At 42.0% G+C, this 144179-nt stretch overlaps 3 protein-coding genes across 4 annotated transcripts in view; all 3 read right to left on the bottom strand.

Annotated features, from left to right (window-relative positions):
* Positions 1 to 817: 817 nt before the first annotated feature.
* Positions 818 to 24108, bottom strand: chrnb1l (cholinergic receptor, nicotinic, beta 1 (muscle) like). The gene is made up of 11 exons (XM_039821414.1): positions 23679 to 24108; positions 19977 to 20110; positions 19467 to 19511; positions 18966 to 19075; positions 18264 to 18372; positions 16607 to 16754; positions 15829 to 16014; positions 14622 to 14845; positions 13803 to 13981; positions 3799 to 3937; positions 818 to 2743 (listed from the first exon to the last, which is right to left on the bottom strand). The coding sequence occupies exons 1-11, from the start codon at positions 23776 to 23778 to the stop codon at positions 2603 to 2605; spliced, it is 1515 nt and encodes a 504-aa protein (XP_039677348.1). The 5' UTR covers positions 23779 to 24108; the 3' UTR covers positions 818 to 2602.
* A 6468-nt stretch (positions 24109 to 30576) lies between these two features.
* Positions 30577 to 63511, bottom strand: chrnb1 (cholinergic receptor, nicotinic, beta 1 (muscle)). Its single transcript, XM_039823570.1, has 11 exons — positions 63192 to 63511; positions 59475 to 59608; positions 55709 to 55753; positions 54899 to 55008; positions 51874 to 51982; positions 51635 to 51779; positions 48854 to 49039; positions 44622 to 44845; positions 41066 to 41241; positions 32159 to 32306; positions 30577 to 31117 (listed from the first exon to the last, which is right to left on the bottom strand). Exons 1-11 carry the CDS (start codon positions 63250 to 63252, stop codon positions 30971 to 30973), a joined length of 1485 nt encoding a protein of 494 aa, XP_039679504.1. The 5' UTR covers positions 63253 to 63511; the 3' UTR covers positions 30577 to 30970.
* An 11887-nt stretch (positions 63512 to 75398) lies between these two features.
* fgf11a (fibroblast growth factor 11a) overlaps positions 75399 to 144179 on the bottom strand; it is a 148545-nt gene continuing 79764 nt past the window's right edge. For both annotated transcript variants that reach the window (XM_039822932.1, XM_039822930.1), the window contains 4 exons: positions 133656 to 133766; positions 114842 to 114945; positions 78946 to 79144; positions 75399 to 77707 (listed from right to left, as the gene is read on the bottom strand). In XM_039822932.1, coding sequence (XP_039678866.1) covers positions 77568 to 77707; positions 78946 to 79144; positions 114842 to 114945; positions 133656 to 133707 — 495 coding nt within the window. In that variant the 5' untranslated portion in view covers positions 133708 to 133766 and the 3' untranslated portion in view covers positions 75399 to 77567. The remainder of the gene's footprint in view (positions 77708 to 78945; positions 79145 to 114841; positions 114946 to 133655; positions 133767 to 144179) is intronic.

The raw sequence follows: 144179 nt of genomic DNA on the forward strand, positions 1-144179 counted from the left end.
GACATGTAAGTTTAAGAAGAGCTAAAGTAGATTAAAACAGTTGACAACCATACCATGTTTTAGTCTGGGTAAATAACACCACCGCTGGCTCAAAATAGTGATTTGATTGGTGACTCTGCCTTTAAACACTGGGTAAAGTTAAGCCATTATTATGTCAGTGCTGTATTGACCCAAAGTAGGTCAATGCTGTACAAGAACATTGTTGACTTCCTAAAGCCACAGAATACTTCAAGGCGTCTACAAACATCCGACTAAATTCTGGTCTCTGTAAACAGTGTTTTATAGTACTTCTATTTTTTTAATGATATCATATGTTCCAACAGGCAACGGAGTTATTTTTGTCATAAACAAATTATGACGAAACAAATGAAAACATAAAACTGTCCGCCTCAAATGTATTTACAGATAAAGAATAGTTGGCTATGTTATTTACCTAATGATGTGACTTATATTTGAGAAAAGTCTCCAGGACCCCAAAACACAAGTTTTCCACCTTCTTGTGTTCATTTGTGATAGGAGACTGACAAAAAAAAACCATTTCTCCTTACAAAAACTATAGAAATACAGTACCAATCAAACATTTGGACACACTTTCTCATTCAAGTGAATGGGAAAGTGTGTCCAAATCTTTAGTGGTACTGCATTTCTATATGTGTGTGTATGTACCTTTTGCAGCCCTTTCAACAGCAGTGGTCTCAGCTTTTGAATTAACATTATGTTACTGCCCTCTACTGACGTCAGGCCAACATAACAATCACTAAGTGTAATCACTGTTTCCTGCATGTTCCACAAAGTACAGAGGCACAAACAAGTCTCGTCGCGTTAGAGAAAAATGTATTTCAAGCTTTTAGACTCAAATAATGGATATCACAATGTGTTAAATACATGATTTAGACAAAAAAGAATGCAAAACCAGTGAGTGTTCCCACATATGTACCTTCTAAAAAAATCTATACATGGATTCTTTTATCATGTAGGTTGTGTGTACATCAGTGCCTGAAATGGGCCAGTACTCCCCAGCACGGAGTACCGGCAACGGATTTTTGTCCACATAAGTACCCTTATTTCTATTTGATATCAACAGTATTATTGATAGGCTTATCTCATAGGCTGTATGGCTATACACACACATATATATATATATATTCCAAAAATATCGGCCACAGAGATTCTGTTTGCTTCTGACAGCGTTTAAGGCCACCGTAGAAAGAAAAAAAATGTTACTGAACGTAGAGGGGTAATATTCCGAGAGAAGAACTCCGAATTTCTGAGATTAAAGTCGTACATTTACAGAAAAAGAACCTGGATATTTTCTGAGATGAAAGGAAAATTGGAATGAATTACTTCTTTTCAATTATCACACTTTGCAAAGTCATCCAGTGGGCCTGATTGGATCCTTTAGCGGGCCCGTTCTGGCCCACGGGCTGTATGTTTGACGCCCCTGGTCTATGGCTTATATTTACACAAACACATCATGATTTATTGGAAGAAACCAAGCAGTTCTATGTAAAATCAAACATCCAGCACCCCCATATAGCCTGAATGGAATGATGCTTTGTTTCATAACCCCATTTATTTATTTTTTTACACACTGCGACGATTCGACTGAGAGATTGGCAGTCAAATCAGGCTCCTTAGATAAAATAGACTATTCTGGGGTCACCCCTACAAGATATACGTATGAATATAAATATATCCAAGACACATGGTTATGTCAAGCAACTGCTGAATTATACTGGCACTTTTTTTTTGGTCCAATTCAGGCACTGTACGTGTACATGGTTCTACTTTATGCAAATATGACGTGTTTTCTTCTGCTACCTAGTCTGGATCGACGACTGGATATCATTTACTGGATAATCTCCGTAACATCCAGCAGGTCAAAACTCAACAAACTTCGAGCTAGCAAACTACACGCTAAAAATGGCAAGTTTTGAAGAAAAATTGGATCGTGCAACAAGACAGGCCTGCTTGGTTCTTTCAGGGAATGATTGTAAAGATTTAAAAAGAATATGACTACGCCATTTCCTCTCTAAATGGGACGTTTAGGGACCGATTGGTGGGATTTGCTATGGACAAAATACCCACTGCGATACATTGGTAAGAGCTGATGAGGTTTAACCATGTATCCGGCTAATTTAAATAGCTCACGTTACTCTGTTGTGTCAACAGTTAACTTCATTTGATATTAGCGTGTGGCGTTTTCTTTTGCAGGGTGCTAATGTTCCACCTAAACAAGTTCCTTCCTGAGACCATTTTGCAGAGCCACAGTCTCTTCGACCAATGCTTAGCAACGCCCAAGACGATTGTGATTGGTTTATTGAAATGCAAACAACCCAGAGCGTTTTTTTATTTTTTTCCTATCCCAGAATGCATCTGTGGTGTAGCCACACCTTACTCCACAGCGCTGTGGGGATAGGTCTGGCGATGCGAGACTATCGGCTACCTAACCTTAAATAAAACATTTCAGAGAACAGATATATATGGAATAGGTAATAAGGTATTTATGGAAAGTCAGATCCGGTGATCTCCGAAATCACCAATAACAAGAATTAACGACCAAGCAATTCTTCAAACTCCGAGTGTGTGTGTGTTCGGTCTGCTATGGGAAAGGGTTCTCGGGCGTATAGTTGAAACTGGCGTCCAAGAACATGGCCAGGGTGCCCAGGGTGGTGATGATGACAAACAACCAGAGGAAGAGGCGGTCCACCACGAGGGCGATGAACTGCCAGTCTCCTGTCATCTAGAGGGAACACACACACACACACACACACACACACACACACACACACACACAAGCAACTACTGTAAGCACTAGCACTGCACGACATTAGGAAAATATGAGATAACATGGTTGAATATTACGATAATTGCTTGCAATAAATAAACAGATATTAAAGTGTACTCAGTTTCACATTTCTACTGCTTTTTCAATTGATTTTTTTCTTCATTTTTGCTCTTTCATTTGTTTTAAATTCGACAAATTGCTTGTTCAATTTAAAACAAATGAAAGGAAATCGTTTCCAACCTTCTTTTATTGAGCAAATTGAATTTGAATAGAACATAAAAGGCACCACTTAAAAAAAAGCAATGACGGTTACATTTTAAAGTGCAGTTTTCTACTGATATTTTTCTTTTAACTAACAAAAAAAAAAAAAATCTCCGGGTGTCTTTCGCGATACGTCGCAGTATTTTGCGATGCGTTTATTGCGCCACTTGATCATCACGATAGTCTATAATCGACGACGTTTCATTTTCGGGATTGTTCAGGTGCCGCCTGAAATTTCGCCGGATGTCCCCTAATTTTCGGCCGGATGTCCTTCACCTTCCTCTTTCTTTGTGTTGGCATTCTAACCTCCGGTGGATTTGTGAGGACTCTGGTTAACTGCTCCTCAGATCTCTGCAGGGTAAATCCAGACAGCTAGCTAGACTATCTGTCCAATCGGAGTTTTCTGTCGCCTCACTAAAACAACTTGTGAACGTAAGGTACGTTCGGTTAACCCTAACCGCCTGAGACGATTGTGATTGGTTTAAAGACATGCTAATAAACCAGAGCTCTCTCTCTCCTCTGTAGCGCTGTGGAGGAAGGTCTGGCAAAGCGAGACTATGATGACGATTAAAAACAAGAGACATTGTGCAGGCCGTGGGGAGCACTGAGTCAGCGAGGTACTGTATGTATGCAATGACACATGGACATCGTTGGGGCATGTTTGGAACACCCCGAGCTCAGGAGCGGCAGGCCGCAGACTGAATAACAAGCTGCCTGACAGCGTGTGGCGTGGCGTGTCCATTTCTCACCGTGTCGTCTGTGTCCTGCTTCTTCAGCTGCTCGGCCATGTATGTCACTGCAGAGATGGCTGACTTCAGGTTGGGAGGGAGGACCAGACAGTAGCTGTCAGTGTTTGGGAGCCGCTGGAGCTGCACTGTGCTCTCACACCTTAACAAAGAAGTGGGAAAGTAGTGGGGGGGGGGATGGGCATTTTAAACATTGGCATTGGCTGCAACAAGGAATTTTGTCTTTTTAATTTCTGTCCAAGTTTCCAAGATAGTTTACACAACTGTGCTATTTGCTGGCGCCTTTACGTGCACTGTAAGAAATGTAGGTCTTTACAACACTTTGTAGTCTAATAGTCATATGCTGCTACCGGTTTCCAAAAAAATCTAATTATGCCTAAAAAAAAATATAAGAAAAATACCTGCAACAAAAGTTTAGTTTCTCTCTTTGGCAAAGGACTGACCACTTTCTCTTTTAAACTTCATACTTCATATTTCTATGCTTTTAATTTGTAATTAGTTACTGCCAACTTATGATTCATGTCTTGCACCAAGTCTCCTTTTATTGCCCCTCCATTTGTTTATTCCTTATTCTATCCCATTATCTGTGTTCATGTATGTTTATATACAGTATATTTACTACTTTACCATTTTAGCACACATTCATAGCATCTTGTGCATAAGAAAGTCCCTTCAGGATAAATTCAACTATATCTTATCTAATTATTTCTAGTAAGTTCATTACTTTACAGTTACATTCCACATGTGCATCCCTGATGTTAAAATCTCACAAAACTCTAAAAACCTATTGCACTCCACTGTATACTGTATGTATACCATTCTTAAATGTTTTGTATTGTTTTATTTATATATATATATATATATATATATATATATATATATAAATATATATATATATATATATATAAATTATAAATGATGGTGCACGGTACCAGCTGATGTATCTTATAAATGATCGGAAATTAAAAGAAAACTTTATAGAGATGTATGTTACAACATTAAAAAAAGCACTATGCTCAATTACAATATGTTGTAAATATTACAAATGGAAAGAAATGTACTAACTGCAATTATCTTTACTATTCATTCGTTGATTTAACATTTTATTCTTAAGTCTTATTTTTTTTTTTAATACCAGTGAACAAATGGACAAAGTAAGACGCTGTTCCCTAAAGAAACCCATTCTTATTTGAGGAGGTCATGCAAATACGTGGACGCATGTCCTCTAGGAGAAGTTAAAAAATGCAGCAACAGCCTTTACATTACACACGATTTATGCTGCGACGCTCATGAGTCACTTGCACAGCATTGTTCACCTCTGCAGAACCAAACCAGCGCTGACATTGGCTGTCCAGTGTAGGAGACACACACACACACACACACACACACACACACACACACACACACACACACACACACACACAGTGGTGGAATGTAACTAAGTATATTTACTCAAGTACTGTCTGGGGCCCTGTAGAAAGGCATTCTGTATGGGCCCCACCCAGTATCCACAGCTATTCATTCTAGCATTTTTTTTGGGCCCTCATGGGTACTCAGTCCCATTTCCACCCCCAGTCCGACGCCCCTGAGTACTGTACTTAAGTACAAATGTTGAGGTACATGTACTTTACTTGAGGCTCTTCTTTTCACGCCACTTTCTACTTCTACTCCGCTACATTTCAGAGAGAAATACATCTGACAGCTTTACGTTACTAGTTACTTAACAAAACAAAAATGACAACATTACACATTACGGCACAAATCTTTTCATTCGTTTTTCAGCTCCTACGACGTGAGCCCCGGCTCTGTGTGTAACGTAGACTTTTTCCTGCGTGCCTCTACGAGGTGTAACGTTAAGACAGCCAATCCCAAACTTTTTTTTATTAGATCTCGGGAGAGGCATATGCTGCATGCTGCATGCATATTGGCTTATTGTTTATTAAAAGGATCCCTATTAGCTGATGCCGTAGCAGTCAGCTACTCTTCCTGGGGTCCACACTAGACACACAATACATACCTAGAGCTGTAACAATTCCAAATGTTACTGTACAATTAATTGTCTCAGAAATAATTGCGATTAACAACATAACTGTCTCTTTCTGACAAATGTTTTTTTTTTTAAACAAATTAAAGTTTTGAATGAATTCCATGATCCATCTTTTGGATATATATATATATATATATATTTATCACTGTTATGTGTCCCAGATAATGTACTAGTAACACAGGTACACAGCCTAGTAAGTAAACCACGCCTCTAAAACATTTTTTCTAACTGTATGCCCCCCCCCTTGTCATTTTTATTGTTATGAACGTGTGTAGGGTCAAGTGCCAACAACTAGCATAGCTTTAGCTCAACAGTCCACTAACCAATAATTACAATTTGGCACATCTAAACAAAATCCAGAATTGCCATCAACAACCAACATACCCCTTAAGACCTTCGCTAATGTCAGCAATTAATTGCGGTTAACCAAAGACACCGCGATTACGTAAAAAAGTTGACAATTAGACAATTATGTAATAATTGTTACAGGCCCATACATACTCATTACATTGCAGACATTCCATTATAAGAATATATGCAACATCACCTCAATATGCAATAAACTTAACGCCCACATACATAAACATTCATGTGTACACACACACACACACACACACACACACACACACACACACACACACACACACACACACACACACACACACACACACACACACACACACACACACACACACACACACACACACACACACACACACACACACACACACACTCTCTTCCCGTAACCAAGAGACCAAACTAACAGTCACACTCAATAACTATCACATTATAAATAACCCACAATCCAAAACCTGTTCGCACACAGAACAAACATTGTTTTATTCAAGACTACTCCAGGTACTTTCCAGTATTCAAGCTTTCATCTGCATGCCAGATAGATGCCTCTGCACAAGGGCTTAGGTTTAGTTTCAACCTTGGGGGGTGGGGAGGGACGACAACGACGACACATTATAACTGGGGAGTCTGAGGGTCCTCCCCCAAAACCTTTTGAACGTCAAACACTTAATTTCCTGAAATCGGTAGAAAACATATTTTTTGGTAAGAAGTAGGGCTGGATCTGAATATCCGACTATACTATACTATACCGATATTCATTTGTTGGTTAGGTGTTCAGTTTTCAATTTTGGGGATTAAATATAAACTTTTTCTTCGGTTTTTCCTTCAATACTGTAATAAAGTTGACACACATTCAACTTATGGAGAAACACAACCCTAAGAAGCAGCCCAAGTAAGAAGGCTCTAAACATGTTCTGAGCCCCCTGAACATTTTTTTTCTTTTACCTCTTTTTGGGGAGTGGACTGTCTTTGATATTTTTTTGAGGAGGACAAATGTACGCCTTCTAAATATCGGGTGAGGACACATCCCCTGCCTCCCCCCCCCCGAAATCTATGCCTGTGCCTCTGCATATACTTTTTGAAAGATGATTTATCTTTAAATCAACCGGATTTTCAGGGATAACTTATTCCAGTTTGTTATTGCTCGATAAATAACAGTTTTCACTGACTCTGAGGAGTAAACTCCTTAGGTATTGAAATTGGGTATTGGATGACATGGCATTCGACACTCGTATCGAAAAATGCCACGTCATTTAAAAGCAATTCGGTCGGTGCCTAAAAAAGTACTGAATTGGGTACCCAGCCCCTAACAGAACTGCTGCAGGCCCCTTCCTGTCGCTCTATTGGACACTGAGTGACAGCAGCAGCACGCTGACACAACACTGGGTCAACATTCATGTGATGCCATGACCTTTGACCCCTTCATTCTTCCCTTCACACAGCTGTTCCATAAACCAAAACACACGAGCAGAGAGAGAGAGCCTTATTGACAGCGTTCTTGTAGTGCAGAGATCTTCAACAGGGGGTCCTCAGAGTAACCGAAGGGGGGTCGAAATGTCAACATGAATCCAACATATTATTAGCAAATATAAATCGGCCTATTTGTAAGGAAAAAACCATTGATGATAGGCTTACTGGCCTATAGGTAAAGTAGTCTCTAAGGTAGCCATCCACAGATAGTTCATCCTAAAAGGATCCACTTTGTCACATGTATGCTTCACATTAAAACATGATTTATGCCAACAATTAATATTTTATAAGCTTAGTATTCTATGTACTAAAAAGGTATATAAGAAGGCTTTAGGCCACCCACACGTTATTGTAGGTCCAGTTTAATATGCAACTTCATTTTATACAATATCTGTAGTAGGGGGCCCATGATCCGTCTCTCTCAGTGAAGGGGTCCTTGGCTTAAAAAAATTATGAAGACCCGTGTTGTGGTGCCTTCATGCTTTTCTGCGTTAACTGCTCAACCACAATATTTTTTTAAAAGGATATTTGGGGCTTTTAAACAATCTCTAGGCTTTTGTAACCTTGCAATCATAGGAACACATATTGGGGCAAGCTATAATGTCAGAACTACAATAATTATATTTTTACAATAATACTAACGCGAGATACATTTCTTATGCTATGCCAGTCTTTGTTAACCGGGGAAAAAAAAACTTCCTGCACACACTTACACTTTTTTTTATGCAGAGGCACCGTTGCTCCGTGCGGTGAGGACATTCAATTGAAGTTGCATTAAATGAGGTTGTTTTAACCAAGATTATGCTGCAAGATGTGTTTTTTTTTTTCAACTACATTTAAGTTCCCTGTTATAGACTAACCATATTATAACAAGCAATATTAAAAATAGCCAGTTTATTCCCATTAATTCCCATTTATTCCCGTTAATTCCCATGGAAAGTTTCCAACTTTGAAAATTTTCGGAATTTTGCAACCCTACGCCCAAGACAATTGAGATTGGTTTAAAGAAATGCCAACAAACCCGAACACGTTTTTTTTCTCCCATTCCGGAATGCTGCGTGGACTGGCCAGACCCTCCTCCGCAGCTCTTCGAAAGAAGGTCCGGCAATGCGAGACTAACTGTAGCTGATACACGGACTATGGATAAGTACCTCATGCAACCCAGCCTTTAAAATATCTGAACTTTCCCTTTAACTTATTTATGCTTACTTGACCCTACAACATATACTGTTCTTGTGTAACAGCTCAGGTGTCTGACCACAGTTCCACAGGTTGAAGCAAACACTTAAATAGGGTGTTAACTATTTGCTCCTGCTGCCCTGCCCTTCCCATCGCCCCATTCACCATTCACCTCTTGTAAAAACTTGGGATATATTTTTTGCATCACCTCAGTGTCAGCACTTTACATCTTTTATCTTTTGGTGTTTGTGTATTTAAAAGTCTGATTCATAAGTTCATGGAACAGTGTTTTTTTTTTTCTTCAACTGCACTGATCACAATGAAACTCTGATATTCTCATCAGAGCAAAATTATGTAACACAATATGTAATGCTGAGCATATTTAATCAGAATTTTCCATTCCAGCAGCAGTCAGACTCTTTAATACAACATCATGATTTAGCACTGCTAGCTGATTCCGCCACATGAGCCATCACTTGACAATATTCTGCACTATGCATATTTATTCATTTAGTACTCTGTGTATACTGTGCAATATGTCATTTCTATTCATACGCACCTTACTCAGCTGTATATCTGTGTATATATTTTGTTTACCTGTCTGTTTATAATAAGTGTGTTCATAGTGTACATATTACTATTATTATTCTAACTCTTATTCTATTTTTTCTATTTCTCATAATACTTTTTGTATATTTTTCCTATGTCTATTTAATGTGTATTTGTGTTATATATTTAACCACTCCAAAAAAATATCAAAAACTATCTGCCACAGAGTCTCTGTTTGCTTCTGCTACGACAGCGTTCTAAGGCCATGTTTGAATTTTGATTTTGAGCTGCTGTTACAAGGGAATTTCCCCAGTGTGTGATAATAAAGACTATATTATCGTATCTTCCTAATACAGAAACTTCATTTCAAAATGACAGAATCACGGCAGGATCAGTAAGTGTAGACTCATCGATAACTCCGTCAGTTGCTATGGTTTCTGCTGTCTCGTGATCTGTGGCAGCTCTTGAATAATATAGCCCCCAGACGTCTGTGATTTGTACGGCTTTCGTTTCTCGTTATTTACTGACACAATGCCACGGGTATGATGTCAAGGCTCTGTCAAAACTTTCATTTATAATTGGCAACGCAGACAATACAACCCCGAATCACAGAGATGCCGATTCGGTTTGGACCAATATTATAACACAACGTCTGTGTTTGGCTAAATATAGTAGGTCATTTGCAGTGGAACCTTTACTTGACAAAGTACAGACATGGCAGATTTGCACGGGATTAAGATCACAAACAACCTCGGTAATTATTACGCATTACTAGAGATCCCCAGGTAATACTAGTCTCATGCGAATAGGGCTTAAGACATTTACATTACAACCTGATTAATCCATCAACATTGCACATGCAGCACACATGAGAATCTGTAACATACAGTAAACAAAGAAGATAAGATAACATGCAGCACAAGCAATAGAATAATCTTGTATGTATATATATATATATATATATATATTATACTAAACTACTGTATACGGTGTAATGATTTTTTATGTTTATGGTCTTCAATTTTAACATAAATTTCGGTAAAAGCAGACATTACAACATATTGCCCTCTTCTAAGTCATAGTCAATTACTTTTTATAATTCAGTATCATGTGTTAAAATACACAGGACGCTATTAGGAACACAAAACAGTAAAACATAAGAGAGAGGGAGCTCTATGTGAAGGAGTCTGGCTCGATACCACAGTGCACCTGTCAAATGGGCACTTCAGTACATGTATACAGTCCATGCATGTAGTTTAGTATATACAGGGTGTGCATGATGTGAATACTGTCCAGAACTTCTGGCACCAGAGAGGGGAAGGAGCAGGACAAGTTATCACAGGCACGGGGAGACAGCGTGACAACAGATGGACTGCAGGACAATAAAAATGAGCGGCCGAGAGCTCCTGCAGGAATGGTGTGTGTGTGTGTGTGTGTGTGTGTGTGTGTGTGTGTGTGTGTGTGCGTGTATGTGCGCGTGCGGTGCGTGCGTATCCACAGCTCAGGGCTGAGCTATGCGGTGCTCTGCATGCCATACACATTCCACGGCTTGTATTCATTACTGCAGATACATGGAGCCTCTCTCACCATGACACTTACCCCACTTACCCCCCCTGCATGCAGGCACGCACGCACGCACGCACACACACACACACACACACACACACACACACACACACACACACACACACACACACACACACACACACACACACACACACACACAGTGATACCAACTTAATACACTCAAATGGAGATCCACAAGCAAGCTACATCTAACATGCAGATGACTCTCATAAGTGTGCAGAGGTAGAAAGAGTACAAACACATTCTACTTCAGTAAAAGTACTACTACTTGGATGAACTTTTACTCGAGCACGAGTAAAATTAGCGGTATAAAAATCTACCGAAGTTAAAAGTAATTACAGTGACGCGAGTTATTGTAATTCGTTATACTTTCCACCAATGTAAATGTGTTGTAAAGGACAGCACCTGGCTTTCTATCTAGCCCTCTGACAGACTAACAAGATAAAGAGAGGTGAATGAAGGAAAAGACTACAGTGCATGACACAGACTGGCTGATGGTGCCCGGCCCTCCCTCTCCTCCACATTAAAAAACAAAGACAAAATCCTCTGCCCCGATCACTCATCGCCGGTCTTCCCTTCCACTCATCTACCCGTATCTATTCTTCCCCGTCGCTCCACCTCCTTTCTGTGGGATTACCCCCTAATGTCCAACCTAAACAGAGGCTTAGTGGCTGGCGACTGTGGCCGTGGGCGTGGGGCTTAGCTGGGGCTGAATATGATGCCTTTGGAACGGGATGAGAGATGCCCAGCAAAGGGCCTGGTTCACAGGACGGTGGGGCTGCTTGTGATGCCAGGGCTGGGTGGCAAGGCCCAAGCCTACTGGCAGATTAGCCAGACTGAAGCCAGCATGGTTGGAGGGACAGTACAGTTTAAAGCAGCATATTAGATAACAGATTGATATGTCACGGTCCTGCTTTATGGCCAGTGGCCTTTGGACTTTTAGTTTTATATTACTTCAGACCGTGTGATAGTTTTTTGCGTTTCTGTGCTTGTGTGTCCATCATGTGTCTCTGTAGTCCTGCCCTGCATGTCTTTCCTCGTCAGCCTGTCTTTGTGTAATTAGTCCTCGTTTTCTTGTCACCCCTGTCATGTAAGTATGAATCTCATTTTGTAGTCTCTCTGGCTGCATCTCACAGCCCTTATTTGAAAGCTCCTTGACTCCTTGGTCGAACCAAAATTTGTTCTGTCCCTCCTCGGTGAAGGCCGTCTCAAATCTCTTATTTCTGCCCCGAGGACCGAGAAGCGAGCACCGAGGGAGCATCTCTGAGGAGCTTAGGCGAGGATACATGAGTGCATGTCATTAATCTTTTTTTTTATCCGTCAGAGTACCTTTTCATGTGACTGTATTAAATATGGTATTAAATATGTGAGGCACAAGGAAGTGCACACACTGTTACTGCCTTTACAGATTCTCTGCGCTGCTGTGGTGACGGCTGTAATTCTGCCAAGTCTATAGCACACTGTGTACTCTACTATAATAGCTAGGCTGGCATCGGATCCAACATTCAAACTTTGGCCCACTCTAAAAAGAAGATTCATGCCTGTGCTGGATTTTATTAACATTAATAGAAATGGCTTTCTGCTAGGGTAATGTCCAGATCAGCACATTGTAGCCGAGAAAGAGGCTGAATCTGGATGAATGACTCTGATGGGTATTACTTTGGGTGTATGGAGTCTAACAGTCTTGACAGGTGTGAAGAATATAGACAATATAACCTTTTTGGCAGTCTCGCTCAATAACTCAACCCAAGAGCTCTTTTGCCGACATTACATTTCAGTATTTTGTGGTTTATTAAACTGATTTTTTTTTTCTCTACACACAAAAAATGATAAAAATGTGACGAATATATGACTTTTATGGCTTTTAAGAAGGCTGAACAAAATGCATTTTTATTACATTTCTGTCTCCGTATCATCCTTGGTGTCAGAAGTCTCATTTAGTCAGATTGCTGTTATTCCTTTTACGGAAAAGTCACTTGGGCCCTTCAAATATGCTAATCTGTTACTCTTGAAAGAACAAAAAGTCAGCTGTATGTATTTCATAGCACTCAGTATACAGTAGAGACCCACATACTCTTTAAATATAGAGGTATCTTTAAGAGATCTGTGTCAGATTGTGGCTCAGTAGGTCATACTGTACCCTACAATATAAGAATACATACCTATTAGTTAAAAAAAATACCTAGAGTATTAATTCTTATTAACTTTACATCTTATTCCCGAAGCGTTACTGTAATGGGTTATGTTTGATAAATACAACACTTATTTTTGAGTGTCTCCAGCAAGTTCTGGAATACTCTCATAAACCGAAATCGGTAAAAAACAACTAAAGTGCCTTTTTGGACATCCCATGCTTTCTTTTCTGTACATTCCAGGGTTTCCCCCAGTGTATTGCAAGCCAGGTGGCCCACTGGGGGGATGGGTTGTATATGTTTAGCAGTCAAGATCAAATATCAAAAATATTTGCGCAGCATTGCTTACTGCACCTTGAATGTAGGGTCCCATTGAATCTGTCTTACAGCTCTCTCAAATTCTCAATTTCACAATTCCTTCCATGATTCTGTTATCACAGAAACTGTTGGGACTCTACATTAATGATGCCATCAGTCTGTGACGGGCCCCAGCCGGGCCCTCGTCGAAAAAAAAAGACACTTGCCACCGGGCCTAACAACCTTTCTGGGGGAAACCAAGACATTCTTTTAATAATAACTTTTTTTGCAGTTAGTTATAGGAAAACACCTTACCGAGAGAGACAGCATCAAGCCGATTGAGTCATGCGTCACTGAGTCAGATTCCTTGTCAGTAAATGTGTCCTTACCTGCCTCTCCAAGGTAAGACGAGATCAGGGTTGATCTTTCGAATGAAGTACTCTCCTCCAGGCTGCCTGCCGTTGAAGCTTTGGATGGGCAAGTCCTCACTAGACTCCTCCTTCACCAGAGGTTCCTCTGGGTTTGGCCTTGTCATGCCGATGTACTTGGGCAGGAAGTGAATGAATACCTGTAAATTTGAGGTAAAAACAAAATCAGTGAAATCGAGGTTCTCAACAGTATTTGATATAGCCTACATGGGTGTTCATCAGTGTTGTAGTACTTGAGATCTGTCTTGGTCTTAAGACAGGTCTCAGGACCACTTTTTGAAGGTCTCTGTCTCGGAATCGACCACATTTTTACTCGGTCTGGTCTCGTTCTCAGATAAAGAGGACTCAGGATTTTATTTTAAGACCCGTCAAGACCACAACTGGAGGGATATCGCTAAACTGTCTGTGCATTGTCTGATGTATGTGTTAACATCATTGCTGTGATTGGATGTAAAACGTCCTGCTTCAAATGCAACCAATAACATGACTAATTTCTAATTTAAAATGGGTTACTGTTAACCCCCTCTCCCTGCCCCCTTAACACGCACTCCCAACAAAGTGAATCTCGGAGACAGAAGAAGTTCTGGCTTTCTGGCACTGGTCTGGTCATGGTCTTGACTCGGTCTGGCCCTGCCTTGGTCTTGACTTGGTCTTAAACCCTCAAAGTCTTGGTCTTGTCTCGGTCTCGAAACATTCTGGTTTTGGTGATGACTTGGTCTCGGTTTAGGTGGTCTCGACTACAACACTGGTGTTCACTGAATTTGTTAAACCTAACCTCACCTTTCGAACCCAGTTGGGCATGATGTGTGTGCTGGGCGTTCGGTGGTGCAGATTAAGGACGACTACGCTTAGGATGACCGAGAACGTGACCAGGATCATGGTGAACAAGACGTAGTTGACAATAATTGGAATGCCGAGGGAGGTCTCGGGGACCTTGTCAGCCAGCAGAAGCATGAAGACAGTCAGAGCGATGAGGACGGAAATGGAGAGAGTCATCTTCTCTCCTGCAGACAACAGGGAGAATGAATTAGAACAGCGCAGCAACGCATATTACTCTGCTGGCGTCTGTTTTATGTTGAAAAGGGCAAACTCCATATCTACGTGTCCACTGTGGCGTTTTTTGAAGGCAGGGATCGCCTCGCTTCCCAGCATTGCACGCTAGTGGGTTTTGCCACTAGCAGTGATCAGTTTCTCTTCACTGAACACTGACGGCAAAGAAAACCGGCTATAACCGCGATGGCTGCACCTGATTGGACGAACGCTTGATGCGAGGCTGTCTTCGCCCCGATTTCAAAACAGACCAACATGGCGGCTCGAAAACTCTCATATTTTGCAAAAAATAGTTCACTGAAATGTGTTTCTGGAAACATTTTATGCGAGAAATAGGCTATGCAGTTGCTGAATCTGTCTAATCTGTTTAATTTAATAGATTGTTTAGTTGATGTTTTCAAAAGTTTATGAGAGGCGGCGAGTCGAGCTGCCTGCTCCTCATTTGCATAAAGTAGCCTGGATTCAACGCTATGCAAATAAGAAGAGGACATCTTGACGCCCCACCACACGAACGTTGCCGCGAAGCTACCAGAATTGCATTGCACAGCACTGCGCTGCTGCTTAAACAGAATGGGAATCGGAAGCGTGGAAATGGCGCTTGCCAGTGGAAACGGACCTAAGACATGATAACAAGACCTTTTGCTGTGAAAAAAATGCAATTGATGAAATGGCTTAATCTTTAAAAATGTTGGACAAAGGCGTGTTTGCAAGTGTATGCTGGTCCGTTGTTGGTAAAGAAGACAGATGTCTGATTTAAACTTATAGTTCATAGTTTCTGTCTCCCCCATGAGGAATTCTAAGTAATGACAATAAAACTGTCGGCGCGTCCACATGATACAAGCCTTCCGTGATCGTGCACAATGGCCGCCCTGCCTCATGAAGGAGTCTGTATCAGACACATGATCAGTCAGTGTCAAAGCATGTCTGATGTGCTGACCTGCTCCAGGAGGCAGGTAGAAGACAAATATAGCCAACACGCTGGTGAGGATGCAGGGCACGATGATGTTGATGATGTAGAAGAGAGGCTTCCTCTCTATGATGAGGTAGAAGGTGATGTCCTCGTAAAGGTCCTCCTTGACGTTCTTTCTGGAGGGTTTGTGACAGATGGCCCATTCTCCGTTTTCTGTGGAGAAAGAGACATATGCTCACTATTACTCTAATCTTTGGGACATGCAGTAAAATGGTAGAAAAGCATAGGCGTAGATTTCGGGGGCGTGGGATGCAGGGGATATGTCCCTCCCAATATTTAGAAGAGGTAGATTTGTGGGGGAGGACAACAGGATGGTGAAAACTAAAGATGTGATTTCTTGTGATTTTAAATGTCTTTTATGTAGATTTAAACTTTAGAGCTCATGGCTTTTAACAAGGTCTCATTCTCTAATGGATATGTTATTGACTGTCGAGATGTATGGCACATGATTCCTTATAAACAACGTGGGATGTTTTAAATATGCAGAAAGTTTAGAACAATACAGCAGAATAATAATTTCCTTTACATAAATAAAGACACTTGCATTATAAATTGTTGCATACAAATTCACCAGAATGCAGGAAATTAAGTGTTTGACGCTCAAAATTCTCCCCCAGACCTCCCGGTTATTTGTGCTTCCCCCCCAAAAAAACAGTGTGGTAAAAATAATTAAAAACACAGCAGGGCTAAGGTATATACAGATAATATCATAAGGTGCTCAAAAAAGGTCATTGTAGGCACCAACCGGTGAAAGCGTTCTCATCTATAACAATCTCCTGGATCTCGTTGCCCACTTCATCCAGAAAGTACTGCAGTTCCACCTCAGAGGCGTCATAGGTGTACGAGCGGAAAACCATGCTGCAGTTCTGCCAGTCAAATGGGAAGTACGACACCTGCGGGGGGTGGACATTACAAAAACGGCTGCATCATTCTCCAAAGGGAAGTTTGACATATATGGGATTCTGGATAAAAGGTCCAGGAAAGTCAGCGGTGGAAGAAGAACTCAGATCATTTACGTCAGTAAAATTAATACCACACAGTAAAAAATATTCTGTTACAAGAAAAAAGTCCTTCATTGTAAATATTACTCAAGTAAAAGTATGTATCATCAGAAAAATGTACTTAAAGTATTAAAAGTAAAAGTACTCAATGCAGATAGATCCGCACATTTTAGAAACTGGAAACGATCCAAACTGTTCTGTCAATCAGCTAAGTGTTTAATGGTATAATCATTTCAGCTGGACTTGTAGGCTTGTAGGACTTGTAGTGTTGGGTAGTTGAATTTCAAATAAAATATATTTTATAACTACACGTGTTTTGTGTGCAAAAATCTTAATTAATAAAGTAACTAGTAACTAAAGCTGTCAGATGAATGTAGTGGAGTAAAAAGTACAATATTTCTCTCTGAAATGTAGCGGAGTAGAAGTAGAACGTGGTGTAAAAAGAAGAGTCTCAAGTAAAGTACAGGTACTTTAAATTTGTACTTAAAGATGCAGTAGGTAAGTCTTATAAAACTAACTTTCTGTCACATTTGCTGAAACTGACCCTATGTTCCAGTAGAACTACATGAATTATGTATTATTAAAAAAATCCAGCTCCTCTGGCACCACCTACAGCCTGTACTGCAATTGGCAAAATTCCACCGCTCCCGGTTGATTTTCTCCAATCAGGGCCACGGGGGGGGGGGGGTCTATCTGCCTGTCAATCACTGCTCAGGCACACACATATATAGCGTTCTCCCCTCCCCTTTCCCCGTGCACGAGCTGCAGAAAGGTTTCCCAAAACTCTGAATATTGGAGCGGCTTTTCAGAGGTGGCGTGAGCTCCGGGATTTTAAAGATCTGAAGAACGATGCAGATGTAGCCACATTTCTTCTCGACAGGTAACATAATTACCATGAATGATTTATCTTTCACTTGGTTATTAGTAGTCAAAAGTCCACAAAGCTACGTTGGTGAGGATAATAGTAACGTTAGCACAGTGGTCGGTCAGATATGATGCTGAAATGGCTAACGCTAGCCTGCTAATTAGCATCGTTTTACTGTTGGTGAGTAAAGTTAACATTGTGTTGGTGTTTAGTTATTGAAAATGTTGTCTGTCTGACATGCCGGCAGTTCTGTCAAACTCCCTTGTGTGGGAGGGGCTTAGGAGACGGTTTGGGCTGCAGCAGAAAGGGGGGAGGGACTGAGAAGTTGTCGATGTTCAAATTTGTTAGCAAAGTGCTGGCTCTTCACAATCTGACCTACAGCAGCTTTAAGTGAGTAAATGTAATTTAGTTAGATTCCACAACCGATGAAAGTGTGAGATAAAGTAAAACCTAGGGTATGGCACGTATTTAAAATGAGTACAATCAAGCCATAAACTGTCCCTGTTCCTGGCTTGCCATACAGCTAGAGACGGTACCTCTATAGAGCAGGAGCTGCGGTAGATGGCTGGGGGAAGCCAGTTGACTGTCCCATCACTGTAAACCAAGACGTTGACGTACAGAGCCACGTCGAACTGACCGTCATTACTGTAGGAAGGAAATAGACAAATGTCATTTTTTTTTATTTCAACATGGGGTCAACGGTCAAATGAAATGTATTTGGCAGTAGAACGGGCCAGCTCAGCAACAAAAAAACAAAAGTCGCCATAATGAGAGCACTAGTCATAAAAGATAAAATACAATAAAGTGACAATAATAGGTCAAAATGACAAAATTTGATCTTTTGCAGGTATATTTCTTACCATGTTTAGCATCAATCATTTAGCTTTTTAGCATGCTAACATTTGCTAATTAGCACTCAAGTAGAACTAAGGCTGATGTGAATGTCATTCGTTGAATTTATGTGACTCATTTCATGGCAGTCAGCAAATAGCTAATGACACATATTTCATCTCAAAACCACAGATGTCATGGTCATGGCGGCAGTAGAAGTCAGTAGGCTTTATCCTGTGGGGGCTGTAAAGTGTCCGTACAAAATGTCATGGTAATCCATCCAATAGTCGTTTAGATATCTCAGTCTTGGCCATGGACGGACCGTGGGCAAATCCTCTGTTGGTTACTGTATGATTGATGATGGATGATATGGATGACTGTGTGACTGCAGATGGGACGACACTCACTTGTTTATGAGGTAGATGTCTGGACGCCACACCTTGTTGGGAGGAATCCTCAAAACTTCAATGTCGTCATATTCTTCCGGATTCCACGCCAGCCTGTAGTCTATCCACGCCTGGGAAGGAAGGCAGCAAGGAAGGGAGGAGAGAGCAAGGAGGAAGAAGGTGAATTAACAGCCATAGTGGAGGAGACGAGAAGAGATGTCTCTGTCATCCACGCGGTAGTTTCTCCTGTCTTTGTCATTTAAATCCCACCGATTTAGACGCACGCTCAACGCACACTGTCACAAACACTCAGGCCGTCCTGAATTCTAATTAGCGAGGGCGAGGGACAGAAACGAAAGAGCGAGTCAGAGAACAAAGCAAGACATAATTTGTGGTTATAAAAAGTGACAAGTGCATTTGAGGGCAGAGCGACAGAGCAGCGGAGGGAGAGAGAAAGAGAGAGAGAGAGGAGTCGGAGCAGCGGAGCGGGGCTCAGTGATGAAGATGAATTCATACTCATACCAGATTCATGAACACGTTGGTTGTCATTTCTTCGTTCTTCTCGTTCTGTAGCAGGATAAAGAGACACAGAAAGGGAGGAGGAGAGACGAAGAGTAAGCGGAGCCACCGTCTCTTGTTGTGTGTGACAGGGCTGTTACTTTCAATGGTGCTCTATGGGAACTAATTGAGTATGCACCCAGCAGTGATCTGGCCAATGTGTGTGTGTGTGTGTGGGATTGGACTGCTGGAGGATAGCACTGCATTGTCACAGGATAACTTTAGAAAAAATCATGGGGAATTATGTGTACATATAATGACAACAACACAGTGCATCCACATGATACAAGCCTTCCGTGATCACGTTCAAAAACGAGAACAAAATAATCTGGACGGATGAATCAAAACCATCAAACAGTCCAAAAACAAGAAATCACTGGTCCATTCAATATTTTTGTTTCAACCTGATATATAAAAGAGTAATTCATAAGGATGTATTTGCATGTATGAGAGTGTGTAATGTCACATATTTACCAAGCTGACAAGCTGAGAGAGGGTCATCCCCACTCGAACCATCACCTTCTCCTCCCAGTAACGAGCCGGTCGGACTTTCATGTTGTAGTTCTTAAACAGCTTCTGATGGAGCCTCCGCTCGGTTTCCGAGGCTCCTGGATGAAAGGATGGATGCAAAGAGACAGAAAATGATGGGGGGGCGGAGTGATACCCAATGAACCAAGAGCCACCACCACCTGACAAAATGGTGATTGAAAAGTAAAGAGCGATAAAGAAAGAATTCCCATCTTTTTGGTCTGCCGCACATCTAGGCGGGCCAAAATTTATTGTGAACCTAGACTGATATGCAGGCCCGGTCAAAATTTGCGAGGGGCCGGATTTGGCCCGCGGGCCTTGAGTTTAACACGTGTGCCCTACACCCATTTGCACTGGTTGCATGTCACTTTCCATATTGACTTTAACTGGTTTCAAGGATTCTTTGTCGATATATGAAATGACCTATGTAAGGATAGATGATTTTAGCCATATTGCCCAGCCATACTTCAAACATTTTAAGGCTATGGTTTTATTTCATAATTCTATTTTTTTTTTAATTGTTTTTTTTATTTTTCTTTATTGTATGGATCTGTTGTCATTTGTAATTATTCACCTTGTGCAAGAGAAGAGTCCCATATATTTGTTTTACTGTATCTCCTTGAATTTTCTTATTATTGCAGTGCAAATAAAGTTTGACCGATTGATGAAGAATGCCTCACACAAAAAGTTAGAGAATGAAAGCATTAAAAAAGGAGGTAAATCAACAGTTTAGTGAAAAAAAAAAAAAAGACCAAAGTGAAATAAAATGATATAAAGTACAAAATAACCACAGCACGTGACACATTCCACTGACACGCGGACCACAGCATGTTTGCTCTCTGTGGATCAGTGAGCCAAGCCTACAGCGGTTAGGGGTTCAATTCCCACTGGGATGACTCATACTAAAAATATACTGTGTATGCTCATGTACAGTATACCTAGTATGGGTGGACTCGGATTCAGATTCTAATAGCGTCAAGTAGCACATATATTATTACTCTCTGATCTGGAAATAAATAGTGGAGATATGTGGAAGAGAGAATCCATTGGGATTGTTCAGTAGGATTTTCTTCACCTTGCAGAGGAACATGGTTGGGCATCGTTTTGATTTTAACAATTCTTATTCCAATTCCGATTCTTCTTTTTGATTACGGTTGTCATAGATTCTCGATCCCTATTCTTTGAGGGGTGGAGTTGGAACAATGAAAAAATTATTTTTGATTCAATGGTGATTTAAAGTTTTACCGGCCTTTTTTCAACGTAAAATGAAGCCACACTAGAGCGCCGCTTAAGCCACCTACACATAAGCGATTTGCTCTCTGCGCTCCGCTAGGCAGGGCGAAGAGCAAAGCGCAGCGCAGGTATTCATCATCAAGGGTGGCAAGGAAGCTATTTCCTGTTGCTAGGTAACGACAGCCGTTATCTCATTGGTTGCGCTTTCGAAAGGTCAGCGGCGCGCCACGCCTAGCTGGGCGGCACCGCTCTCCCCATAAGGAAATCAATAAAAAAAAGGCCCGTGGAAAGCGGTTTTGCCACCTATCATGCGTAGGCGGTTTTACTGGGCTCCATGGCTGCAACACAACAAGCGCCTTGAAGTACGGTGGCCGCTACGGAAACCAAAGCTAGCGTGCGCTAAATTTGGAACCGATTGGATTCCAAACAATTCCAATAAAGAAACGCTTCCATTAGAATCGTAATTTCTGAAACGATTCCAAGTTGGAACCCGGTTCTCCGTGCCCCCCAAATCCTACAGAGGAACCTCAGCAACAGAAATTGGGTTTTTATAAATGACCTGTCATGCACTCCAAGGAAAGGTGCGACATTAAATGTGAAGTATTTAACACGGCAAAAAAAAAAATGTGTTGCACTACCTGCTGATGATGGGCTGACAGACATTCCAAATGTGTGACCAAACAACATGTGGAAAAGACAGAGAAGGACAGACAGGACATGCAAAGGAGGCAGCCAGCAGGCGGGCAGGTGCTGGACGCTGGGTAGCAAAGGTGACTGAGCTAATGTAATTGATATGCAGCAGGGGGACGGGATCAAAGGGATGTCTCGGATACCAGCTCCATCAGGGACAAAAATAAACTCTGATTAACTAACAATGATGTGTTAATATGATTCATTAGATATTCCAGAACAGAGCAGAACAGTCTTTGGGTGTTTTTTGCTTTTCAGGTGGAACAAGATAAACCGATTGATTATCTTTGACAGGAAATACAGTAGACTAAGGTGTTCTTTCCATTTGGGATTTCCCCCTCTGTGTCCATCTTGTCTAGCTGTTCTCTTCGGGGCAATACAGTTATAAAATCACCCTTGCTGTAGGACCCACACAGGGCCAGGAACAACAACCCCTGTGGAGGGCACAAACCAGCGCAGGGCAGCTTTTTTTCTTTCCACTCGCATTGAGGGGGTCAGAAGATCCAAGTCAAAGCCCTTCAGCTGAGCTAAGAACTAGTTTTTTATTGATTATAATTGATTTATTAATGTATGCACATGTAGGTATATATGTGTGTTTTATTCCTCTATTTTGTGATTTATTTTCTCAGATTTTCATTATTATAATTTTTGGTCCCTCTTGATTTTTGCACCTTAAAAAAAAAAAAAGGGGGAAAAAATGGTTATTTGCATCGCACTGATCTGTAATATGTATGTGTTCCAAAACCAATTAAGAAAGTATTCAAAAAAAATGCAGAAATATCCTCACATTTTAGAAACAGTTCTGTCAATCAGCTAAGCGTTTAATGGTCGAATCAGTTCAGCTGGACTTGCCGGCATGTATATTGTTGGGTTAATTAATAATAAAACATTGTATTTTATAATACTACATGTGTTTTGTGTGCAAAAATCTTAATTTGTAAAGTAACTAAAGCTGTCAGATGAATTGGAGTGGAGTAAAAAAAAAGTCAAATATTTCTCTCTGAAATGTAGCGGAGTAGAAGTAGAACGTGGCGTGAAAAGAAAAGAGTCAACTAAAGTGCACATACCTCAAATTGTACTGAAGCACAGTACTTGAGTAAATGTACTTAAGTTACATTCCACCACTGGAACTAGTCTTCGCAGATCCATTCCAACTATGATTTTATATTGAAGATAATCTTGAGAATAACTGATTTGACAGAGGGCAGTGGGATGTGAGATGCTTGTTTATCATCTGGTTTGATTTACAATCCTGAATGCAAAATAAAAAAAAGGCTTCCATTTTTAAGTTTATGCATGCAAATGGATGTGCAAAGGTTTTATCTTCTGGGTAGCCCAACAGGTAATAAGTAGTAGTGTTAGGACAGACAGAGGAATGGGTCTGCACTACAGGTCGCCAACAAGCACAAGGCATTAGTTGTTTATAATATAGGGTCAACGTCAAAGGCAATCTGACATTTTTCTTTTCCCCATCTCCTATTTTCTCTCCATTTCTTCCTGTCACTTTACAATTCAGCATATACGTCTTAATTCATAAGGTTCGTTTAGAGTTAAAAAGTATTTGAGTTGATATTAGTGCCAACAAATGCTACATGTCTTAGATACACATTTAGATCAAGGAAAATACATTTGGTTTGATCTTATTTATCTTGGGAACTTTAGGATATCTGAAACTGAGAACATTGGCAGCACAAATGCAACACGCATTCCATAAAATGACCTTACCAGTAGAAGTGAGACAAAGGCAGCTGCATACGATGATTAATGCGCTCATCCTCGCATGAATGATCATCCTCATCTTCATTTGTCCAATCATGACAGTCATGACATTGTACACTTTTAAGTGCAATCAAAAGGCCCCACTTTCCTTTAGGCACTTTGACGCCTTCACCTGGAATCTAGATGGAGCGTCCCGAAAAAGACACCCCTTTCTAGCCCTTTGCTACAGGTACACCTTCAGTTGGATTGCAGCTGGTTGGCACCTTTAGCAGCACACACTGTTCAGCTCTCTCTCCTGTCCCTTTGGTGTCTGTGTGGCCGTGGCTCCGTGGGTGAATCCACGGCCTGATTGGGTGCGCATGCTGGGAGTGACGAGAGGGCGGAATGTGTTTGTACTGGGAAGCCTGTGGGGCAGGCACCTGTTGGTGTTCGCCACTGTTTGGATGGTGGGTGGGAGGAAGAGGAAGTGGAGGGGGTTGGGGGGGGGTTGGCATGGGGTTATGACAATGGAGATATTTTTTTTGGGGGGGGAGAACAAGTGGGCGGGGTGGAGCGTAGAGTTGATTGGCAGTGGTGGTTTGGAGCTGAAGTGGTTAAAAGGTGGCTCATTTCCCTTTCAATGCCTCCTTCATCCTGTAATTCCCCTCTCTTATTCTTCTTTCCTGTTAAATCAAATCTCCTCCGCCTCTTTCATCCCTTCACACATTCGTTTCCAGTCTCCCTCCTTTGGTGCAGCATTCCCATTGTGCTGCACAGTGTCTGGTAACAATGGTGGAATTCAAGCTGTGCATCATATCTCAGGGCAGAATTGGTTGTCACACCTTCAATTGTTTTTCATTAAAAGTAATCACAGAATTTATCTAATTCAACAGAATTGACCCTTGAAAAGGGCAGTGTGGAGGATTTAGGGGGAACTATTGGCAGAAACTGAATATTAATAATTATGTTTTCATTAGTGTATAATCACAAATGAATTGTCCTGAAACTAAGAATGTCTGTGTTTTTGTTATTTTCGAATGAGCCCTTCATATATCTACACAAGGAGCGGGTCTTCTTTCACGGAGCCCGCCATGTTGCACCACTATGATGTTTCTACAGTAGCCCAGAGCGGACAAACCAAACATTAGGCACGAGAGATGGCCTTTTTCGCGTTTTTACGTAACTTGAAGGGAACCGGTAGGTTCTACTACACGCTTGGAAAAGGAGAGGTGAGCGAAAGGGTATTCAGTTGGTTGCAACATACAACCTCACTGATCATTTCATTCATCATCATCATCATCATCAGGGTTGTGGGAGTTATTGTTTCATTAGTTCATGGGAAGAACTTGTGTTATAATGTAATATAAGTAATTTGCAGATGCAAGAACAGTTATCCAGGGAAAATACACAATGAATGAAAGCCACCATTTATCGAGATTCCAAACTTCCCAATTGGTGCCTTCCAGTGGTACAAACAAAAACGAAACTGTGGCAGACAGCAATATACATGCATAGAGAGGGGGTGGGATGGGGTAAAGGATAAGCAATGATTGGATCTGGCCTGGGACATTGAGATTAATGGTCTGAAATCAGCAGATGGCTTAAAGTAACAAGGATTTCAGAACAAACTGATTACCAGGATTGAAATGGAACCTGTAATAACCTTTATATAGTGCAACAGGGAAATGAGTCATTCTTAAAATTACAAGAAATTGTAGGAACAGGGATCAGATCCACAGCCCTGACATTATTCTAGTGATACCAGAATCTTCGTGACAAGCAAAATAAAGACAGAGATAAATAATTTGCAGGTAGTAGAGCAGAAAAGACATCATTCAGCAGAGGGAAGCTGACACGGTGTGACTTAATATGTCTCTAAGCCATTAAAGCGAATATATGTTTGGGAATTAAAATGAGAGATGCTGAAAGACCGGGCACGGCAGTTGCTGTGGAGCGAAAACCAACAACGGATGAAGTTGCGGAAGCAAAGTCAAGAATTAGCCAACTTCTTGGCAGGAGCAGTGTGGTGTTGTCAGAAGTGATGGAGAGGACTTATAGGAAGCAGGAGTTTGAGCAGAGAAAGAGCACCTCGGTCTTGCTGATATTGAGCTTGAGGGTAGCTTGAGGCAAAAAAGATAAGCATGTCGAATAAGACATAAAAATAGAGATGGATGTTGTTGCCGCATAAATGGTGAGGAAAGTTCTGAGACGTGAGGACTACAAGTGTTATGATGGATGAGGTGAAGGCCTGGGAATGAACTTCTTGGATCCTTCATGTTGCTTTTTTATAAAAGGCAATGTCTTCATTTCAAGAGTCGTAAAGTTATTCGTCTGTTACACAAGATAAGAAAACCTACTTTCCATCACCTACTCTCTGTCTCTACTTTCGACTTTCTATTACCTCCTTTCTCTTGCATCGAAGGTCATACTATTCTCTATCCTGAATGCTGGTCAGTGTTTCCAGTGCAAAAACACAAACAGGCCATAAATCAGACACAGGTTGAGAATAGGTCTCCGACTTGCCCTCCTGCATACCGCCACTCTCAGTATACTGTAAATACATCAATCAGCGCCAACAAGGCCTCCAACTCATAGGACCATATTGGTCGTTTATCCCCCCCGGGGTCATCCCTATGTTCCCAGTGTCCTATGTTTTTGATATAAACTAAACTTGTAAGAGATTGGTAAATTCAAATTGCAAAAGAACAAAGGGACACGGACAGTAAAAATCCGTTCAGCCACTGTGGAGATACCAATGTCGAAAGTCGAGTCGCAAATTTGAAGGTAGTAGTATCAGTAGGCTTTGAGCTGTAGGTGGGTGATTTTAACATAATGACCCAGGAAAACATACGCTAAACACGGGAGAAAAAGCATTGCTGAGAACATAAAAACCTTTAAACGGTCTCCTTAATGTGTCATTTTAAAGGACAATTCCGACGCAAAATGAACCTAGGGGTTAATAACATATGTGTACCTAGTCTACTGTTCTCTGGGACAACCAGTAACCAGTAACATAGCTCATACACAGCGTTCGTGATTCGACTGCTCATGACCGTTTTCAAGATGGCGCCCGCTTGTAAACGTGAACAAAACTGTCTTTATAATCTATCTTTTTAATAAACTGTCTGTACGCTTACAAAGTTCTCAATGCTTGGGTTTACATGTAGGGACCCTCATTATGCTACCGTTGAAGTGTGGTGCTATTTTGAGCCTTGTTAGTGATTTACCCTCTGCCCCCGAAAGGTAGCGTTAGCAGCTAACCACCGGTTTGCCGATAGCTTGTCTCAAGCTAGAGACGCATTCGATTAGCATGAAAACATGTCCCAGAGAACGGTAGAATAGGTACACACGTTATTAACCCCTAGGTTCGTTTTGCACCAGAATGGTCCTTTAAGAGGATATTAACCTGGGGAACATAAGACCATGTATGGAGTATAGAACCCCAGGAAGAAAGATACACTCGTACACCTCGTTTGTTCCTGTTTCTAAAAAAGCCTGTCTGATCCATCAGGTCGGGGATTATGTCTTCCAATCATTAAAAAAAAAAAAAAAAGCTAATATTGATGCATATAATCTGTAATTCATGTTTAGAACAGATATGGGTCCATAACTACATTCTGTTTTATCTTTGCCCATTTTTATGCATTACTGAAATGGCAGCCAGGACAACAGAGTCTCCCCAGCCCCATGACATACAGTTAAAACATTCCTTGAGTACAGTTATTAATATCTCTCTAAAGGTCTTATACCATTCCGATGGATAGCCATCGGCTCCTGGAATTTTATTCGTTTTCAATCTCGACATAGACTTGTTAATTTCTTCTTCGGCTCTATCCCTACAGACGGTAAATCTAAAGATGTTAAAAAGTTTGATATAAACTGCTGGCTCACTCTCGTTTGGTCCTACCCTCTAATACGACCTACAGGAGGATTTCCAAAATTAGCACCCGCACCGGTGGCAGCAGATCAACCCATCCTCAGACCTAAACGTACAATAAGGGGTCGCAGTTTGGGAAGGTTTAGGCAACAAAACTACTCTGTTAGGTTCAGGAATAAAATTGTGGTTTGGGTTAAAATAAGTACGTTTGTTACGTAACTTCACTTAGGTACGCAATTGCGAGACGTAGTTAAACATATGACGCAGTTATGTACGTGACGTAGAACGTGACGTAACTACGTTTACGTATGCAACCTTACTTACGCAAGACTTACGCTTGACTTTTAGTTTCGTGCGGGTCACGAACAGCCGCCTCTTAAGTCCTGTGTTTGTTTGACCCACCCACCACCTCGACATCCTCCCTACACAGACTTTGTCGTTCTTTATACTATGTCACCTGACTTCCTCCTTTGCTCTCGTCATATTCACTAGGGCCGTAACTATGGGTCATAATAAGCTGCTTTTTACAAACGACCTAACGTGTTTTTGCGTATCGGTTAAACAGCCCGTCTTCTTGATGCTACAGTTTCATGCAAGGTCAAAGCGTTAGATAATAAGCTGAGGATCGCAATGAGTGTGATTCAAAACACGTGTGCCGATAATGCTGGCAGGTCTTTAATGCCAAAGCTCTATCAGCACTGTCACCACAATGAGCTGTCGAAACGTCTCTGCAGATTTTCACCCTTTGAATGCTACAGCCCTCACTGCGTATATGCATAAGTGCATTTACACACACATAAAAATATCAGGGAAGCCCATGCAGGGGTGTCTGGTAACCAATGCCAGTGTGTGTGTGTGTTTGTGTGTTAGTGTGTGTGTAGGATTATTAATAGCAAGGCGAGCAAGGTTGCAACTCTCAGGGCAGCATTCTGACAACAGATGGAGCCTTTGAAATCTTCCCTTCAGATCTTTATTTTAAAAAACAAACAAAATGAAACAGAAGAATAAAAGGGCAGGTGTGCGTTTATGTCACGTGAGAGAAAAAAGAACGTGTGGCGCGTGTGTGTATGTCCAACACATTCTCACTCCCGGCGCGGCAAAAAGCGACGCTTGTTCAGGGGCCTTTGGCGTCATATTTAGATGCGCTTGGTCGGTGCTCTTGGCGTCACTTTTTGACGATCTGGCTCGGGACGTATGTTCAACTGACATGCGGCACGAGAACGGGACAGTTAGGTTTAAGAAAAGATCGTGGGCGGGATTACATGTGTACGTTTCAGTGACACTCGGGACAAGAACGGGACATGAACAGCGGACTGCTGGGTGAAAGTCCTGTGTTGTTTGACCCATCCACCACCGCAACCTGCCGCTTTAAACCGATTTTCGGTCTTTCGTACTAGTCGCTACCGTTGTCGCTCTTAATACTACGTCATCTAACAGCGCCGTGGTCGAGCTGTTGCTATGCCCGGTGCGTTCCATACAGACACTAAAGGGGTGATTGTTGCGTCGCTATCTTACGCTGAGAGCCACTGACCAAGCGTCAGTATTTGACGAGTTGGGAGCGAGAACGGATTGGTATGTCAGCGAGAGGCACAGGTCTCCTCTATCATGGGAATTCCACAGGCTGTTGGTGCAGCTGGTGAATTGAGTTGGCGTACTCCACTCCACACTCCGACATAAGAATAGCCTCTCGATGCAAACGCGCAAATACACCGGTGCTGAAAATACAAAGGGGATTACTATGGTTTCAGAAATATCCACAAAGCATGTGCCACACTCCAGCACATTCTGACAGGGAAATGAAAGTCATACAGCGTGCTCATTATAGCATCTGCTTTGTCTTGGTGTTTATGTGTGAACACCCCATATGAATAGCAAACTCTGGATCCACACTCAGACCCAGATTCCTCCTGTAGCTAATACACTAAAAAACACAAGAGTAGCTTAGATTTATGTATTTTCCATGTCAGGTACGCCAACATTGGATTGGTTGGTATATTCCATGCAATGATTAATGCCCCTGCACACATATACAATCAATAATCCAGTTTTTGGCTAGTTTAATGAATGAACTATGTCAAGAGATATGTGCAAATACTTCTTGGCAGCGGAGCATGTCTTTGTGAAGAAACCTCAAGATGTTCAATCATTTGCATTTGCTTGCAAATTGAGGTCGAATGCAAACAAAAGGAATTCTTGACAGCATACAATCTGACAAACCTCAGCTGGGCAAACAACATGCCATCCTCTAAGGGTAGTTAGAATAAAGATACAAGCCCTTCTGCTCATGCTTTTTAATTGACCTGGTTTGGCATTTTGTCAACTTTGGTTTTGAAGAAGTGCAGCTAACGGTTTCACAGGACTTTGATTTACAGGGTAAACAGGTAAATTAAACTTATGACAAGATAATCTTTAGGGATGCACCGATGCAACTTTTTCAGTCCCGATACCGATGCCTGGGCTTTGTGTATCTGTCGATACCCGATACCGATCCGATACTGTTGATGAATTAATAATAAACTGTATACCTTCCACCTCATACCTTCCTTCCACCATGTGGAAGAGACTAAAGGCACCAGACTTTCCTAACTAAACATTACTTTCCTAACTAAGACAAAATAACGTACATGTAATGTATTGAATTCTTATTTATTTGTACACTCAACTCTTCCAGCATGCGACTCACGTGCGACAGAGGGAGAAAAAAACTAACAAAACTGGATCCAGCTATTTTGTCAATATCGGGACTGATATCCGATCTTAATATTGGATCGGTGCACCCCTAATAATCTGTGAAACAGATGGGAAAAACGTTATGCCAGGTGAGAGAGAAATAGTTGTGCCAGGATAATTTTTCTAATTTGCTTTTTAAGTTTTTATTTCATCTGTGCAATTTATTTTTGGCAGGTTGAAACCAGAAAACTGGGATAATGTATTTTTTCATCTGGCAAAACTTTTTTTTCCCCACCTGTTTCCCAAACTTAGAAAGATTATTATTTTTCCACTTTAAGTCGTAAACAGGAGAAAACTATTTAGATTAGACTTAGGAAATGAATCACCAGAATTATTTTTATTCCGGGCTTCCGTAAAAATGGCAATGTTGTAATACAAATAATAGTTTATCGTCATATGGAATATTGTGAAGATGTATTTTAACATTTGATTCTGTCTCCACTAAAGGCAAATTACCATCTTGAAGTCATGTGAAATTAAAGTAAATTGGCAGTGCTTGATGACAGATGACTGTGGAAAACATGTGAGGTACTGTACGTTGGACAAGTGTCTTGCCTGGAGTACCTGTAAGAGTTCCTAAATGATTGGCTGATGGTGAACTACACCCAGAGAATCATTTTGGCAGTTCAGTACAGTAATTTATTTTGTCCCTATTTGTTGTGGTGGTAAATCAGGATGGGTACAGCTCAAGAAGACCAAACGTCCCGCTCCTTCAGGGAGCTTTGAAGGGGTCGGTAGGGGTGTGGTTGAAGCTGGCATCAGCGAAGATGGCCAAGGTGCCCACAGTGGTGAAGACGACGAAAAGCCAGAGGAACATGCGGTCCACCACCATGGCCACATACTGCCAGTCCTCCTTCAGCTGGACCAGGATGGATGAAAGGGAGGACGTGAAAAACAGAATGGAAGGAAGAAAGAAGAAGATAGGAAGTGAATGAGTGGATACAAGGAAGTAGCGTTGGGAGGGCGGGACTAGGACTGGGTATCGTTAAAAAAAAAAGTATATATATATATATGAAAGAAAAAGAAATTAGAACATTACGGCAACATTTTCAGTTCCTACTACGTGAGCCCATCCCCGTGCGCAATGTAGAGTTTCTCCCGAGTGTCTCTACGACGTGTAACGTTAGACAGCCAATCACAAACATTATTTGATCTTGGTTAGTCTCGCATTGAAAGGCCTTCCTCCACAGCGCTGCGAAGGAGGGTCTGGCGAGTCCGCACAGCATTCCGGGATGGGAGAAAAAACATGCTTTAGATTATTGGCATTTCTTTAAACCAATAACAATCTTGGGCGGAGCTTAGCCCCGGACGGAGCAACGGTGCCTCTGTAAAATAGCCTCGGGAAGGAACTTGTTTTGGTGGAACATGTGTATGTTCAAAAGTTGTTTTAGAAGTGCAACAGAAAACTCAGATTGGACAGATAGTCTAGCTAGCTGTCTGGATTTACCCTGCAGAGATCTGAGGAGCAGTTAACCATAGTCCTCAGAAATCCACCGGAGTTTAGAACGCCAACACAAAGGAAGCGAGAGGTAACGGACAGCCGGCGGCACCGGAGCAATCGCGGAAATGAAACGACATCGGCATAGACTAGAACTTGGTATAAGCATGCTGCACCCTTATTGGATCACTGACGCTGATTTACTCCTTAGGTATTCAAATTTGGTATCGAATGATAGTACTCGATACTAAGGAGGCAATTCGGTCGCTGCCTAAAAAGGGTTGAATTCGGTACCCAGCCCTATGCAGGACAGACAGCAGAGTAAAAAGAAAACGGAGTTCAGAAACCAAATGATGGCTCTTATAAAAACCCAAGGAACAAAATGGTCTTTGGAAAAGGAATACATGAGTGAGGAAGAAAAAGACGCAAGAGCATTGCAGCTAACTCGGATAGGCAACTTACAGCTTCGTAGTCCTTCTCAGCCTGAAGAGCCTCGGCGATATATATGATGGCCACTATGGCCGACTTGAGCTCGTCGGGTAGTGTCAAGTAGCTACTGGGACCGTCGATGAACTTTCTCAGATCTGTACACATGCCCTCGGGATGAAACCTAAACGAAAAGACACAAACATTAAAGGTGCAGTAGGTAAGCCTTAAAAAACAAACTTTCTGTCATATTTGCTGAAATTGACTATGTTCCAGTAGAACTACACCACCTACAGCCTGTAGTGCGATTTGCAAAAATCCACTGCTCCCTGTTCAGATGCACCAATCAGGGCCAATAACTGCTCATGCACACGCATTAATTCTCCCTTGTGGGGGGAGGGGCTTAGGAGACGGTTTGGGCTTTAGCAGAAAGGGTGGGGGGGACTGAGAAGTCCTGGATCTTTACAATCCTACCTACATCACCTTTAATGTCACAGAAATAAATATAAGGGCTGTCAACCGATTAAAACATTTACTTGTGATTAATTGCATAAATTCGCGATAAGTAATGAAAAGATATTAATCGCACATTTTTTATCTGTTCTAAATGTAATTCAAAAGGGATATTTTTCAAGTTTGTATTGCTCTTATAAACATGGGAGCTTTATGCAAATATTATAAGTAATTAATATAGTAATTATATGTAATTATTGCAACAATAGCAAAAGAATGAAAAACACTTTCTAGAATATATTCTCCAGAATAAAAGACAAAAAAGGCATCTCTGTTGCAAACTACCCAGCATAGCCTGCCTTTGGTGAGGGGGAGGCATACTCCAGTGGTAAGTCACTTCACATTGACAGTACATGCAAATAACTTTAGTCTTATTGAGAGAACCATCTGGAAGGGCTTTGGAACTCAACATGCCATTCAAAAGTCTCTTTTCCTTATCTATTTCTTGGCCTGTAGCAATTTTTCTTTACAAAATCGCCAATCTTTTGTTTAACCGCAATTAATTGCTAAAATTAACTAAGGTCCTAAGGGGTACGACTGTTGATGGTAATTATCAGTTTAATGTTCATTTAAGAAAAAAAAATGTGAATGTTGGATGACAATAAAGAGGCGTGGTTTACTTTATAGGCTGTTAACCTCTGGGTCATATAACAGTGATATTACCAAAAGATGTATTCTGGGATTGATTCAAAACTTTAGTTTGTTTGCAAAAGTAATGAATGAATACTTTTTTTTTTTTTTGACCGAAAGACAATTATATTGTTAATCGCAATTACTTCTGAGACAATTTATTGCACAGCTATATTTGGAATAGTAACAGCTCTATCCATTTCTAGATCCATTGAGGGTTTTTAATAGACCGAAATTGATTTCGTCCTGCAGCTCAGGCTGGAAACCTGTAAGTTTTTCTATCCCGCTTCCATTACAAATTTGCGGGAACCAATCACAAACTGGCTTATCCACCTGGCGCGCTATTGGTGGGTTTAACACAATGACAATAGAGAAGCGACCAAGCAGCTTCTTGTTTACATTCAACATAGCCACCGAAGCAGTCACCCGGATCGTTGGTCTGATTGGTTGAAGGACTATCCAATTGCGTACATTGTGGTTGCGTACATACAATTGAGTCATTTGAACTATGCCCGTTGATCACGCCTCTTGTGCAGTAGAACATACAGAGCAGACTCCCCCAGACTAATGTTCAATCTTAAAAGATTGAGCTTGGTCTGGTGATAGCCAGACTAGCTTTTTTCTGCAAGCCTCCTACAACGTTAATGCTGCATCGGTTCCCGATTTCCCAAACTACAGAGCGGCCCGAGGCTTAATTGCACGTCGAACAAAATTAGCGGACTTATTATCATGTTCATTTTGACAGCTCTAGAAAAATATCCATAATGCAAAATATTTGATATCATAATCTTATCAAAATACATCCCAGGATTGATCGAGAAGAATTGGAGTGAGTAGCACATAAAGTTTCGACATCCAAACTAAACAAACGCCCAGAGGGTTGCAGAATGTAGCGACTCGCGAGCCGGCCCAGCAGACTAATTAAACACTGTAAAATAGTAAAGCATTTGTTTATGAGGCAGGCAGGCAGGCTGCACGTCTCCTTTGCACTCTTCTGTCATTCAGGGAGAAAAGGTCAGCGGCGCTTCCTGGGTGTGGGAGTCACCGCTCTGCATCTGCTGACTGGGCTGCTCCGTGTGCGAGCGCGTGTTCAGTACTGCATGTGCATGTTTCTGTGTTTACTTGTTGCCCTTGGTCACAGCTGCGATGGTGTGCCAGCGGTTGCTGCGAGTGTCTTAGTAACTCTCCTCCCAACAGTGGCTCAAAGTTCATTTCTTTCTTGATTAAAATCATAACAAAGAACATCAGCGATGTAAGGCCGTAGCCACAAAAAAAACCCTGAGTGTATTGAACTGAGGAAAGGAACATTTGATTGCTTATGAATTCAACTTTTCATTTGTAAGAGGACGGTTCTCTACGTATACCCACAGCTATATGAAGAAACTCAAAGCATTACTCATTCATCTTTTGTGCTCTGATTTTCCCTGCTGAATTTCTACGCATAATCGTACGGAGTGTCATTGAGCAATGACACATGGATTTTTCATTGGCTGCCTCCAGTGGAGCGTCAGACACAGAGATCTACTCCTATACCTTTAAGCAGTGATACAGCACGGCTCTCTCTGCAGGATGTCACAGGTAAAAGGATGAAATGAAATGAAATGAAAGGATCATTCTGGCTTATTACGTATATTTGGAGTTTTGGACATCGTCTTCTAACCTCTCTCTCTCCCCATGTTTCTTGTCTCTTTCTCTACTGTGAAATCTTATACAAAAATGTTCAATGGGGCATGGCTTCATTTAGAGGTTAAACCATAGACGTGGACGTAGCCTCCAGGCATAAAAAATGAAGCCAATGCCGAAGTGCCTAAAACCTGCATTTGTTCTAATGGCCAGAAGGGGGCGACTCCACTGGTTGCAAAAAGAAGTCCGATTGTAATATAATATAATAATAATATAATAATATAAAGAAGTCTATGAGAAATGATCCTACTTGTCACTTGATTTATTACCTCAGTAGACATTTTCAACGTCATCATACAAGATTATGGTATCAATGGCTACTTTCAAGTCTTCTTCAATACAGCATGGTGATCCTTTTGTAAATGAAGGTCCCAGTTAGAGTTAAATATATAATAAAGCAGGGGATGCTTTGGGGACTGGCTACCTTGTGACTGGCTGGTCGCTACCACGGAGACCTGCCAATCCCGATACAGGCTTAGCAACCATATCACTGTGTCCATTCAAATAGCCGTTTTTGAGTGTTGTCCGTGTTTTCGTATCAGAACTTTGACCCTTTCACTGTGTGTTTTCAGTTCTGGAAAGTGAACTGTAACATTGTCGTTTCCTAAAAAATGTTTTGTTAAGCGTTCGGTTGTATTAAAATAATCTAAGAAGACGGCTGTTAATTGTTTCCGTTAAGTAGAGTCCGTCTTACGCAAGCCAAAATTAGCATCCCAATTAAAATCACAGTTAATGTGAATCATGGATGCACCTTGCTAACCAAGCTAGTCGTTTAATAGTAGCTCCACCTCCATCCTCTTGTCCACATATGGTCACTTCTGGCTCCAAAAAAACAAAAACAAGATGGTGACGGCCAAAATGCCAACCTCGAGGCTTCAAAACGGTAGTCCACAAACCAACGGGTGACGTCACGGTGGCTGCGTCGACTTCTTTTATACAGTCTGTTGGTAAAACCTTGTGTGTGTTGAACCGAAATGTCCGTAGTAATACCTCAGTGTACACACAACGGCATGTGCAGTAGGTCAAAGTGGGGGAAAGTGAAAGAGCAGCGCTTGTCCTTCCCTCATTACCAGCAGTGAGGTGCCCTTGAGCAAGGCCCTTAACCCAAAACCGCTCCAGTGGAGCTGCTCAGTGGCCAGCAGATCAGACTGTGGTTGTACCGGGCAGCTTCCAGGTATGAATGTGGAACTGTGTGAATGTGACAGGTCGTCGTTGCAAATTAGAATTTGTTCTCAATCGAGCTGGATAAATAAAGGTTAAAAAGAAAAGAAAAAGTGTGTTGAAAATCAGACCTATTTTCCGAATGTTATTTTTACACATAGGATTGAGGGTAACGAATATTAAATAAATGTAACGAAATTTCTGGGGGTATTAAATTCAAAAGAAGTAGAAAATAAGTTAACACGTGCACAAAGAACACTCATTCAGCTATGGGGCATTGCTTCCCAAGTGTGTACCTGCGTATACGGTTTATAAAAGCCGTATATTAAACGCGATATTTATTTTGAGCAGTATTTCCCTTTAACAAAGTCACTTAAGAAACTTTTCACAAACTCATCTACCCTTGGTCCTTGCCACAACCACGTCCAAACACACAACACCCTGACAAATTAACACTTTTCACCTTGCAGAACAGCTGCCTTTTTCAAACATCTGTTCTTATGAAACACCTCAAATATTAAACACCTTGCTGTTTTTTTTTTTTATTAAGATCCTATAAAAAAAAAATATTACCAGATCAAATTAGCTTCAGCCAGGCTAGGCAGCTGACCACCAGAGGGCAGTGTGGCACTGTGTCTTTAACTGGCAAACGTTTAAAAAAGGAGTGTAAAGTGACAGCCGGGGCAGAGTATAGAGCTGCTTGGTATTCAGTGCAGCCGTTTGGGGGGTTTACAATGCAGCGCTTGCAGAGTGTGGCAGGTGAAGAGGCTGTGACCTAAGAGAGGTGGAGCCTCATCAGATCGAGAGAGAGAGAGAGAAAGACTCCTCCACTGTGAAAAATTGTCTTTACTAAGCGATTTACACTTTGGAAAATTATCCCCCAAAAAAACAGCAAACTTCCCAATGTAAACACCAGAAAAGAAGCTGGAAGTTCTCCTAGGAGAAGGGTCAGCAGCTCCGCTGGAAGCTAAATATGTAGCTGCCTGCCACAGCCTGAGGGACTATAGGATCCCTACATGACAGATTGGTTTAGTATTGTACAGTAACGATATGATATTGTACAAAACTGTAACGTATTCTATTGTGTAATGTAGGGCTGGGCAATATATCAAAACACAACAATATCGTGATATGAGAATAGATGCTGTCTTAAATTGTGGTTATTGTAATATCGTAATATGACAAAAGTGTTGTCTTTTCCTGGTTTTAAAGGCTGCATTACAGTAAAGTGATGTCATTTTCTGAACTCTCCAGACTGTTCTGGCAGTTCTATTATTTGCCTTTAACCACTTAGTCATTATATGATTATTATTTATCACAAATCTCATTGTGTAGATATTTTGTGAAAGCACCCACTGCACAACCAAAGTCAAAAATAGAGGTATTTGGTCAAAAATATCGTGATATTTGATTCTGATCGCCCAGCCCTAGTGCAATGAAATTGTTTTGTAAGGTTGTGTGTACAGCGATCAGTACAGTATAGAATTTATGTGACACCTACTGTATGTATTTAATATGTGATATGTACTATACATGAATTTGCTGTGAACTGCTTTGGCTACATGTTTTTTCTTCGTTCATGCCAATAAAGCGAATTGAAAGACAGATAAGAGAGGGAGGTAGAGAGAGAGGAGGGGGAGTGGGGGGCGACACAATTTGGCCTTTCGGCCCCTTCCCCCTCCTGCATGGCTCAGAGCAGCACTTCATCAGCGAGAAGTAAATGACTATTCAGGAGACTAATTCAACTAAAACTGGCTGTGTGGTGCCAAGACATGCACTAAACCCAATTAAGAAGGTCGGTGTGAATGTGTGTGTACCATTGGTTCAAGAAAAGATACTGCTGTCTCATCAAATTGCTCTAATAGAGGCCCCCCCCCTTCTTTTTCTGTCACCCGTTAGTTCGCCTAGACACGCAGCGTCCCGCTCTAATGTGTCGCAGTCGATTTGTGTGGGTCATTATTATTTCAGCGATGATTCTGTGCCGCCTTCAGTCTTTCCCTCAAGACACATTCCATTTCTCACAGGAGGTGAAGGATAGAGAGGGAGCGGCAGCTACAGACTGTGAGGAAGACCTTTGGTTATTAATAGAGCAGGGAGGCTGAATAGTTAAGGATGGCACATAGTAGCTGATTCGCAGGACCTGCAGTTGTTCGTTTTACCAAACTCACCTGAGCAAGGTCACCCATTACCTGTGGACAAGGTATGGAGACCAGGGTTAGGCTGACAGAAGTGGTGTGTCGCTTATTTGTGTGCCAACATTGGCCCGATTCAGCTCCTAGCTCAACAGCATCAGGGGAAGCACTCACCAGTCTGGGTTTAACTGGAGGTTAGAGCTATATGCGATAATATCCACATATTTTTGACCAAATACATCGATTTCAGTATTTAGGGACAATGCACAGCTCCTTAGCAGTACAAGAGTTAGCTATAAGCTCATTTTCATCTGTAGTCCCTGGGCAGGAAACAGAGAAGAACATCTCTGTCAGAAGGCAAACCTGGAGTAAACACTGGAGTATGAAAACGCTAACAGCAGCAGCACAGGACAACAATCCCATTTCACAGTATTATAAATCTCGCCCACTACAACAACAAGAAGAAACCACAATGTAAAAACACCACTTTGACAACAGAAACCACAACATGAAGAAAACACTACAACATCAATTCAATTTCACAGCATTAACACAGTACAGCAATAGTCCCAACTATAAAATCACAACATTAAGACACCACTACAGCAGGACTTGACAACATTAAGATTAGCTGTTTGCCTGTGATATTGTAGGGTTGGCTATTGGTGCTTTCACAAAACATTCACACAATGAGATTTTTGATAGTTACTCATCAGTAATGTGGATGTCATGACTAAGTAGGTACTGTAATGCAGCCATTAAAGCAAGGAAAAGAAAACATGTCATATTACGATATCCAAAATGTAAGACGATATCTAGCCTCATATATCGATGTCGATATAATAGCCATATATTGCCCTGGCCTACTATAGGTGTTTGGATTCTAACGTCGAAATGAATGAACGGGATTGCTCCGGTGCCACCGGAAATTCCGCATGATGTCCCTCTTTACGGCCGGATGTACGTTACCTTCCGCTTTCTTTGTGTTGACATTTTAAACTCGGGTCGATTTATGAGGACTATAGTTAACTGATCCTCCAGAAATCCAGACAGCTAGCGAGACTATCTGTCCAATTTGACTTTTCTGTTGCATGACTAGAACAACTTTTGAACATACACCAAAACAAGTTCCCTACCGAGGCTATTTCGCAGAGGCACCAATGGCTCTGTCCGGCGCATAGCACCTCCCAAACCATTGTGATTGGTTTAAAGAAATGCCAATAAACCAGAGCACGTTTTCCTCCCATCCCGGAATGCTGTGTGGACTAGCCAGACCTTCCTCACCAGCGCTGTGGTGGAGGAAGGTCTGGCTAAGCGAGACTATATAAAGAGCAACAAAGTCCCCGTAGAGAGGAGGTCGTGCTGGATGGATGGGTCAAACAAAAGCAGGACTTTTACCCAGGAGACCGCTGGTCGTGTCCTGGGGAAACCAAAAGTCACCGTTGACTTATTTTAACTTTCAGACGTGAAGTTACCTTGTAAGTTGAGTTACATTACGTACATCACATACTTACACATACACACACACTGAATCTCGTACAAGCACAATGACGATAAAGGTATTCATATTCGTATTACGCATGTAACTGAAGTTCTGCAACAAAGACTTATTTTAGCCAAAACATGATCTTTTCCCAAACCTAATCAAGTATTTGTGATGCCTAAATCTAACCAAACTGTGAAATTAACCACGGGTTTCAAACTGCGAGAGTTGAGATTACGTTTAGGAACTATTGATCTCATGCCACCAGACCCTACCCAATTCAAAAAAAGCTCCCGTGGGTCATATAAGAGTGTAGGAGCCAACAACCTATGTGGTCGTATGGGTTGGAGGACTTGTTGTCTATATCCCTTTTTAAAGGCTGCTCCTTTGTTCTTTTCTAGCATAATACCACACAATTTGAATCTAAATGCACCACTGTCCTGATGCAAACACCTCCCACAGTCCACACCAAAGGTCAGAAAGCGATGAGCTAACTTTGACTTCTTAAACTATTTGTTCCCTGATCAGTTCTCCAAAAATGAGAATAACTTTATATGGCAGCCTAAAGCCTAAAACGCCTCAGTGTCATCTCGATTTCTTAATCTAGACAACTGGTAGGAAGAAAAAAATGTGTATAACTGTGCATCCTGTCTCTCCATATTTTTAGGTAACTGCTAAGCCTGGTGATGTTTATTAACGTAGCAAGCTGCTGGAAAACAGAAAAGACTGGCCAGCTGACTTGAAAGGTACCCTCCTACACAGACTTTAACCTGAAACTCCATGAACACTACACACAGAGGAGGAGATATTACTATTGAATTTCATTTCATAGTGCAATCTAACCAATTTTTGGCAGTTTACTTTCAAGTACTTTCGAATCACTTCTACTGCACGTTAAAGAGAGTCAGATATGGATTGGATGTATTACCGGTGGATATGTGTAGTGTTTTGCATATGCTGAGGTCACAAAGTGAGTCTGAAAGTCCACTTTCACAAAGAGAGAAAGCTTTGTGTAAAGCTTGTGTAAATCTGCCATGTATGCAGACCAAAAGTCATAAACATACATTAGTGATGGTCAAATGAAGCTTCGTGAACCACCGTCTTTATTTTCTGAGCTCACTAGAAAGCGCTCTCTGTTCAAAGAAAAAGGTTAAAAGGAATTCAGTGTGTTTTCAACCCTTTGTTGAAGAGAGAGCCCCATCTAGTGGGCTCAGAAAAAAAGAGAAAATGGTTCACAAAGCTTCATTTGGCCATCACTACCATACATTAGGGATAAAAACAAAATCCCTACCATGCATACACTCATGTGTCCCTGGACCCCAGAGCAGGTGCTGGTCTCACCTGTTGGGCTTGGGGAACAGGATGGAGGAGTCGGGCTTGCGGATGAAGTATTCATCAGCCACCTTGCTGATGGTGACTATCTTTTTCTCTCGGCGGGGAATGGTCTCCAGGGAGAGGGGCGTCTCTACTTTTGGCCGCATCATGCCCAGGTAAGGAGGCAGCATGTGGATGAAGATCTAGGGGGAAAGGAAAGATGAAAAGCAGGAGAGTTACAACTTCCAGTACAATCAATTTCTTAGCGCTTTCACTTCCACTGATGCGGTGTGAGTTTAAAACTGGAACTCCCAAATGGAAAAATACTCTTTCATGCATATTTCTTTGACTCAAAACCACAATGGGAACCAGTTATTCAACTGAACTTTCCACTTTCAGTCACTAGAGCTTGTTGGCTCGCCCAGTTCTCAATAAAAAAATCCATTTGTTTGGATTCCTGCTCCGTGATTAATGGGACAGCTGAAATGTACTTGCCCTGTATTTGCCTATTAAGGCTGAGAAATGAGTCAAAATGTTGAATTTAGCAGTGAGATAACCTTTGAGAACAGTTGAAGCTGAATGATGCGGGTAGGGAAACCAAATGTGTAATGGTTTCCAATTCCTCAATGTCTACCACCAAGGTGTCCTTAAGCAAAGAACATAAATTCTGGATACTCCAGTGGAGCTCTTAAGGAAAGACCGGTAGTTGTAGTGGGCAGCTCCCAGATGAGTGTAATTAAACTAGAGATACATGTCTGTTAAACTCCTTGACACTCCTTGGCTGTCAGACCTGGAGCTCTCCTTTAAAGTAATAGCAGAGGAATTTGACTTGATATAACAGCAAAACTTGGGCCAAATGTTAGTCCTGATCAATATCATAAGTGCTGTTTGCCTCTGTTAATGGCTCTTTTATTTGCACCTCAAGTGCTTGGGTACCCTTCTTTTGAAGTAACTCTTGGCTTGCCTGTATTGACAGATGGGTGTCAATACTCGGCCCCTGGCAGGGACCATACTGTACTGTAGCTACAATGGAGAATGTAGAATGAGCCGAAGCAGCTTGACTTATTGAATCGTATGTTATTGTAGTTTCAAAGACAAAAGGGTGACTTAGCCTTCATTCATCACATATGTCCATGTTCTTATGTGAGCTTTCTATCCTCCTATTTCCCAGCATACTGCAACACCTGTTATATTTATATTTGGTTGTGTGTGTGTGTGTGTGTGTGTGTGTGTGTGTGTGTGTGTGTGTGTGTGTGTGTGTTGGACAACACTAGCATGGCTACACTCTGATACTTGTGGCAGTTTTCAGAATGTTTGACACTCTAAAACTTAAACTACTGCTGGTAGTCTGGAATGACGACTGTACATTTCCAAACACAGTGACATTTCAAGATGGAAATATAGACTGGAAAAGATATTTAAACGTGCTCTGCCCTTCCGTCCATAACACTGACTCAGTGCGGAGTTGCCAGTTTGGGCGGTCTTTCCAGCTCTTAACGCCGAATGTGCTCTTGGATGGTTATATACATGATGAGCTAATGTAGAAAGAAATTGCTTATACTGTATGTTTAGGTATGACAGATTGATAAGCACACATGCTATTTATGACTGGATGTAACTTTTGATACTCTGCAGTGAAAGTGGCTCACTTATTGACTTTGTCCTATCAGTGTGGCTCTCGTGAAAAAAATAGTGAACACCACTGTCCTAAGGGGTATGGCTGTTGGTGGTAATTGCTGATTTTGTTTGGATGTGCCAAATTGTAATTACGTATGTGATTATTGGTGGGACTGATGGGCTAAAGCTATGCTTTTTGTTAGTTGTTGGCACTCACACATTTATAGCAACAATGACAAGGGGGGGATAGATAGAAAAAAACATAAGTAGGCTACAGAAACAGTGATAACTATTTTGTCACATACAGTGTTTCCCACACATAGACTATTGTGTGGCGGTGCGCCTCACTATCAACACCGGCCGCCGCACATTGCGTTTTGTTATGAATTTTTTTAGTTTTTTTAAACGCTATTTAAAAACACATTCTGCATTTCCTTTCCCTGCTCTTCTCCGTCTCTCTGTCACTTGTGTCTTGCTCTCACAGACACACACACACACACAGCTCCTCCCACTGTGCGATGTTTGGTGTTTTTAAGCCCCCAACGTCGCCTTTCAGGCAGCGCGGCAAGGTTATGTTTAAGGTTACGGTGAGGGTTAGCTGCCTGTAAGGCGACGTTGGAGGCTTAAAACACCATCGAGCCCACCGTGCACACAGCGTCTGTCTCCATCAAGAAGAGAAGACGGCTGGCGAAATTCACAAGTTCACGAAAGGTTGGTATCTATCTCGTGAACACCTTTACACAATCGCACATTCACAATCACCGATACGACTCTTAGCAAACAAGCGATGGCGCCCGCTTTAGAAAGTTAACTAGTCGCAAGTTTGCGGTAAAATGCAGTTGGGTTGTCGAGGTCAAAACACTATATAGCAGCTGTGAATCAAATAAATGTATTATAAATAATGTTATGTCCAGATGAGTATTGAAAAGTATTTTCCGCGACTAAAAAAGGCAATTTATTTAGGATGAGGACCAGCCTGAACCGGAGGTATCAGTCTGAAACAGAGCTGAACAGACCAAACTGTAATTAGTTGTTATTAATTTGTTTACAATATTTTAAGGCTTCAACCAGTGAAAGACAGTGTCAGGGAGAGAAAGACATAGATTAATTAGGCACTGAAGTAGGAGATGAGGACAGCATCCAACTGCGTGTCCTCCTCAATTTTTGATAACAGTTTTTACTGCTTGCTTGTTCTTAGCGGTTTGCATTTTGCAGTGCATTACAAGAAGTTCTGGAGTCAAGAACAGGGTACCTGAACGCCTTTACATTTCCCACTACTGCCGTTCTGTGCATAAATCTTTCACTTCCACATTTCATGACACTGATAGTCAGAAAAAGCAGCAGTGAAAAGAAGCAGAACCTTTAATGCTCTCTCCTCCCATCAATCCAGTACCAAGCAGTTTAGTTCCATTAAACCATGCAAATCACCGGTTTATAAGCCTTTCTGAGGTGGGTGCTCCCTGAAAGGGTGACAGAACTTGGAGCAAAGTGTAGAGCTGCTGCTGAGGCCTGTAATTGGCTTCACATAATGTACAGTGAGGGCAACAGCCACTGATGGAGGTTAATGGTTTTACATGACATTCAGGTTGTGGAGAACCAGTGTGGTAATGTACCAGTGTTTCCCACACATAGACTAATTTGTGGCGGTGCGCCACACAATCAACACCGGCCGCCACATATTGCGTTTCGTTATTCTTTTTTTTAGAGACAGGGCTGCTTATGCAGGTGCCCACAAGGCAATAAAATGGTTGTAAATCTTTTGGATCTAATTCCACATATTTGTTATAATTAGTTGGATTAACATGATTGTCTTATTTCTATTATTGACCAGTTAGTTCTGTTGTTGAATATATAAAGTCAGATGAATAAAGCTCTTACATTTGACATTGTATAGTAGGCGTATACTATGAGGACTTTATGGTCTCTTTATAGTAAAGAAGGGGTGTACCCGAATCAGGGAGCTCACCTTACGGACCCACATGGGCATGATGTGGGTGTTGGGTGAGCGGTGGTGCAGGTTCAGGACGACCACACCAAGGATGACCGAAAACGTGACCAGGATCATGGTGAACATGATGTAGTTGACAATGATGGGGACACCGAGTGAAGTCTCTGGGATCTTATCAGCCAGCAGCAGCAAGAACACGGTGAGGGTGAGCAACACGTTGATCGACAGACCCATCTTCTCTCCTGGTATGGGGGAAAAAAATGAAAATACAACGAATTAGGGCTGGGACGATATGCTTTTGTCCCGATTGTCACGCTACATGGGTGCCAAGTCGAATTGTGATTTTCATTTATTGCTGTGATGGCCACAGCCATGACCACATAGCCATCTTACAAAGTGGTAACCTCTTGCACTTACATTTATTTTCTTAAAGATTGGGTCATATCATTTCCCAGACACATTATACATACATGCTTTTGTTTCATTAAAACATTTATTAATTACAAAGAATGTACAGGTTATGGTTCTGTTTCACATACATATACTTTGTTTAGTTGACAGTACATGGTATCTCTTTGAAGTGCACATGGAGTTACTTTTGAATTGTCTGTTTCTTTCTTATAACCATTATTTCTTTTGAGCTCACCAGTTTGGAGATTCCACACTAAGAGATCTTTCCAGGCAGCCTGCTGGGCAAAAGGGTGGCGCCTGGAGCAAGAGCTGTTTTATAGGGGAGCTGGCCCTAATTGGACACTACCACTGCTCGCTGTGTCATGGGGGAGCTTCATTTTTTCTTTACATTATTTTTTGCTTGAATAAAATTATATTAAGTAATTCTGTTTCGGTTCATGTTAAGTAAGGTATATAGTTTTTTGGAATAAGTGTTTGTTTTGATTGTTATTTTTAGTTTAATTCGTACAGTTTTATTGTTAGTTTCCCCTTTTGTGTCAAACCTGGTTTAATCAGCCAATATTTATGGCTCCTGTGTTCTATGTTTGTCAGGTCCGGTCAGTTGTATGTTAAGTTTGGTCTGTTAAGTACTTTAGTTACGTTCTGTTTAGTTGACTTCTATTATGGGCCCAGAATCTTTACTTTTGCGGTTTGATAATTCTTGCTATTTTTGGGGAAATAAACCCCCCTTTTTTTAAACTTACCTGTGACTCCAGGTACCTTACTGCTTACTGCTCTAGAAGTATTGCGATTCGATAGTATTAAGTATTGCAATTTTCTTTTCCTTCTTTAACGAAAACAAAAGTTGAACGATACACTTCTAGAGACAATATATCATGAGACATTTCTAAAAGCTAATTGTTTTCTAAGAAGCATGCACATCACATGTCAGTAAGTCAGTTAGTCTGACATTTATTTAATTTGTAAAGTAACATGGATTTTCATTTTCACTTTCGCTCTGTTTTGCTGGAAACAGATATATATATATATAAGGATGTAGTTGCGTCAGCGGTACTGTATGAACAGAAAATATTTAGGTGAATTATTGATAAAAAATTAAAAAAATCCTGATTCTAGGGAAAAGAATAGATTCTAAAAATAGTCCAAAAAAAAATACATACGATTTTAGATTTATTTTTCCCAACCCTACAACATATTTATCGATCCTTCCAGAAAAATGTGGAGTTTTTTGTGATTGTTGCGGGCAAAAATCCTCGATTATGCGGCACGTTTTTAAAAAAATGCAATTTTATCCGATGAAATTGCGGGAACTTGCAAAAACTGCGGTTTGATGAAAAAGAGAAAAAAAGTGATTCCTCCCCAATACCCTGCTTTTCGATGATGTTTACGATGATGTTCATTACGTCACTTCATAATGTTCCCATGGTAACAGGTGCTCTTGTGTGAAGTAAATGCAACATTTTTCAACTATATGTGACTTTTTTGCAACGAAAATGCGTGGATTATGAAATCATGCAAGCCCCGCATATTTTGCGTGGAAATCGGCAATTTATGCGGTGATAGTGCGGCGTATTTGAAAAAATGCGGCCCCCGCATAAATATGCGGATTTTGGCTGATTATGCATTGAATTATGCGATCGCATAATCGCGTTTTTCAGGAGGGACTGATTTAACAATGTCTCTAACAACCAACGTCTGTAATTGTTTTCACTCCTTTAGATCTGTGTAACGGCTCATCTTTTTCACCACGACAAGGTTCCTCCTTCAGCTGATCTGCTATCTTAGCAGCAGCCCGTTTAATTCACCAGTAACGACTCCAATAGAAAATTCATCTCCCATTCTAAGTGAAGCTGATTGACCAATAGAGCAGGGCCTCCCAGGAGGATTCAGTGGTCACTTACAAACTGGGTTTGCCACAGACTGGATAGAGTTGCTAGGTAATTGGAAATTGATGTGCATTAGGGCAGCGCACGCCCCCAACAGTGAGTAACTGTCAAAGCAGAGGCATTTCCCTCACTCACTTCCTCGCACTGCATCAACACAAAGTGCAACATGTCAGAATTTTTGTGACACAGTTTACAAATAATATTGATTGGCAGCAAACGTGTTGTAAAAGAAGAAAAATCGTTCACAGTCCTTGACTTGTCTTCATATCAGAGGGGAGGATCATACTTTATGTATGCAGAACTTGAAAGGTCCCACAAGCAGAGGGTGAAAGATAAAAAAAAACACAGGGGCAGGAAAAGGAGAAAGCTTTATGCATACACACGCCCTCTTCAGGGCCGTAACCAGGATTTTAGCTGTGGTCTGGTGTCCCAATTCCCCCGGAGCTACCCCAACTCTAGCCACCAAAAAAATCTGTACAATTTTCAGATGTGTTTCCATATTTATTCTTTTGTTCTTTTAACCGTTCGATTCTACATAATATCTATGTCCCCACATGATGATCTAAATGCTGTTTCAGATGGAGAATGCTTAAAGGTCCCATATCATGCTCATTTTCAGGTTCATACTTGTATTCTGGGTTTCTACTAGAACATGTTTAAATGCTTTAATGTTCAAAAAACACATTATTTTTCTCATGCTGTCTGACTGAACATACCCTCTGTCTGAAACACTCCGTTTTAGTGCCTGTCTCTTTAAGCCCCCCAGCCCGTCTGCTCTGATTGGTCAGTGTTTTCAGGTCTTCCGCTCTTGGCGTCTCTGCACCATCATTACAGCCGGGGAATGATTGTAACGGCAATGTAGCGCCACTTTCTACCTTATATCAATGTCAATAAACCTACAATTTCTTTTCCCTTTCAATTTTTTTTTTTTTTTTTTTTTTTTTTTTTTTTTTTTTTTTTTTTTTTTTTTTTTTTTTTTTTTTTTTAAAATTTTTTTTTTTTTTTTTTTTTTTTTTTTTTTTTTTTTAAAATTTTTTTTTATTTTTAATTTTTTTAAATTTTTTTTTTATTTTGTATGCTTTTCTTTAAATATTTTTTTCTTTCCTTTAAATATTTAAGAAAAAATACTTGGCTTGTTATTTTCACTAACTATAGTGGTACTTACCGAAAAAAGCACATGTATATATTACATTTGTAAAGTTTGTGTTTTGCCATTTCAGTAGTAACCGCTGAAGATTCCTCGCCCGCCACATTCACAACTTTAAAAATAAGTTGGCGGTCCCGTAGCTTCCGAAACACAAACTTTACAGATGTAATATATACTGATTACCCAGTGAATCCATGTAAACATGTCTATTACATAAATTGTGTTTAAAACAAATGTGTGACAAAGTACAGTCGGTTACACTTTACTTGAAGGTATCTACATAAGAGTGACATGACAATGTCATGAATGTGTCATAAACATTATTAACAAGTCATAAACGTTTATGACATAACGCTTCTGTCATTAAGTGTCATTCGGTTTTTGTCATGACAAGTTAGGGTTAGGGCTTGGGTTAGGGTTAGGGTTCATGTGTCATGACAGTGTCATGTGTTCATGACAGTGTCATGTCATTCTTATGTAGGTACCTTCAAATTAAGTGTTACCGTACAGTCTTAAGATGAGCACTCTCAGGGCGGATTTCTACTGTTTCATTTTGGAGGTAATTGATTTCAGCAGTGCTCTATGGGAAACAGCTATCTCATCTGAATCCCTTTTGGGACAGTAATTGGACAAATGTGCGATTGCCCAATTCAACACATTTAGGAAATGGTATAAGCAGTTTTAGAGAGCGATGATAAGGCAGTATAATCCTAACCGACGCTAGATCAAAGTGGAACCTGTGTGCATTATGAGCCAGATTGTCTCATATAGTAGCAAACTGGTATTATTCTGTATCGTTGGTTTACCTGCGTCGGGAGGCAGGTAGAAGTTAAAGATGGCGATGATGGTGATGAGGATGCAGGGGAGGATGATGTTCAAGACGTAGTACAGGGGCTTCCTCTCGATGATGAGGTAGAAAGTCATGTCCTCATATAGGTCATCGTTCATGTTCTTCCTGCACGGCTTGTGTCGGATGTGCCACTCACCGCCCTCTGTGGGGAAACGTTCACGTTTTAAGAAATTTAGATCAGCAAAATGAGGGCAACAGCTCTGCATACCACAAGAGGAAGTGAAAGTGTATACACAGTCGAGCAAGTAAAAAAGTGTCTAATGAGAGAAAATCAAAAAGAATGGAGAGGAAATTCACTGAATCATGCAAATGAATATATACTTCTATTTATATCCTTTTCCCTTTCTTCCTAGTCTGGATCAACGCCGGTTCATTTCCAGGATAGCCGCCGGTTGTGCCGATCTCTGTGTTGCCGTGGTCTAACTTTGTTCTCTTCGGGAAACAACAACAAACTTTGAGCTAGCAAGCTACACGCTGGAAATGGTTTGGATCGTGCAACAAGACAGGCCTGCTTGGTTCTTTCCGGGAATGATTGTAAAGATTTAAAAAGAATATGTTTACGGCATTTCCTCTCTAACTGGGACGTTTTGGGAACGATTGGCGGGGACTGCTGTGGACAAAATACACACGGCCATTATATTGAGTAAACAGTTAACTTAATTTAAAGGTCCCATGGCATGAAAATGTCACTTTATGAGGTTTTTTAACATTAATATGAGTTCCACCAGCCTGTCTATGGTCCCCCAGTGGCTAGAAATGGTGATAGGTGTAAACCGAGCCCTGGGTATCCTGATCTGCCTTTGAGAAAATGAAAGCTCAGATGGGCCGATCTGGAATCTTCCCTTTATGACGTCATAAGGGGAAAGGTTACCTCCCCTTTCTCTGCTTTGCCATGGCAAGCTGGTCAAGGCCACACCCCCACCATCCACCTTGCCCCCCTCTCTCATCCTCATTTAAAGCTACAGACACAGAAATGGCACGTCCTAAGGAAAGCTCATTGTGGGACTGGCTCAAGTGGCTGTAATTCTGCACCAAGGCTGAATTTCGGGAAAGAGACTTCAGATACAGTATTAGGGGACCACTAAGGTCTATATAAAAGAGACTTCAGATACAGTATTAGGGGACCACTAAGAACTATATAAAAAAGACTTAAGATACAGTATTAGGGAACAACTAAGGTCTATATAAAAGAGACTTCAGATATATTATTAGGGGACCACTAAGACCTATATAAAAAAAAGACTTAAGATACGGTATTGGGGTATAACTAAGGTCTATATAAAAGAGACTTCAGATATAGTATTAGGGGACCACTAAGGTCTATATAAAAGAGACTTCAGATATAGTATTAGGGGACCACTAAGGTCTATATAAAAGAGACTTCAGATACAGTATTAGGGGACCACTAAGGTCTATATAAAAGAGACTTCAGATATAGTATTAGGGGACCACTAAGGCCTATATAAAAGAGACTTCAGATATAGTATTAGGGGACCACTAAGGTCTATATAAAAGAGACTTCAGATACAGTATTAGGGGACCACTAAGGTCTATATAAAAGAGACTTCAGATATAGTATTAGGGGACCACTAAGGTCTATATAAAAGAGACTTCAGATATAGTATTAGGGGACCACTAAGGTCTATATAAAAGAGACTTCAGATATAGTATTAGGGGACCACTAAGGCCTATATAAAAGAGACTTCAGATACAGTATTAGGGGACCACTAAGGTCTATATAAAAAAGAGACTTCAGATACAGTATTAGGGGACCACTAAGGTCTATATAAAAGAGACTTCAGATACAGTATTAGGGGACCACTAAGGTCTATATAAAAGAGACTTCAGATACAGTATTAGGGGACCACTAAGGTCTATATAAAAGAGACTTCAGATACAGTATTAGGGGCACTAAGGTCTATATAAAAGAGACTTCAGATACAGTATTAGGGGACCACTAAGGTCCATATAAAAGAGACTTCAGATACAGTATTAGGGGACCACTAAGGTCTATATAAAAGAGACTTCAGATACAGTATTAGGGGACCACTAAGGTCTATATAAAAGAGACTTCAGATACAGTATTAGGGGACCACTAAGGTCTATATAAAAGAGACTTCAGATACAGTATTAGGGGACCACTAAGGTCTATATAAAAGAGACTTCAGATACAGTATTAGGGGACCACTAAGGTCTATATAAAAGAGACTTCAGATACAGTATTAGGGGACCACTAAGGTCTACTATAAAGAGACTTCAGATACAGTATTAGGGGACCACTAAGGTCTATATAAAAGAGACTTCAGATACAGTATTAGGGGACCACTAAGGTCTATATAAAAGAGACTTCAGATACAGTATTAGGGGACCACTAAGGTCTATATAAAAGAGACTTCAGATACAGTATTAGGGGACCACTAAGGTCTATATAAAAGCATCCAAAAAGCAACATGTCATAGGACCTTTAATACTGTATGTGGCATTTTCTTTTGCAGGGTGCAAATGTTCCACCAAAACAAGTTCCTTCTCAAGACTATTTTGCAGAGCCATTGTCGCTGCGAGCAGAGTTTTTTTTCTCCTATCCCAGAATGTATGCATGGAGGAGCCAGACCTTCCTCCGCAGCGCTGTGGGGATAGGTCTGGCAATGTGAGACTACTTTCTTCCTATAACTCTCTATCGCTCTATCTATCCGTCCATCCAACCCTTCTTTTTATGTGTTCCCCACCAAATTCTCACCGCTGTAAGATTCGTCCAGTTGGATCTCCCGGATCTCGTTGCCGTTTGAGTCCAGTGCGTACTGCACCTCGATCTCCGTCGAGTCGTATGTGTAGGAGCGGAACTGCATGGTGCAGTTCTGCCAGTCAAACGGGAAATACGCTACCTAGACACAGAAACAGACAGGGAAATGAATGGGAAACATGAAATCAGAAGGAGGACAATGTTAAGTCTGTGTTTGCATATGTGCTGATGTTCACCTTAACTCCACAAGAGCTGCAGTAGAGAGCAGGGGGAGTCCAGGTTATTCTGCCATTACTATAGGCCTGCACATGGACGTGCAGGGCCACATCGAACACCCCGTCATTACTGAAAACAGAGAACAAAGTACGATTTCAAAACTTTTCTTGTACCTGTATGTTACGGACAGTAGAAGATTGCACTTGAAACAAGTTCCTTATAGACTTCTACTGAGGTATTTTGCTTCTTTCTTCACTTCATGTTGTGCAAGTACTCATTTTTAGCGGTTATTAGATAGCTGAAAATCACAGCCTCCCTGCTTAAAGGGATACTTTGCCAATATTCAACCAGCATTGTATATTAATAATAATCTTGGTAGTGTGTGTAAATGAACTATGGTAAACATCCCTACTTCTCCCTACTCACAGGCAGGTTTGATGCCAAAACGCATCACTTTGGAGGTTTCAACTACAGACTGTACTTCCACATACGGACACAAAGAATAAACAGCCGGATCAAGAGTGACAGTAGGGGCTGACAATATGAGGCCTATAGATGATATTTCAATCACAAAAGCTGATAGGAAGCAACATTTCTGGGTCCAAGAAATTTCCAGTAGACTTAAATGTGACAGGCAGTTTAAAGTCTCCATTTTGCAATGCAACAGATATGAACAGCTCATCCTGCTGACTCAGATCATGTAATAGCAGCATCCCAGGTTTGAATCTCGCCTGAAGCGTTTGTTTGATGTCATCCTGCATACTTCCTCTCAGTCAACCTTTCGGTCTCTTTGCTCTTTGAAATAAAGCAGAGTTATCATAAATCACCCTCAAGGAAAAATAGGGTGAAGCTGTGGTCAGAGTGAGTAATTATATATATATAAAAACTTGATCTGGTATGTCTGATTATTGCAGTCGCAGTGCTCTTTCCATTCTCTCAGCACAGCTGTGGTAGTACAGTACATCAACATTTGGCTGCGGTCCCCGTCCTGCAAGACCCCACTAAAACATTATAATTGGCACGGATGAAATGCAGGAACTCGACACATTTCACAGGACACTTCTAAGTGCAGCACTAATGTTGGATGTACACAGAGCTGTTTGGGCTGTTAAGCTCATAACAAAGACATCAAGTCAATTATACCCAGATGTAGCAGTCTGTCAGGGCGCAGTGTTTGGCTTTTTATGGCTCTGCTAATTTAACAAGGAGACGCTTGTGTCCTTAAAGCGGGCCCTCCTAACACCCTGTCCCTGTGAAGGTGCTGCTGCCGCTGCTTAAATGGCCAGCATTGATCATACACACACACACACACAGAATTGTATACACACTTTTGGATTTGTGTGTATGTGTGTGTGTGTGTGTGTGAGGTGTGGTTCCAAGTGAGCGCCTCCCAGGCTGAAGTAGCTGACTGCCATCAGCTCCTTTTTTTTTTTAGGGAGCCATGCTGCTTAATTGCCTATAAAGTGCTGATGAATGGAGCAGTGGGGATATTTACAGCCGTTCTAATGGGAGTGTGTATTGTATGTGTGCCGGGGTGTAAGAAAAAGAGGACCCGCTTGCTGTTCTTAGTATCTAAATTCTCTAATTTAATGCTGTGACATAGAGTTTTTCCATTATATACAGTAGTCACTGTACTGTACTGTACTTGGTCTTTAACCGCTGGGTGCGGCTGCACGTTCAAACAATCTGCTGCTCGTGCATGATCAATATGGTAACAAATACTTTGCGGCTGCACTTGACTTGTTTTAATTACTGTACATAGCACTTTGTCTTATCTTTATTCTGTATCTGTATTTCTTGAATGGAGAAATGACAAACACGGAAAACTAGTTCGGCTAAATATACATTAAGTCAATAACCAGCTCTGTCTCCTAAGAATTACATTCCCACACAGCAAAACTGCATTTTTTATTACTTTTCGAGGAAACCATATTTTGTCCTAGCCTTGTTAGACCGTCCTGATCTCGCGAGCTCCAGTTTTCCACTCGCAGATCAGTCTGGCATCTTGAGATAGATAAAATTTGGAGCCGTTTGCCAAACGGCCGACCAATCAGCGTTGGTTTTGAGGCGGGTTTAGGTGTGACGCAACGAGAAGCGACTGTTCAGTCTAAACAACATGGCCAGCCTCCACGGATGAGATGAGCGTAGCTATCGCGCACGTTTTATCCAAATTAGAAAGTATTCCTTCATTGAAAGAAGAGCAAAAAAAGGCACTGGAGTTGGCACTGGATGATTTTGCTCTTCTCCCGACTGGTTTCGGCAAGAGTTTGATCCGATTGGTTGATTTGGCCCGTCTATCACCAACATAGGTGGTGATAGAAAGATGGTTTACCCAATCAGCTAACCAGGGTTTTCGCCCCTTCCTAAAAGTTCTCCAACGGAAAGTTCCCAGATGGATATGCCAAGCAAATGCGAAGCAACCCATCTGGCGGAGTCAGGTTAATTTTGCCCCAGATTACGTTTCTTTTTGACGCATCACAAATACATTTCTAATCAAAGTCAGAGAAAGTCCACGTAGGGTGGAGTTCGTGGATGGATGGATGGGGGGGTCAGACAAAGTCAGGGATTTGAGCCAGGAGACCGCTGAGGTGCAAGGAGCACACTCAAAGTTGATTCTGTAACTAACAGGCAACTTGAGCTAACTTAGCTGTACAACACGAGCAGTGGACTGAGCAGGGTGGTTGCCTATCAACTCTGACTGAATAACATGACCTTAGCCCCATGTCAATGGAAGGAAAAAAAAACAGAAAGATTTTTTTTTTGGAGTAAACCAAGTTGTGCCCAGCCCACATTTGTCCTCATAAAACATTTGTCATACTGTTGCAATATCTTATTCTACATGTCTGCCACCAAGGGAGCAGTCGCATCAATATGTACAGGAGGGTCAAAACTAAATGCCCCTTAGGGTCGACGCAGAAACCATCCCAGTCAAAATATCTAAAAAAGAAGAAGAAGAAAAAAAGGAGGAAAGTGACCAAATTGTTTCTCCTGTGCTCTTTAGCGCTGGTTAATTCATGCCAATGTGAGTGCAGTGCTCGTGCTTACTTATTGATGAGGACTATGTCAGGCAGCCAAACCTTCGCAGAGGGGATACGCATCACCTCAATCCCATCATGCTCCTTGGGTTTCCATGACAACCGATGATCTGTCCATTCCTGTTTCAAAAGTTAAAAAAGAAAAGAAAGAGGTTTATGTGTGCAGGCATGTGGAAATGGCACACTAATGCATAAAAAGGGCAGGGACAAGAGGGGAAACAAAATGACAGGAGGAGGAAACTTTACAATTACATATGTAACCAATTTGTCATTTCATCAGTTTATTTTTTCATTTTTTTCCACTGCTGTAATTAGAATCCACAGGGACGATTCCCTTGTGCATTTGTCCTTGCATAACAAAACCCCATTTGCATAATATTTCATTTTGCATACACTGTGTAATGTATTATCAGGCCGACTCCCAAGTGCTCTCGCTTGGTTAATGTGTAGTGCATTGGCACTGAGCTGTACACAAAAAAGAAGGTCATTATCACATTAATACACTTATTTGCAGCGTTGAGGTGGTCAGAATAATTGAATGCAACTTCCTGTTTTAGAAAAGAAAGCAGCTTTTGTGTGTCTCACACAACCGTCTGACAGGTCATTCATTGTGTGTTGGAAAATGCTCGAAATGTACCAGCAACATTTTTATATATATATATATATATATATATATATATATATATATATTTTATTATATATATATATATATATATATTTAAAAAAAAAAAAAACTCTGCATTTGCAAGCCTCAGCGCAACAAGCACACAGTAAGAAATGCTAGGTATGGAGAAAGGAGCTGACACACAAACACACTTACCAGATTCATGACGACGACCACGCTCATTTCTTCATTTTTCATATTCTGGAACAGAAAGTAGAAAAAAATCAATGTGTTATTGGGGCAACTTTCCGGCTAACTACACTAGCGGCACAAGTGTTTGTTAATAGAGTAGCGCAAAGAGCTTTTTTTTTTTTCCTTTTTCACAGGGCACTTTTAAAGTAAATAAAGTAAAGTAATAATTGTATTTAGAGGTTGTACCAGAATAGGTTTATGTGGTTTAATTTTCAGAAAACACCATATTTGTGTTGTACAGCACATTGCTGCAGCTCCTCTTTTCACCCTGTGTGTTGAGCTCTCCGTTTTAGCTAAAGAGTGAGGCATCGCACTTCTGTTCCATCTTTGTTGAGAGTCGCACATGCGCAGTAAGGACTACTAGCCAGTCAGAAGCAGAGTATGAGGGCGTGCCATGCTAGCAGCTAGGCGAGCATTATAACGTGTGTTACAAAGTGACCCACATTTGTCTCTGAAGTAAAGGCTGGACTACAGTAGAGCTGTTTGGAGCAGTTGGTGAACAGTGTTTTCTGTTGGAGATGGTAAGTCCCTTTGGGCTGGACTTTGGGCTTTTTCACTTTGTAAACCTATAACATGCACAACAAAGATATATAACACAATAAAGGAAAGGGGAAAAGCCAAAAACCATAATATGAGCATATTATATTTAGATGTATCCCCGGATGATAATCATCTGAGCTGTGTAACTAAAACAAATTCATTGCTCTCATCAATGTTGACTGTCTTAAAGTAACATGACCTCACAGGCGGCATCACTGATGGATTTAACTCGCCATTAAAGCCTTGATTAATGAACGCACAATGCTGTCTTCCTACACTAATCCAATGTTACATTTTCACATCGATTTCATAATTGAAGAGCGAATTCTGCTGCCAGTTTTATAAAGTCAGACATGCACAAGCACTGACGCAAAAGTGACCAGGGTGCATAATCAGACATGAAACCCACATGTTATACTGCCTTCAGATTAATGGTAAGGGGTGCAAGTCTGAAAGAGGCTTAAGATCTAGGTTTAAAAATAATGGAATGTATCTAAGATCACCTAACAAGATCATCTCAGCCATTAACTGGGAAACCAAATCGTCAACTTTTGCTCTCGTAATAATGTTTCATATGCCCTTCGTCCATACCATAGTGTACACAGTTGCTCGGATAGTTATGACACAAATTACATCAAGTGTCATGGCTAGATAACATATACACACACATCCTCTACTTGTTGATCCAAACCATAGACTGTGAAAAAAGATGGATCTGTACTTCCTTCTACTGTACAAAAGTGAAGCCAAAATATCCAGCATAAGGGCGCCACCATCTTGTAATATTGGAGCCAGAAACTGCGCAGTAGTGATCGGGCGGTGGAGCCGCGGTATCAAAGTCCCGCCCATACACCCGCCTGACCAATCACGAGTCAATCACAGCTGTCAGTCATGACATTTCACCCCGTTTTTATAGCATCAAATAACTAATAAAAACCAAACGTATCAGAATTATTAACTTAAACGAAACATCAGCATGATGAAAAACTGCCTAAAATGACAGAAACCATCTTTAGGAAAGAATAAGTTGAGGTGTACTTTGATTTTATAGTTTGGTTAACATGGAGGTGGCGGGATTTCAGTGCGTGCGTGCGTGCGTGCGTGCGTGTGATTGTCTATCCAGCAGGAAGGTGGAGCTTCCCGGAGCCGGGCCTGCTATTTAAAACGCTGGGAGGAATGTCAGGCAGACAGCTGGGACACAAACAGATAGGGGTGGGGCAGGGTAAAGGGAGGTTGACTTAAACCATCTCGCTCTCTCTCACCCTCACACAAACACGCAAATAACTATCCCATCACGGACCTATCCCTTACTGATTCTTCCTGTAACTGTTTGAATTCACCGCAGGGTGTCCCTCTGGGGGGGGGGGGAATGTTAATAATAACACTGCTGTTATCCAGCTGACTAGTTCTGGGCAGACGGGGACGGAGCATATCCAAGTGGGTCAGTTTTCAACATCGTTCCACTCCAGAACGGAGACTGACCTTGAGTGGAGGTGTGTAAGGAGCATGCTCACTGTAGATGAGCATGTAAATGTGACACTGTGTGTGTGGGGCACGTGTGTGCTACGAAGAAAAGAGCCAAGGGGGGAATTAAGGAACAGATAAAGTGACCCGGTGTGTGTATGTTTGTCTAAGTGTGTGCGTGGTTTATATGCAGTCACTTAGACAGAAGCCCAGTCGGCGCATGTTGCTAAAACACTATATACCAGCATGGGTGGATAGAAATCCAGTACTCCACATCAGTAGGATACGTCTGTGTGCCATGTGACTCAGCAGGCCTAGCAAGCACTGACTGCAGAACCAGATGGCTCTCAGATATAGTCACAGTTTGGAATATTTAAAACTTCAGCTCGACATTTACAGGTATAAGGTATTCTGTTATCCTGTCATGATCCGGGCGACTATTGGAGCACAGTGGTCCTCAGCATGGGGGAGCAACCACTGTGCTTGTAAAACCTCTTCAGAGACATCTGTCTGTGGAAATCAGATTTGATTTTTAAATACGTACTTATCAGAGGCAGAGAACCCCTAGTTTTTCTGGATAAGTTACAGTATTAAAGATCAGTAACATGTAGGAAAAAGGAGATTTGATGACTTGACTGTCACCCCTCAAAAATCACAATTTTGAAGAGGTCACACAAGGGTCACCTTCTTATGCCACTTTTCCACTGCATGGTACGGGCCTGGCTTTGGTTTTCCATTAGCCAAAGTTTTGGATAATACCTGGTACTTTTTTTTTAGTACTACCTCGGTCGCGGTTCCAAGGGAGCTCAGCCGATACTAAAAAGGTGGAGTTTAAACATGGCAGACCACCGAGTGGTCACACGGGACCTCCTGCACGAAGGCGCCATTTTTAATAGCCAAGCTACCGTCAGTTGCAGCTGCATTTTTTTAATTCACATCGCCCCAGATTAAAAAAAACAAAGCTCGTAAAACTACGGCGTACACTACGCTGTGGCAATTGACAAAGGGCAGACAACTTTGCCGATGAAAGGATCCAGCGAGTGTGGCGTTAAAGATGAAGTCACGGCAGTTTCATGCAGCCGTCGCTTTGGCGATCAGGTGAGAAACCCGCCTACACTGAGGGGGTAGGCTTCTATCTGCAGTGGAAAACAAGATAGAGAAAAGCACCTGCTACCAAAAAGTGAGTGGAGTCGAGTCAAGTTGAGCAGAACCATGCAGTGGAAATGAGGCATTAGTGACTGTCACAATAAACCCCTCAATAATCCCAATTTTGAAGGGTCACCCCGGATAAGCGGACGAAGATGGATGGATGGATGGATGATGTGCCCTGGTAATACCAGTCTCAGTCGAAATGGGCTTTTGTTTCAACTTTACAAGATTGGTGGCCATTTAGGAAATCGATTGATTAAAACAGACAAACTACGTATTGTACAATTTTGGGTTTTGATGCCTTTTTTTTAATTGTATAGTAACCCTAAAAAATAGCCAGACTATCCTTAAGCTACTTTTTCTGATGTTTGAAATGTTTTGAACTTTTGAAGCTCAAAACAAGGTTTGTCAGACAAGGAAACAGCACTTCTTATTTAGCCGTTTAGCTCGTAGAAATCATGGGTGGACAAGCCTCTGTTTTTATCATATCCTGTACATCTGCCACTGTCTTTCACATTGTGGTTGTGCATGTACGTATGTAAATATGTACGTGAAATGTTAGGGTCCCGTGGCTCACCAGTCCAACGAAGGAGGACAGGACCATACCCACACGGACCACCACCCTCTCTTCAGGGCTGGATGCTGGCCGCACCTTAAGGTTGTAGCCGGTAAACAGCTGCTTCAACAGAGCCTTCTCCACTTCAGACGCACCTGTATGACAAATAGATTAGAGGTTTTGAGAAACCCATTCCTTGTAGTCCTTTTAATTCACAAGTCAGATGAGACATCAGCCAAGTAAGGCTGTCATTATTGCATCGTTCATTTATTAGTAGCTGTCCATAACCCATCAGCAGACGGTGGTTGTTAGTAATAATGTGGCTATAATTGTAAACCAATTACCATTTATAGTGTCCATTGCCTGTCTCTCTCACAATCTTCAAATTCATAAAATGAACCCAAACACTTTTAACTAAAGTTTCTGCTGCTCCGTGCAAAACTGAGTGAGGGCGAAGCTAAGTGACTGGCAGGAAAGGTGTGTTGTGCCACCAATGAACCCTCTAGCTCAGCGGCCGAGTCTACAGTTAGCGGATGCTTCCCAGAATGAGTTTATTACAGCCGGATGTGTCGCCCAGCAGGAGATAGCCAGACTAGCTGTAACCACTGTGTGTTAGGGGAGTTGATGAAATCAACGGAACATCGTCCCGTTTTTCTAACAAGACAAGAGTCCCACTTTCTGCCTCGTCACCACCCACTCACATTGACTAAAAAGGTACACGATTCAAATGAGCGTTGTACGGGTGAGAGAGTCAACCAGCGGCTTGTGGAGAGTTTTTCAGTGACTTGCTAAGTTGGGCAGAGTTTGACTTTTTGCAAAGGAGCAATGATGATGAAATGCAATTTGCAGATTCAGGATGAATATACATGGAAAATAACATTAAATAAACAATGCTGTTAGAAATGTATCCTTTACTAACATATTTACTGCAACACTTACCCCAGGTGCAATACATATGCCACATCAACGCTCTGTCAAAAGTGTCAAAATCCATATAGTAAATACCCCTTAGACCATAAACAGCAGTAGCAGTTACAGAGGGGTCTCACTACAGGCCTGTACCACTCAACAGCAGTTTCAGACATAACTCTTGCTTTATTTCCACCCATTTCCTCCTCAGTGTTGGAAGGTTAGACACATTTATAATCAGCAGCTCTGGTGATGCCGCATTCATCACGTTTGGCATAGCTGTGGCCCCGGCAGGATCCGAGCTGACAGGAATAAATGACAACGATCACCAAGCAAGGCACCCCCATTAGCTAGGCACAGGGAAGCATGGCTGCTGATGGCCGAGGCTGCATGGGTAGAAGGAGGCTGTTGTAGAAGGCTAGATTTTAGCATTTTCTTCTCTCTGCCCAGATAGGATGACTTGGTAAACAAGACAGATTCAAGTAGAATGACATCTGATGAGGTAAGACTATGCTGAAGGCCAGCGTTGGGCATGTGAAGGGTATTTGCAATGAATATAAATGATGGCAATAAAATACAGAGCAAATCTGAATGGTCATTTGTAAGCTTTGCTCTTCTGAAGTCACTTTGATAAAGGACAGAAGAAGAATGGATGAGTCATCCTTTTCGAAAAGGCACTTAAAATGTGCTTTCAGCTGTTTTCCTACACAATAACTTCACTAAAAAAACAAGTGAGTGCACTTGCTGAGTAGTGATAAACATGATTTAAAAATGGTTCACTATGAGCTACATCATTCTCTAAGGGGTTTGAGTGCAATGTTCTTGTTCAGGAAACAGCGGTCTGTTATCAAATCAAATGCTCAAGACGTTGAAAAATTGATTTCTCTGGAGAAATGGTTGCCTGTCAATTATTGTTTTGGCTTTAATGTCTGATGATATTTAGTTACTGTATGTTTGTGGAGTTATTTCTTTTATCACAGGCTAGTTCACTTAAGGATGAAATTAATCCTTTCAGATTCCCTGACTTTAAACGCCACCATGAGGTTGACATTAATGATTTTGAGTGAAATATAACGGCATCTATTGGATACAGTGGCATTAAATTCGCTAAAGATATTCAAGTTCCCTGGAGAGAAATAATTCAGATAGACATTATGAATCCCCTGACTGTTCTTCTAGCGTCATCATCAGGTCAAAATTCTAATTTTCTTTTTTTTATGAACAAATACCTGCAAAACTAATCAGCTGTACTTTTTGTTTAGTGCTAATTAGCACAAGTTAGCATGCTATCCCACCGGTAAACCTGGTAAATATTACCTGCTAAACATAAGCAAGTTAGCATGTCACAATGAGTGTGTTAGCATACTAACACACACAACTCCCATGGGGGTGAACCTGGTAAATACCTGTAAATTATTGGTAAAATACCTGCTAAACATTAGCATGTCACAGCGAGCATGTTAGCATTTAGCTCAAAGCACTGCTGTGTACAGCCTCATAGAGCTGCTGACATGACTGTCGACTTTCAGGGCCCTATTTTAACGATCTAAGCGCACGGCGTGAAGCGCCTGGCGCAGGTGCGTTTGGGGCGTGTCCAAATCCACTTTTGCTAGTTTGACGGCGGAAAAAAGGGTCTATGCGCCGGGCGCATGGCTCAAAAGGGTTGGACTTAGTGTCTTCATTAATTCATAGGGGTGTTTTGGGCGTAACATGCAATAAACCAATCAGAGATCATCTGTCAGAGCTCCCATTCCCTTTAAAAGTCAGGTGCGTTTGGACCTTGGCGCATTGCTATTATGATGGCAGATTTGCACCGTAATGTTTTTATTTGTCATCTTTTGCATGTTTGTGTGCTGCTGCGCTTCCCTGTGTGTGTGTAACAAGCATAGTGTGTGCGCGCTGTGTATAAGCCTAGGCGCATTTTACTAAATTGCTGTTAAAATAACAATGAAATGCTGAGCTATTGACTTTAGACCAGGTTTTAGTTGGTCAATGGCGAGATCACTTCCCGCTGCCTCCAGATAGCAATACACCAAGAATTCACCTGGACACACCTCCCTGTAAGAGCAGCACGCCCATGGGTGCACAGGTGGGCACAGGTGCATTTGCTATTTAAATGACGTGGGCGCTGGACGGGAAACTGACAACTGCATCGGTCTTAAACTAGCAAAGACGCGTGCGTCGGGCTTTGCGCCGCACTTTGCGCCGCGCTTTGCGCCGCGCTTTGCGCCGCGCTTTGCGCCGCGCTTTGCGCCACGCTTGCGCCGCGCTGGTTGCAAGATAGGGCCCTCAGTCTCGTTATAATGGGATTAATATTCCCAAAGTATGTCTGTGGTGTGTTTAGGCTACTTACCAGACTTTATACACATCTTCATCGCTTTGTTGCTGCTGTGACACATAACTATGTAGCTAAGAATGCTTTACTGTGATTCAGTTTTGTCAATGAGGCTGTAGGGAAAGGCATTCACAAACACTAAATCAACATCAGCATAAGAGAGCAGTAAGCTCAAAACAAAGTAACTAAAGTTAGTTTTATTTATTATCCTATCGGAAAATCCTTTTTACATGGGCCAGAACTGTATTGCCAAGCACCATGGATAGTCAATCTCTGATCCTTCTCCAACTGAAATATCACTGTTGACTACTAACCTTTAGTAGTCCTAAAGAATGTACCAGTGTCCCAGAAACATATAATATAATATGTAATAATATTGGTGGATTCTAGTGAACTTTAGGTTATAACTTTTTTTTTGTTCCATGTGGCGTTCTACGTGATATTAGTGTAGTGAAGTGACGTGTAGTGGTGTATTGTGTCAGCTTGTGCCTTACCTCCCAATGTGCTCAGGCTGCATAAGCAACATGTCAGCAGGAACAGATCCAGGCCTTTCATGGCGACCTCCCAAACCAAAAAGGTCTCTCCTCCGCTAAACAGATCCTCCGTCGATTAATCCAAACTTAATTCTTCCTTTCTATTCCTTTTCCAATGCAGCTCACTAGAACTCTTCAGTGTAACTTTTGGTTTGGACTGTTGTTGTCTGTCAGTCAGGCAAGCCTGGCCAACTGCTGTCTGCTCCAATTACATCCGTGGGGAGGAGGGGTGTGTGTCACTGTTAACCCCCTCAGTCAGTCTAATGGTGTAGACCAGGCTCTACTTTGGCCAATGACAGCCTACTGTACACACCACTGGTTCTCAAACTGTGGCCCGAGGTAGGCTACCCACAGAAGTCCTTGTTGGGTTTCCAGGCAGTTCGTCAAGAAAAACAGTGGAGGTTAAATTTCATTGGAGAATGGTAGGCATAGTGACATGATGGAATGGGGAAAGGCTGGTTTAATAAGATGCTTCAGATGAAAACTCACTACTGTTCCTTCCTAGGCTCAGGCACAAAGAACATGCCCTGTATTCATCCTTTTCCTGTTCCAAGTGCCTATTTTCTCCAAAATCCACTTTCCTGCCTTCCCACCTTCTTCCCTTTCATTAGGAACCACAAAGGAAACAATGTGGTTCCACAAGGGAAACGATTAAGCTACAATACCACATCAAACTGTTGACTCAGCCCCGAGTCTCACTACATGTGGTCCCTAGCTATGACACCTTCAGGTACATTGATACACATTTGACCATTGGTTCTTCCCCCTGAGCTAGACCCCCATTCTCTTTTTTTTTTTTTTTTTTTTTTTTTTTTTTCTTATTCCTCAGCCCTAGCAATTACATTCATATTGGATTCTGCACCTCACAACTTACGTCCAGTGCCAAGGAAGTACTGTAGTGTTTCCTTTATCAGTCCTTCCAGAAAAATGCGGATTTTTTTTGTGATTGTTGCGGGCAAAAATCCTTGATTATGCGGCACTTTTTCTTAAAAAATGCGATGGAATATGCGGGATATTTATGCGATGAAATTGCGGGAACTTGCAAAAATTGTAGGAAAGTGATTCCCCCCCCAACACCCTGCTTTTCAATGTTCATGTCGCGTAGTTACGTCACTTCATAACGTTCCCATGGCAACAGGGGAAAATGGATGCTCTTGTGTGAAGTAAACGCAAAATTTTTGAACTTTCTGCTAAGATATATGGGACTTTTTTGCAACAAAAATGCGGGGATTATGAAATCATGCAAGCCCCGCATATTTTGCACGGAAATCGGCAATTTATGCGGCGAAAGTGCGGCGTATTTGAAAAAATGCGGCCCCTGCATCAATACGCGGACTTTGGCTGATTATGCAGTGAATTATGCAAACGCAAATCACGTTTTTCTGGAGGGACTGGAACTTTATGTAGTAAAGTGAAAAGGGGGTGTTTTTCATAAATAAAACGGTTCGTCACCTAGAGATACATTAGCTACCTTGATCAATTGGAATCTTGCCTTTTTGGAAGTGTCATTGACCTTGGTAAGTTCCTCAGCTCAGCTCTCCATAAGTGTATCTCTGAATTGGGAGCACCGGACTAGTTGTAAGCACAGTGTGAGACCACCTGCAACGCATTTCTGCCTGACACACTTTCGCCAGTGCCTTTTGGTCCGGCCCTGCCGGGAGCCACCCTTCACAGATGTTTCGCTCCTTTAAACACGGAACACCTCCGGGTGGTGGAGCATAATTCCATTAAGGGATACATTTCCTGGAGCTTTCTAGCAATACTATGAAAAGGGTAGCCAAGAAACAGTTTAGTGGCTAAAACGCCTAGCTGCTGATTCCATGCATGCACGATGCTTGCTCCATACATGCATGGAAATAAAAACAATCTGGTTTGTTACATAATGTCTAGTCTATATTCTTGTGTGATGATAAAAAAACATTTCCTTGGTCTTGGTCACCCACTGTAATAAGTGGACATTTAGAGGTGATTCAGCAGCCATTATTCTTACAGTATAACGCTAAGTTGATCAAACCGTTTAACAGCCACGCTGCTGTATTTCCTGAAGGCCCCTGCAGTAAAACATCTCTATCCTCCCCTGTGTATCCCTTTACTCGGCTCTTCATGCCACTCTGCTCTCACTCACATTCGTCGGCCATCCACGCTGCTGTAATTTACGATCCACTGTCACTGCCATTTGGCGTGCCGCCAATTTAATTACCATAGAAGCTAACTATTAACAGCTAGCAGCTAGTGTCAAGTCACACATCAAATTTGTGGTCATAAGGGAGTGTATATAAAGCCCCTGTTGGCAGTAACTCAAATCCAGGGATCTCTCCTAGGGCAACCATAATAGATCACTCCTTAATTCAGAAGTAGTTAGGTTAAATTAGATTGATCGCTTACCCATGATTGTTATTTTCATGGGTAACAAATAATATGTAGCAGGATTAAAGTAATCAGACTTTATAAAAAAGTAGATTTGGGGATGGGAGGAAAACGTGCTCTGGTTTATTGGCATTTCTTTAAACCAATCACAATCGTCTTGGCACGGAGAAAAGCCGCGGTGCCACTACAAAACAGCCTCGGGAAGGAACTTGTTTTGGTGGAACATGTGTACGTTTAAAAGTTGTTTTAGTCGTGCAACAGAAAACTCTGATTGGACAGATAGTCTAGTTAGCTGTCTGGATTTACCCTGCAGAGATCTGAGAAAAGGTTAACCATAGTCCTCATCAATCCACTGGAGTTTAAATGCCAACACAAAGGAAGCCCTAGGCAATAGAAATCCGGCCTAAATGAGTGAAACTTGGCAGATTATCTGGCGGCAATGGAGCAATCCCGGAAGTGGAACGTCAAGGATGTAGACTCATGTCAATGTAACAAATGTTTTAATAAGATTATGTAGTTTGATGTTGGAGAGGATTCTTATATTTCATTCCAACACGGTGTCAAAGTTCCCACTTTCTCTTTAACTTGAAGCTATACTGAAAATCTATCAATCACTTTCCTTTTTGTTTATGTAGCTAATTACCCCAAAGAGATAAACTTTGTCTTATCTGAGATTTCAAATTAAACGTCTGCCAGTTGAATTTTGTGTTCACTATTTGTGGACACCTAAATAAAGCATGTAAACACCCTAATCTTTCACTGTTGAACTTATTCCAAAACCACAGGCATTAATCTGCAACTATAAAAGTCTCCACTCCCCTGGTAAGGTTTAATCAGACTTTGGGACCGGGCCGCAAGATCATTTATAAGGTTGGCCACTGATTTTGGAAGGTAATCAAATTAATCTTAAATCTTTATAATGGGGTTTATGGCTCTGTGCAGGCCAGTCAAGGTATTCCGAACCAAACTGGGAAAACCATTTCTTATGTAGCGGGCTTTGTGCAGGGAGAAACAATAACTTTTTTCACAAAGTTGGAGCACACTATTGTCTAAAATATAATTGTATGCTTTAGCATTAAGACTTTGCTCAGCTGGAACTAAGGGTTGTCTCCCAACTAACCTGGATCTGGTTTGGTGCGTTTGGTTCAGTTAGTTTGGCCTGGTGCAAAAGCAGTCAATCAAACTCTGGAGCTGTTTGTGGGGTAAAATGCTACATGATTTTGTGCTAGTGGATATGAGATTTTAGCATGTACATTGAAAAGCTAAACTTTTATTAAAGCCATATGCTGTCCATAAGCTGCCAAGAAAGTAATCTACCAATGTGTATTAGGGTTCATGGTTACCATAGATAATAAGCATTTGAAGTCCAATTGGAGTATAGAGCAATAATTATCCTAGTCTGTTCAGTTATTAGTAATTTTTTTGACTTTGTTAAATAAAGAAGCAGTCTAAGTGCTGTATAGGTGCTGCATAAGCCAGTAACTATAATTCGATTTTCTCCTATGCTTCCACACAGGATGACAAAACTGTCCAACGAATACGTTTCTGCCGATGCATTAGACTTCATGTTTAAACCTCTTGGTTTTTTTGTTAAAAGTCTGTGTGAAGATGAAAGCAACTACAACTAAAGCCAAGAATGTATAATCTTTTCCCTTGGTCCAGACCAGAGGCTTACTGTTATCTGCGCATCCCCAGGGAGAGCTGAAGTGGAGGCATTCAAGGCACCTTAAAACCCTTAGTGCCCGATTGCCGCAGTTTGCGTCAAAAATCGCGCTTCTCCTCGGAGTCATAACTTAGTCAAATCTGAAAACAGAGACATAATACACACATTTTTTTTTTTAGATTCAGAGTGACTTACACTTTCCAAAGATATCATTGTATAATATGAATAAACATTGAGAAAACACTCATAAATTTGCTTAGAAAACATAGAAAAAAAGATGCACCTTTCAGAACTCTCAGACCTTCACCTGTCACATTTGTAATGTTCTCTGATTGGGGGGGCCATTACATAGTCCAACTTTCAATCCCCCTAGTCCAGACCAACTGAACTACAGGTTTGAAAGCGACCAAAGGGGCCCGGCCCAAACCATGACAGATTATATGATCATATAGTGTAAATCAGATTCTGTTAACTCGGTTCAGTACTGCCATATCCAATATTAAATGTAGTTTTTTTTTCTTTAGGAATGACATCAAAACACCAAGAAAAACTCTCAGCAGACCAGCGTTACAATCATACAAATATATTAGTTTGTTTTATTCAATTATATCCAATAATACGTCTCCCTTGACTTTGTGTAAGTTATTATAGAAATAAATACAGATCATATTGCAAATGCAGGGACAAGAGTTTTGGGATAATAAAGTGTTGAGGTGGGGGGCTTAAGGGGTTAAAGAGTAAATATTGGGTAAAGACTGTTTCTTTGAAGGTATCCAGTAAATGATTGGCGCATGCATGCTTGTAGTCCCGCCTGTCTGTGATCCTTTACCCCAACCCAGGAGTTTCAAACTACAAGTCCCAACGGTTCTCTAGTCCTTTTCATCTCTTTCCTCCAAAAGGGATCCATTGGTTTCGGATGGCGCGTAGTAGTTGTATTATTCCACCTTGCCAGCAACAGGGGACCTTACTGCACCCCAACCACATTTTGCGTGGATATATTTATATATTTTTATATATAGATATACTATTTGCCCCATTTGTATACAAAAATAGTGTCATTGTGGCTTTGTAAGCTGGAAGACTGAAGCACTCTTTTTGCATTTGGAAGACAAGAAGGAAAGTAAGAATATGGTGATTTCCTTAACATCTTTTTCTGGAAGACTTTGTCACAATAACTTGGATCGTCCATGCAGTACAAAGAAGAGCAAATAAAAGAGTCAAAAAAATCCCTAAAGATCGATCACAGAATCACGCACACAGGTAGAAGACGTGTGTGTGTGTGTGTGTGTGTATGTGTGTGTGTTTTTGAGGGAGAGACAAGACGGTGAATGAGCAGTCCACATGCCGCCAATTAAAATCCCGTTAAGTGATCAAAGGCCAGAGGTCAGTCAGTTGGCCCCTTGATTGACAGGTGAGTGCTGGAGGATTGTGGGGGATCCGGAGGTTTGAGACTCTACAGTCTTGGCGTACTTAAGTCTTCATTTCTTTATAGATTGAGGTCTACTGTTCAACATCCCAACATGTGATAGGAGAACAGACACAGATTTGCACTTCAACAGCTAAAGGAACACGTCAAATCAACAAACACATACGGACAGACCAACAATGATTCATACCAATACAATCAGAATTCCTCATATTTCGTTACAAGTCACAGTACGTCCACTGAGAAATACCCAAAAACACAATCCCATACTGGGGTTTTTTTGTTTATTTTTTTTTAACCAAAAAACACTTGAAAGAAGGGTTAAATTAAGACATTTTAGCATAGCGTACAGTGTAAGGTCACTACTAAAATATTGCTGGTGCATTAGCTTGTGAGAGGTGAAGTCCCTCAATGATCGGTTTGTAAAGGTCACCCCCATTTTGCCACATCTGCACTGGCTTGGTGCAGGGTGCTCTCTGTGTGTGTGTGTCTGTGTGTGTGTGTGTGTGTGTGTGTGTGTGTGTAATACAGATGTCTACGGGGATTGTGAGTGTGCTTTTAAAAACACAACCCCTTTCTTTATATATATATATATATATATGAAGTTAATGTGCTGGTTAATACTATACAGGATGTGACACAAGGTGCACTGGATTCCAGTATAAAAGCACTTTTTTTTATAGAGCAGCTAAAGCAAAATAAAAAGAGAAAGAGAGAGAGAGAAAATCTGTCTGAGGACGGCGTCACTCTTTTGTCACGTGAGCCTCTCTCTTCCTCCCTCTCTTTTTTGTGTTTTCTGCTGCATTGCAGATGTGGTGAAGGGACTCCACCTCAAAGTAATGCACTCGCACGCACTCTCTCACACACACACACACACACTCTTTTAACAGCAACCGAGCTCACAAAAAGGGAAACGTGTTAGAAAAATAAAAGCTCCAATAAAACACGCAGTTGGTTTCTATATCAATATTAATCCTTTTTTTTTTTTTTTCTCACACTCTCCCAATTATGTGGCTGCACCTTGTTAATGGAGTTTATTGCTTTCTGCCCAAGGACTCGTACTCATTGATTTGGCCTCTGATTTACCCTCTATTTTCCTCCCTCCCTTTCTCTCTGCCTATAATTTATTCCCCATCGCAAATATTGGACACACAGATATTCAATCACAGTTACAAAACGATTACACACACAGACCAAAGCTAATGAGTAAGATCTAGAAAACACACACACACACACACACACACACACACACACACACACACACACACACACACACACACACACACACACACACACACACACACACACAGATACATACTGCCTCCAGGTTAAAGGGAAATTGTGTTTGCAAGAGGGATCAGAGAGAGGAGGTGAAACTTCAAAGAGAGGCTGGGAGGGCACAAGTTAGCTACACTACAATATGTGGGACTTGCCCCCCCCCCCTCTCTCTCTCTCTCTCTGTGAGTTCTTCACAACCCCGGGTGACCCCCACTGCAGTTGTAATTCGCTCAGTAAGCAGGGAGGGCCCTGATTCGCAAGAAACGGGAGGGAGGGGAGTCCCCCAGGGAGACAAGTGTGCATGTGCGTGTGTGTGATGTGTGAAGCGTGAATCAGATACACATCATTTAACCCCCCCCCCCCTCCCATACCCATACACACACATGCACACCTCTCCCACCTTTTTTTTTCCTTCTTCTTTTCTTCATATACTCAAAAGAAACAGCGATGCCAAGCCCAAAGGCCAATATTTAACATTTAGAGTTGAATCCCGAGACACTTCTCAGTGAATTAAAAGCAGTAAATTAATAGAGAGTGGGGTGCGGGTCGCTAATCAAACATGTGCCCGAAACGGACGGCCGCCGAGATAAACGGCTCTCTTTACAGCCCCCGTGTTTCACACAGAGCAGTTTGAAGTGAAGCCTCGAAGGCCGGAGAGCAGACAGGCCTGGAACAGAGAAGCTGATTTCAGGCTTCTTCACAAAAGGACTCACACTACAGACAAATAGGTGCACTGCAAAACACACACGAGTCCGTGACACACACACACACACACACACACACTTTTGCAATATCACGCAACATCTTTCCACACGCATCAAATGATTTTGTAATCTACCTTTTTTTTTTGCAAACACAGTGGGATACACATTTTCACGCATCTTCTTTTAAAATCTTTACCCTTACCTCCCCTACCCAAATATATTAATAAAACTCCAATAACAGGCAACATCGAACATCTAAATCTGATTTCCAAACGACATCTGTCACATCTTCTGTAAAGAATTACAGTAATTAGATCACAGATGTGAATGGAGAAAAAAAACAAATAGAAGACTTTTGTTCAGAAAAGTATGGCCACTAACATAACGAGGATGCGTATTCAAATCCACACAGTCCACACACGCAGTATGAATATCTCAGCAATCTGAGATATGAATCCATAACTCACTAGATGCCAGCGTTGACTGACGCTCAGTCCTGAGATCTGACGGCTCGGTTTGAAAGAGTCTTGGCCCTCGTTGCTTTGAAGTCACTTTAACACAGAGTTTGAGGCAGGAAATAGGATGACTGTAGCCCTAAAAAAAGATCTCAAACGAATAAAGTCTTATCTAAAATACCACCTTGTGTGTTATTTTTTTTTGTGTGTGTGCATCTGTACAGTTAATTTATGCATTTATTTTAAAGGTTAAAGGGCTACTCACGCAATATAGTATTGCACTTCCATAATGTTGGGGGGACTCACCAGAGGCATATTAAAAAAAAAAAAAAAAAAAAAAGAATGGTCGGAATTGAAGCAGCAGAGGCTGAGATATCCTGACTTTTATTGTCATGCAGAAGCCGCGATAAAAAGCTGGATCCTACATTTCCCATAATGCAACTCATCTTTCATTAGCCCCTTTATGTAGAGCTGGGCACTATGAAAAAAAAAAAAAAATCAAATATCACGATATTTTTGACCAAATACATTAATATCGACATTGCAGCGATATTGTAGGGTCGACTATTGGCGCTTTCACAAAATATTTACACAATGAAAGTTTTGATAAATAATCATCAGTAATGTGTATATAATGAATAAGTGGGTAAAGGAAAATAATAGAACTGCTAGAGCAGTCTGGTAAGTTCAGAAAATGACAACACTTTACTGTAATAGAGCCTTTAAAACCAGGAAAGGATTGGGCATCAAGAACCGGTTCCAATTCGGAACCGTTTCAAAAACTGCGATTCCAATGGAATCGTTTCTTTATTGGAATCGTTTGGAAAATTTGGTTTCCAATCCGATCATCGGTTCCAAATGTAACGTGGGAAAGTGTTGGTTTCCGTAGCGGCCCAGGCGCTTGTTCTGTTGCAGCCATGGAGCACAGAAAGCGGCGCTCTAAAGTGTGGCTGAAAAAGCCAGGTACAACTGTAAATCCCCATAGAATCAAAAATAAAATGTTCCTCTTATCTGTGAAATAAGCATGTGGCCCATTTCAACTCCAACCCTCAAAGAATCGGAATCGGGAATCGATAAGAGCCGCGATCGAAAGGAAGAACCGGGATTGGAATCACAATTAGAGGTCGACCGATTAATCGGCCGGCCACCACTGCCTAAAGATAGGCAGCATATCAAGCCGATTAATGGGCAGGCGCATCTGCGGGCAGCCTAATGTTAAAATGTTTAAGTAGCCAAACAGATGTGAAGATTTTTTTTGTGTTCAAGTGTTTTCTTCAGACCTAAAACAAAGACATGCTGCTGGTTGCTACTGTGTGCAGCACCACTATTGTTAACATTGTTCTTTTTTTTTTTTATTGATGAAAGTTTGCTGGATTTTTTTTCTCAGAAGTTTGATAAATGCTGCTAAGTGCACTAAACCTTATTTTTTTCATTGAAAAGTTTATTTGGCAAGATTTATATTTCTTCTTACCTGTTTCCTTTATTTAATATATTTCTTATACATTATTTATACAATATGTGTTTTTACATTATAAATTTTTTATTTAAGTATACAAGTGCAGATTGGTGAAGTGTTCAATAAATGTTTTTGTTCAGAAATTTGGTGTATCTTAAGTATTTATTAGTGTTAATATTATTATATATTATTATCGGCCGACCCTGATTTCTAAAGATCGGCAACGGCCAGAGAAAAACCCATATCAGTCGACCTCTAATCACAATTGTTTAAAAGAAAACGATGCCTAACCCCACTCTATTACGAAATTGAAGACCATATCTAGCCTCGTGTATCGCTATCGATAGAATATCGACATATTTCCTAGCCCTACCTCTGTGCCTCTTAAATGCACTTATGTAAAACTCCACACCTCCAGTGTGTAATGCAGGCTTGTGTGCATGGTTACCACTAATCTGAACTTTATCTAAATTACAGCAGTATCTACATTTTTTTTTCATTATCTCCATAGCCCACATAGATCGATAAACTAAAACGTTAGCCCTTAACTCTTCTTAACAGCTTTTTGACTTTTTTTTTTTAATTTTAAGTCTGAAAAAAAACATGACACATACATAAGAAAATATTGCAACGTAGATCTCCCAGCCCTTAAAACACACAGTAGTAGTTGGAAGAGAAGTCATGGCTTTGTCTGTTTGCTGGATTCCTCCTTTCCTTTTACCGAACCGTATCTCTCTATCTAATCCCACACAGTCTTAATTCTATTCCAGTGGGCCTTATTTAATTAAACATTTGTGTAATTACTTTTGCGAATAATACTCAAAACGTGTTCTGGATTTAGCGATCGACAGGGTGGGTGACTGGTCGCACACGCTGACCCGAGGGTCTGTTAAACAGTTTAATTAAGGTCTTTAGTGTGTAAGCGAGGTTCTAACAGTAGCTTGTGTCACAAAAAAAAAAAAAATGGAAATAACTCGCATTTTCTTTCCTTTAGTTTTTGTCGAATCAGCTGTCTTTCATCGTCACCCATCCTCACTTCCTCCTCCCCCTCTCCATCCCCCCACCCCCTCTCACGTTACCTCTTTTCAATCTCCTTCCGCAAACTAATCTGGTTTTTTTTTTTTTTGCTCTCTCTCTCTCTCTCCTCCAGGAAAACAGACGTAAAGTTTGCTTCATCTCTCAGGTAGCAGATTCATTTACTCAGCAGCTCGCCTCTATTCTGCACAGGTTATCAGCTATTATTATTTACAACCACAGGCTACAGGGGAACAGAGGATTATGAATGTGTGTGTGTGTGTGTTCAGGGAAGGCGGTCCACATTAAACATACCCCCCGCCTTTTTTTCTTCTGCTCGTCACCACAAATTATTTTTTCCCCCCCTAAGAATCTCTCTCCATCTCGGTTCGCTTTACTTTGGATGGCCCCTCTCTCCGAGCCCTGATCATCAATCTAAACTCCCCTCCACCTCCTGAAAACATAGGACCCTCTCGCTTCACACAATACATAAACATTAGGCAGAAACAATTACCCCGCTTGGCATATTGTACCGAGAAAGTTCGATATGAAAAATGATTGCTTTTTGTGTTGAACGGAAAGAACAAAATGGAAACACACGAGACAAGGTCTCTCCAATGAGCACGGCGAAATATTTCTTTCCCAAAGGGAGTCTACCACATTAAACACTGAAGAAAATGTGATCAAAGTAAATATAACACATCTATCTTTTATATTCCCCATCCTTATAATTTACTACGGATATCAATTTCTATTATTTATACATGACTTTGGTTTCAAATTTGTCCTCCTAACAAAACAGTCACAGTCAAAGTAATCCTGATCGATGGCCTTTTCAATCAGAAAGGTATGAGACTTGTGAAATGACAAGTAAAGTAGGCTTGAATTCCTTTGCATCATAACCTAAGTCTCCAGTAGAGATTCATGGCAATTCATTTGAACACAATCAGAAACAGACACACACAAAAATCGGAGGAAGCGATCCATGTGAAGCATGGTGTTTTTGCATGTCACGAACAAGAGGTGCTTAGTTGACTAATCCATGTGTGAATAAAGACTTAAAGGACCGCTCCAGGGATTTAGTATTGCACTTCCGTAAAGTTAGGGGACTTGCAAGAGACGGATAGAAAACACGAATGCTCAAAATTGAAGCAGCAGAGGCTGAGAAATTCGGACTTTTAGTCCTTACTATGGGTCAAGCCCCCCACCTCCCCTCCACATAACGCAATATGTTGGCATGTTATTATCTTTTAGACCTTCCGTGTCTGGTACACACCCACATATTGGCGGCTGTGGGGCTCAGGTGGCAAGATCGGTCGCCTACCAATTGGAAGGTTGGTGGTTCGATCCCTGGCCTTTGCAGTTCTGTGCCGAAGTGTCCTTGGGCAAGACACTGAACCCCGAATTGCCCCGATGCTGCACCATCGGTGTGTGAATGGTTATCTGATGAGCAGGTGGCACCTTGTACGGCAGCCTCGGCCACCGGTGTTTGAACGTGTGTGAACGGTGAATGGTTCCTGTACTCTGTTGAAGCGCTTTGAGTAGATGTTCAGACTAGAAAAGCGCTATATAAATACAGTCCATTTACATTTCCTTACTCTTGCCTACCGACCCCAGGGAAATGTTGCGTTTCAGCTTGGGTTGGGTTCATGTTTGGTTTTTATTTGAAACAGGAATCCCATTGGGAGTATGACTGCATATGTTTAAAACAAAGTTGTATAAAGCCTTTTTGTGGCTCCAGAAGGAGCTGTGCCGGAATGATATCCTCAAGTGATGTCACGTGAGTCCGTGTCGGCAGTTGGGGCTTTTTTTTTTTTTTTTTTTTTTAAATGGAAGAAATCTGGGGGTGTGGAGTCAGAAAGAAGGGAGGTCACTAAACCTCCGCAGCCCGCTCCTCATCTCTGCTCTACTAGCATTAACACAGCAGAATCTGCAACTAAACTGATCGGTGGCCGAGTTGCATTGTGGTTAATGTTGGCCCGAGGAAAGGAGGATTGCCTGGAACAAAAAAAAAAAAAAAAAAAAAAAATAGATGATATTGCTGGTAATATAATTCATAGTACTTTATAATATTTTATTCATACATTTTATTTATTTATTATTAAACTGTACATTGTGAATGAATACCTCAGCTACGTTACCTGGGCGTGTGACGCAACTATGTCATGGCAGGTGTGTTGCGCAGCGCCAAGTGTAAAAATCTCGATGAGCGGTTCTTAAGAAAGCTGCAAGCAACACCACAGGCCAAGCAATCGGCCCGTTTCCAACGGGCACTGGACTAGTGAATTAAATCGAGCAAAGCCACGGCTTTAGGGTGCCCAACTGGCAGTACCAGCGGGGGTCACGTCGTGTCTCGAAGATGCCGGTATGGCCCCAGGTTTTGGGCTTAGTTTTAGGCCTTTGTGTTGCTGTACTCCACACCTCCAGTTTGCATTGCATTTTTCTGTTAGACTTCAAAGTCTCCAATCCAAACGCAACATTACTCAAGTGATGTCACTAGGGTAACCGTCTTAAGTACATACATTACACGGAATATTTATGGCATGGGGACAGCGACGGGGTAGCAATTAAAAAGAATTTGAGTTTTTTTGTGTTTTTAGACGAGAATAGCACATTGAGTGATAGAGGGTCCACAGATGATGTGCGGGCCTCGGGGGTTAGGGGTTGGGGGGGTTTGTGCAATGCTTGGCCAGCCACAGTAAGAACAGCTCTTGCAGTGCAATCACAAGCTACACCGTCAGGCTCCATCAGTACCCCATCACGCTGATGATTTCCTCATCCTCTCCCACAACCTGCACACACACTCACCACCACCACGTCAGCGTGTGTGTGTGTGTGTCTGTGTGCATTTGCGAGTGTGTGTGTGCGTGTGTGTGTTAATGTGTGTCATTATGTTAAGTGCGTTAAGTTGCGAGAGACATTTTCTGCCGTTGTTGCTCATGGATCTCGGGATGCCAAAGTGTGTGCGCATTTACGTACACACCTTCGCGTGTGTGCGTAAATGTCAGTGTAATAATGAGTGTGTGTGTGTGTGTGTGTGGTTATGCATTGTGTCGAGGGAGCTCTTGGCCCCTCGTTTAAGGGTCGAAAGATTCTGATCAGCCCCAGACTCCATTAACAGAGCCAGGGAGGACGGGAGGGGTTTTCTTGTGCTGCCGAGTGGAAAATTGAGTCCATGTCGCAAACTAATCAAATCGCACCAAAGGTGGATCGAAGAAGAAGGGAACACGAACGAACACACACACACACACACACACACACACACACACACACACACACACACAAACACACACACACACACAGGGCTGACAAGTATCTAGGCCATCACACAAAGTCGCTGACACACACAGAAGATGTGGACTGAGCAGATGGCTGCAGAACAAAAAGTCTGCAAGGGTCTCTGTGACAGCCTCGCTTCAGCATGGCTTCGTGTGCGGCTAACATTAGCACGGAGCCCTGTGGGGGAAACGAAAAAAAAAACCCAACCCCATTTGTAGAGCGTGCGCTGCAGAGGGACCGAGTTGACCGTTGCACCCGTTGGTGGTAGAACCAGGAAGACTTTTTGCTAGGACATGTGGTCGGCTGGAAGGATGTCGCTGAAGATGGCCAGAGGGTGTGTGTGGGACTTCCTTTCCAGCAGGTCAAACACGCTGCGCTGACATGCTATACTCTTCGTGGAGTTATTGCTTTTATATCCCAGGCTTTGATAATCACAATCCAATAAGAAGGTGGATGGGCTGGTGTGTGTGTGTGTGTGTGTGTGTGTGTGTGTGTGTGTGTGTGTGAGCTTCACTCTTCCCGGATCTGCTCCTTTTTTTTTTTCCTCCAACTTTACACCACTGCATTGTGGTACGCATAGTTCTCAAGGGGGTCAGTGTCGCCAGTATAGGGTAGCCCTAACAACCGTGTTCAGGTGTCCGCCGAGTCCTCTCCTCCCCCCCCCCCTCCCCCCTCCCCACCTGCGTCTCTAAGCGCTAGGACGTTGTTTTGGTTTTGGATTTTGGGACCTTCTTGCCGTTCTGGAGCACGGGCGACTCACTGGAGGTCTTGGGCGTTTTCCTGGGCGGACTCTGCTCGGCAACGTCGTGTAGAGAGGGCTCCCGGTACATGGCCACTGGGGAGGGAGAAGGGTGCAAATAGTTGAGTTAGACTTACACCTTGTTAACCGATAACGTAGTCACCTAAAGTTTAGGTGACTTACAGTACACATCAATATAATAAAATAACATAATACAGCACTGTACTGTATTTTTAAAGATGATTTTTTGGGGGGCATTTTAGGCCTTTATTTGACAGGACAGCTGAAGACATGAAAGGGGGGAGAGAGAAGGGGGAGTGACGTGCAGCAAAGGGCCGCAAGTCGGAGTCGAACCCGGGCCCGCTGCGTCGAGGAGTAAACCTTTATATATGGGCGCCCGCTCTACCAACTGAGCTATCCGGGCGCCCTGTACTGTATTTTTAGCGGTCAACAAGTAACTGTAATGTATAAAGAGCATGTGAATATCCCTGTCTTGTCTGTCTCAATGTTCAGTACCCTTAAGTTATTTGCCCACATGTAAATTGCAGTTCCTAAATGTACCGGTATGTCAATTGTTCTTTAAATTACTCAAAGGATCCTAATGATTTTTTTTTTTCTTTTTTTGTCCAATGGTTTTGTCTTTCTTTTGTGATGTTATCTTGTTATGCCATCATATTGCCCTGTGTTCTGTGTATTATTTGCCTGTTAAAAAAAAAATAAAATAAAATAAAAGGTTATTTGCCCACAGGCTATTCCAAAAAATTACATAAAAGGTAAATGCCTTTTGACCTAACAATTAAAGCTCCAGGTCCACTCACTTTATTCCTTTCTAGAGGTAAATGGGACTGTTCTGTCAGCCTTATATTTCCAATGTCTATTTTCAATGTCAATATTGAACTTTGACGCTTAAATCAAAGTCTGTTTGCTAATTCCATAACACAATGATGACTGAATACTTGACTGACCATCCAACGTTAATCTCTACGTTCTTGAAGGATGGTGACAACACCAGGGTTTCTGCGGGTTTCTCCAAGTCAAATTTAAGACTTTTTAAGACCTTTTTAAGACTGCTTCATGTAGTTTTACTGGAACATAGGGTCAGTTTCAGCAAATATGACAGAAAGGTAGTTTTAGAAGTCTTACCTACTTCACCTTTAAGACCTATATCACAACATAAAAGTACAACGAAATGCAACACTTCAGCGAATTTGAGACTTGTCAAGGCCTAAAATTTTGATTTTGAAATTTCACTTTTAAGACCTCTCAGGAACCCTGAACACTCACTGGTCCCTGACTCTGGAACAGCGTGCACAGTATATACCAATCTGTAGTACCTTCAATGAGTTTGGGCAGGAAGTGTGCTGCTCCCTTCGTCTTCTTGACACGGTTCCCTTTCATGACCTGTCCATCTCGGTTGATGCCGATGTACCACGCCCGACCCGACTGGGTCTGTCTGTACAGGATGGAGGAGTAGGTGACGTAGTAGTTCTCAAACACGCTCTCCTTAAACTTACACTCGGGCGTGAAGTGTTCCTGAAAGACACACAAACACACAGAGAGAGAGAGAGAGAGAGAGAGAGAGACGCACACACATCAGGTCAGAGGAGAAGAATAACACATTTGGTGTGTCTGCTATTTTTTTTTTTTTTTATCTGTTCTATTATTTATATATTTACTCTGCAATTCCACTGGACTCAGCTGGGAATGGGAGGAAATGGGTCCCACATTTCATCGAGACAGGGTTACAGGAGCAGCTGCAGCTGCGTTAACAAACTGCACGCACACACACACACACACACACACACACACACACACACACACATCCCAACATGTGCACACGCCTGTTTGCCAAGCGGTTTGTGAGATGGGATGCCATAACTCAGCCGATTTCGGTTTACCTGTAACAAACAACAATCGCCCGGATCCTTCACCCCTCTATGGTTTAACTGTTGGCCTTCAGCGCCCACCCACCCACCCACACACACACACACACACACCAAGCACTGCATTAGTACGTCAACACCAGTCCGGGACATCCCCCACCCTCCTCCCTCTATCTCCCTCTCGTTACCGCTCTCACATATTCCCTCTCTCTCTCATATTCTGCCTCTCCTTCTCCACTTCATTCCCCCCATCCCGTCGTCATTTGGTAACCTTGTTGAGGAACAAACCAATTTGCAGGATTGATTTGGAGCCTTGATGTGACGGAAAAGGCCTGAATAAGGAGTTTGCTCTCTCTCTCTCATTTCTCACCCACCATTCCTCTCACCCACTCCTCCTCCCCCATGCTCTCCGTCTTCGCTCGCCGCTTGTCTGCCACCGCAGGGCCCTAACGTCTGCCTATATCCATTGTACCGCACATAAACAAGCTAATTACATCGACTGTATCGCCCCATTCTTTAATTACACATCCATTCACTTAGGCAGCCGTTCATTTCCTCGCCCACCCATTAACTTAGCTCTAATAGCACAGAGTGAAATCCAAAGGTCTGGAGTCTCTCGGAAGGTGTAATAACAGATTGCTATCATTAACCGTGTTTGCACTGCAGTGTGTGTGTGTGTGTGTGTGTGTGTGTGTGGTGTGTGTGTGTGTGTGTGTGTGTGTGTGTGTGTGTGTTCCAACATTTTGGAAGGACATTTCCACAGTTTCCTACTGGAACAGATCATATATGGCAAAGGTCATGTTTGTGTGTGCTTTCACAGCCTAAAAAAAGAGGTCACATTGGCAGGACCAGTGGAGCAGCTGTGGAAAGTAACTAAGTACATTCACTCAAGGACTTCAGTACAATTTTGAGGTACTTGTACTTGACGTGAGAATCTTCATTTAATAAGAATTTAGACTTTACTCCTCTACGTTTCAGAGAAATTGGATACGAAAATGAACCTGATGTTTCATCACAGCCAGGATTCCGATCTATTTTGTATTTCTTTGTGTATTTGTTTATTTCATATCATTGTTCAATATGTTCGTTTACTGTATGTATGCACCATTGGCAATAAACCCCTTTCTGATTCTATATTTTTTTGTTTGTAGATGCAAATTAAAATTACCAGTCGTCGTGTTTTTGTTCTAGAGATTTTGTGCTTTCTGTCCCCAGAGTCAGAATTAAACATGGAAAAGCAGCATTCTGTTGTTGTTTTTTTGGCACCACATATGTGGAATTAACTCCCAGAAATCTGCAGGTCCGCCGCGACCCTCACTTCTTTGAAATCAAGGCTGAAGTCACCTATTGTGTCTTTAGCCGAGCTGTGTCCTCATCTCATCTCAAGTGTCTACAGTGTTGACAGCAAACAAATGCAAAGACATAACACTTGCCCACACAGAGGTTGAGCAGATTCGCTCTCCTTAAACTACATCCAAGTAACAGAACTCAATGCAATACAATATTACAACGCTTGTTGCCCCGGCTGAGAAAAGATGGTGGACGTAATCGCTTTTCAAATCCATGTTTAAGCCTTAAAGTGACCATATTATGCTCACTTTCAGGTTCATAATTGTATTTTAAGGTTGTACCAGAATAGGTTTACTTTTAATTTTCAAAAAGCACCACATTTTTGTGCACATTGCTGCAGCTCCTCTTTTCACTTTGTGTTCAGGTCTCTGTTTTAGCTACAGAGGGAGACATCTTTTCTTCTGTACCATCTTTGATTGCACTCGCACATGTGCGGTAGCTCAGATGTAGATCATGTCAGCTAGCTAGCTCCATAGACGGTAAAATTAAGCCTGTTTCTTCAACTTCGGTCAGTTACAAGGCAGGATTAGCTGGGAGACTTCTTCTGAACGAGGGCGCACATGTTAAGTAGTTCTTTTGTAGATTATGGTGAACTTGGTGTGTTGTAGCAGTGCTTTGGCATGGAGAACGAGGTAGCATGCTAGCGCTAGCATGCCAATGGTTGCGGTTAGCCAGCTTGTTTCGACTAATGACGTAAAAAGCCGTGCAGATTTTGAAGGCAGAAGGCAGGACACTTCAGAAACTCACTCAAAACAGCATGGATGGATTTTTTTTTTTAAAGTTTGTATGCGTGTGGAAGCACCAGAGACACAAAGTAACACCCCAAATCCCAGAAAAAGTGAGTTTTTCATAATATGGGCACTTTAAATGCTAAAACATAAGAAGGCAAGGAACAAACATGAGCACAAATCTGCTCCGTTTTCAGAGAATTGTTCATTTATCATTTCTCCTTGTAAAATACACCTTTAATATTTCATGTATTTTAACTCTGCGTAATGCTTAGCGTGGTGCTACACGGACAGAATCCCCCAGCAGGGAAACAGAAAGACTCAAGCACACTCACCTCTGCAAGCATGCAGGGACTTCATTTCTTTTTTTTTTTTTGTCCAAAACCTTTCAGTGTTATACTTTTTTTTCATCTGGCATTTTTAAATATATAAAAAAAACTTTGTAGGGACTTTCAACCGTCACATATTGCCTGAAGACGGTCTAGTACAGAAACGTTGCCGACTATTTCACTTTTATTTATTTTCTGTTAGACAGTTAGACAGTGTGCGTGAGTTTCTTTGCAACTTTTGACCTGCTTGTCCCCCACCTGTCTCACGTTGCAGATAGTGCAAAGTATTTCTCTGTAACCGTCACATATCTAAATGTATTTTAATTCAATCAGTCCCATCTCCCATCTTTTGTCCTGGCCCGAAGCCAACCACATGTACTTGGTCCCAAACACACAAACTCGTGGGGTGCCATCAAGCGCTGCAGCTTAATAGGATAACACACTATTAAGCAGTCATTTATAGAGAGCCATTATTCACACACAGCAGACGCACAGGCGACGGACGCACATCTGTCTGCAGAGCGTTTACTCTTGGCTGATTTGATCGCTTCCTCTCGATGGCAAACTGAGAACAGGGCTTCCTTACGCCTCTTCACGTCCAACTAACAAGATGCAGAGCTCCACCGAAAGAAAAACAGTGTGCATTCATCCGACAGCTGACCAGTTCCTTTACAAATTAAGATTGTTGCACACAAAACACATGTAGTTTATAAAATATGATGGTTTTATTATAAATTAAACTACCCAACAATATACAGGCCTACAAGTCCAGCTGAAATGATTAACCCCTAACCCCCTCACCCTGTTTGGATCCTTTCCACTTTCGAAAATGTGCGGTATTTTTCTGCATAGAGTACTTTCACTTTTAATACTTTAAGTACATTTCCCTGATCATACTTACATACTTTCAATTAAGTAACATTTTCAACGCAGGACTTTTACTTGTAAAAGCACTTAAACAACGGATACTTCCAGGGGCGTCGGACTGGTGGGGGAAAAGGGGACTGATTACCCAGGTCCCAAAAAGATGCTAGAATGAATAGCTGTGGATGCGGGATAGAAAATGCCTTTCTACAGCGCCCAGAATTTTGTGCCACGGCCCTGGATACTTCTTCCACTACTGTCAACTGAGTCCAATAGCTCTCACTCCCCCTCATCTGAAAGACAAGCCAGACTTAATTCTCACCGCTGCGGTTCCTCTTGTGTCCAGCAGGGGCTGCTCCAAACACACAGGCGGTCTGGCCCGGAGCTCCTGTCTCCTGGTCATGCTGCTGTTGCTGCACAAAATGAACTCTGTGTCTACTTGCCACTCCATAATGCTCAGCTGTCCCCGAAGGGCCTCTCTTAGCACGCTAAAACCACTCGAGGTCTCAGAGCAGCTACGACTCCACACATGGATTTCTTTCTGTGCTGCTATTTATGCACCATACCCCGTGTGTGGTTTTGTTTTTCTAAATATTTTAGGCAGAATTTGCTGAAACGTCCCATCATGTCGCATTCTACGAAATAGGATGCAGACGGATATAAACAAACAAGCAAAAAATCGCAGTATGATATCATTGCTTGCTTGTACAACTCCAGGGCCTAAAAGCTGTTTTTAACTGACTTTAGGAAGATATGTAGGTGTTGATTTCACAGAATTGCTGACTATTCAGATAAAGTCATGGCCAGTGAAAAAATATCCATAAGCAAACACTTAAATTTACAAAGAAATCCTCTCGAAAAACACACAGATCCTTTTAGAGGAGGCAAGAAGATTGTGTGTGTGTGTTTGTACATCCACTCATGCGTGTCTGCTGTTGTGACAGAGAGACATGACGGATCCCTCTTACATCGGTGGGAGGCCACCCGGCGCCAGATGACACACACACACACACACACACACACACACACCAACAGTGACGGATGGACTGGTTGCCTCCCGTCATCGCTCACCCCCCACAGACAGAAGAGAGGGGACAGGACGAAACGAGAGAAAGAGGAGAGAAGAATGAAATGGCGAAAAAGACAGCATGAGAGGCGAGGAAGGAGACGGAGAGAAAGTACAGTAGGATTATTCTCCAGTAATGACCCCCCACCCCCCCCACCCCCCCCTCTCGTCTCATTTCCATCAATGTACACCTAAAGATATCATTCCGCCCCGTTTCGCAGGCTGCCATTAACCATTGATCCCACCCCCCCGTGCGCTCAGCTGGGGAATTGATTCAATGTGAAAAGTCAATAGGCATTAGTCCAGAGAAGAAAGAAAAAAAAAAGCCCGGATTAGTCTTTGATTGGACGCGCGATGCGGCGACACAACCGGGCGTGAAGAACGTAAAAACGATTTACACGCCGCGATCGAGCAAACCACAGGTTGATCCACCCGCTTTCAGTCGCCGGCACTTATCGACCGCATCCCAGAGGACAAACGTATTTTACCGCGTGTCGATAGGGCCCACGTATGACCGGGGCCTGTTATGTGTGCTCACTGTACACGACAAGGGAAAGGCATTAGAGATGTGTTGTGTTTTCACAGCTCTCTGTAAATGATGTCTGCGGTAACATGTGTCAGCAACTACAACGGATCAATACTGGCTCTCCTGTCACAGATGTACCGGCCACCAAATGCACACTGGGAGGATGGATGGCCTCCATTCAAGCAAAAATGGGCTTTTGCAGGCCGGCGCCAATGTTTATGATGGATCGGACAGATAGGCCCACTAAGCGTGGGACAATGTCTGTGTTATGAAGTCCTCAGCCGAGTCCCAATTTAGGACAGGGAGATCCATTGTCAAGACCAACAAGTCCCAAGTCCCAAGTCCAATCTTTGTGTTTCAAGTCCACCACAAAAAACGATGACGCACCCTCACCAAATGTAATGCCATTTTACTTTATTTAAATAGATTAATTTGTTTGTAGTCAATTTACATACATATTTGACAATGATTCCTTTAAAAAAATAAAATAATATTTTTAAATAAACTTAAAGATGTGGTAGGCAGTTTGTTTTTGTCATTGTTTGGTCCAAAATTCTATAATAAATCTTTCAGCATATTGAGATTCAAGTGGTCTGAGAGAAAACTTCTGCACCACCCTTTGGCTCTGTTTTCAGGCTTTACAAAATCTAGCCTGTGATGGGAGACTTTGGCCAATCACAGGTCATTTCAGAGAGAGAGAGAGAGAGAGAGAGAGAGAGAGAGAGAGAGAGAGAGATCCTTTTGGCTGTTCTGTGCATGTATGTGTATGTATTGCCCGTGTAACAAAGAGGGGAGAGGGAGAGCTGCAGGGAGAGGTCTTACTCTACTTCAAATTTTGCCGTTTTTCTTTTTTTTTTTTGCTTCCTACTCACTGCAGCTTCAACTTTTTGTATGTTATTTTTCTGTGACTGAATCATTACAGTCGTCCTCCATCACATTTTAGAGGGGAATATCGCACTTCATTTCACTTCATTCCACTTAAAGGTGCCGTAGGTAGGATTGTGAAGATCCAGGACTTAGCCAAAACATTTTAACATCGACAACTTCTCAGTCCCTCCTCCCCTTTCCGCTAAAGCCCAAACGGTCTCCTAAGCCCCTCCCCCCACAAGGGAGAGCTGTGCACGATGGTGCGCGTGTGAAGATGGGGGGGGGAAGGGGAGGAAACCTATGAAATGCGTGTTCCTGAGCAGTGATTAACACGCAGTTATTTTCAAGAAAAAGTTTGTACAAGCAATCCTGTGTCTTTGTTGCATGGGGGATGAGGGTCATGTCATGATAAAGGCCAACAGGTCAAGTTTGCTTCACAACGAGTGAGTCAAGCGGCCGTCTGTCAGATCCCATCTCCAGCCCCGCTGTCTCTGTCCTGTCCCTCCTGTCTCTTCATCTCACAATCCCCCCCAAAAAAGAAGAAACTGTCATTAAAATATCCTGCGGGGAAACATTTCCTTTTTTGAGGGATGGCTCGGGTTGTAAAAAAAAAACATACTTGATTGATGATGAACTGAGAGCTGTTTTTCTTTCATCCAAAAAAAAGCCCCTTGATTCAGTGGGGTTTGGGAGTTTGTGACACGGCACAGGAAAACCCCTTCAATGGCCCCGAGAAGAGAGTTTGTGTATGACGCAATTATACGTAAAGCATTTTCTATCATAACTTTACATTGAGAACATCTGACGATCTGAGATGAGTCAATAGCAGTGCAATACGAGGTTATGCTTCAGTGCTACTTTGTGTTTAATCATGAAGCTATTGAAAAGACTATGGAGCAGTGGGAATTAGGGCTGGGAGATATGGAGAAAATCAAATATCACGATATTTTTGACCAAATACCTCAATATCGATAACGCAACGATATTGTAGTGTTGACTATATAATGACTAAGTGGCTAAAGGCAAATAATAGAACAGTTACAACAGTCTGGTACTGTAATGCACCCTTTAAAACCAGGAAAAGACAAGACTTATGCCATATTGTGATTTCCAAAATCTAAGACGATATCTAGTCTCATATCACGATATCGATATGATATCGATATATTGCCCAGCTCTAGTGGGAATACAGGATTTTGGCTGAGGATAACCTTGAAATAAAGTGGGGGCCTTTTGCTGTCCCTGTATAGTGAATGATGAAATATTTACCTGCAGATGCGACTCTTGTCAGAAGGATAAGAATCAGCACTAAAAGAACACAGAGCAAGGTTAGGCTTACACAAGCTTGTTTAGCAGCAACTCTGATTATTATCTGAGCAAATGAGCAGACAAAAAAACAACTTTAATTGAGGACAAACAGCTGAGGGAAGCAGCACAGGAGCTTGCAAAATAATTGTCTAAAGATAGGAGTAATTATCATGCGTTAATTTATGTACAACATGTAGCCCCGCTGTGTTGCCATCAGCACTGCTCTTTCAAATGCTTTGTAGAAACTAGGGTTGGGTATTGTTTGGGTTTTTTCCGATACCGGTGCTAAAATATTACTTTTAAAACGGTGACAGTGCCTAAACGAAGCCTGAACAGATGCTTTTAAAAAGAAAAAGAAATATATATTTAAAAAAAAAAAGAAGAAAAGGAGCACAAAACATTTAAAAACAGCTTGTTTATTGCTAAGGCCATATGATCAAGATTAAATGATTGATTAAAAATGTAATAACAACAACTTATTACAAGAACTTATTTCACCAGTAACGTGAAATTGCTGGTAAACGACAAAAACAACCACTAGATGGGAAAAGGGTATTTTACAATAACTTTGAATGCACCACGAGGCTTAGGCTACCTGTTTCAAGTGAACGCACTGTCTGTGTTGTTTCTTTGTTACGTCCCGCTGTTGGAATCCTCTCCAGTAAATTACAGTCACACTTTACACCCTTTAGCTGTCAGCACTGTAACCGTGTTTAATCCAGCTGCTAGCTAACGGTAGGCTAACGTTACCTGCTGCCAAGTGTAGTGTTAACTAGCATCACGTGCAGCGATGATTCTGTTGCCTGTAACGACCGTTTCGGAGCATCAGAGAGATGTGCAGGCATTTCAGTGTCACCGAAATGAGGCACCAAAATCTGCGTTGCTATTCGGTCCGGGTTAGAACCGGGTCTCGGTACCCAAACCTAGAAGAAACTAGGACCGGGTTAAAATAATGATCTCTTTAATAATAGCCAAATAAGATCAATAATCACTTTGTTTGAGTGATCTGATCCATACAATCCAGAAAGTGATGTTTTAGTGTATGCCTTTTCACCACGGATGTATAAGTAAAAAGTACTTTAAACATACTTTTTTGGGGTGTCAATCCTTAATGTAAACATCAACCTGGTAGCCTAGAAATCTAGACGCACCCTAGCGGCAGCAAATGTAATTTGCAGCCAGGGGGGGTCTAGCAGCTCTCCGTTGGCTTGCGAGCTGGAAAAACCAAACTCTGGCTGGGCCAATCACATTGTGTTGTAGCGCTATCCTATTGCATTCAGAGGGAATGTCGAAGACAATTGTTTATCCCGCCCCTTGGATTGAGCCCTGCCAATGGGGAGTTCCCAGACCCTACATCTTGATGTGGGTCTGGCTTGTCAGGCTATCAACCTGGTGCATTATAGAAAATTATTTCAGGGTATCTTCTTGTTTGTACAATTTACAGCATAGGTTCTCTGAGAATCCTCTTTTATATCCAACAATTGGCATTGTAAGTGAAATGTCCCTACTCGAATAGATACAGAATTGAATCAGAAATGTAATCAAATGGGGAAATCATTGGCGATACCCAGTCCTAGTAGAAACCATCACTCAGCACTAAAGGAAGGAAACTCAGAAACAGTCTACGTAAAAAAAAAACTATTACAAAAGCATTGTTATCTCGGGTGGATAACCTATAGCCATTTCAAGTGTTAGAAAAACATCTGCACGCATTAAGTGAAAAACAAGCTCTGTCAAGTCCAATAGTCGCAGCAGCAAAGCGTCTGAAAAGCAACATTTGTCTGGCTGACTCGCACTACAACTTGTAAGCAGTGCTGTTAGCAAATGCTTCACTCTGAAAAAAGAGATGTGTCATCCTTACTCTGGCTGTGTGTGAGTGTGCTGTATTACTGTGGGATAGCACGCTGCAAAGAACTGACAAGGGCCAACGATTGTAGTTCATAGCAGGCACATTTTAATAGATTTGTGTCTTTGACTCAACATATTGCACATATATGTAGAGTTTGATGTAAAGAACAGAGCTGAGCATATTTGAGATGTATTGCTGTTTGTAATAATAACCGATTAAGAGCGTCAGAAAAAAAAAAGATACCTTCAATGTAGCGGTTGTGTGTGTGGGTGATCATGTTGGGAGTTAGCAGGCTCTAATCCAGTTTAGAATTTCGGGGGTTGGTAACCCTTTTTTGTACAGTTATATAAGAGATTATACCTATAACACAATTCTTTTGTGAAATAATTACATAGCAGTTAAGTAGATAATGTTGCTGGATTAAATAAAAGAAAATCAAAATTCAAGATATTTCTATAGATAAGCACAAATGTCTTTAATCACTCATCTTACTTTGAAATGCCTTGTATTTTGAGTTATTCTCTATGAGATCATATTAAGGGTTTTTGCAGGCTTCGACAAGTCAAATTTAAGACTTTTTAAGACCTTTATGAATGAAATGCAAGACCTACTGTATATCACTACATAGAAGTACAACGGAATTCAGAGTCACAAAAATAACGGATAATTTTTATTATGAAATCTATAATAGTTCATAGACTACGTTCTTATCTAACAAATCTATAACTCTTAGAATCAGCAAACGTGTTTAATCCAGGTCTAATCTCCTTCTAATACTTTTCTCTTGTTGTTCTTTCACATAATTAGGACGAGAAAAGTGTACAAACGGGCCACGTCAAATTATTCCAAGGGACACACACGAGGGGGTCCCTTTCTCTTTCTTCTAAACTGAGAACCTCTGCTCTACAGCTTTTGGGTTTTTTGTTTTATTTTGCTGCTTTTGAAACCAAGGCTGATGAGAAAAGAAATATGGGGGTCATAAAGCAGAAACAAAGAGCTGAAAGACGCTAAAATGGGAACTGCAGAGTTGGGTGCTAATTCTGTATGGGCTCCTCATGTGCACATAGACATTTGATCCATTCTAAACATAAAAATATTGATTATAGCAGCTTTAAAATGCTCAAACCCCCCCCCTCCCAAATGTACAAACCTTAGGGTGGAATTGTTTGGTCTACTGCTGCTGAGTTAAGAAGAGTTAGCATGAGCGGTCATAGCTAGCAGACAGAGCATCATCTAGGGAAACTCCAGCTTGAAACCGGCACAGTATTTTGATATTTTTAAACACGGGATATAATGTCAAATGCACACTGTAATCTAGGCTTGAAAAAATGTTCCAAATTCGACTCACAAAATGGCATAGTCCTTCTCAAGGAAGCAGTGATTTTGGAACAATGTGACATTTCTCCCAGCTCACCATCGAATCACAGCAAAGACCTCACAGCAACCTAACCGCTGGCTTGAAAGGTCTTTTTCTCTGTCAGAGATTCCACCTCTCGGCCTCTCGGCGCTCTGGTGAACTCTCGTGAGTGTCTACGAGTTGCTGACCGGCAGAGAAGAGAACAAAGTTTTTAGCAGTTCAGACGGAGAGGGGTCCTCATCTGTGCCAACATTCTGGCATTTACAGGGACGCCCTGAGGAGGGCTGGAGCTCGACCAGAGCTCTGACACACACACAGACTAAATGGCATCTTACACACACACACACACACACACACACACACACACACACACACACACACACACACACACACACACACACACACACAAGCAAGTTTAAAGATACATCCAAAAACAGACATGGTGGATAAAATCTGACTGCACAAAAGAACGAATAAACTAAGACTCACGCACAACCCTCTGACTAGGATTGGGCATGGAGAAACTTGTTTTTTTTTCTTTTCTTTTTTTAAAATTGGAATCAAATCCGATCGTTGGTTTCGAAATTTAACATGCGCTAATTTAATTTTCCGCAGCGGTTACCGTAAACCTAAACCAGGTGCTTGTTGTGTTACATCCATGGAGCACAGGGAGCAGCGCTCAACAGTGTGGCTTTCTATTTTACGTCTTTGGTCTGAACTGGGCTTAACTGACACAAACTCACACGCGTACAAATGAGTGGAGGTGAAAAAGCAGAAACACACACGCAAACTGTAATGAGAACAGCTGGAGAGGGTGCAGGCGGGTGCACAAGGGGGAGGAAGCAGAGAGGGGGGGAGGAAGCAGAGAGGGAGGGAGGGAGGGAGAGAGGGATGTCCTCTGCTGCTCACCTTGACTGCCAGACTCTCGCTGTGCGTTTGGGGATTTTCCAAAGGGAACCAGAGATAACCTGCCTTACCTCTACTCTGCTTTTTTTTTTTCAAACTCTCCTTGTCCACTCCTCTCTTGTCTTCATTTACTTTCTCTCTTTTTTCTCATCCCCTCTTTCTCTCAGCATCTTCTCCATCTACCCCCATCCTTCACATTACCTCCCATCTCCTTCCTACGGGCCACGTTACTGCTACATCAGAGGAGGAAGCTGTGTGTGTCTGTGTGTGTATGTGTGTTGTGTGAGTGTGACAAGGGGTGTGTGTGTCTGTGTGTGTCTGTGTGTGTGTGTGTGTGTGTGTGTGTGTGTGTGTGTGTGTGTGTGGAGGGGTCGATCAGAGTGTGAAAGAGGGAGAGAAAGAGAAAGGAAATGAAGGAGAGGAAAGGAAATAAGAGTGCTGACTCAAAGAAAAAAAGACAAGCGGTTTCTGATTCGATGGGCAGGTAAGGAAGGTCAGAGGAGAGGAGGTGGAGGCAGTGTGTGTGTGTGTGTGTGTGTGTGTGTGTGTGTGTGTTGGCAGCTCGGTCCTCTCAGGTCATACTGTAAGAAGACCTTGTTGAAAAGTTGTGTTGAGGGACCTGACTAATTGCCAGTCTGCCACCTGTCATGTGTGTGTGTGTGTGTGTGTGTGTGTGTGTGTGTGTGGGGTGGGGTGGGAGGGGGGTTTGGAATGAGGAAAAGTGGTACCTACAGTAATGATTTCTGCATAAGAAGCTGCATTAAAGCCAAACTGTCAGACATGCAGCCCAAACTTACAGTTACCCCTATATCGTGCTAATGGGAGCCACTTTTATTAATATATATATATATATATATATATATATATATATATATATATATATATATATATATATATAGAAGTGATCTTATTTAATTATAGAAATATTAACTGTTCATGTTGTGTCAATTGACTACTACAGGATGGAAGAAAGCATTTAGCTGAACTTAAAAGGTACCAAGTGCAGCTTTTGACTATCAGAAATGCAAAAGGAAAGGAAGAAGACAAAATATTCCAAAAAAAAGCATTACGAGGAAGAGAATGCATGAGCTAACATACTTGGTAGGCAGCAAGCATACACAAAATGCAATAACATATTAATCTAATCTTTAAATATAATCGTTTTGGCACACTACTATTCAAGGCTGTGCTGTGGCGCTCTCCAAGGTGCTGATCCTGCTGCAGGAAGCAAGAAACTGGCAAAAAAAAACACACAAAGCAGTGGCAAAGTGCGGCCGGCTGCGAGCTGTCATGCATGTCTGTGGAAAGCTGTGGCCGCCGCTCCGAGCTCGGCCAAACGTAAAAGTAGGGGAACAGTTCAACTTTGAGGGGCAAAGTGCGGCCAGAGAATACCTGCAGCCAATCAATAACAGAGTCCTGTGACTCTTGTGACATTTTGACTTATGTTTACAAAGAATTTCTCCCTCGCCTGAAACACATGAACACGCCTCCCAAAAACATTCGATTATCACTGCGAGCTCCACTTTGCCGCTGCTTGGTGTGTTTTTGGCATTATGGAGCTATCCAGGCTGCACTCTCTCTCTGTAGCCAGCTGGAATTTTTGGCTAAATAACTTACACGTCATGTCATTACCTTTACTTCCTAATATGTCTAATTATACAGTAGATATACTCCTTACTCTGCAGTTCCTCTCAGCTTTACAGAGCTTTTGTAGCATCTTTCAGGTCATTATTTAGGTTTTACAGCGCCCAACTGCACGTAATCTGGCCAGCACCAAAAGGCAGAGTAAGGCGAAAGACAAAGATAGCGGAGCATTTAGCAGCTGCAGAGCCACATATTTTCATCAGGAGTTGATGGAGACCAAAACAGAGCTAAAATAGAGTGAATATTGGACTTACATTCATCAGGTGGACAGAGACTGTCCTCCCCCTGAAAAACGCTCCCATAGGTTGTTTGTTCAAGCAGCAATTACAGCTCCTCTTCATGTTTATAGTGGCGGCGCTTTCTAGTGGCCGAAGTAATTATGACGGGAGCAAAGTTTTTTTTAAACTTTATGGAACAAACAAAGTTCAGCGTCAAGTGCGGAAGTGAAGTAACGCCTGACTTTAACCCAAACCACAATGTTTTTTCTAAACTTAACTAAGTAGTTGTGGTGCCTAAATAAATATATAAAAAATCATTTTCACAACGTCAAGGTAAAACCCAACCGTTATGTCCATAATTGCGACCATTACATTCTGTAGTTAAGATATGAGGATGGAAAACGTTCAGATCGACACGAACAAAACTCCAAAGAGCGTGATTTTGTTGTCTGTTTTCAGAAGTTAACTTTTTTTTTTTTACTTTTTTCCTTAGCCCTGCATGAATCCAGTGACCTACTCTTCACAATAGCTCTGCAGAAAAACCAGTGAACTAAATGTCTTGAAGAGACCATCCCCATACTGTACACACACACACACACACACACACACACACACACACACACACACACACACACACACACACACACACACACGACTTCTCTTTGCCAGTCTCCACAGAGAAAGGAACTGCTCGCTGTTATGATGATGGATGCGGCAACTCTCTTTATCACCACAGACCATCCATCCCAAATAACTGGCTTTGTAAGACATGGCAGCAAAATGGCACAGCATGAAACGTATAAAGAACTCCAGTCAGGCAAAAATGTACAATAAAAAGTGTGTGTACTGTATCCTTTTCTACCCATTTATGTTTGCTTTCCTATAAATGATCATATAAAATGTGTCTATGCATACACGTGTTTGTGCATCCCTGTCTTTGTGTGTGTATTCACCCTGTGTGTGTGTGTGTGTGTGTGTGTGTGTGTGTGTGTGTGTGTGTGTGTGTGTGTGTGTGTGTGTTTTTTATGGATGGTTAATACTGATCAGAATGCAGAACGGGGATTGCCTCCCTCAGCTCATGGGGACGGCCGTAACTCTTGTCAAACTGTTAGCAAGGCTCCTGCGTTGGCTCTGGCCATAGCTGCGGCATTTAAAAGTGGATATGAAATCCTGTCTCACTTCACTTCCGCCTCCACCTCCTCATCCTTCACGATGCCCCACATCTTGCTTCGCCAATTCCCCTGTCCTTCCTTTCTCACTTCTCCCTTCCCTTGTTCCCTCTTCCCCTCCTCTCGGAGGTTGCTCATGTGAGCAGAGGTGTTCCCTATTTAGCGGCCGGTGCCTCTCTAAAGGAGTCCCCAGTGGGGAGCTGAGAAGAGGCCACAAACAGTGCAGAGAACGGGAGGGGAGGGGAGGAAGAAAGACTGAACGACAAGCACATTAGAGGCAGGGAGAACCGGTAGATTAAGGCTACGATCTCCGCGCACACAAGTGTTTTTTAGCTCCACTAGAAGAACTAATCTCCGTTTAAACTAACACACCCAATACCACATATCTCATCAACATTCTCGTATACTGGGCATGCACACGCTGGGGTAAACAGGAGGCAGCATGTCTACTCAGCCCTTTACTGGTAGTTGCCATGGTAATGGTACTAGCTTAGTCATAGAGAACGAGACGTCGTGAGCCAACCAGGCAGGGAAACGTTGGGGTCAGTGTCGCCAAAGGTCTCCGTTTGCGGCCGTTGCGGGGTTGCAACACGACCCCGCAGATTCCAAAGTGTTTTCAAATGTCTCCGGTTTAGGGGCTCCGATACGCCAGAGCAGTGGGAATGCGAGGTGTAAACGTAGCAAAAGATATTTGTTTTTGTACCAAAACGTAGCGATGTAAATGTAGCCTAATACATGGTAGAGTAAGATAATCAGGGAAATATTTGGTTCTAGAAGTTTGGTGACGTAGGGACTACTTGCTGAAGTAGTTGGTTAACTACCGTTGCTGGGAAGCTAGTCTCGCATTGCCAAAACCTTACTTCACAGCGCTGCGGAGTAAGGTCTGGCTGCATTTCTTCAATCCAATTACAATAGTCTTGGGCGGCGCTAAGCTCCGGTGGCAGCGACAATGACTCTGCAAAATAGTCTCGGGAAGGAACTTGTTTTGGTGGAACATTTGCACCCCGATAAAACAAAAAGCCACATATGATATAAAATGAAGTTAAGTGTTCACACAATACAGTAACGTGAGCTATATAAATTAGCTGGATACGTGGTTAAACGGAATTTGCTTTCAACTGTGTGACGTTACTTCGTCCACATCAATACCCACCGATCGGTCCCAAAACGTCCCAGTTAGAGAGTAAATGCCGTAAAAATATTCTTTGTAAATCTTTACAATCATTCCCCGAAAGAACTAAGCAGCGTGCCTTGTTGAACTATCCAAATTTTATTCAAAACTTGGCATTGGGTTAAGGTTAGGGTTAGGGTGTAGCTCAAAGGCGAGGGACATCCGGCGATTATCCTGGAAAAATGCTCTCGTCGATCCAGACCACTGGTAACCTAACTGCTATAGCCAGCCGGGACATGCTAGCACTATTCAGTCACAACAGCTTCCCGGGGTTCTTTCTATTTGCTCTGCACTTACTGTGTACTACCCCCCTGACATTTTGTTCTTGGGATTGTCCATTATTTAATCCAATGAAAGGTTTTACTGAAGGACAAAAAAAAGCTGACCAGGCTAACAGGCTTGTTAACAGTTGGCTTATTAGCTCCGCTCAAAATACACATTAGTCCCATCAACTCTCGTCTCGTAACTGTCTGCGTAAACCTTTCCTCTTTTAAAGAAGCAGTTTATGCTCTCAGAGAGGACGCTTACATAACAGCGGATGGCGCAACGCTGATAATGACCTTCAATGAAACGTTAGCGTCCTCAATATTGTGCTCCCCATTTCCACAAAAGGTCAGCACCGTCAGGACGGCTCGCTGTTGGTCAACTGCAGGGATTTGTGGCTCAAAGGTCAGCACAGCTGCACTCGCCGTGAAAGATTCGGAGACTGTCCTCCCAAGAACGACAGAATCAGTGGATTCAGCAAGTGCCCCAAAGAGACATTTACTACCAAGTGACAGAGCTCTCTAGCAGGCGCAGTAATTATGATGGAAGCAAAGAAAGGAAGAAAGGGGATGTTATTATAGAGCCACAAAGTCAGCGCAGGGAGGAGGTTGGAGTCAGGCCCCCAGGGAGAGCGTTCAGCCTTGCAGACAATTTTGTCCAGTGGCCACTCGCACTGGACAGTGGAAAATCCCCCTGAATCCAAGGATTTCCCCCATAGACCACCACTGGAAAAGAGACGCCTGGAAAACTGCTGCCAGGACACCTCTAACTGCAAGGTCGGTTTACATCTGAAAAACTTCCCTTCCTTTTTTTTAAAAACTGTAACGTCACCACAACATAAAGTCTTTGGACAAACACTACTGCGCATATTCTGTGGGCCACATATCACGGAAGTAAACCCGGAAGCTTGGAAACCTTTTTTTTGGTGTATAAGCCAGGCAGAAAACTCCACTGAACTGAATAGGCGGCCATTTTGGGATCCGGTATTCAGTTAAAGTGCTCATATTATGCTTTTGGGCTTTTTCCCTTTCCTTTATTGTGTTATATATCTTGTTTGTGGACGTAAAAGGTTTAAAAAGTGAAAAAGCCCAAAATCCAGCCCAAAGGGACTTACCATCTCCAACAGAAAACACTGTTCACCAACTGCTCCAAACAGCTCTACTGTAGTCCAGCCTTTACTTCAGAGACAAATGTGGGTCACTTTGTAACACACGTTATAATGCTCGCCTAGCTGCTAGCATGGCACTCCCTCGTACTCTGCTTCTGACTGGCTAGTAGTCCTTACCTAGCTACTGTCAGGGCACGCCCTAATACTCTGCTCCTGACTGGCTAGTAGTCCTTACCTAGCTACTGTCAGGGCACGCCCTCATACTCTGCTTCTGACTGGCTAGTAGTCCTTACCTAGCTACTGTCAGGGCACGCCCTCATACTCTGCTTCTGACTGGCTAGTAGTCCTTACCTAGCTACTGTCAGGGCACGCCCTCATACTCTGCTTCTGACTGGCTAGTAGTCCTTACCTAGCTACTGAGCATGTGCGACTCCCAACAAAGATGAAACAGAAGTGAGATGTCTCACTCTGTAGCTAAAACAGAGAGCTCAACACACAGGGTGAAAAGAGTAGCTGCAGCAATGTGCAGTACAACACAAATATGGTGTTTTTTTTTTTTAATTAAACCTTGTAAACCTATTCTGGTACAACCTCTAAATACAATTATGAACCTGAAAATGAGCATAATATGAGCACTTTAACATAATACATCCATGGTCTGGGTGGATGGATAAGTCGACCCAGCAGCTAACGTTTTTTTTTTTTTTTAAAGCATTACCAAGTTCGGTTCCAAACTGTAACCCAATGTTCATTGTAACCATGTTGACACAGGTCACATCATTTTAACCCAAAATGTTCTCCTAACATTAACAAGCACTAATTTAAACCTACATTGTGATCTTTCCCTAAAGCTAAAGCTAACCAAGTCATGTCGTCGTCATTTCATTTGCAGGACAGTCATCTCCATTGGATTGAAAAAGGTCAGTCAGGGTGTGTCTTTCGTCTAACTTGATTACAGCACCGTCCTAAGAACACCGTTGAAATCCTGCGTGTTGCTTGCATGTAATGTTGGTGAAGCTCATTCCGCTGTTGAACTCATTTTAAACTCTCTCTGGACTCCCTATGCATTACATATGAAAAGTTCTTACATCTTATACATTAGAAATGTCTCCTCAGGCATCCCTACATGCCATTGATACATTTGCTGTAGCTGTGTGTTGTCTCTCCCCTGAAATTTACACGAGAAAAGAGGCAGAAAATGTTTTTTTTATTTCTGCCTCCCTTCCACGCCGCCAATGACTCTCAGTATTCGGTCGCGAGTGGCGATGCGTTTTGTTTATCCTCTGAGTGCACATCCGGCAGAGGAAAGTTTTACTTAGCCCAACTTTCCCCTGTTAACTGCGTGGAGTCTGGCCAGAGCTGGTCCTGGGTATCGGAGTCCGGCCCAATTATGTCTGCCTGCCTCTGTCAAATTGTTTATACCTGGCTGCACATGTGTGTTTGTGGAGATGTGGAGGGTGGCTAAATTGCACAGGGGAGTGGGAGTGTGTGTGTGTGTATGTGTGTGCGCACCTTTGACAACATCTCAAAAAAACCACCCCTCCCACCATCCACACATCACTCCTCCCTCCCCACTGCCGTCTCTCTACCCAGGAGGCTTTTCCAGAGCACACGGCTAATAAAGTGGGCCAGGTCCGCGGCTTGAGCTATACTATTTTTATCAGAAAGCAATTTTCAGGAGGTGCCCACAGGTAAGCCGGTCCCAGCGCCTCAGACAATAAAGCCATGATAGGGAGTCCCCCCTCCCCTCCCCTGCCATTAACCTTTGCTGAGTGCCCAAGTGCTCCAGGAGCATTACACAGCCACTGCATAGACCTGGCCCAATGTGCCTGTATTAATATCAAGACCTCCACAAACCATTCATTATGCCTGACTTCGTGAAGACACAATGGACACATGACTGATGACCACAGTTAATGATTTTTCTCTTTAGTGATGTGAGACGTGCAAGGGCGTTCGACATGACAGAACGAGAGGCAGAGGCTGGGGATTGAAAAGAATGTGCGGCGGCCAGATGAATAAAGGTACCGCAGAGGTGAAGTGAGGGAATAATGAAGAGGTGTGTGTGTGTTGTTGGGGATGTGTAGAGACAGATGGATACACACAGCCCATCTGGCCTCTTACAGCTGGACTATCCAGCTCGGCACTGAAAAAAGTTTCAGTCGGTGCATCGCCACAGAGTTACAGGCTTTAGTTATTACTGATTATTATTTTCACCCAACTGCGGGCAAAGTGAAATGTTGGTCACTCAGACTAAGATGTAGGTCACTCAGGAGGACTGGATGGAAGCTCAGTCTTTTCTCTCTCACACTGTAGCGGTCCCCCTTTTTATACAGGTCTTTAACTGGTACTGGAGTACTTTTACATTATGGATCACAAAAGATCATACTCTCTCCACCACTGACTGTTTAATTATATATATATATATATATATATATATATATATATATATATATATATATATATATATATATATATATATATATTAGTGCTGTCAAACGATTAAAATATTTAATCGCGATTAATCGCATTAATGTCATAGTTAAGTCGCAATTAATCGCACATTTTTATCTATTCTAAATGTCCCTTGATTTCTTTTTGTCCCATTATTTTTTTCTCATTTTAATGCTCTTGTCAACATGGAAAAGTGGATCGGCTTGCTTTGTGCTTTTGTCGCCTGGCTTTGACGAGGGGGGGGTGGAGAATTGGCATCAGCTGTGCGCTCGGCCATCAAGTGGTATTTCAGACTGGACGTGCTGCGATGATAGCTCAGTTCACAACGATAAAACACACAGATCACTTTGGTCTTGTCAATGGAACCATTTGGCAACTTTTTAAAAGTAAACTTTGCATTCAGAATCTTATTGGCATCCATTGCGGCGTCTCGCGCTCGCCATCCACTCAAAACGTAACGTTAGCGTACTACTCTTTGGCCGGCTCGCAAGCCCAAACAAGTGTGTGTGGTGTGCCTGTTGTTGTGTTTCCGGTCTAGCTAGATCCGGTGTGGTGTTGTAGTTTTTCTAACGTTACTAGTGGTTGCAACAGCATGTGAAAAAAACTACAGTTTGCTAGGCGAAAAAGAACATTAATCTCACGATAAAAAAAGTTTGCGCAGTTAAAATGGGTTTGCGTTAACGCCGTTAATAATGCGTTTAACTGACAGCACTAATATATATATATATATATATATATATATATATATATATATATATATATATATATATATATATATATATATACAGTGCCCTCCACAATTATTGGCACCCCTGTTTAAGATGGGTTTATGGACTTCTAAAAATTCTCCTTTTTTGTTAAACAACATAGAACTCAAATGCAAAAAAAGAGAAAAATCCAACCTTTTATTTAAGTACATTACTTTGGTGGTAAAAATAAAAAAAATGCATTTAGAAAAAGAAAACTTGAAATCATGTGTCCCACAATTATTGGCACCCCTAACAATTCAGCTGAAAAATTTAATAGATTTTTTTTTAAATATATTTTTCTGTAGTTGCTAAAGTTGGTCAGGGTATCTAGGAACTTTTAAATAGTAATTCATGACTTCCTGTTTCCCCTGGGGTATAAATTGGCGTACGCACAGAGTCCTAATTCTCTTACCCATTTGTCAACATGGCAAAGACAAGAGAACACACAATTCAAGTAAGGCAGATGTGTGTCGACCTTCATAAGTCAGGCAATGGCTACAAGAAAATAGCCACTCGCCTTAACTTGCCCGTATCTACAGTCAGAGGAATCATTAAGAAGTTTAAAACAACTGGAACAGTGACAAACAAGGCTGGAAGAGGTCCCAAGTTTATCTTGCCACAACGCACAGTGAGGAGGATGGTAAGAGAAGTAAAAAAAAGTCCTAAGCTCACTGTCACAGAATTGCATCAAAGAGTGGCATCTTGGGGTCACGAAGTCTCAAAAAAAACATCAGACGCTCTCTACATGCCAACAAGCTGTTTGGGAGGCATGCAAGGAAAAAGCCTTTTCTCACTAACACTCACAAACGTAAACGTCTGGAGTTTGCTAAGCGGCACTGGGACTTCAACTGGGATCGTGTGCTTTGGTCAGATGAGACTAAGATTGAGCTTTTTGGCAACAAACACTCTAAGTGGGTCTGGCGTAAAACAAAAGATGAGTATGCCGAAAAGCACCTTCACCACCGTGAAGTATGGTGGAGGATCTGTGATGCTTTGGGGCTGTTTCTCTTCCAAAGGCCCAGGGAACCTTGTTAGGGTGCATGGCATTATGAATGCTTTGAACTACCAGGACATTTTAAATAAAACCTGATGGCCTCTGCCAGAAAGCTGAAGATGGGTCGTCACTGGGTCTTTCAGCAGGATAATGATCCTAAACATGTGGCAAAATCTACACAAAAATGGTTCAGCAGTCACAAACTCAAGGTCCTCCCATGGCCATCTCAGTCCCCAGACCTCAACCCAATCGAAAACCTGTGGGGTGAGCTAAAGAGGAGAGTGCATGAGAGAGGACCCAGGACTCTGGATGATCTAGAAAGATTGTGTAAAGAAGAATGGTCAAAGATCCCTCTCTCTGTGTGCTCCAATCTTGTGAAATGTTATTAGAAGGAGATTAAGTGCTGTCTTGTTGGAAAAAGGGGGTTGTACAAAGTATTAACATCAGGGGTGCCAATAATTGTGGGACACATGATTTCAAGTTTTCTTTTTCTAAATGTGTGATTTATTTATTTTTTACCACCAACGTAATGTACTTAAATAAAAGGTTGGATTTTTCTCTTTTTTTGCATTTGAGTTCTATGTTGTTTAAAAAAAAAAGGAGAATTTTTAGAAGTCCATGACGCCATCTTAAACAGGGGTGCCAATAATAGTGGAGGGCACTGTATATATATATAGCTTATATTCCCATGTCTCACATTCATTGGATTTAGGCAAAAATTATAACCAGGCTGACATAAAACGATAACTCACTGACTTTGGAAACATCATGCATTCCTTGAACTTAAAAATAATCTTTTCAACAATGGATTTCTTTGAACTTTAAAAACAATTGGACTGAAAAACAAATAAAAGTAAAAAAGAATGAATGACATACATACGTAAAAAGGGGCGCACTGGATCTTCAACACAAGTGAAAACAGGAGCATCGTTGCAAAATTGGAATGCGCCACAATTATCGGCAAAAACAATCTCGATTCTCTTGTTTTCATAATCGTCAGCATAATTGAAAACAAAAGGTGAGTAATCGCCCGGCTCTACCGTCTAAGTCTCACATTTCTAAATCAGTGTGCGAGTCATATTTCTGGAGCTGTGTCGCAGAACGTTACCTCAAAAGCATGCCGCCTACGACTGTCATGCACTTGCCGCATAATGTCCTTGCAATTAGCATCTCACCTGGGACAGCTGTCACTGTTTTGGCAACGTGGCGGTTTTGCCGAGCCAGCGTTAACATGGAAGACATCACTTAGCACGACTTGATTGATATCCGAGGAGATGCTTTACCTCTGTCAAAATATGCAGGAACATGCAGTCACAGAACTATTAAAACATTCAGAAATGTTTTAGTACGTCTACACGTCTTTTCTACATTAGTGTCAGTTCATATAAGCTTAAGGAATGGATTCTGTCCTTGAACAGATACAAACAGACGTCTAGAAATGGGATTTGTCTGAACATATATTCTGTGTATGGTAGGGCTGGGTAATGAATTTTATACTTTTTAGACACCGACCGAATTGCCTCCTTAGTATCGAGAATCCAAAAAATGCCTGGTTATCCAACACCCAATGTCAACATCTAAGGAGTGAATCTCATCAGCGTCAGTGAGCCAATAAGCACGCAGCACGCTTCTACCAAGACCTCATAATGTCTGCGATTGGCTGTCTACATTACAAGTCGTAGAGGCAGGCAGGAAAAAGTCACGGAGACGAGGCTCACGTAGTAGGAGCTGAAAAATAAATATATCGATTTGTGACGTAACGTGTAATGTTGTCATTTTGTTTTTGTTTTCAGTGTGTTCCCTAGGTTTGTTGAAGACTTAGGTGCACGTATTTAGCCGGGGGTTTATGATCGGACCTCAAGAAAATCTTACGCTTAAAAATCGAAGATCTGTGTCTAAAATGTAATGTTGGCAACGCTAGCGCAGACAATAAACAACTACAATCATTAAATCTGAGAAAAGTCATTTAGTTGCATTCATTCGGCTTAGGTGGTGCCCAAAAGAGCGTTGGTGCAGTGCCTAAGACTTATAATAGTAGGGAAAACCCTGGTTTTATAAAATTGGTATCGGGGGAGGGAAAATTACCACCGTTTAGGAGCCGTTATCAAAGTCCCGGTATTGGTATCTGTATCGTTATTGAATATTTTTTAACGATACCCAGCCCTAGTGTAGGGACAGGGAATGGTGAAATAAAGAGTGGGAAGAATAAAGCGTGAGAGCAGACAGTGAGAGGACAAAGGGAGAGAGGGGAAAGGGGACAACAGAGAGGTAGCGGACAGAGCTAGGACAAAAGACAGCAGATAAGGGACACATCAAGCCGGGGAATATATATATATTCGGAATAAAAAAACGTGACAAAAAAGCAGTGATGGAAGAGAAGAAAGGAGAAGAAAAAGACAAACCACAGGAGAGGCCAACAGACACAAATGGCCGGACGGGGAGCGAGACAGACTGACAGGCGAGTAAAAGCTGTACAAGTGAGACAGGGGAAGAAAGATGAGCATGGCGGCGGTTGTTGCTCCCGGCGGAGACGTTATGTTCGCTATGAGTCTGGGCCTGTCAGCCCATCCTTCTCTTCCTTCTCTCCCTCCCAGCATCCATTGCTGGCCCTCTCTCTTTCCATCTTTGTTCCTCTCAAGACAGCGACTAAAATCAGCCCTGTTTGTTATTACTAGTGGTAAGATCCAGCCTGTCCTGTCAATCAAATTGCCCTGCCGCCCTGCCACCCCCCCCCCACCATCCTCAAGGAGTTTAAAGAGCCCTGGCCTTGAATACAGATTCTCACACACACACACGTGTTGTATGGGTACAAACAAGGAAGCATTACATTGCGTGTGATGAAAAGGTCAAAAATTGCAAAAGTCAATTTCCATCCTGCACCTTTGAATGTAAATGCAGATACACCGACGCTCTGCAGTGACTCACTCCTCTGCTCTCTGTCTCGCCTCTATGATCGTCTTGTTCCATCCTCCCGAAAAACAAGAGGCTCATGAAAAGGACAAAAGGGCATTCGCGCCATCATTTCGCTCTCGCTCCCTTTTTTTATTTACCAGCTCACGAATCCACAAAGAGATTAACCCTCTGGGCTCTGAGGGTGTTTTCACACAGACGCATGAGTACCGTGACTTTTTTTGGATTCAGTACAAGTATAATGTTATAACATGATTGTACTTATTTTTTTCGTGAAAACACATTGCCCATTACCTTACCCATTGTAACGAACCATTTTGGTCACTTGAGGCGATTGTGTGAAGTTATAGCGCGTGCTATTGTCGGAAGTCTTAGAGCGTTTTCAAACCTCTTGTTCGTTTGCTCTGGTACCAGTCAGTGGAGGAGTTTGTAAACTTGGAGTGGTTTCCCCTTGCTTGGGTCTTGTTTCACACCTGGACAAATCCAAGCGTACCAAAATGCATCATTAAAAAAAACCACGCAAGATGTTTCTGTGGCGGGAGCAAGATCGTAAATACAGGAAGAAGGTCCCGTGTTCTGGACTAGTGTATATTTCTTGCATCTCCGTGGTCAAACCAGCTCATTTCATTTAAATAATCAGACCTAGTCACCGAGACATCGCTCTGCGGGCGCCGGTGTCTGTCTCCAACTTTAGCGGCAGCTGGTTCGACCACGGAGATGCGAGCGACGGCGAGCTTGACCGCACTCTATTTCTGGGAGAGAAACGCTGAAAGCTGCTACAGTTTGCATGATCTGCCATATCGCAGATTGCCAAGCACACCTGACCACAGGAGACTTGACTTGAGTAGTATACATAGTTGGTGCGGTTCGAGGTCTGATCACATTCTCACCACAAACGAACCGCTCCAGAATTTGAGTGAAATCGTACCGAGACCCCCTCGTCAAGTAGGTCTCGGTACGCTAGTGTGGTCCGCTTTTGGTGCGCACCCGAGTGCGATTGCCTCATTCCAACCCGTTCTCACTCCCAACTCGTAAAATACTGCCGCTTGTTCAGTGGCTCTTAGCTTTAGATACCGACGCTAAAAGCAGCCTTTAGCGTCTGTATGGAACAGACCGGGCACAGCAACAGCCTGACCTCGGCGCTGTTCGATGACGTAGTGTTAAGAGCGACAACTGTAGCGAGTAGTATGAAAGGCCAATGGCGCATACGGAGGTTGGTTGGGGTGGTGGATGGGTCAAACAACACAGGACTTTCACCCAAGAGACCCGTTCTTGTCCCGCATGTCGCCGAAACGTACATTTTATAACCCCACCCACCATCTTTTCCTAAAACTATCTGTTCCCTGTTTCTTTTGCCGCATGTTAGTTCAACGTGCGTCGCGACCCAGAGCGTCAAAAAGTGACGCCAAGAGTCCCGACCCAGCGCGTCTAAATATGACGCTTAAGGAGACTTTTTGCGTCAATGCCACACGCCAAAGACACCGGACCAAGCGTCGCTTTTTGACGCGATGGGAGCGACAACGTGTTGCGCGTTCACAGCCGCCCAAACGAACCACACCGAGGGGGGGGAAACCGAACACTAGTGCGATTCAACCGAACTACTGTATGTGAGGCAGGTGTGGAAGCCCCCTTAGGTAAGTAACGAGCACAAACACGTTCATCTGCCCCATTCTTTTATACAACTAGTTCGCAATAAAAAAAAAAATTGGTGTGCGTTTGTGGTTCTTTCTCCATCTCTCCTGAGTGCTAAAAGAAGCTTGGGTAATGTTCCTTAAGGCTAATAAACAGGAATGTTTGGCTGCCTACTTCTTTACTGAGGAAGGTGAATCCATACCCAAGAGAGAGAGAGAAAGTTGATCCCTCTTATGTGAAGAAATCCCTGTTTACTTTCCCCCTTTTGTCCTGGCAGGAGCTGCTTTCACTGCCGCTGAGTTAAATGTGTCTGGAGCTGGAGGTGTGGAGTGTGTTGTCTGGTTGAATGTAGCCAAAGAGGAAAGGGGGGGTGGGGGGAACTTGTGTGTGATCTATAATTCATGTTGTGTGTCTGCAGGGGAAACACCACTGCAAACGAAAGCAATCAAACTTGATGTACGTAGAGTTGATCGTGAACGTGTATTAAGGTCTAACTGGAATTTGAATTCTGCTCCTGTGTACGTGTATAATGAGACAGCAGCATATTTGTGAGAAGGAAACAGTCTTTGGACATATTTACGGAACTGCCTCTAAGCGTCATGCCTCTGGATGGGATTTGTTTTTTTCTCATGGCAGGAGTTGACTTGCCTCTGCCAGAATACGAGCCTTCAACTTCTTTGTGTCTTCCTTTGATGTTAAAGCGTACAAACGGTACGCCGCACCCCCCCCACATAGCTATCGACTATTTAAGCCATCTGTCCCTTACATCATTTAGCATTTGGTAGGCCCCATATGACGTTACGTTTTATTCCACTCACAAAGTGGAAGCTAGTCGCACCAGCTCGCTAACGGTAGCACTGATTCCCACAAGACATTACTTCTCTTAGCAGCCCTTAAAACTACATTTCTACTAATGGACCCTGGTTCCAAACCTTGGCTTTGTCTTTGCCAGTGTTGGGGAAGTTACTTTTGAAAAGTAGTGTTTGCTCATTACTTCTTTAAAAAGTAATCCGTTACTTTACTTATTTACTCCCTATGGAAAGTAACTTTTTACTTTTAAAAGCAGGTGTCTCTGGAAGAGACTGAAGTTAATTATAAAAAAAACTATCTTTGCCCATAAAGCCAATCTCTGGTTTATCAGTAAAGTGTCTGTACTACACTGTAGACTGGATTCTGTACTCACCGAGTGACGAGTCCAGCGCGTCACTCGGCAGGTCATCGGCGTTATGCGGCGTTGGTGTATACTATGTAATGTCTGGAGCGGTCGCGCAGCCACGACGGTCCGTGCATTGTCGTAGACACATGCAGCCTTATTTTCTGCAAATCCTTGCGCGTCCGTGCGACTGACACACAAGTCCACAGCGGTCCGCTGCGTGTATGTATGAGGCCGTCTCCACCGCGTCCACCTGTGAGGTTGTCAGCTTAAAAATCGCTCTCAAAAGTTAGCTTTGTTCTCGCTTGCCGTGATTGCTGTGCTACCGAGCCTCTGTCACGTCCTGTGTGGAGCTTGTGAGCGCAGCGTCGCTGTCCAATCTGTCCCTGGGAAAAGTAACGCTGCACCGAATTGAAAAAGGAACCACGTCTCATTACCACATTTTCAGTAGTAGTGCATTACACGACTTTTTACTTGCGTTCATTTGTAACGCGTTACACCCAACGCTGGTCATTGCACAAGAAACTAGAAGATCCAGGACTGCTCATCTCGTCCAGTAGATTAAACAAGGAATGGAAATAAATAAACACTGCTGTGCTGTGTTTCAGGCTGGTTAAATGAGATTAGGTGATTAGATAAAATGTCGGGGATCCTCATGGGGAAAATGAGTTGTGGCAGCGGAGGAGTAGAGAGCATGAATAAGAAAAGAACAAACAGAAACTACTGAAGATAATAATAAAAAAAAAACTAAAAAAACAACAGAGAGCTTAGAACTGGAATGATGCAACCGATAAATCAAGATAAATTATGCTTAAGAAGGGCCGAGCTGGAAAACTACTTTCCTCTGAGCCATTACTGGCAAATGTACAGCTGGGAGAGGCTACTTCATTTTACAAATCCTTTAAACAAGTGTTGTAATTATCTGCTTGTGTGTGTGTGTGTGTGTGTGTGTGTGTGTGTGTGTGTGTGTGTGTGTGTGTGTGTGTGTGTGTGTGTGTGTGTGTGTGTGTGTGTGTGTGTGTGCGTGCGTGGGGTTGCAGCAGGGAACACATCTGCCACAGAAGTCCATGAAAGATTAATGCTGAGTAGCCACTGGAACACTGCCGCAGCCGGAGCGAGCCTTTGTTATTGCTACAAAAAGGTAAGAGGGGAACACCTCCAACTCGGTTACATGTTTTTTTTTAGTTTTTTTAGTTTTCTGTTGCTGGGGAATACTCCTCGATTTGAGCCTAACAAGCAAATCATCACGTTGTAACTGTCACCTGGAAAATACTTGTATACTACTGCTTTGCAACATAATGCTGCCTGTATTACGTTTTTCAATCCGCATAATTAGCTAACCATTATAGATGAAGCTATTTGGCATAGCAAGTGCTTACTAGTAGTATTTGCAAATCATTCCCTTAGCAGCTGAAACATTAATTCACTTTTTTTTTATATATGTTATGTTAAGGCACTCACAGTTAAGGTGAGGGAAAGATCATTGTCTAGGTTACTATGGGCCTTATTTTAACCATCCAGGGTGCGTTTAGGGTGTGTATGAATCCACTTTTGCTAGTTTGACAGTGGAAAAAAAGGGTCCGCGCGCCGGGCGCATGGCTCAAAAGGGTTGTACTTAGTCTCTTCATTAATTCATAGGTGTGTTTTGGGCGTAACATGCAATAAACCAATCAGAGGGTCATCTCCCATTCCCTTTAAAAGCCAGGCGCGTTTGGACCTTGGCGCATCGCTGTTATGATGGCGGATTGGCTAAGCAGGATGGAGAGATTTTCAGGAGAAGAAATGGCTCTGCTCGTGCGTGAAGTGAAAGCGCGCGAGCAGATCATATCATAATACTATTTGACATTGTAATATTTTTTTTAGTTTGAATCTTTTGCATGTTTGTGTGCTGCTGCGCGTCCCTGTGTGTAGCAAGCATAGTGTTCGCTCGAGTAGATAAATGTCCCACCCTGGAAAAACATAATCCCGGCAGCAAGTTATGATTTCGCTCAAAACGTATTTGGCAATAACATTAGCAGTATATAAACAATTTGCATGAGACAGGTTGTAACCTGAATTATCTTAAAGGTCCCATGACATGGTGCTCTTTGGATGCTTTTATATAGACCTTAGTGGTCCCCTAATACTGTATCTGAAGTCTCTTTTATATAGACCTTAGTGGTCCCCTAATACTGTATCTGAAGTCTCTTTTATATAGACCTTAGTGGTCCCCTAATACTGTATCTGAAGTCTCTTTTATATAGACCTTAGTGGTCCCCTAATACTGTATCTGAAGTCTCTTTTATATAGACCTTAGTGGTCTCCTAATACTGTATCTGAAGTCTCTTTTATATAGACCTTAGTGGTCCCCTAATACTGTATCTGAAGTCTCTTTTATATAGACCTTAGTGGTCTCCTAATACTGTATCTGAAGTCTCTTTTATATAGACCTTAGTGGTCCCATAATACTGTATTTGAAGTCTCTTTCCCGAAATTCAGCCTTGGTGCAGAATTACAGCCACTAGAGCCAGTCCCACAATGAGCTTTCCTTAGTATGTGCCATTTTTATGTCTCTATTGAGGAGGAGAGAGGGGGGGGCAAGGTGGAGGGTGGGGGTGTGGAGTAGTTGCAGATGACAGAAAAAGGAATTGAGTGTTGCGTAGGGATGATATCCGGCAGTTCCACGCGGCATCGCTACGGCGATCGGCTGAGAATCCCGCCTACACTGACCTATACCTTTACCGTTCACAATGGGAAACCACACAAGAACTGGTACCACAAAAAAAGTTGGGTAACACTTTACTTGAAGGTATCTACATAAGAGTGGCACGACACGGTCATGACACATGAACTCTAACCCTAACTTGTCATGACAACAACCGAATGACACTTACTAAAAGAAGCGTTATAACGTTCAACGTTCATGACTTGCTTATAATGTTTATGTCACGTTCATGACAGTGTCATGTCCCTCTTATGTAGATCCCTTCAAGTAAAGTGTAACCAAAATGTGTTGAGTCGAACAAAGCCGTACCATGCAATGGAAACACGGCATTAGTCCGTCTGTCGTTTGGTGGCGGGCAGGAGATCATTTTTGTATCATTCTCATTTTACTGAAGTATATTAAAAAACATTTAATGATTATAGTGTGATTTTTTGCGAGGATCTGTACCAAACAAAGATTTTTCTCTTCAGTCTGTAGGATAGGATCTGTAGGACGGGACGTCTCAGCAGCGCCAAAATACTTCATTCAGACTGGTTTGACACACATTTTGCCTTTAACAAATACTGCGCCTCCCGTGTGATATGGATATTGCACTAGTCCATATTGCGATTTCGATAAAAGCGCGATTAATTGTGCAGCCCTAATTCAAAATAATAATAAAAAATGAGTTGAACTGCAGAAAAGGGTGATCATTTTCTGTACCTTTGTCAATACAAGAGACCTTTTTGCACAAACGCATTATTTGATCTGTTGTTATGCAAATATTAATTACAGTATAGCAGCTTTAAAAGGAACAGCAATATCCTTTAACATTATAATTCATGTCAATAAGTTTGGCCAACTCCTATGTTGTCCCATTTGCTACTCCGTTTCTTCACAGTCCCACAGTGCAGTTTCCTCTACAGAAAGCAACAGGAAATCGATACGCCCGACCTTAAATCGCACCAAATTTCCACATGTTCAAAATAAGATTTAATATTGAGATTATTTCGTTGACTGCTTGCTAAAAATCCCCTCACCCTTCAGGGGATGACGCAGGGGCCGTGTTCCCAGCACATGCTAACGGTTGCGTAACAGGGTGTTAAGGCTCTGCACTGCCTCTCTCTGGACCCTGAGGGCAGCGAGAGCGAATACATGGCTCCAACCTCTATTTCTGTTCTCTGTCTTCTTCTCTTTTTCTCCCTCGCTCACATTTGCACAGAACAATAGCAGAGCAGGTAGTTTAAGGTGAGAGGGGTGGGAAAAAGTTCTCCTTTGTCCTCCCTCCTTTCTCATCTCAGAGGGATTTTCTCGAACATTTCTCTCTCTCTCTCTCTCTCTCTCTGGTTATTTCCCTTAGTGAAAATAGGTCACCTTTCTTCTGTCAGGAGAATGCCTGGGTAAGTATAACCTCTATATTCTGTGTGTGTGTGTGTGTGTGTGTGTGTGTGTGTGTGTGTGTGTGTGTGTGTGTGTGTGTGTGGCGCAAGGTTTTTACTGTCGGGGTTCTGAGCCCTGGAAAAGTCATGTACAAGGACCATTTTCTGGGGCTCATTAGGTGAAAAGTGTGTGTGTGTGTGTGTGTGTGTGTGTGTGTGGGTGGGGGTTACAGTACAGTAGGGGTAGAGCTAGGTTAAAATATGGATTGGGGCTACTTCTGACATTTCAGCAAGTTCAAACAACGCTCCTGACGATTTTTCATGATAAAAGACAAAGGAAATCCTGAAACTTTAAAATAATTTTGCCTCCAAGGGCATAGTCTATATCTACGACGTTTCCTTTCCAGGATTGTTCCGCTGCTGCCGGAAATTCCTTCCGCTATCTTTGTGTTGGCGTTCTAACCTCCGGTGGATTTCTGAGGACTCTGGTTAACTGCTCCTCAGATCTCTGCAGGGTAAATCCAGACAGCTAGCTAGACTATCTGTCAAATCTGAGCTTTCTGTTGCACGACTAAAACAACCTTTGAACGTACACGTTCCACCAAAACAAGTTCCTTCCCGAGGCTATTTTGCAGAGACGCCGTTGCTCCGTCCGGCGCTTAGCGACGCCCAAGACGATTGTGATTGGTTTATAGAAATGCCAATAAACCAGAGCCCATCCCGGAATGCTGTGTGGACTAGCCAGACCCTCCTGCGCAGCGCTGTGGAGGAAGGTCTGGCAAAGTGGGACTACCAAGAGCATAAACACGACTGTGGTATTACATCATCTATCGAGGCAACCACCGTTCCCTAAAGCCTCCCAAGAAAATTAAATTTGACATTTCAAATGCTCTTAAGTAAACTCAGAAATTGTTGGATTTTAAAAGGTAGTAGATTAATGCTATGTGTAAGAATGCATAATAAATATCCATTATTACTTCAGATTAATATGGAGCATTAGTTTGCTAGTTGGCTAACCAAAAAGCTAGCTTGGTCCCTATGCAGTTGGCAAGCTAATCCAGGGAGCTAATTTCTGGGTTTACTTCAGTTTTGACTCAGAGACAAACCTTTTATAATATAATAATGATCAAATTTCAGATATTTTCGGAAAGCTTTAGCAACTTTCCCTGATACTGTATGTCGTTTTGCCAGGGTGTCCAGGATCTCTACAACAAGTGAAAAGTTAGCATGACCAAAGATTCTCTATTACTAAAGATCACTAAAATGCCAATGGTATGACACGGTACACACTTCCGGTCTCCTAAATGGGCGTGGCCTCATTTGAAAAAGTAATGAACGATGGATGAAAAGTGATACATGTATAATTTATTAGCATTTTCTTCTGCTAACAGATATTTACACAGCTAAAAAGTCCTGAGACAGAAACAGGTCTCAAACTAAGTTGATTTCTCCTGATTTGTCCTCCCTGAAAAATGCCATTTTAGTGTCAGAATGTTCTGGAGATATGTGGCTTGTGAACAATGGCTCCAATATTTACTGTGGCGACTAGGGGGGCGAAAGAATCGGTCATAATCTGTGTTCACGTTCACTTCTCCCATTGGAATCAATGCGCTCAGAACCTGCCGCTAGTCTCCTAAAGAGGCGTGGCTGTGGCGGAGCCCACGTGACACAGAAACAGGAAACTACTATGAGTTGGGGCGTCTCGCTTCTAAACCGTCTCTGGCACGACCCATGGTCAGATTGACCACAATTATAAGACCCTGGTTAAAAAAATGGTGACATTTCCCAAGTCCCAAGTAATCACAAGTAGAGAATTTGAAACCGAGGCTCATGGCTGTACAATCACGCAGCAACAAAACTTAAAGAGCCAACAAGAACTCAGTTCAAGCCAGATTTGCCAACTACTTTAAGTCACGTTACGTGATTTCTGGACCAAGAAGGGCTTTGGACTTTCAAGACTTCTGTTACGTCTCACTGCAATTTGTGGTTGGCAGAGTGGGAAGCTGCTAGAATTAAGGACAGACATTCAGTTTCAACTGAAAGATGTTCTAATACCGTATATGCAGGCAGGGCTGATATTGCATTGTTCCACCTGATGGAAACCATGCATCTGCTCTCCCTGTCTCTGGCAGTATAGTATGCATGCAGGCAGCGTTAGATGGACTTTGAAGTGAGCGCACCGAAGCACTTCAAACAAGATCTCACACACTTTGCCTGTGTGCCAAGAGGAGAAAGGCAGAAATAAAAGAGCTTCCCCGCACCCTGATAGAGTGCACTCTGATCCACCCTCTGTCTCTCCGCCTATTCTTCCATCTGCCTCCCTTTTTCCTCTGTACATCAGTGCGAAACAACTCTCTGCAAGTACCGTGTGAGCTGTTTTACAAGTTGTAGCAGTTTTACGAGTGCTGCTGTGACCGAGAATGGGAGACTGCTAGCACAGACGCATGCAGACGTTAACCACAGTTTCCCTACCTTAGCCTGTAACTGGGTGAGTAAAAGGGAACCCGGTCGGAGTGAAAACACTTTGTCTCAGCATTGTGTCATGTCATGGTGTGTGTGTGTGTGTATTGGCATTTTTAACAGTGCACAGTGCAAAACTGGTATCTGCAAAGCTTCTGGAGTAACATATAATTAATATGCATATGGTTAATTATCATAACATGGTGAACATATATTGTGAATATAGACTGGGGGACCTGGTTTGTATTGGGTGTGCTTGGCAGTTACTACTTTGTGTATATCCAAAATTAAGCTTTGGCAAAGCAGATGAGACACAAATGTTAACATTTTCATATATCTGATTTGAGCACGAGCCCAGCGGTATCCCACACACGGAGTAACTTTATCATCCCTTTTTTGTAAATCATACAGTGTGTGCTAAGTTACAGTACATGCATTACATACATTCAGCTCTAATATGACAATAAATGATAAATATACAGGCCTATTGTGTTCTTCCGTTACTTTTAAAGGCAACAACAAGTAGTGTGCTAGAGGCTAGCGCACACATCCATCTACTGTAAGTAACGCTGCCACACAGACTGACTTTAAAAGCTTTCATGTAACCCGACATATATTTCTCTATTACTTCCATTTCAACAAACTCTACAAACAACATTTAGAATGCATGCATTGCTGTCACACACTGTCTTGTACACAAGCAAATCCAAAGCTGGCAGTGGGCCGGTGTAATATCTAGAGCTGCAACTAACGATCGTTTTCATAGTCGATTAATCGGCCTATTGTTGTCACAATTAATCGATTAGTTGTTGTGGTCTATAAAATGTCAGAAAACGGTGAAAAAAATGTCGATCCGTGTTTCCCAAAAGCCTAAGATAACGTCCTCAAATGTCTTGTTTTGTCCACAACTCAAAGATATTCAGTGTACTGTCACAGAGGAGTGAAGAAACCAGAAAATATTCACATTGAAGAAGCGGGAATCAGATACATTTTCTTAAACTTTTTGCCAATTGCACATACTATATATTTGTTGCACATTCTGCACTCAATCTATTCAGCCACTTTTTTTCCTCCATATGTTAAACAGCTAACTTGTATATATTTGTTGCTGTATTTACTGTTCATTTCATAATAATGTCCCCAATATGTTTGTTTGTTTATGTATGCACCAACCACCAAGGCAAATTCCTTGTAAGTATTTACTTGGCATAGAGCTGGGCGATATGGAGGACGTCAAATATCACAATATTCTTGACTAAATACATCAATGTCGATATTGCGGCGATATTGTAGGGTTGACTATTGGTGCTTTCATAAAATGTTTACACAATGAAAGTTTTGATAAATAATCACCAATAATGTGGCTATAATGACTAAGTGGGTAAAGGCAAATCATAGAACTGCTAGAAGAGTCTGGTATGTTCAGAAAATGACATTACTCAGGGTTTCTGCAGGTTTCACCAAGTCAAATGTAAGACTTTTAAAGACCTTTTTAAGACCTTTTTAAGACCATTATGAATGAAATATAAGCAGTCCCTCCAGGATTTCACGATGTCGCGATTGCAACAATTCACGAGTATTCAACCAATCGGAGTGAATTTGGTGCGACTCTCAATTTTGACCAATCACCGCAACTTTTCCGCAAATTTGACCAATAACCGGAGTTTCCCGCAACTTTTCTGATATGAAGACGAGACATGTGTGACTCGAACATCTGACATTTACCAACAAAGCGTACAGCAAAAGACATTTCAGACCGCCCTGCCAACCTGCATACATTTTAACATCAAAGTACGCTGTAACGATTTCTCTAAAGTCGCTGAAAGCTGCTGCTGTTTCAATCTGTCGGCTCTCTGCAGCGGTCGGGGCCCGCTGAATTTTACTCTCCCCAAAACAAGTTTCCTTTTTATTTTTAAAGAACTATAAAAAAAAAAAAAAAAGAATCGCACTAGGATATATTGCCTAGCCCTAACTTGGCAATAAACATTCTTTTTTTTTTATTCAGACTCAAACCGTCTTCTTTTATAGATCCTTTGTAGCAGTAAAATTTCAAATTCGCAAGCACAATTTACTCCCTATCTACAAACCCCTTGGCGATTGCTTTAATAGTTGGCAACTAATGAAATAATCTTTGCAGCTCTAGAAATCGCATGATGATTGGAGTCTTTAAAGGCTTACAGTGGTACTGTACTGTATGTGCTGACCGTACCGAAGTGTAGAGGTAGCCCTCGCTGTTCATGGCAACGTAGAGCCCCGTCTTGGTGCTCTGGATGGCCACTATCCTGAGCCCCACAGGAATCAAGTTGAACTGCACTGGAAGAAAAAAAAACAGAGGGAGGAGTGGTGTTAGAGCAATTATTCTCTTTCTTAACAGTGCTCACGGTGCTTCCTCGCAGCATAAGAAGACAATTGCTTTCCAGCAGTCTGATATGTCATCCTCCCTGTTGTACAGTAGATCAGTCGGAGGTGGGAATGGGAAGTGTGTTTAAAAAAAACAAAACAAAGAGAGGGAGAGGCAGGGAAGGATTAGGAGAGGGAGATTTAGGGGGAATAAAGTCTGGTAGCTGGTACACCGGTGGGTGGGGTGGGGGGATGACTGCACGGAGAATCCCCCTGCTGGAGAGAGAAAGATAGAGAGAGCGTAGCTTAGCGGAGAGCTTTAGGAATACATAAGACGGCGACATCGCCCGAGCTTGCTTTGAATTCATTTCCTCTGTCCCGACACAGTAAACAGCGCTTTGGAATGCAGTTAGCTGAATACCCCTCCTGTGGAACCTTGGATTTCTTATGTGCATAACTCTCCATATAAACTAACTTCAACTGAGCCACTGGAGCGAGGGACACGGACACACACACACACACACACACACACACACACACACACACACACACACACACACACACACACACACACACACACACACACAGATGTTTCACTGTCTTTGTGGGGACCCGTCATTGGCATAATGCATTCCCTAGCCCCTTACCCTAACCATCACCACTAAATGTCTAACCTTAACCCTTACCCTCACCCTAACCATAACCTAATTATATCCCTAATCCTACAACCAAGTCTTAACCCTCAAACAGCCCTTTGAAGTTGTGGGGTCCAGCATTTTGGCCCCACAAAGCTGTCCGGACCCCACAAGTACACTGTATTCCCGGTTTGTGTACCCCACGAATATAGTTAAACAAGAACACACACACACACACACACACACACACACACACGGTGTGTTTGAATCTGTTGTCAGAAGTGGGCTTGCCTGAATGTAATTTGTTAGGCGCTTGTCTGTCCAAGTCCAAATCCATGTCTGTAAGGGCTGCACCATATGAGAAAATGTTGAATTTTATACATGTGTGTGTGTATGTATATATATACACACATACATACATACATACATATATATATATATATATATATATATACATACATACATACATACATATATATATATACACACATACATACATACATATACACACACACACATATATACACACACACATATATATATATATATAAAAATATATAAATATATAAATATATATAAATATATATATAAAAATATTCTTTTATTGAACAAATTGACTATTGAATTGAATATAAAAGGCAACACAAAAAAAAAATTAGTTGCATATCAAAGTGCAATTTTCTACTGATATTTTCTTTCAACCAACACAAATATATCCATTTTGTCTATCGCGATATGTCCCAGCCTTTCGCGATGTGTATATTGCACCAGTTGATATTGCGATGGTGATAAGAAATATTGTCCAGACCTGTGTGTGTGTTTGTGTGTGTGCGTGTGTGTGTTTGCACGTGTGTGTTTATCCCTCTCAGACCATCTCGAGTGCGTGCCATCTAACAGTGCCTTTATAAGATGTGACACGGTGAGCCGAGTGAAACTGACACAGCCTCCGCTGCCAGCTGCTCCGCGGTCACACTGTCATGATGGCCAAACGCTACCATGACGATTAAAGCCCCTGAAGCGTTTGGACTGGGACCTGGGATGAGAAAAACAACCACCGACAGACAAGCTGCACAAGTCTGAACACACAACGGCTTTAATTACATTACTTAAAAGGAATCTTTCAACATTTTGGGAAAATGGGCTTGTTTTTGCCAAGAATTAGTTCGAAAATCGATACCACTTTCAGTCTGTGGACTGGGACTAATGTGCTGTAACGACATAGGTCTTGTGACTTCCTGGAATCTTGTCCAGAGTCCAGGAAGTCACTGCGGCTGCCCGGTGGTCGCTGAGAAACAGTTATAGAACGCAACTCCCAGTAAAACAACCACGTTGTCATTTTTACGTTTGTCTTAGTGTATGGGACAGATCTTTTTCCTTGGCCACTGAGACCGCAACAACGGGTTCAGAAGTGTTTTCAAATGTCTCCGGTGTAGGGGCTCTGAAACGCCAGAGCCGTGTGAATGCGAGGTGCAACCCTAACCCTAGTTGAACGGCGGAAAAAAGGGTCCGTGCGCCGGGCGCATGGTTCAAAAGGGTTGTACTGAGTGTCTTCATTAATTCATAGGGGTGTTTTAGGCGTAACATGCAATAAACCAATCAGAGATCATCTCCCATTCCCTTTAAAAGCCAGGCGCGTTTGGACCTTGGCGCATTGCTGTTATGATAGCAGATTTGCACCGTAATATTTTTTATTCATAATCTTTTGCATGTTTGTGTGCTGCTGCGCTTCCCTGTGTGAGTGTGTAATAAGCATAGTGTGCGCGCGCTAAGCCTAGGCGCATTTTACTAATGCGCTGTTAAAATAACAATGAAATGCTGCGCTATTGACTTTAGACCAGGTTTTAGTTGGTCAATGGCGCGATCACTTCCTGCTGCCTCAAGATAGCAATACACCAAGAATTCACCTGAACACACCTCCCTGTAAGACCAGCACGCCCATGGGCCCAAAGATGGATGCAGGTGCATTTGCTATTTAAACGACGTGGCCACTGGACGGGAAACTGACAACTGCATCGGTGTTAAACTAGCAAAGACACTTGCGTTGGGCTTTGCGCCGCGCCTGGTGCAAGATAGGGCCCTCAGAGTTCACAGTGCTGAACTTCTAGCGGTAACCGCCGGACGGCAGGAACTGCAAGAAAGCGTTTGCATGTAGGCGGTTTCATGTAGGTGGTTTCATGTAGGTGGTTTCATGTAGGTGGTTTCATGTAGGTGGTTTCATGTAGGTGGTTTCATGTAGGTGGTTTCATGTAGGTGGTTTCATGTAGGTGGTTTCCGCGTGGCGATGTCAAACCAGCTTATTTCCTTAAAAGACATGCAATCAAGGGTTATTTCCCAAAATGTTTAAACTATTCCTTAAATGTCCTTTAAGTATTTTAAACTGTTCCTTTCAAATTTCAGTTGGAGCTTGAAATTAAAACAGTAGGTTGACAAAAAGAAATTATAACTCAAGGCCCTCTTACTAGCTTCTTCTGGAGCTTTCAACATCATTTCACAATCTTTGTCAGCAGATGGAATAGATTACTGAGAAAATCAAACTACTGTATTTTAGGATGATCATGACAAAAGTCTGCCAATGAAGACCAGGAAAGCTTCAGACACGTGTTTGCACAACTCCAACATGATAAAATCCTAAATAATGTGTCACTGGTCATTTAAAAAAAAAGGCACTAGCAGATAGCGGTGTCTTGGAATCAGCTTTTACTGAACTACCAAACTCTGGTGAGAATACCAAAACCAGCATCATTGTAAGAGTTTGCAGCATGTGTGAGGTTTTTTGCTTTTCTTTGACAAATGATAGGAATGCATTATGAGGTGGCAGCGTGGTTGTCAAAATGACGGATCTCTTACTCAGATGAAAGATGAAGTCTCAGGAGAATGTTTTAGATTCATGGAGCCATTAGCTTCTTTTAAACAAATCAATTTCAAATCAAAAGTTCTGCCAACATAATGGATGGAAGTTAAGTTATCAGACGGAGATAGGAAGTCAATGCTGGCCATAATGGGGCAAAAAAAATATATACTCAAATTCCAACTTGTCAGAACTATTGAGTTTTGAAGTGAATTATTTAAGCTTCAAGAAAGTTCTTGTTATTAGTAATTAGTTAAAAACTGAAAAGAACACAACTTTATTTGTCCTAGTTTTCAGGCAACATCCATTCCACTTAAGGAAAACTTGCAAGCTTGGATTCTATTTAAAAAGTTGTACATTTCAATGTTTAAAGCGCCCAGATTATGCTCATTATTGTATTTTGAGGTTGTACCAGAATAGGTTTGCATGGTTTCATTTTGAAAAAACTTTTTGTTGTTGTACTGCCCATTGCTGCAGCCCCTCTTTGTGTGTTCAGGTCTCTGTTTTAGCTACAGAGTGAGACATCTTACTTCTGTATCATCTTTGTTGGCACTCGCACATGCACAGTAGCTAGGTAAGGATCATATATCAGCTAGCTAGCTCCATAGACAGTAAAAGAAAGGCTGTTTCTCCAACTTCGGTCAGTTACAAGGCAGGATTAGCTGGGAGACTTCTTCTAAACAAGGGCACACTTCCAACTTTGCAGAACAGGGACATGTAAGTAGTTCTTTTGTAGATTATGGTGAACTTGTGTGTGTTGTAGCAGTGTTTTTGCCATTGAGCTAGCATGCTAACGGTTGCGGTTAGCCAGCTCGTTTCGGCTAGTGACGTAGAAAGCCGTGCAGATTTTGAACACTCACCCGGAGACTGAAGGAAGGACACATTCAGAAACCGTATCTCACTCAGTTTTTTTCCCCAAGTTTGTATGCGTGTGGACGCTCCCGAGACACAAAATAACACCCCAAATCCCAGAAAAAGTGATTTTTTTTTTTCATAATATGGGCACTTTAAAGCCAATGTGAACGTAGTCAGTTTTAACTGTAATCTGTCATCCACTTCAATATAAATGGCACATGGTGGAAGAAGAACTCAGATCCTTTAAGTAAAAGTACTAATACCACACTGTAAAAATACCCTGTTACAAGTAAAAGTCCTGCATTGAAAATGATACTTAAGTAAAAGTATGTAAGTATCATCAAGATAATTAAAAGTATTAAAAGTACTCGATGCATAAAAATCCTCACATTTTAGAAAACTGGAAACGATTCAAAGAGTGCTGTGTTTAATAGGCTACTCATTTTAGTTGGACTTTTAGGCCTGTATATTGTTGGGTAGTTTAATTTATAATAAAAAAATCGTATTTTATAAACTACATGTGTTTTATGTGCACAAATCTTAATTTGCAAAGTAACTAAAGCTGTCAGATGAATGTAGTGCAGTAAAAAGTCCAATTTTTCTCTCTGAAATGTAGCGCAGTAGAAGTAGAATGTGGCATGAAAAGAGTCAAGTAAAGTACAAGTACTTCAAATTTGTACTTATGTACAGTACTTACTGTATTACTTTCCACTTCTGCAATAAACACAGTACAGATAGGGATGTCTGTCCGGTTTGAAGGTGCGATTTGAATGGTGGTAATGAAACTGCACACACTTCTCTCTCCCTCAGTCTCTATCTTCAGGGCCCAGCTTCTGTTTGCTCGATCGATGCCTGCATCTCAAACAGTCGCTTTGGCAAATGAACAAGGTGTCACCAAAGACCATGGCCGGGATGACAAATAGAGCATGGCGCGCACACACACCGCCTCCCTCCTTGCCCTCCCCTTTCCCTTTCTCTCTAGTTTTCCCTCAGTCTTTCAGGCTACATCCACACTACTGCGTTTTCATTTGTAAAACGGCGTTTGGAAACAAAAGCGATCTCCGTCCACGCAAGCGTTTTAGCTCCGTAGCAGAACTCATTTCCGTCCACATTAAAACGACTGGCGACGCATATCACAGGACTATTCGCATGCACTAGGGATGCATGTTAAACAAGAAGCAGATTGTACGGCAATACTCTGAAGTTGAAAATCAAGGATGTATAAGTTGAAAATGTCTTAGGGAAAGAACAACAAATAATGAAAAGTAAGAGCAGGGGATTTATTAGCTTGGACCAGCGGCGAGGTGGAACTGTTACTGAAAGATATGTAACGTAAAGCCTACCTAGCCGATAACACTGACCGAAGACTGACTGTGTCGTCGTTTCCAATTGTCTCCGTTTTCGTCCTGGCCAAACACCAAACAACCCCGGAGTTGTCAAACTAAAACGAGCTCAGTAGTTTATCCGAAATGTCGCCTCTTTAGGGGCTCAAAAAATGACGGGGTAGTGTGACGTAAGGCGTAAACGTAGCAAAAGATAATCGTTTTCAAACCAAAAAGTAGTAGTGTGGATTAGGGCTGCACAATATATTGCTGTTTTAACGTCATCGCGATATCAACTAGCGCAATAAACAAATCGCGAAAGGCTGCGACATATCGAGATAGACTGCGACATATCGCGAAAGACTGCGACATATCGCGAAATACTTTTTGTTGTATCAGTAAATATCAGTAGAAAACTGCACTTTAAAATGTAACTGTCATTCATGTTTTTTTAGTGGTGTCTTTTATATTAGATTCAATGTTCAATATGTTCAATAAAAGAATGCTGGAAATGATTTCCTTTCATTTCTTTTAACACCGTCCAAACTGCCTCCTTAGTATCGAGTATTGAAAAATGCCTCGTCATTCAATACCTAAGGAGTGAATCTCATCAGTGTCAGTGAGCCAATAAACATGCAGCATGCTTCTACCTAGATCTAATAAAGCTGGTGATTGGCTGTCTTAACGTATAACGAATAACGTCACGCACAGAGACAGGGCTCACATACTGTAGTAGGAGTTGAAAAATAAATACAAATGTGTGCCGCAATGTGACCTATTGTAAATTCTTTTAGTTAAAGTGGATTTTATAAAATTGATATCAAAAATAGTACCGTTTAGTAACCGGTATCAAAGTCATGGTATTGGTAGTGGTACCGGTATTGTAATTTTTTTTTTAACGATACCCAGCCCTAGTTCTAAATTCAACAAGTAATTTGTTGTGTTCGAGCAGAATAATGAAAGCAGCAGAAATGCGTACATTCTAATATCCGTTTATTGATCGCAAGTAATATCGTTATCGCGATATCCAACAAGATCATCGCATATCGCAAATTTCCCTAATATCGCTGCCTAGTGTGGATGTAGCCTTTCCTTCACCAGCAGTCTTGCTGTGGTGTTGATGAACCCACATAGCCTGCTACACACTGGGCGCACACGGGATTCTTATTTTAATACTACTCAGCTGGAAGAAAATGCTTTCAACCAAGCCACCAAACTAATGGTAGCTTCATTAGTTAACCAGAGTTCCTTTGCTAACTATGTACTGTGTAAGAATGGAAAGCTTGGCAGGCGTAGCAACAGTAACAGGGCTTAACGAATGGTCAATTACTCCCTACTTCTCAGACGCTCTCCATTGTCAGTTGTTTCCTTCATCTCTCTCTGCATCTCTCTCTCTCTCTCTCTCTCTTTATTTTCCCTGCCAAGAAAGTTTGCTTCTTTTCTCATCCTCAATCAAAAAGAGCTTTTCTTATCAAATGGATCACATAACTTTCAGCTTGGATAATAAGAGGCACCCCATCTCTCTTTGGTTTTCCCTCATCCTTCTCTCTCTCTCTCTCTCTCTCTCTCTCTCTCTCTCTCTCTCTGTCCTTTCGTTTGACTCGCTTTTTTTCTCTGCAACTCACAGAGGAGGCCGCTGGATTAATCAAAAGTCTTTCGAGGGAGGGAAAGGAAGACGAGGTGGAGGGAAATGAAGGGGGAGGGTGGAGGGCGTTGCCAAATCAATCCCACAAGTCAATTTGAGGCTTGAGATCATCTACACAATAAATAAGCACGGAGAAAGTGGAGATGGGGTGAAAGAGAGAGAGAGACACACACACACACACAGAGTTGAGCTATGCAGAGGGCATCTGCAGGCCTGCACACAGGGCTGGCGCTCTGCTGGGTTGTATTGTGTAGACCAGTTGGTCTCCACTGGAATGAGAAGAGGATTATAGTCATCCGTGAGGATCCCGCAGAGTTTAACTTCTGGACAGGCACAGGCTCTTTATTCTTTCTCCTGTTGGAATGGATCCGACTGGACAGAAGAATTGCGGCGCGATAGGAACTTAGACTTCTAAAAATGGAATTGTCTTCTGTCGCTCGTTGTCCAACGGGCTAAACAAAACACAGTTATTGGACTCCAGGTAGTCTACATCCACGACGTTCCACTTCAGGGATTGCTCCGTTGCCGCCGGAAATTCCGCCGGATGTCACTCTTTTTTTGGGCCGGATGTCCGTTACCTTCTGCTTTTCTTTGCGTTGTAATTTTGAACTCTGGTGGATTGATGAGGACTATGGTTAACTGCTCCTCAGATCTCAGACTATCCGTCCAATCAGAGTTTTCTGTTGCACGACTAAAACAACCTTTGAACGTACACACGTTCCACCAAAACAAGTTCCTTCCCGAGGCTATTTTGCAGAGGCACCGTGGCTCTGTCCGGCGCATAGCACCGCCCAAGACGATTGTGATTGGTTTCAAGAAATTCCAATAAACCAGAGCACGTTTTTCTCCCATCCCGGAATGCTGTGTGGACTAGCCAGACCCCTCCTTCTCAGCGCTGTGGAGAAAGGTCGGGCAATGCGAAACTAGACTCCCAGAGACCAAGTCCTCTTTGGTAAAAAGGACCAGAGAGCTGGGTGACCAGTACATTAACATCCTTTAACACAGAATCCTCAAGCTGAACTAAGTGAATCATTAACTGTAGCTTTTTAGCAGTGGAGTTCCCCTCACTGGTGACTGACAGCGTTGTTGTCAGCAGTTCAAACACTCAACAAATTGAAAGTAGTCGAAGTCCATATTCCCTGTCTATAGGCTTAAAATTACTAGGGGTGTCATCGACCTGGATCAATATATGGATTCAATGATCAACGATCCAATGTCATAAATGCAAAGTGAAAATATCCATACATATAATCATCTTTAAGATGGGCCTTCATTTTTATTTTTAAATCCCACTTTATATTTATTATTTTTATTAAAAACAATAGTTTGTTTTTCATTTAAATGTCTGGAAGAGCTCAGTAATATGTATGTCAAATCATATTTTAGGTGTCTTTCATGAGTTGGTATAAATGGAAGATTGTGTAAAATGGACATATGATATTGCCTCGTATTGATCGCAGGCCCCTGAATTTAATGAAAATTATATTCGATTCAAAGCTATATTGGCTGAGTATGTGATATGCACAAATATCGTGTTGTTGTCCAAAGAATCAATACAATATTGTAATGTAATATTGTTGTAATATTGTATTGTATCATTCCTCAACTTTCACAGTCGTTTGTTGCCCCTGTCCCAGCTCTTTTGGAACGTGGCGCAGGCATCAAATTAAAAATAAGTGAATATTTGCCTAAAAAACAATAAAGTTTATTAGTTTGAACATTAAATATCTTGTCTTGGAGTCAATGGAATATATGTTGAAAAGGATTTGCAAATCATTGTATTCTGTTTTTATTTGCGCTTTACATAACGTCCCAACTTCACTGGAATTGGGGTTTGTATATTTTTATAAATAATATGTATCCAAAATAATCAAGCTAACTCCTTATGACCTCATAAGGAGCAAGATTCCAGAACAGCTCATCTGAGCTTTCATTTTCTCAAAGGCAGAGCAGGATACCCAGGGCTCGGTTTACACCTATCACCATGTCTAGCCAATTGGGGACCATAGGCAGGCTGGGGGAACTCATATTAATGTTAAAAAAACTCATAAAGTGAAATTTTCATGCCATGGGACCTTTAAGGACTCTTTAAAAAAAAAAAAACGACGCGTAGAGGAGCTTCACATCTGATTTCCCTCGTGGTCGAGGACTTCGATGACAAGACAACTACCTTTCACTCTCCCGTTATTTACCTTCCACCTCTTCCCCCAGGCTTTCCTCTCCACAGCCGATTCATCTGAGCCTTTATCGCTCTCCCTTTCAGTCCATCTGTCTTCTCTCTTTCCCTTGTGCTTTCTGTCTTTTCAACCCTGCCTTGTCATGAATTAACAACCTTTTTCTTATCTCAGTGTGTGTGTTTTTTTATAATACGTCTCTCCATTTCTCTTCCCTATTTGTTCCCTTTCAATTCCCTCTTCACTTGCTGTCATCGCCCCCCCCCCGTCCTGTGAAACCAATACTTTTCCATCCAAGTCCATTCATCTTTGTCCTATTTTACCCTGCAGCCTTCTCTGCCTGTCTCTTCATCACTCGTCTCGTCTCTGCATCCTCTGTCCTTACTTCTCCTCGTTTGGTATTCTTCATGCTCTGCTTCTCATCCTCACGAGCCCGCTCCGTCACTCTTTTTCCCTCCCCACCCCCTCATCTGGCTGACGGAGCATTTGCTTTCGATGTTCACATTTCTTCCCTCCTTGAAAGCTGCGGCTCTCACACGGAGCCAACTTTTCCCTCATCTTGTCTTTCAAGTCTTCTGGATTCCTTTCTGCCCTCTTTGAAGGGAGCGTTATCGAACGCTGGGGAAAGTTAGACGGAGCGAGAAAGAGCAGACTTTTTTTTTTTTTTCTTCCCAGAGCAGAGAAAGAGATAAGTGAAATTTCCCTCTCAACAGTGGGAGATGGTAATTACAGTGGATAAAAGTCAGGGGAATGAAGCTTTTCCTCACGGCTTCTCGGTGTACACACTGAGAGTCAATAGCTTTCATCTCTCCGTCCTCCGTTTTTTTTCCTCTTCTTCTCCCGTCTGTCAAACTGTGTCTTCCTGTCGTTTTTTTTTTTTCTTCTCTCTTCCTCGCCGAGAAACAGAATTCAGAAATCCAGTGACAATCACTGCAGCAGCTCCGTCCCTCATCATCACTTGCTCAGTGCATTTATTCTCTCTGTGTGCTTTCTTTTGTGTGTTCTTTTTCTTTTTATCTTCTTACCTTTGATATCAGTTTCCTTCCCAGTTTGTTTCTTAATCGGTTTAGTGACAGAACCCTCCAAACCCCTGTCCTGGTCTCACCTCCGTTGCCACTTTATCGGTGGTTTTGATTGGCCCAATATTCGGCACTATGTCACCCACCACGCACCAACCAGAGTTTAGCTACAATTGAATCAGTTATTTGCTTCTATTACAAACACTGTCAATCAAAATCTCTAAATAAATGATAACTTAAGATATATATTTTTTCAAATTTCAGTGTTGATTGTTGTTTATTTAGTCATGAATAACTTATGCTATGGAGAAAAAGATTAGAAACCATGTTTTCAGGGGCTTTTAAAGCTGCGATTCCTCAAAAAGGGCATTGGCCTCCAAGGGGCCCGACAGATGTTCCTCTAGTCTATCTTTTCATTCTTGTAAAAAACATTTTTTAAAGCATGTTGCATTTGTTTTTTTTTAAGCATGCCTTTATTTTTGTACCTATTAAGCTATGTTTCCACTGACACAAGTGAGTTTATAAATCCAGAAGCTTCCTCAAGTAACAGCCACAGTGTGCAGAATTTGAACATTCCTAACTATAGCCTTGAGCCCCCACAGAATCACAAAAAAAGACACTTTGGCACACTACAATTAAGAACCCATGCCATCAGTATGATTTGAAATGCTACAAATTAAAACTTTACACTCCATGGGTTTAAATCACACACAGACTTTTCAAATCAATCCATTCTTACCCATTAATCACCACACATAGGAAGTCAACGGTCGCAGCGCTGCCTTGAAGTCAACGCTGGGGGCTTAAAACACCATCGAGCAGCTTCTTCACTTGTTCTCTCATGTTGCTGGTTTTGTATGGTTTATTATTACTGCTTTAATGCTGTTCAGTTGTTTTGCTGCTGTCTGTTATCGCTGCGTTTCTTTAATTGTAAAGTGCACTGAGACTGTCTAGTGGTGATTTTACACCTTAAATACATTTGATTGAATTTGATTGAGTTACATTTTAATGTGCAGTTTGCCACTGACATTTTCTTTCAACAAACAGAAGAAAAAAAATTCTGAGTGTCTTTCGCAATATGTCGCAGCCTTTGCCCGATGTGTATATTGCGCCAGTTGATATCGCGATGACGATAAAAAAATAGATATATTGTGCAGCCCTTATAATAGTATAGTCTTTTAACAGCACTTTCTTCCCCGATAAATAGACAATAAATCTCAACTCCCTTACCACGCTCCTCTCTGCTGCCTTCATTCCTCTTCCAGCTTCATTACATAACAGTTCGGAAGAGCCAAGAACAGAAAAGGAGAGGTGCAGAGAGGGGGGGCAGCTCCACTGACCTCCCACCAGAGGGGGGAGACACAGTGATGGAGGAGCCATCAGCTGTGTGCCAGCTGCTCCTCCTGCTCCCTATTGCTACTTTCTTTCTCTCTATCCCTCTTTTCTCTGTCATCCTCACATTTCTCCCCTCCCTCTCACTTCCTCTCTTCCTCTGCCAACCCGCCTTGTCTCGCTAGCTGACTTTTCTCTGGCGTATTCCACAATGCCCTCTTTTTTTTCTCTTCTCTGATCCCTTTTATTCTCCGTTTCCTTCCTTTTGTCGCTTTTTCGCTTTAATATACAATCACTTGCAGCTTCGTGACAACTTCCTCTATCGCCTAGTTATGGAAGCCCTGAGGGGGAGAAAAAGTATTGCAAGGCCATAAAGAAAAAGCCACACTTGTCACTATTTTTGTTCTGCGACATCCCCCCCTCAGGGCTTCCATACCCTCCTTCCCAACTTTAGTCCCTACACCAACCTTTCGCCTTCCCGACACATTTCTGTCCAGAAGAAGCAGGAGGTGAGGGCGGCTGCTGTGACGCCAGGTGGCCCAGGGAGAGAGGTGACCGGGGGGGTGGGGGGGTCAGAGAGGTTGCAGACCATTGGGTCCATGTTATCACGGGATAAAAAGGGAGAAGTCAGGGGACAAGGGGGTGGAAAATGGTGATGGGAGAGAGAAGGTAATTCTGGGAGAGGCCCTTTAAAAGGGCAACTGTACTTTGAGAATGTTTCTGTTAGTACCGTACATGTCTGAAAAAGGTGCGCTTGCGCCGATGCATACTTCTAGAGACACACCCGTTTTCGATCAGTACCACAGTTGGCCAAGAACTCCGTCAGGGCGAGGGCCTCAGTCATGAATCATGCTGTTGCTCCGTTAATTATTTATCACATTATAGCTGCTGATTTGGCCCTTTTTTTATTTTTAGGACTTCTCGGTGTACACCGCTGCGGGGTGCATAATTAGTGCACGCACATGCATACGCACATTCTGAAGAGGTGAAGGGCAGGGGAAGGTTACATGGTGCATTAAGGGTTGCATGCCTCGGGATTCTATTTTGTTTCACATGTTGTTTGGATCAGAACTTGAAAAAAAACATCCATTGTCCATTGGCCCAGTTTTAGATTTACTTTACAGACTTTTGTACAGGGCTGTGAGGGCTCAAATGTTGCATGTGGTGGTAGAAGAAGTAGAGTAGTAATAGTAGTAAGTGAAAGAGTAGTAGCATCAAAATATACTTAAAGTACCAAAAGTAAAAGTACTTATTATACAGAAGGGCCCAACTGATATTACGTATTATATTACTGGATTATAATTATTGACGCATTATGCGCCAATCACAGCGGGACACGTCACAAGAAATGCAGTGCCACCAAAACCATTGTTTTCCTATGGTACGGCAGGCGTGGCGGATTTTAGACACGCATTCAAGTTAATATTAGCAACTTTTCAATGCAAGGCGCAGAGTCGCACTGCTCATCAATGTCATAATTGGCTAAGGCAGCCAATCAGATCAAGCAAGAGGCGGGCTTTACTACTTTACCACTTCTTTCTTCCTGTTTTGATGACAGTGGATATGGTAGGAACAGTGGGGATGTGGCAAATGCAGTGGTATATATCATCAAAGCTGGACACCTGAAGATTAATATGAGATGCAGCTCCTCACTCTATGTCAAGTTGTTTTAGTCATAAACTAAACAGAAATTGTGAAAGTGTATTAGGGCTTAGAACATAAGTATATAATGGCCATTCCCATGTTCCCATTTGGGTTGATACCATTTTTTACACAAATTTGGTGCACAATCTAACCATTTTTTACCACACAAGAATTGATAAAGAAAAAAAAAAAAAATATTCCAACATCCCTCCAAAACACCACATGAAGACACCCAGACCTTGAGGAACACCATAAGAAAAATCATTGCTGTGATTCGGTATCAAAAACCATTGGATTGCATTTTTCGGCGATTGGATGGCAAGCAATTCTGTTCAAGAAGGTGCTCAGAAACCCCCGTTACGGTCAATATACTAGGGCTGAAACGATCCCTCGAGTAACTTGAATAATTTGATTATTAAAAAATACTCTAGGCAAAATTCTTTGCCTCGAAGCTTACTTTAATCAATGTAACTAACGTATCGTTGACGGTGTTTCCGCAAAGGTCATTATTACTAGCGCACAACGGGCTGGCGCTTCTGTGGACACAAGACTGACGGCGCAGATTACAAAATGAAGGAAGAGAGCGAAAAATGTGAGGTAGGGCTGCACGATTATGGCCAAAATGATAATCACGACTATTTTGATCAATATTGAGATCACGATTAATTATCACAATTATTTGTTGATTTGAACCAAAACTAATTTTATTGTCACATAGGCTAATTGTAACTGCTTTTACATCCATATTGTGCTACATTCCTCTTTCTTTATTGAAGGATACTATGAAGCAGTATGCCATTTCAGCTTTTGTGCGACCGCTTTCCACACATGCACGTTTGCCGTGAAAGATACAGGCAACGCAATTTTCTGTTCACGTTAACGGCACATATGGTAGCCCGGTATCTACCGTACAAAAAAGCAATGCGTATTTCTGTGGCTCATTACACTGCCACTTACATGTCTGTGTTGCGCTTTGATGCTGCGAAACCCACGTTAGAAGCAACATAAACATCGCTGCATGTCACGCTAGTAGACACTAGTAACACGTTACACAGCAGGTAACGTTAGCCTACCGTTAGCTACAGTAGTAACTGGATTAAACACGGCTAAAATGATGACAGCTTAACGGTGTAGTGTGTCTGTATTTCACTGTAGAGGATTCCAACAGCGGGATGTCCAACAGTCTGCTGCTAAAGCTATGAGCTAAAAGACACAAACTAGCACTGGTCACTGCTGTTGTCTGAAAAACAAAACGGATGGAACTAAATGTTGCGTTTACTGGTAAACATTGTGACCGGCTTATGATGACCGACTGCTACCTGTTGTGGAATTTTCCTCACGTTACTCTGTCCTCTGTGACTGTCTACATCTAGAAACTAAGCTGCGCAGTGCAGGGAACAATCTGATTGGCTCATGGAGGCACGTGATCAGACAGTGGTTTATGGAGCGCTAGATTGGCTTTGCAAAAACTTTGATAAGGGGCGTTCTAAGAACGGAATGACGCATTTTAAATATCACTCGATCACGCAAATTTGATCGTGGGAAGCCAAAATCGTGATCGTGACTAAAATTCGATTAATTGTGCAGCCCTAATGTGAGGGGCTAAGAGAAGACCCAGGCAAGAGAAAAGAAAGAAAATGTGGATACATTTTAAGCCGCAAAAAAAATAAAAATAAACGAAAACTAGCAAATAGCCATGTTTTACAAACAAGCTAAAAGGAAAGCTGTCGGTTTGCAGTCCAACTAACATCATCACATGTGAATACAATTTGCCTCATTGATAATGATGATAGCTTTTCAGTCATACCCAAATTTTGCAACTCCAAGACCCCACTAGACAGAAATATTCAAATACACCATTTTAGATGCAAATAACACACTTGTACTGCATGAGGAAAAACTGCATGGCTATTGGCCCAAACTGCATGGGATTAGCATAAAGTGGGCATGTCTGCAAAGTGGAGACTCATGGATACCCATAGAACTATAATTGTCCCATATCAGTGGAAAATCATGAGAAATAAATGTGTGTTGATAACCGTGGTGCAAGGCTTGATCACCAGCGAGAGTGGGCCCCAGACCCCCAGGGCTCAAAGAGCCCCAGGTTCACTGTCTGGTAATTGATTCATGGCAATTTGATTCATCATAACTCTATATGGGACTACCATAAAAGAAACCACTAAAAGCGAGATTTCGACTGACAGGACACAAGGGCCTGTTTTATGACCTTATCTCTGTCTTGACAAAGGGCCCTGTGTCACAGTCTAGTTTTCAGACCTACATTTTGTAGCTGATATTTTCCTTACAAGGTACCTCAATCAATTTGTATTTAATCAAATTCTCACAGAGCAATATGGCCAGGATTTATGCACTGGACAGACGGGAAAAGTGGTCACAGAAGCTCACAAAATCGTTCATCGTCCATCCAGTTTTGACACTACATAGTCTCGCATTGCCAGACCTTCCTCCACAGCGCTGCGGAGGAGGGTCTGGGTAGTCTACACAGCATTCTGGGATGGGACAAAAACGTGCTCTGGTTTATTGGCATTTCTATACACCAATCACAATCGTCTTGGGCGGCGCTAAGTGCTGGACGGAGCCACGGTGCCTCTGCAAAATAGCCTCGGGAAGGAACTTGTGCACGTGCACGTAGGGAGGCGGGCTCTGGAACTGAAATGTCCGTTGATTGCGTGATGAGAATTTTACTCAGAAAAAAGAAAAAAAGAAGATAAATACCATTTGATTGTCGGTTCTAGCTCGGAGGACGTTTCCCGAATCGACCGGAGTTTACGACGCCAACACAAAGAAAGCGGAAGCTGAAAATGAGGGACATCTGGCGGAACCTCCGGCGGCACCGAACAATCCCCGGAAATAAGACTTGACTAGTATATGATCGCTGTTGGCTTTTAAAAAGCAACACACAAAAAAAATAATGAAATTATAATGGACTGACATGTTAAAGGGAGTTTTTCCTCACCCCTGTCGCACTAAATGCTTGCACTTGGGGGAATTACTGGAATTGTCGGGTCTTTCCCGGGCCAGTCTGCAATATACTGAAAGCTCTCTGCTCCCAGGGAGAGCACAGAAGATTAGCCTGACAGTCAGTGTGTTACAGTATGCCCACACAGCTGTTTCTACCCTTTCAATATTCTATGCAGTCAGGTAGATGATTGTGCCGCTGATTGATACTCAGTTACAATGATGTCCATCACTCAACAATTCCTGCATGACTGAATGAATGAATAACTAAATAATCAGACTTGGATAAAAAAATTTTTACACAATTTGTGAGTTTTTTTACGGCCCCCACACACACACACACACACACACACACACACACACACACACACACACACACACACACACACAGTCCCCTGAGAATGCAAAGAGCCCAGGACAACATTAAACCAGATCCTTGTATTTGATGGAATTAAAGTTGTTAGAAAATAAACGATAAGTCAAACCCACGCACGCACTTTGCGAGGTGACCCCCACTGACTTGATGAAAAAAATATAAACATCCCGACACACTAGGAGCACTGTTACGTCTGGAAATGAGCACCGTTCCCCTTCGGATGTGCCCAACGGTATTACGTGATGAATATTTCAGACTGGTCGTTTAAAGTTCACAGTGCAGCAATGTTTGCCTCAGTGTAGGTGTGCTGTTACATAAGAGGGAGAGCTGAGGAGGAGGGGGAGGGGGTCAAAAGACAAAGACAGATTCAAAGACAGACTGTCATGGCGGCTTGTTCAGAATACAATCTCATATTGTACTAAAATAGTTCACTAGAAAGTTGTTTCTGAAAACATTTTAAGCGAGAAATAGGCCGTGCGGTTGCTGAATCGGTCTTCATCACAGATCGACAATTCAGTTTAAAAGAGACTCTAGTCCCCCGTTTCCGGGTTAGCACTCTACCAATCAGATGGGTTATTTGAGTCCGACTGCCGGCAGTGCCCGCCCCACCGATTTCTACATGTCAAATCGGCCAAAATGAAGGCCGACGGCCCCTCGGACGGACGACGGCACGGAACACACTGAACAGACTCGAGTCACTGACCTCGCCAGACTGTCCCATGGCCGATTATCGGCTCGCTGTGTAGTCACCTTTACTCGTCCCAATCCAACTTAAAGTTTTCCAATCATCAAACATAATCCTGGCAAAGTCTAAATCACATTAAAAAAAAATAATAATAAAAGAAAATACTGTTAAATGTTCTCTCCGGGACAAATGCCAAGGGGAAAACCTCACAAAAAATGCCTGGAGGTTTAATCCAGGTTATTAAAACCTATTAACACGGCTACATCTCAAAGAAATGCTGAGGGAAGTACAACTGAGAGTCAGTGGGAATTCTTGTTCTTCTCTCTGAAGACTGTAAATCCAAAAATTTGCAGGCTTCATGGTTTCCATGGTTGTTTTTTTTGACAGAAAAATATGCTGTGTTTCCACATCAGGGATATCCTATAATACAATATTGATCTCTTTGGGAGGGTTGGAGGGTAGTCCAGGAGTGTGTGATGTTTTTGGTCAGTAATCACTCAGGTGACGACCTCTCGCAGAGTGAGATGTGTTTACATGTTGGCGTTTGTGCGTGTGTGTGTGTGTGTGTGTGTGTGTGTGTGTGTGTGTGTGTGTGTGTGTGTGTGTGTGTGTGTGTGTGTGTGTGTGTCACGTTTTGTACTAATAGGCAGAGCTTTAAGTCTTGATTCAGATCCCCAGAGGGTTTTCCCGCTGCTATTAAGTGACTTTAAAACACTGCAGTTACAAGCTGAGTGCATATAGTCGCCCTGAAATAGTGCTATAGGAATATGGGAAACCATGACAACACATCCAGGTAGCAATTATGTATGCCATCATCATCATCAGACCAGAAAAGCATGGCAGTGTTATCCTGCATCCATGTGCTGTCCAGACGTTAGTCAGATAAACCAGGAACTCCCTTTTTTTTTGTGTTAAATGTCCTTTGGCATCGAAGCAGGGGGAAGTCCCAGTGCTGTACAAACTATATCAGTGGTTCTCAACCTGGGGGTCGGGGGACCCCCCCCTCCCCCATGGGGGTCGCAAGATCATTTCTGGGGGTTTGCCAGATGGTTGGGGAGAACAAAAAATGAAATGACATATTCTAGACTAGGGAGCAACTCGAAAAGGTTGAGAACCACTCCTTCTTTAAACTAGCTGTCTGATCTCTGTGCGCCCGACTGTTCACTTACAGAAGGAGCTGCTTTCGTCCTTTGTGCCTTCCATGGTGCCATCCGGCAGCATCTGGAGGTAGAAGCCGTGTCTGCAGTAAAGCCGCGTGACGATGCCCTTCAGCTGGGGCTCTGCAGAGCAAACACAGGGTTAAGCACATGTTAGTGTCCGGGGAACAGGAACAGGAACACACACACACACACACACACACACACACACACACACACTGACTAAACAAGAGGCACGTCTTGATATTTACACGGTGAAATAGTCAAACAGTGAAGTGTGTGCGCTTGCATGTTGGTGTGTGACTGTGGCCTTCAGCAGGATTGATGGGATCCCGGCGTCTGCTAAGGAGAAGCATCTTTCACGTGTTCAAGTGAGGCAAGGTACAGTACATGTGTTTGCATGCTGTGTGTATGTATGTGTGTGTGTGTGTGTGTGTGTGTTTACTAGGGCTGGGACAATATGCTTTTGTCCCGATCCGATTCCTTCACGATACAGGTGTGCCCATGCAATTTGTATTGCGATTCGATAGCACTGAGTTTTGCAATTTCCAGAGACAATATAATCATGAGACATTACTAAAAAGTAATTGTTTCCTAAAAAAAAAAAAAAGAATGTACATCACACGTCAGTCAGTCAGTCAGCCATTTATTTCATTTTTAAAGAAGTACATAACATGGACTTTCTGCATTTTCTGCTTTCTGTTTTGCTGGAGATGGATATGATGTAGTCGACGTCGGCGGTACCGTATAAACAGAAAATTATTTGGGTGAATCATTGGTAAAAAAATAAATAAAAAATATTGATTTTAGGGAAAAGAATCGATTTTAATAATCGTTGCAAAACATAACGATACATACGATTTTAGATTTTTTATTTTTTTATTACCACACCTAACGTTTGCCCTCATGTACGTGTGTGCGGAAGTAGCTGTCCACAATGGGGCGAGCACTTTAAACATGCTAGCCCCCGCATCACAACTGGGGGACGGAAACAACGTCAACCAGGTAATTAGGAAGGACGTTAGTGCTAAGTGACTAAGATAGCAAGAACATGGGCAGCTTCAATTATTTGATTTTATAGGGACATTGTTTTTTTCTTATTTGCATTTGTGAGGTATAAAAGATTATTTTTTTGGTTTTACTTTGCTTATTAGTAAAATGTATTGCTAGTTTTAGTATTTTACATTATTTAAGGTTAAAAAGGGCTGTACTCGACATTCAGAACATTAATATCAGTAATCGGTAATGGCGTCCTGAGCGGAGAATGAAGTCACGCTTCCTTCTGTGCGTGTTGTAATCCGAGCCTCTCGGTTTTTTGTTTTGGTTTTGGTAGCCGGTCTTGCCGCCGCCGTGCACGTACATTCATGTTATTCCCGTCCTTTGGCATCGGCCTGTAATGACCTGGGAATGAAAACGGGCTGATGAAACCCGTTTGCCCCTCCTTTCGTGTTCAATGTGCCGCTGGCAGGCGCTCTGGTCGGGACAGGTTAACGTTACCGCTGTGAGCTGGCTAACTAACTAACTAACTAACTAACTGTCGTTGTTAGCGCTCCCCATTTCCCCCTCCCGTTGTGATCTGCTAGTGATCAGCGGTAACCTCCATACAGAGCCAGTGCACAGTGCAGAGGGGCAGCTCCCTCTAGTGGTACGCGGCTGGAATCTCTGATATATTTAAAAAAAAATGAAATATTCATTTAAAAACATAATACTACAGAAATATTACAAATATTTGTTTAAAGGCCCCATGACATGGTGCTCTTTGGTCTCTTTCCCGAAATTCAGCCTTGGTGCAGAATTACAGCCACTAGAGCCAGTCCCACAATGAGCTTTCCTTAGGATGTGCCATTTCTGTGTCTGTAGCTATTGAGGAGGAGAGAGGGGGGCAAGGTGGAGGGTGGGGGTGTGGCCTTGACCAACTGCCACTTTGCTCGTTTGAAAGCCATGATCTCTCTCTCTGTCTCTCATGGGTGGGCCAAATTCTCTGGGCGGGCAAAGCAGAGAAAGGGGAGGTAACCTTCCTCCTTATGACCTCATAAGGAGCAAGATTCCAGATCGGCCCATCTGAGCTTTCATTTTCTCAAAGGCAGAGCAGGACCTATCGCCATTTCTAGCTACTGGGGGACCATAGGCAGGCTGGGGGAACTCATTAATGTTAAAAAACCTCATGAAGTGAAATTTTCATGCCATGGGACTTTTAAGTGTAATATTTTTGTTTCGATATCAACTTGCTACATAGTTACGTTCATGAACGGAGCGCCGCATACATCCATAGGAAGAGAAGTGTGTATGAAGAGGAGACTATTTTGAGCCTCCACAGCACCTGCTAGCGGCAAATCACGCAGAACAGTAAGGAGATATGACCGAGACGCCTCAAATTTGGCTTCAGTTGGAACGGGACGGAGGAAGTACTGCGTGGCTGTGGCTGTCGACAATAAATAGTGGATATAGGCCTATGCTACTCTATTTTGACGAGGGCCATAATGGTGGTACTTAGAGAGCCTAATATTTTCTGAAGTGGTATGCGGTGTTAAAAAAAGTTTGAGAACCACTGCACTAGGCAGTGGGAGCACTATGACAACTGTTAGCTCACGGCTAGCAGTGCAGGCCACCGCCATTACGGCTCATCCACCACCGTGTTGGCATGTGCCACTCCTGGCCCAGACTCAGAATGTCAGTCAAACTCTGGGGAGAGCCGTGCCGAGGCAATCCCAGCCCGGACTGAAGTTTGTTCGTTACAGCACCCAATTTAAAACTGAGCTGCCACTTCACGGTTCCAGACTGAGCTCATAAAGTGGCGTCATAATGTATGACACGCCAATTCTTATGTCATTTTGGCGTGTTATCAAGACGCAAAATCGCTTTTTTTAGCGTGTTTATCAACGCCGTTCGGGCCGCCATTAACCTACATTACGTGTGAATTTGCGCCGTAGCGAGTAGTATGAAAGGACGGAAGTCCGCGGAGGGAGGTCGGTTGGGGTGGATGGGTAAAACAACCTTTTTCAACCTTTTTATTATTTCTTTTTTTTTTTTAAGTCTTCCCCAGTGTTTCTTTCCCAAACCCAACCGTTTATTGTTTTCATAAGCGTGTGACGTTGGTCACCGTTGTTTTTGTCGGGTTTTTTTGGTGTTACTAAAGCCTTTCCCAATGTTCTTTTCCTAAACCCAACATTTTTTTTTACACGCTTGTGACGTTCTCGCGATAGCACGGCATGTTCTCGCGAGAACACGCGACATGGCGACGTCACGTGGTGTGTAGGTTTACATCCGCTGTATGTATGTCTGTATGTATGTCTGTGTATGTCTACAGCGTAGACATACACGTGGATAGCTCAAAAATGCTTACAGATAACACGCCATTTGGCTTTAGGAAAGTGGCGTGTATGTTTACGCAAAGTCATGATGCCATGTTGACAGTTATTTTTTTCTTCCAGGGTGTCTGGGGTCAGTTATTTTAAAAAAAAAAGTTGAAAGTGAATAGGCCCCTGAAGTTGAAGTTGTTTAGTTATTTCTGTAGGATGTGATCATTTCACAGCGGTACACTTTTTGTGGTAGCCACCTGGAAATATGAAGCGACGAGCACCCTGTAGTGTAACTACAGCGGGGTGCTGCACTTGAACTGAGCAGAAAGCTCAATTCCCCGCGTGTAAGATGGCAAAAACTCAAGAAACAAACAACAACAACTTTACCATCACACTGAAAGTTTAATGAGCCATCTCCCGTTGTCTGTTTGCCCTGCTCTGAAATACCAACTGTCGGCATTTACGCGGTGCACTTGGAGGCATCAGGCTAACTATTTGTTTCGGCGAACCGATCAGGCACCGTCATCCGCCACCGCTCTAGAGATAATTCGGGGTGTTTTTCTCAAACTTTGTTTTTGTGTTTGAGTTTCTTGTCTCAAGCGTGACTGTGGGGGGGCTCTTTCACACCAAAGCGCTGAGGGAGTGGATCAGCAGGAATGTCAGTATGCTGAAGTGTTTCCACGATCAAGTTTTAATGAGATGCATCAAATATGGATGAGACAGAGAAGTACGGGGGCAGCTGGCAGTTGGCCCTTGGTGGACAGCAGGGGTGAGAGAGAGAGAGAGAGAGAGAGAGAGAGAGAGAGAGAGAGAGAGAGAGAGAGAGAGAGAGAGCACTGCAAAAGGTAACGATCCCAAAATGTACACTCAAAATTAATTATACACAGAAAATGAATACATTATGGAAGACATATATTGGAGTATGTTTTGTGTATCCATTGCACTTTCATAAAGTTAGAGGGGAAGTCAAAATATAATGTTGAAAAAGTGAATTAAAAATTCAATATAACAACAGACTGAGATATCATGACAGTTACACCCAATCTTTTGAGCCGTGCCACATAAACACGGTAATCCCACACTTCCCATAATGCAAGTGTGTCTTTTTTTGTGTTTGCTGTATTCAGGACATGTTGGCATCATGAGAAAAAAAACAGGACAACCTCATATTAACCCAACTTGGGAGTTGGAATAACTCGCGTCATTCTGACCTTGTTAACCACAGCCTTGTTGTTAGAATCAGATCAAAAGGAATTCAGCCTCAATCACCTACTTTAATGGGTCACATATTTGTAGCAGTTTAACTACTGCCAATTATAAAATGTGTATACAGTAGGTCTTTTTATTATTATTATGGAAACAGCTTGTTTGACACCTTTTGTAGACCCTCCATGTCTGTTAAATGCCCATGTCTTTCAATATGATTCCCAAAGTTCCCTCCAGAGCCACAGAGGATAATAAGTAAATTGCCCTTGATGTGTAAAACTGGTGGAGTGGCCCTTTAAATGAAAGCATTAAATAATATATTTTACTAAAAGCAATGCAATATAGGTCTAAAATAGTTTTTTTTCGCTTTGTGATTATATTGTTCTATTGCACTGTATCCCCATCACTTCGTTTTCCCAACATACAATCTCATTATCATCAATTTGACGGGATTGTTTTTTTTTTATTTGAAGAGGTGACATAATGTTAGTTTAAAAATGTTATGCAAATACTCTACTTTTTTTTTTCTCTTTTTCGTTGCAAAGCTAGCACATTTTTCTGCAATCCTTGAGAAGTTGAATTGAAGCTCATTAGGGTTTGAGTTAAGCCTTGGATGCGAATTGGTCAAAGAAATGCTGGTGTGTAATCCTCCCTTTCATTCCGACAGCGTGACACAATATGTTTTGAAAGCTTTTCATCGGACGTTCTGGCTTCGGCCGCGAGATTGAGTCGCTGTAACTACTCAAAGATAAAAGCTCATCCATCCAACGGTGGCGGAACTAGACACAGAAGGTCAAATGTGGGGTGTGGTAATCGGTAATATCCTGAATATTAATCCCAAATTAAGCCTCAAGACCACACACACAGCCATGTGCTGCATAACAGATCTGCCACAGTCCAGAGCAGAGCACAGAGGAGGGCGCATGTTGGACTTCAGCGTGAATCGGCTTTCGTGCGTCCCTGTTTGGTAACGATGCTGTAATCCAAAAAGCACTGCTCGGACATGCAAAACTACTGGGGCATGTACAGAGCCTTTACACAGCCACACACTGCCTAAGTTAATGTGTGTGGAGTGTTGTGACACTAGGTCTCGAGTGAAAATGCAAGAAACGACTATCATTACCTATAACATGAAACCAAAACACAGTAGAATTGTTGTTTAAACCCTTTCTACCGTAAGTGACTAAAGTCTATAGACCTATATTGCTTTGGGGTGTAGCTTTACAGTAGTTGACCTTACTCCGTGACAGCTTGTTAAACAAGATTTTCCAAAGTGAGCTCCGATTCTGTCCTTACAATGTCAACACAACCTGAGACCTATATATTCTGACGTCCCCACGCCAACATTTTGACCAAATGGTGTCAATGGGGAAAAAAGCTTAATGTTCAAAAAGGCACTGGGATCGATCCACTGGGCCATGTGGATATCCATTTTTAAGAACAGAAACTGGCAATCTTTGCGTTTGACTGTGATGCCAAACAAAGGTTAGGAGTTAGAAGGATCAGAAATCATCCTCTGGGGACTAGGAACGTTCATTATCAAAACTAGCCAGTAGATGTAGCAAAATGTCAGACAGTTGGATGGGTGAACCTCCTAATGCTCCATCACTAGTCACGCACGAATAATCAGCAGGGGATGTGATAATGTCTTTTACACCAATCCATTCCCCCAGTGGGATGACTTTTGCAGCTTCTTCAGCAGTCTGCTTGGCTCCTTGCTAAACTTTAGATGGTACATCTGTGGGGGTCTAAGGGTGGTGATGTGCATAATGTATGCAGAAGTCAAACTTGATTTGGGCAAGATGTGAAAACTTTCCACATGCATAATGAGGTGGCCTGCTGGAGTTATGATCGAGCCAGAGACATCGCATTAAGGAATTAACCATTTCTAGCAATCACAGGCCCCATTTACATCTGCAGCATCCGCAGTACAGCACAGGACGGATAGATGTCTGCCATTTGAAATGGAGTTTCGGGGCGTTTTTAGAGGTGCACCATCCACCAGGGGTGGCCACTCTCGCCTCAGCTCCCAGCACTGACTTCATAATGACTAGGAGTTTATTTCTCTAACGGAACTTTGCTCTTGTTGCTGCATGAAGATCTTCTTCGTGTCTGGGCTGAAAGTTGTGCACACCCCGGCGTCGGGACTTAGGCCGGTGCTGGTAGTTGTTGTATGTGGATTGAAAATAGGGCTGGGCGATATGGAGAAAATCAAATATCACAATATTTTTGACCAAATACCTCAATGCCGATATTGCAACGATATTGTAAGGTTTACAATTGGTGCATTCACAAAATATCTTCCACATTTAGATTTTGGATAAATAATCATCATAATATGGCTATAATGACTAAGTGGTTAAAGGCAAATAATAGAACAGCTAGAACAGTCTGGTAAGTTCAGAAAATGACATAACTTTACTGTAATGCAGCCTTTGAAACCAGGAAAAGACAGGACTTACCATGTAACGATATTACAATTCTTCAAAATCTAAGACGATATCTAGTCTCATATCACCAGTGTTGTAATGTAACGGAGTACAAATACTTCGTTACTGTACTTAAGTAGAAATTTGCAGCCACAGTCACTGGTGTGTGCGTTACTTCACGCAGCACATGTACTGACTGGAAACGTTACCGAGGATTATTTACCGCCGATGGCGCAGATGAACTAACGCTACACTCGTTACTGTAAGTAGGTAGCCTACAATAAAACCTCCATGATTAAAGAGTCAATACTTATCAATAACCCACGTACCTGTTCTACAGGCAGAAACACGTAGAAACCGATATTACAGTCCGCGCCTGTCCACTTCGTCCAACCGCTGCTGCAAACACAGCGCTTTTAAACAGTGTAATAGCGACTTTACAAACGAGCTAAAATGAAATATAATAAACAGTTTGTCTTAATTTGCAACCAATCTTGAACTTTGGACAAACTCTTGTAAACGTAGCTGCTGTCTAAACGAGCTATCCTCTCCGCTGGAGCGGTAAACCTATGGATGTATTATAAGACCAAAACAAATACATGTGGCTACTTAATATGCACGTGAATGACGCGTTCTTCATTCTTGACGATGTTGCCGGTGGTATTATTTAGCAACAGAATTGTCTTATTTCAAATTAGGCATACAGGACTAATCTGAGATCATTTTCTAGTTAAGTAGCCTATCTAGTTATCATTATGGATTTTCCATGTTTTTAGGGGTTTGCATACTAATGTAAAAAATATAGCATTAATTTAGTAAGAAAGTGAAAATATCAAACAAGATGATCGTATTAGGTATAATCTTTTTTTCTTTATTTGAAAGTCCGGCCCCTGGAGTGTCTGCTTAAAAAAATTCTGGCCCTTGGAAAAATGTAGTTGATGACCCCTGGTCTAGCTTTGCTGCTAATGGCACAACATCCAGTGGCAGTGGCTAGCTGGTTAGAACCATTTTCTAAAGCATAGGTGCGGCGTATATTTTCCTGCTTTTTTGTCCTTTTCCAATCACACCTATGATATTTGTTTCAGGGCCAGTAAAAATGTAGAAGGGGCCAGCAAAACTCTGATCTACTGGCCCCGGGGGCCAGTGGGGATTTTTTTTTATGTTGAGCCCTGCGACCACCCCGACGATAGTGGTGAACTCGGTGAACAGGGTAGTGGTGAAGATAACGTCATACACCCGTGTTGCAAGAAATGTTTCTGTACATTAATGTCAGCTCTAAAAATATGCTGTTTGTTCTTTGAACTTAAGAGAATTGTGCCTGAAAAGTCCTAGAAAAGAATGTGATTTTGATTTGATGAGTGAGATTAAGAAGATATGGGAACCCTGAATATGCTTTATGCTTTACTATAAGAAAGCCACAATAAAAGTTCTAACCACTTGGTTTAAAAAAAAAAAAACTTTTACTTTTACTTCAAATACTTAAGTACATTAAATATCAGAAAATTACTTTTGATACTTAAGTACAGTATATATCAGATACTTTAAGACTTTTACTTAAGTAATATTCTAAAAGGTAACTTTCACTTCTACCAGTCTTTTTCTAGTACGATACTTGTACTTTTACTCAAGTATTGCTTTCTAGTACTTTATACAACACTGCATATCACGATATTGATATAATATTGAAATATTGCCCAGCCCTAATTGAAAATGCATTTGCATTTACACGTTCAATGTGGTCCCGATGCACCTCTGGAGGTGGTTTAGCACATCACATCACAATCCGCCCTTAATGTATTTAATGTGAATAAAAAGCCTGCACTATCTGTAGTAAAGCACAATCCAATTGCAATGCAATCACCTAAAGCACATTTTAATGCAAGGTGTAAAGGGGGCCATTGGTAAATCAGCAATACACAAAGCTTATCACATAAGGAGGAGGTTTGGGTGGTGGAGAGCTGAGGCTAAAAAAATGGTTTGCATGAGTGTCATCAGCAGAGTGGGGCCCCGATCAGAGTGCATTTAGCAGCCTGGGGCAGCTTTTTGAAGAGTTTTGTCGCTACTTTTGCAATGCTGAGCACCCTGCGTTTTTCCACTGTACTGTATGTTCCTTGCGTTTATGCATCAGTGTCCCGAAACTTACAACGGTTGGCTGAGGACGGGCGCCTGAATCGGGTGCCAGTTGAAGCTTGAATCCATCTAGGGTTTAACTGAAGGAGGCTTAAAAAACTCGGTCTGAAATTTTTGAATTAAAGCTGCCGATGTCAACATGTTTATGCTTACAATTGTTTGTCCAAAATGACAACAATGCATTGTTTCCCTGACAGTTTTATTCATGGCAGTGTGGAAAAGCGTCTGAAATGGCATTAAAGCCACGGGACTAAAACAAATTCATGCTCGTGTAGACTGCAATCCCACTGGCACATTACAATGTATCCTGGGAATATCATAGCATTAGTCAACAGACAACAGATCTCTTATCAGAGCGCATCATACCCTATAGGGCTGGGACGATTCGTCGACATAGTCAACGTCATCGTCTACGTAAATGCGTCGACACAAATAACTTGCGTCGACGCGTCAAATAAAATAATAAAACTTGCGTGTAAATTAATTAATGTAATGCTGAACTAATGTAATGCGGAACTACTGTTAGATACGCGGGTTCTAGGTAGGGCTGTGCAATTAATCGAAATTTAATCGCGATTATGATTTCGGCTCCCAATGATTACAAAAACAGAATAATTGAGAAAAACTATTATTTAGCTCATTATGTTTTGCACATAAACTCTTATTTTCTCTCGTGTTCTGAATGAAAAAATTAAGTTGAAATAGGAAAAGTATTAAGGCAAATTTCACAGTTGTATGTTTTTTTTACTGTTGATTTATTTAACTTTTTCCACAGTTTTTTTAAGTTCAATAATGGCAACATCTTTCCAGGAGTCAACGAGTAATCGTGTTAAAATATCGTGATTTCAATATTGACCGAAATAATCGTGATTATATTTTTTTCCCATAATCGAGCAGCCCTAGTTCTAGGGACACCTAAACTGTAGCCCCGCCTTAGCTCTGAAGCTAACCGAGCTTCTCCGCATTCATGCAGTTTTTTGTCAGGTCGACGGTATGGCGAGTGGTGGCGACGCACAAGAGTTCCCCGCCGGCCTCTTTAAGATCACAAGTTCGGGAAAACTTTGAGACTGTATGGCTGCAGTCTGGAGTCTCCCGTGTCACGTCATCTCGTCTCGTGCCGTCCCCGCCTCGAAAACGTCGGTCTTCGGGTCAGTTCCAGTCGTAGGCTACAGGCGAGAGAGTGGTGGATAAGACGAGGACTTTGTGTCGCCGTTGTTCACCAGTTGTTGGGTATGTGAGTGGAAATACATCTAACATGCTAACGCATATCAGACGCCATGACCCAGATGTGACAATCACTGGAACGAGACAAAAAAACTGTCCAACTTCTCCTCCCTACAGTGCTTAACCAGCCTTTAGATACAAATAATTAAAGTTAAATTAAAAGGGAGAAGTGATTGGATGTTTAACAAGAGCTTATTCATTATTTTACCTACTACAGTTAATAAAAGCAAATACGGGCTACTCTTTTT

This window comes from Perca fluviatilis, chromosome 14, assembly GCF_010015445.1.
Source record: "Perca fluviatilis chromosome 14, GENO_Pfluv_1.0, whole genome shotgun sequence".
NCBI lineage: Eukaryota > Metazoa > Chordata > Actinopteri > Perciformes > Percidae > Perca > Perca fluviatilis.

Excerpts from the sequence above, each read along its gene's own strand:
- chrnb1l (XM_039821414.1), bottom strand. The coding sequence starts at position 23,778 with ATGACTGTCATGATTGGACAAATGAAGATGAGGATGATCATTCATGCG. Across the intron at positions 20,111-23,678 it reads CCTTTGTCTCACTTCTACTG|GAGCCTCGGAAACCGAGCGG; the intron begins GTAAGGTCATTT and ends CCTTTCATCCAG. Across the intron at positions 2,744-3,798 it reads AGCAGGACACAGACGACACG|ATGACAGGAGACTGGCAGTT; the intron begins GTGAGAAATGGA and ends TGTTCCCTCTAG.
- chrnb1 (XM_039823570.1), bottom strand. The coding sequence starts at position 63,252 with ATGAAAGGCCTGGATCTGTTCCTGCTGACATGTTGCTTATGCAGCCTG. Across the intron at positions 59,609-63,191 it reads CAGCCTGAGCACATTGGGAG|GTGCGTCTGAAGTGGAGAAG; the intron begins GTAAGGCACAAG and ends TTTGTCATACAG. Across the intron at positions 55,754-59,474 it reads TGTCCTCCTTCGTTGGACTG|AATATGAAAAATGAAGAAAT; the intron begins GTGAGCCACGGG and ends TTTCTGTTCCAG.